This window comes from Bacillus rossius, chromosome 2 (genome assembly GCF_032445375.1).
Source record: "Bacillus rossius redtenbacheri isolate Brsri chromosome 2, Brsri_v3, whole genome shotgun sequence".
Classification (NCBI taxonomy): Eukaryota; Metazoa; Arthropoda; class Insecta; order Phasmatodea; family Bacillidae; genus Bacillus; species Bacillus rossius.
This window is the reverse complement of record NC_086331.1, coordinates 56,994,569-57,138,747: the sequence shown is the minus strand read 5'-3', so window position 1 is coordinate 57,138,747 and position 144,179 is coordinate 56,994,569. Positions and strand designations below refer to the sequence as shown.

At 37.7% G+C, this 144,179-nt stretch overlaps 1 protein-coding gene across 1 annotated transcript; it reads right to left on the bottom strand.

The window, feature by feature from the left end:
* Positions 1 to 54,884: 54,884 nt before the first annotated feature.
* Positions 54,885 to 126,242, bottom strand: LOC134528890 (uncharacterized). The gene is made up of 8 exons (XM_063362557.1): positions 126,113 to 126,242; positions 97,123 to 97,275; positions 81,309 to 81,466; positions 75,580 to 75,688; positions 70,997 to 71,220; positions 57,249 to 57,366; positions 55,936 to 56,088; positions 54,885 to 55,169 (listed from the first exon to the last, which is right to left on the bottom strand). The coding sequence occupies exons 1-8, from the start codon at positions 126,240 to 126,242 to the stop codon at positions 55,060 to 55,062; spliced, it is 1,155 nt and encodes a 384-aa protein (XP_063218627.1). The 3' UTR covers positions 54,885 to 55,059.
* Positions 126,243 to 144,179: the final 17,937 nt, after the last annotated feature.

Here is a 144,179-nt window from a genome sequence, read left to right as displayed (position 1 = left end):
AATTTTGGATTTTTTCGCGAATTTCCAGCTAAATAATTACACGATTTCAAGATAGGGCCCAAACTTCAAGATGGCGGGGTCACCTCGGTAATAAATAATTACTGCACTGTAGCGGGTTAGAATAAAACCAACCAGATGGTAATGTACAATATAAGACGAGAACACACACAAGATGGTGTACTCCAGCAGGTTTTAGCTCCTGGTAGCATGTACTGAACATAAAATGTTGGATCCACGATGGTCGACAAGGACAAAGTCCAATTTCAAGGTCAAGTTCAAATTTCAAGGTCAAGGTAAATTTCAAGGTCAATGTCAAAGTTCAAGGTCAAGGTCAAATTTCAAGGTGAAGGTCAAAGTTCAAGGTCAAGGTCATAGTTCAAGGTCAAGGTCAAATTTCAAGGTCAGGGACAAAGTTTAAAGTTAATCAAATTTCAAGGTCAAAGTCAAAGTTCAAGGTCAAGGTCATATTTCAAGGTCAAGGTCAAAGTTCAATGCCCACAGTTGAGGACAAAGGTATGGTGAACAGAAAATTATACTAACATGGTATCAGCACACTCTAGCAGACGTAAACAAGATGGTGGTCTCCAGCATATGAATACAATATGGCGGACATGACGTCATACTAGTTGATATATACCTTGTTATTGGTGATGGGGGAAGTCTGTCTGCCAGCGGCTTCCTTGGAGGAAGGATCTGATGTGTTTTTTTATTCTTTTGCACTTACCTGTTTCGAACCCAGGACAAAAATCATTCTAATCAATCAGTATTCTAATAAATAAATAAATAATTTGATTAATTTTGGAATTTTTCGGATCTGTAGCATTCTAACTACGGATTTTCAAGATGGCGGCCGTCATGAAAAGTGCAACGGTGTTTTTTTGTGATTTTTATTTTTTAATTCAATTAATAAATATTTTTTATAATTTTTAAAATTTTTTCCCGATTTTCTAACATAAAAATTACGGATTTTCAAGGTGGCGACCTAACGATATTTGCAACAGTTACGTCTTAATAAAAGATGGTGGTTCTGTCTCGAACTGGTGAGGATATTATTACTTCAAATTAAAAAAAAATTATATGTCCGAATATGCATGTTATTTTTATATATACCTTATTTAATTTTCAGTCTGGTAAATGTCTCGATGGTCGTGCGGTTAAAGGCGTATGTTTACCAACCTAGAGATCAGAGCTGTGATGGTTCGAATCACAGCGCTTTCGATATATTTTTCATAAAAAATTAAATTTAATATGTCGATAAGGATCATAATAGCTATGGTAGGTAATCAAACATCGTCCTTATGTGATGAGACAAAGCGACGCTGGTGCTCTCTAGGAACAAACAACAGAAACAAAGTCGACGGCATCCAAGATGGCGGCCTCCAGTGGAACAAAAAAAATCAAGAGCGACGCTGGCGCTCTCTAGGAACAAACAACAGAAACAAAGTCGACGGTATCCAAGATGGCAGCCTCCAGCGGAACAGAAAAAAAATCAATAAGGCGCCCATGACGAAAATTTCATCAAGAGTGAGTGGGGCGCTCGTTTAAAGATGGCGGATCCAAGATGGCGGATCCAAGATGGCGGATCCAAGATGGCGGATCCTAGATGGGAAGCCTACATTTCACAAAGGGTTGAGGACCAACCCGAACATGCCCGAAGACTTCACCTTCGGCCAACTTCGGGACTTTGTTTTTCTTTTAACAAGACGCGCGGGAATTTTGATTAGTGAAGGCCCACCGCCCATACTTACGGACAGAGACTATTCCTATCTTGCAGAATCTCGTCACTGTTCAACTATGTAACAGAACTTAACTGAATTCAACATGTTTCAGGATAATTATATTCAGTGTTGTATCTATAGCATGTTTCAATTGTTTTTCATGGAAAATTCAAAATCACCTTTATATATTTACAGCTTAAAAATTTTATTTTCTTTCCGGGAGGGTGCCAGGCTAACTTATGCAGCTGTTTGGTGGGTCGTCGGCCCCAGCTTTGTTCATTAGGATCGTGGCAGTGGTTGAATTACTAACTAGAGAAGTAGTATCACAATCCTCAGGCAGCATGGTTGGCTGATGCCTAACTTAGGTAAGGGGGCACTGGAAATCACTGTCAATTTGTTCTCGCATTTATTCGCATGCTATGCATTGCGGTGTTACACTATGCGTTATACCTTATACTTTACCCTGACAAAAGTTTCTGATTGCTTCATTATGTGCTTACGTTACATCTAACAGCAGTCTTATTGGGGATTTGCATGGTCGGCCATACCCGTAAGTTTTTGAATTACGACTCGAACAGGCTCTACGAGCCGTGAATCTACAAGTGCTTTAATGTCTTTGTTTGGGCCAGCAAACATATTCACGGCTACATTAAATTAAAACGCTTACCTCTGGAGTCAGCGAGTTCCATAATTGTCGACCCTGCGGCGTGGTCACGTGGCAGGGTTAAATCTAAGGCGGTTGGGATAAGCCCGGCTCCGCAAAGATGACCCAGGGATGTGTGGGTAACGAGAGAAAAAAGATTTAGAGGTGAGAAAGTCTATAAAACATTTACCACAATATTTCAAGACATGTGTGTGAAAATGCTGAGAGTTAATATTGTGGTCATTAACTAAAAACTGGTTTCATTATATTTGTGAGGTTCATACTGTGCAGCTATACTGCATGACTATTAAGTAAATTATATAAACAATTATTTTATGCACAAATTACTACATTATGTTTCTCACCATAAAAGTAATTGTCCATAAAGGTACATACTGAGGTTGTTTAAAACAATAGCATGTTATGAGACTTTGTAGTGTCACCTGATGGTATAATGTAAAGAGGAACTATTACTGTGTAAGCTCTGTGTTGGTAATGCTCAGTATAGAAATTCAGTAATGTATGAGACATTTGCAGTAGGGAGAGCGTGCCGACTCTGGAACATAGGCGAGGGGGGAGCGGGGTAATCCGGGGATTATCCCATTTTTTATGGTTTTTTACGCATTTTTTTATGGTTTTTTATGTGCAAATCCAGTTTTTATGTGCAAATCCAGTTTTTTATGCGCTAATCCAGTGGCTAATCCGCTAATCCAGTGGCTAATCCGCAAATCCGCAAATCCGCAAATCGGCAAATTCGCAAATCCGCAAATTCGTAAATTCGCAAATCTGCTAATCCGCAAATCGCAAATCCGCAAATCCGCAAATCCGCCATTTTGTATTTCTAGAAATTTCCACCAACTTCGAATCGTGACGTCATGATTCTGTGTCGTCTGCTGGAGGCCGCCATCTTGATTTCTTCTGGCCGCCATCTTGTTTCGTCTGCTGGAGGCCGCCATCTTGATTTCTTCTGGCCGCCATCTTGTTTCGTCTGCTGGAGGCCGCCATCTTGATTTTTCCTGGTCGCCATCTTGTTTCGGCTGCTTGAGTGACGTCATCTTGTGTGACGTCATATAGTTCTGTTGGTCGCCACCAGGTAGCAGCAGGTATTATTTTATTTTAACTAAAATATTTTCAGTGCCGAGGCTGGGATTCGATCCATGGGACGTGAAAACGTCCAGGATGTCGTGGTTACGAGGCGGACGCCTTGACCACTAGACCACGAGACCAATTGGAATATGGTGGAATAAATAATCTATATATGCTACGTACTGACGGCAAGTTTATGATAAATGGGGGAGGGTGTTTTTGCCTTCCTTAATGCATACCTAAGGCGCCACATTTGAAATTAAAATTATTATACAGCCGCCATCTTTAATTCCAGCACAGACTACCAGATGGCGCCAAATTCAAAAATTAGTTGCCAGAGGCGCCGCCATCTTGGTTCTCAAGTTTGCTGGTAGATGTCGCTAGTATCGCGCGCCAAATTCAAAAATTAGTTGTCAGAGGCGCCGCCATCTTGGTTCTCAAGTTGGCTGGTAGATGTCGCTAGTATCGCGCGGCAAATTCAAAAATTAGTTGCCAGAGGCGCCGCCATCTTGATTCTCAAGTTGGCTACCAGAGTGTGCCACCGTCGCCATCTTTATTTCATATTTCAGCTGCCAGGGCACAGCACCATTCGATAGATCGAATGCTAATCGATATATTTACTTTTATTTCATATTTCAGCTGCCAGGGCGCAGCACCATTCGATAGGTCGAATGCTAATCGATATATTTACTTTTATTTCATATTTCAGCTGCCAGGGCGCAGCACCATTCGATAGGTCGAATGCTAATCGATATATTTACTTTTATTTCATATTTCAGCTGCCAGGGCGCAGCACCATTCGATAGGTCGAATGCTAATCGATATATTTAGTAACAAGTGTTGCTACCAGAGGGCGCGATATTTAAATTTAAAAAATATTACAACCTTTAAACAATTCTCCGCCATATTGGATTCAACAGCCCCACCATCTTGGAAGCACATGATACACCCAAGGACTCGTTCCAATACATGCACAGAGTGCACCGAAAAGATTGTTCCCTTACATGCACAGAGTGCACCATATTGAATGATCATGATATGTGTTCCTTTATATGCATCAGAAGCAGGCATAAGAAATTTTTTCTTATAGGCATACTTTAGTGTTAGCTTTCCTGTAATGCATTTAATAATAGTGTAAGCTCATTATTATTATTTAGTGATAGTGAATTTATAACTATGATGTGTTTTCTCATTCTCTTCGTCTCGACGTGGCGGAAGATTCTCTGGAGTGTAAGCTGAAAAAAAAAAAAAACTTGTGTTTGAATTTATAGTGGTATGCTGCTTTCCACATCACCTTAGAGACTATGTCTCAGGAGGTACAGCATTAGATGCGTTAACTCCTTTTTTTTATACATGGCGAGTTTCCCCGAGAGGCCTATTTTCCATGTTTAACAAGGGCGCAAGCATTATGCTTCACCGTCACTCTCTCCGAAGCCGCTGTCCACTCCATCATCTGGCTCCACTTGCTCTTGAGCCTCCATTACAGCTTCAAAGCATGCTATAATACCGTTGTAAAGGTATGTTAGAAACTCGTATTCCTCTGGAAATGCAGCGAACAAATTGATCGCGGAGACCTCTAGATGGTGTACTATCGCATCTATATTCATGCCGATGCAAGCATGAAGCGCATATTCAATGCAATCGCGCATTTCCTCAAAAGCAGCCATGTTCATTATGGAATTGTCAGAGACAGAATGAAGACTATAGTTGACCTGGTCTTGACGGAAAGATGACATGCAACCCCGATGTCGCGCTACACATTCCAATGAGGCGCCCAGCGCGGGCTGACGTCACAGCTTGTTGATCCCAAGCTGCAGAGTGCTGGGTCGTGTTCAGGAAGTAGTCCACACATTATAAATACATTGCAGGAATAGAATCTCAACAACAGCCCACACAAACGATTCCATAGAATATGCTTCGATTGAGAACAAGCAATAAGGTAAAATAAAATGTGTATATGTAATCTTAAACTCCCATATCCTTTCTCTTTACCCATGTCCTCACGGTATCGGGAAACCCCTTCCAAGACACCTGGAATCTTTCACCACGCTTTCGATGAATTTTATTTACCAAGTATGTATTAGGGTATTTTGTAATTTGAATTTCTGAAGCATAAAAAACACCTTGTATTTTATTTCCATCCATATCACTCAAGTTATACACACGCGGAAAGCTGGACCTCATAGCTGTTACTTTAAACACTTCGTGAGACCAATTCGGTGTAAACCCCTTTTCAAAAACTTTCTTGTTTCGTGACACGCGTACATGATCCCCCACACGAGCCTTAGGTTTTCTAGGGTCAATTGTCTTTACATATTTGTAAACACTTTGTAGCAAAGAGTCATCCTTTACTTGATTCGGAGCCATGCCAATGGTGCGGTGGAATCTGTTATTGTAGACATGTAGAACTTGTGGTAAAATTTTAAGCCACTTATAATTTCCTTGAGCTGAAAACTCGCGAAAAAGCAGCGATTTTAGAGATCTATTAAACCGCTCTACCACACTTGCTTTAATCTCACTGTGAGTGGAATAATGATTAATATTTTTTCTTTTCATAAGAGCTCTGAATGTTGAGTTATAAAATTCTGTTCCTGCATCACTTTGAATACTTTTAAAACTTCCTGCTAATTTCAAAATACTTCTCATGGCAGCAGTAACCATCACACCTGTCTTTTGTTTAACTGGAACTGCATAAGCACGTTTGCTGTACACATCTATGGCAGTCAGGATGTACTTGTAACCACTGTTCACTTTACTGTATGGTATCATTTCTACCAAATCAATCTGTAGTAAATCATGGAGTCCATATGTTAAAACCTTTCTGCGAGGAAATATAATACGTTTGCCTCGGTGAAGCTCGTATGCAATCCCACGCTGTGCGTCGCTCATTTTGCAATGTATCCTGATTCTTGTAACTCTTCAAGTATCGAAAGGATTTCGTTATTGTGTCCGGTGTGGCCAGAAGCCTGCGAGGCCATTAACAACCTGAGTCGATCTACTATCTCATTCGGATCATTCCAATAAATGAACTCTCGTTTACGACCTAAATCCAATGTTTTATGTAACAATCCACTTCCTCGTTGCTGCGAACCAATATGTGGAAACAGTTGCTTAATGATATCAAATTTCGCATGTGACGTGCTTTTATAGAGATTTGTTGCAGGATCATTCTTTTTAAAATAAGCATTTGTAAGCTCTAGTAGATTACCATATTGTTTAAGGGCCGATTCCGAGTACGTATGCGGCTCTCTGCGAAATAAAAGTTCAAATAAACCAGGAGCAGGTTGTATTAGTTCATCTTTAACGCGAATCATATTGTTATCGTGAAAAAATACTTCCGTGTCCCCTAAAAACCAGCGGTTATGTCGTTTAGATACACCATAGGTTCCATCACCAGAGCGAAGGTTGTAGCTCTGCAAATAAGACTGCACTCCACCTAAAGAATCATCATATGGAACACCGTGATGTTTTAAAGGAATAGCGTTCGAGTCATCACTGTCGCTTGATTCTAAATATTGTTTCACAGTAGCTTCTTCCGCAGAATCCTGCTTCACAGTATCGATAGACTGTGCGAGCGATGTAGTAGGTCCAAGTTTATCCAAACGTGAATTAACAGACTTGAATATTTCTTCATTAATTGCATCCCTCTCCAAACGAGCTCGTTTGGCAAGTAGATACTTTGCACGAACATTTTCTATGACGCGCTCCAACTTACTAGCCTCAAGAGCCATGACTGCAGAGTTAGCGATAGCATATCACCCTTTTATATACAACTAACATCAATACGTGAGTGATCTAGGCATGTCTAGAGCTTGATGGTTTTGGAGGTGCTGGTTTTGGAGGTGCTGGTTTTGGAGGTGCTGGTTTTGGAGGTGTTGGTTTTGGAGGTGCTGGTTTTGAAGATGCTGTTTTTGCAGGTGCTGGTTTTGGAGGTGAAGGTTTCTTAGACAACACACCGCGAGAATATTCATCAGGAGTAATCGTCAAAACACCAACAGTGCGATTCATTTGTGAAAGCTGTTGTACAATTCCAGCATTAATTTTCAATACCATCTCAACCATGTTAGCATTTAGTGCTTCATTTAGTTCCTCTATAAATGTTTGTGCGAATAAATCTAACCTGCTCTCCAACGAGGTGCACATATCACCCAACTTTGTCGACACACCTGAAAGACTTTCATTTAATTGAGCAATTAAATGCTGTTCTTTAGCCTCCATATTGCGCAAGAACTCCATAATCCCCACTTGCACATCTCTTGTTACAGTAAGTGATCTGTTGATATCTGTAACTTGTCGTGTCATACCATCAGTCATCGAATGCAAAGCATGTGTAAAAGCCCCGCTTACTGCGTCAACATACTTCTTATTAGCAGCATCACCATCTTGTTTAGGATCACCAACTCTCTTCAAATGTTTCCAGCTTAAGTCGCAGTCCCCTTCACGAGTAAACGTCATGCATGAGTCGTGCGATCGTTTAAGACCACCACCACCGAACTTTGACATCATGATTCATGAACCTATCACAATAAACTGATCAAAACCACATCTGTAACGCCCTTTATGTAGAGGAAAATCTTTAGCTATCACAATGAAACCATGCTCATTAGGACTGTTCCAACAGTGACCGCAAAGAGTTTTAAATCTCTCAAAGCTCATATCTGTACCGACATGGTCGGAAAACACATGTTTTAGATTAAGATCGTCCATTTTAAACAAAATTATTAGATTACAATTATCTCGCACTAATTGCTTTCGGGTTTGGGTATAAGTTTGTACCAAGTAGAAACAGTCGATCTTGTGGTGTCGCCCCATAGAATAATACTTTTGAACAATGCTTTGTTTATCACAAGCAACATCATCGAAGATTAGCACAGAGTTGGGGAGGGCTTGACTGGGGTCTAAAACATCAGCATTTTCTCGAAATTTAAAAAATTTCACTCCCCCGACATTTTCCAGCACATGGGCTAAACGTTGATATTTTGGTTGTTCTAGGGACTTGCTATATAAATACACATTCTCAAAACGTATCCCATTGGGGTGTTCTAGAAGTGAAAGAATAAGACAAGTTTTGCCAGAATTCGAAGGACCTGACACTATACACCGTATGGTATTTGGTAACAGAGATCCATGACGTTCTTCAGTTTTACTAAACACATCATCATCAATTAGTGAAATTGGTAAAGCGAGCTGTTGTTGAACAACCTCCATTCTTAATACTAAACCTAAACACTATAAAACAGTCATCCTTATAGTGAAACCACTCAGTGTCTTGATATGTCTTGTAAGAGACGGAAGAGAGGTTCAGGCTTAGTTAATTCTGTTATAAATAAGCTACCATTCGAGGCACATCTTCCGGGCTACAATTTCTGTGGACCTGGCACGAGACTAGCCGAGAGACTAGCAAGAGGTGATCGTGGTGTGAATGCACTAGACGAGGCGTGTCGTCTTCACGATATTGTGTATGCGAATAGTAATAACTTGGCTGAAAGACATAAAGCGGATAAAATATTAGCTGACACGGCCGAGAAGATTAGAAAGTCTCCCGAAACTAAATTTGGACAGAGAGTATCCGCGTGGACCGTTAACAAGATTATGAGAGTGAAACGTAAGCTTGGTGCAGGTTTAAGATTTTCATCATCATCAAAGAAGAGAAACCGTAAATCTGTCAGGAAAGCCCTGGGGAAGAAGGGTGGTCTATTACCATTTATATTTCCAGCACTCGCTGCATTAGGCAGCTTAATTGGTGGAGCTGCGGGTGTTGCTAAAACTGTTTCCGATGTCCGGAGTCAGGCACGTATGCAAGCGATAGCACGTGCAGCAAAAAACGGTTCAGGACTTTATCTACGCCCCTACCCACAGTCGGGTAGTGGGGGAAAGCGAAGAGGAAGAAGAAGAAAGAAAAATCGCGGGAGCAGGAAGCGATAATCAAAAACTTACCAAAGCGAGCTCTTACAAACCTCGAGTTAATGAAGGCGATAAAAGAATTGAAAATACCATACTTTAGACAAATATACATGCGCGATTCGCTACCTAAGAAACCATTGCGTAATGAAAGTGCTATTTTGAATCTAGACTCATCCAAAGGACCGGGAACGCATTGGACTGCTTATGTCAAGACCGGTCCTAACGTTGAATATTACGATAGCTTCGGAGACTTGCCTCCACCAGTGGAACTGATACGATATTTAAACAAGTGCAACATAACCTATAATTATGACAGGCAACAAAAGTTGCATTCATGGAATTGCGGTCACTTATGCTTAAGATTTTTAGTATCAATATATAAGAAGCATTAGTGTTATCATAAGCCACATATGCGACAGAGTGTTTATAGAGAGACCACACACAACGCGAGACGCAGTGTAAACTAGACAAAATGTCAATAACATTAATTTTAACTGGGAAGAGCTCGATTATGAGAACCTACTACTTCCCTCCCTTGCAATTGGATGGAGAGTGGACAATGGCATTGATCGATCTGACAACATATAACTCGATACCGAACATTGATGAAAATAATCAAGTTTTTCGATACATCGCAAACAATGAACATCATGAAATGAAATTACCAACAGGTGCATATGAAATAAGTGACATGGAAGCTTACATAAAACAGAACCTACCTGCAGATTCAACATTTCTATTACGAGGCAACCCCAACACCTTACAGTGCATAATGTTCAGCAACAATATACATGTGGATTTTAGTGGAAAAAATACATTAGGTGAAATGCTTGGATTTTCTTCTCAAGTATACAAAGCAGGTGAGCTGCATGAATCGACAAATCCTGTAAATATATTCCCCGTGAATGTTATACGAATTACAAGCAATGCTGTGGGACACACATACTTGAATGGTAAATTAAACAATACTATTCATGAATTTTCCCCCATAGTACCTCCGGGATATAAGATAAATGAACGACCTACCACGCTCATTTATGTCCCAGTTACCGTTCAATCGATATCGGAGCTCGACATTCAAATAGTCGATCAGGAAGGACGCTTAGTTAACCTAAGAAAGGAAGAAATAACTCTAAGACTGCATTTGAAAAAACAATGGGAGTGAAATATTTTTCTAAGCATAAATGGAGCGGTTCAGGTGTGTCCTTATCCAGTAGACGACGAGACATCAAGCGGCTAACATCTGTTAACGTGAGATTCCTTAAAAAACTTGGATTTAGAGTTTATCCTCATGGAGAACACCGTTCTTGAAGTCGAGCAAGCACCACAATTTGAGGATTCTATTTCAAAAACTGAACTGCATATTTACAAACCATACTTAAATGGACCCTATGCCCCCAACTCTGAAATCCGTATAGTGATTCAAAATCATGATGCATACACAAACATCTCAAAATCCTTTTTGCGTATACGTGGAAAACTCGTAAAGGCAGACGGACGGAAACCGGACCATGCAAAGATTATAAACAATGGTGTATTACATATGATCAATCGGATAGGATTTGAACTGAACGGCGTTCTTATAGACCAGACCAGATCACTAGGAGTGGTATCTACAGTGAAGAATTATCTTTCACGAACTCGTGATGAATACGCCATCAGCAAAATGGAGGGATGGTGTCTCGAGGAAAACTATAGCTTGCCTCTAACAGCCGATGGTGTTTTCGAAATCTGTGTTCCGCTAAGCCATCTCCTCGGCTTTGCTGAGGATTATCACCGTATACTTCTAAACTCCAAACAAGAGTTAATTATAGTTTTAGAAAATACGTACATTAACTCGATCGTAGATGCGAGTGCGCAGCCTCAAGCAGTTAATTTAACCATAAACTCTATCGATTGGGCCGTACCACACATCCAAGTGTCTCCAGCGGAACGCACGCGACTGCTTAAGCTTGTGGAGAAAAGCAGAAATATAGATATAGCATTTAGATCTTGGTCTGTTGAAACATATCCCAGCATGCCACAAGCACAAAATGTCAGCTGGTCAGTAAAGACAAGCTTCTCGATGGAAAAACCACGATACATAATAGTCGGCTTTCAATCGGCTAAACATAATGTAATGGCTGCCGATAAATCGAGGTTTGACCACTGCAACATAAAGAATATAAAACTATTCTTGAATTCAGAAAGTTATCCATACACGGATTTGGACATAAACTTCGACAATGGATTTTACTTAATCGCATATGATATGTATTCAAATTTTCAAGAGTCTTACTATGGAAAGCAGAATGCACCTTTGCTTGACCCTCATCAGTTTAAGGAACTGGCTACGTTATTCATGTTTGATGTAAGCCGTCAAGCTGAGAAAATACCTTCGAATATCATAGATTGCAAGTTGGAGATCACAAGCTCAGACAACCTACCGATCTTAACACAAGCATTTGCAATAATATTGCACGACAGACTTGTCTCCTATAATCCACGAGACAAAGCTGTTAAAATACTGAGTTAAGCATAGTAGAGGCTCAGTCGTGTCTCAGCCACCATGAAGTATGTTAATCTGCAAGGATTTTTCTCTCAGTATGGCTTTATTACCAAGGAACTTAGCATCGCTGACTCTGAGGGGAACATAATTACGCGAACATTCAAACCGCCGTTTGAGTGGAGAGACATTAGTCGTAAATACAGGAGAAGTAATGCGTGGCTCACTAAAAATTTTCATAGTTTAAAATGGGAACACGGATTGTTTCCCTACAACAGTCTTTCCACCATCTTGACAACTCACTTGAGTGGAACTGTAATAGTTGCTGGAAGCGAACAGAAAAGATGGTTGGGTAAACACTGTCTCAAACACATGCACATAGTGGATGCACAAGAGGAATATGGCTGCCCGGCTTTCAAAAAATTAGACATAATGTATGCTCAAAATCGTGACAGCATAAGACCTGTATCGTCTCGCCGTAATGTCGCATTGCTTAGGGCTTGGATGCTAGAACACAGCGATCCTGGAATGTTGGATGACGCGCTCGAAATGGAATCAACAACAAGCGAAGCAACGGTAAACATGTCTGGACTGGAGGCGCTATAAATTGAGGTCATCGTCCCGGGGTACGACAGTCAGCGTACAGTTCGCGGTCGTGCGGGCGTAGACTCACTATATATTCAAGAAAAATGACGTTCGATCCATCGGCACGCTACGCAGACGTGTCACCCGGCTTTCGTCGTGTGGCATACCTTACCGGAGATGGAGAGTTCCACCTCATAGTCTGCAACTTCAATCATCACTGGAGCACCGATTGCGATCTGGAGGCTCCGGACTTTATTGAGACGCCCTGCAATCAGGTAGATTGTGTTGTGCACTACTTGAGACCCGACAGTAAATTTCCTACTACCTTAGAAGAACTTAAGGCAGCAGCCGCTACTGAAACTATAACCTCAGAACCAGATTATTCTGCAGTAAGGTGTGATTTGAGACGCAGCACGAACCCAGAGACAGTTGTGCATTGGGAGGAGCAGTGTGATGGTTATGTTCACAACACAACTTATGAAAACAGTGTTTGCTACGAGACATGTAGTTTCCTTCAGTGTAAACTTTATCGATTCACCCCATTCGCTTAAGTTTGAGAGCTAAGACAATACCTATGTCAGTCATGTTATCACCGCGATTCCATGATATAACTCAAAGCCAAGAAGATGCCGTAATAGATGAATTGTGGGCACCGAGCATCTTAACATGGGATGAAGCGACAAGATATTTTAATTATCCTCCTGATCCACGATCTAAAGAAATGAAGCCTTCGACTTTGTTTGACAATACCGAAAATAGATATCTTTACAAACGTGCAAGTCTGAACTGTGTTGAATTTCATGTAGAGTTCTATGAATTTGATATTGGATTGAGTAGTCTTCGATACGTTTATTTCGAACTTTGTCGCGAAAATACTCATTTCCGACTGAGGTGGCACGCTGATAGACCATACAAGTCCGTGACTCTCTTGACTGTTTTCGACTGTCAGCATAAAGACTGTGTAATAAATCTTAGTCATCCAATGGCAAAGTTTCCCTGTACTATTGATGAGCTCAAGACATCCCGTGACAGAGACTATGAAAGTACTTTCTCCGAATGGTGTACCGGAATTAAACACTATCGCCATAATCCCGCTACATGCATGTGGAACCCACCTCACGACACGCCTTGCAGTAATCATTTGTGTTCCTTGTCGAGAGGTCGTTTATTACGAGAAAACAAATTCTCGGTGTCGACGCATCTAAGCAAGCAACTATGGGGATATAGATAATGGACTGTTCTACGAGATGCTCTACTCTATGGAATTTCGTAATCAATTTATTCATTCGGATGGGCAATATATTTTTAAATAGGATCGCCGCTTCCTGGGTCGACAGTCGAGCTGAAACTGTGTCGGTGTGAGGATCTGTGCCAAGCAAGATGTCTAACTTTCATTCAAGCAAGAAATACGTGAGTGTAAATCCTGGTCTAGGCAGTGTTGATTACAGCGAGTGGAGTCAAGACAATTTAAAACACATATCGGAAAGCTGTGACGGCATGTTTCACTCGAAACAAATACTCGACCCAGGACCTCAAGACATACCATTTGAATTAATTAACTGCTCGGGTTATGGACAATGTATTGTTAACATGCTTCGACACGATACAGTGCTGCCTGCCACGAGTGAAGACGTCTACGCACACGCATTCAACCAGACAGCTAACCAATCGGTTCAGGTTATCCCTGAATGCATTCAAATCAGCCCTGATTCGCCAACATCCATCATACCTGTAGCTGAGCCAATCACCGAGGCGACACCGAAGTCCACCAGACGACAGCGAAAGCCTGCTGCCTCTCGCAAGAGTCGAACCAGAGATCTCAGTCATTTAGGACCGGTGAGTCAAGATGTCGGAGTTCAAACAGAGTCTAGTGCTTCCATACAAAGAACTGACGAGATGGCCCGGGTAGCAGTGCGCTCATTACTTCTAGAATTATTAAGCAAAGTATAATTGAATTTTTGTCACTTTGTGTATGTAAATGTTTCAGCTAAATACGTAAATATAATATTCTTTGTGTGTAAGGAAATGTTCAAGTTAGCATTCAAATCTTTTTTTTTATCGTCACTTTAATACTCTTTGTATGTAAATGTTCAGGTTTGTATGCAAACATTATGTGTGATTTTCTTGTAATATTTCAGTTTTGCATAAAGTTTTAAAATAAATTGTTAAAAGCATAATGCATATTTTATTACCGAAACTGTTTGCAACTTAAGTAAAGAACGTGTAGGTTACTGTATTTTTTATTAATACTCTTTTCAATTATATAATTTTCTGGTTTAGTATAATTTAAAAAAAAATGTATTCAAATTATCCATCAGTCTCTGCGCCCGCACGTTCACGAAATGTATGTTGACTACAATAAAACTAATGTGTAACCTCTGATTTATTGTTATGATTTAAGTATTCCTCTGATATAAAATAAAAGCTAGAATTGAAACGTCCTGCCTTCCTGGGCCGACCAGCGGGTTGACGTGCGAGAGCCCGTGGATGAAGCTCTCTATTTTCAGAGAAAGGAATTTGTTTTTCCAGACAACTGTCGTCGCACCTAAGAGGTGTCTATATGCTGTCACAGACTTGGTTGACAGTTTCTGCAATCGTTGTAATGCATTACAACGATTGCAGAAAAATGTTTTCAGTAAGCTATAATAAAAAAACATTAATTAAATTTTAATTCTGAAAAAAGTGAATGGTAGAAAATCTACTTTCTAAAACAAAAAACATATAGTTTAACTAGTTTTCCATGATCACCATATAATTAAATGATTTTACCAAATATAATCTACTCAACTTTCTTAAATTAATAATTTTCAGTTTATAACTGTCATCTAAAGCCGACACACAGAGTAGGCGATTCCGCGAGAATTCAGGTCATCGCCCGACGCAGATTTATATATATATACACCTGCCACAGAGGTCGGAAACCTCATTTGATCGCAGCCAGCCCTCGTCAGCCCTCGATACCTCCTCCGCAGAGAGACGTTCTTCTCCAGATAAGGTATGTGTTCTGTCAGTTCTGACTGACAACACGAGATGGAGTACATTCGTTTCGTTAAAACACGTTCGCGCACTGTGTTTACAGTTCTTATTTAACAATATGTCCACTATTTTAAATAAATAAACACGTTAAAACGGTCGAATTAAGCAATAACTAAATCCATGTATTTATATTACTTAAATTGTGTATTATCACGGAAAAATTACTAAACTCTATTTTTTTTGTTGCGATTATATTACTTTGAATATTATTCCTGTTTTCGCTTATTTATTAATGATTGAGAATCAACTTGTTTTCATAATTATTTTTACAACGGGATGCGTGTATTTAATATTTCTTTAATACATCTTTCATTCTGTTACTGAACGCTATGCGCGATTTATAAAAACAACAACCATTCGGAGCTCGTTCTTTGCTTGCAAACAGTTAAATAAATTTTGTCAAACTTTAAACAATATTAAGCGTGATATGAAGTTGATATACATTTGTTTTCAATACAGTATGTTCCATGTAAATAATAATTCTCTACATTCTCAGAATATACCGACATGTAATTAATTTCTTGCACATTGTTTACATGTCTTAAACATTTTATATTTCTACATTATTTACAACTTGAAATACTTCACAAATAAATATTACAAGAATTTTTTCATGACATACAATTATTTCATATTTACACTTATTTTTTCAATACAAATTTTTACACATATTATGGAAAATAATAAGTGCTGATACAGCTGTTGGTTTCAGTATATTAGAGCAAGCATCTTTTATTTATTTTTCAGGTTCTAACTTGTTGAGCGTATCCTTCTTTATTTTTTTTAAATTCCTTTTATAATAATGTCTTCTCCATACTCTAATAAGCGTGCTAGATTTGAGGAAAGCGAGCCTTCGATGTCTGAGCTCGATGAATCATCTATTGATTCATTGATTTCATCTTCATCATCATTTGAGTCAGTGATTTTATCGTCGGCTGATGATTCATCCAACCTAGAGATCGAAGACACGCCACCTCCCTCTTTGCCTAGCCTGAAGCCCGTCGCTTTAGATTCCGCATTCCAGGGTCGACTTGTTGATTCCAGAATCGCGAATGATATTCCCCAGCCCGACCCCAACATTAATAGATTTCTCTCCAGGTGCAGGGAACCCTTTCTGGACGTAGTGGGTGGCGTTCTCCGCCCATTCAAAATTTATCTTACATTGGCCGCGGTATTTATTAAGGAGGATCCTGTGCAGGGGCCCATCAGTGAAAGCTTCCACTTCGCCTCCAAAAGTATCCCTGTTTTGTTAAGTGAGGACCTAGCAGAAATTTTCAGTTTCACATTAGTTTCTGTGCTTATGGAGCATGTAAGTGAGTTTGCTTTGCGCGGGTCTGGATGGATGTTGAGTCATGTAAAACATCTCGACATGCATGTCTCTGCATACCGACCATTCACGGTGGGGGCCGCGCATACAAAGTTGCCTGCATTTTTGTCTAACCGCAAAGCTTGTGTAAACATCGAGACTGACCGTGAGATGTGCTTTCTGTATGCCGTTATGGCAGGTGTGACGCCGGCGGCTGGGATGGTTACTCGTACTGGATCGTATCCTAATCCTCTCGAGGTTTTTGATACGACCGGTATGACGTTCCCCATGACACTGCATCAGGTTAAGATCTTTGAGAGTCTCAATAATATTTCCGTGAACATTTATTCTTGCGTGAGTGATCAGGGAACGATTATTGACGAGGATTTTAACAAACCCACTGATGCAAGTATCCAGCCGATTTGCATTACCTCTATGCGATGTGATCGCCATGTGAATATTTTGGCTATTCGTGCGTCTGGTGCTCCCGCTCATCTCCATTTCGTGACTATTAAGAATTTGTCCCGCTTGCTTTCTTCTCAACTCTCGCGTGATCAACATACAAAGTGGGTTTGCGAGTGCTGTCTTCAGTATTTCCATACTGCGGACAAGTTGAACTCCCACACTGATTTGTGCAGCCAACACACGGCCGTTCGGTCAGTATTCCCGACTGAGGAGACCAAATGGCTCGAGTTCACAAATGTATCCAAGAAGGAACGTATGGGCTTTGTCGCTTATTGCGATACAGAGACCTACTTGAAACCGATGTCCACCTGTTTACCGGAGACCGATGCCTCCAGCACCACGACGGTGAACGAGCACGTGCCTTATGCATGTAGCATTTTATTAGTTTGTTCGTACGATGCTTCGCTTACCAGATATGCGCACTTTGAAGGGGAGAATTGTGTTGCCGACATGGTCTCTACCTTGATTGATATGACTAAGTGGGTGTGCGCGATTTATGCTAAGACCGTTCCCATGAAAGCCCAGACTCCTGCTGTTGCTGCGCGGTTGGCGAGCCAGACACATTGCCATATATGTAATAAGACACTAGGTGACAAGTCAGTGTTGGACCATGACCACCTGACCGGTGAGATTCGTGGCTATGCGCATTCTAAGTGTAATATTGCATTTAGACTGCAGAAGAACCAACTGGTGGCTATTTTCCACAATCTTCAGAATTATGATGCCCACTTTTTGATGAGACCATTAGTCTCACGTCATATTGCACAACCTGACGGTTCCTCCATTTTGGAGAACCCCGGGGAGGTCAGGGTTATAGGCACGTCTCTTGAAAGTTACAAGAGCATAACAAAGTATATACCGATTACCGGTAATGATGCGAGAGGAGGTACTCGAACAGTGCGTTTAAGATTCATTGACTCCCTTAACTTCCTAACTTCATCTCTGGATACTCTGGCAGGTAATCTCTCGCCTGCTCAGCTGAGCCTCACTCGTGTCCAGTTTCCAGAAGATGCACAGTTTGATCTAGCTCGTAGGAAAGGGGTGTTCCCATACGATTTCGTCACTAGTATGGCAGAACTGCAGACGACCTCACTACCCCCTAGGGAAGCATTTCATAATGCTCTTAGTGGGACTGACGTGAGTGACGGGGACTATGCTCACGCTAGATCTGCGTGGAATGTTTTCCGCTGTAAGACTTTGAACGATTACGCGTTGCAGTATTTGAAGGTGGATACGTGTTTGTTGGCTGACGTGTTCGAGAATTTCCGTTCAGTTTGTTGCCAGTCCTATGGCTTAGATCCGGCGCACTACATTACGGCCCCATCACTTGCGTGGGACGGTTTGTTGAGCAAGTCTGAGGTGTGTCTGGAATTAGTCACCGATCCAGATATCTATCTTTTCTTGGAGAATGCTGTTCGGGGTGGGATCACCAACGTTAGTCGGCGCTATGCGAAGGCTAACAATGTTTACATGAGCGATTATGACTCCAGCCTGCCATCTTCCTACATCTGTTATTTCGATGTAAATTCTCTCTATGGTCATACGATGCTTGGTAAGCTTCCGGTGGGCAACTTTCAGTGGGTGCAGGAACTCGAATATGCAAACTGGAACTTTAGCACCATGGACACCGATGGTGACTGCTCATGTTTTATAGAGGTGGATCTATCCTTTCCGCGTGAATGTCATGACCGGCTATCAGACCTGCCGCTTGCACCCGTGAATGGCGTACCGGTGAACGGCAATATGTCAAAGCTCTTATTGACACTTGAACCGCGAAAGAACTATGTTTTACATGCAAAAACACTGCAGCACTACCTTACGTACGGGGCCGTTCTTGACAATGTTCATCGTGTTTTGCGCTTTGAACAAAAATCCTGGATGGCGTCGTACGTACGGTATAATCTGAATTGCCGTGCTCAGGCAGCGAACCCCTTTGAGAAATCCTTCTATAAATTAATGAATAATTCCGTTTTTGGCAAATCTTTGCAGTCGCCGCGTAGGGAGCGTGACATACGTGTGGTTTCGCGGTACGATACCATATATGGTGCGGCAGAGTTGATAGGTCGTCCGTCATTTAAGGCAAGGCGGATCGTCGATGAGAATCTGGTCCTCATTGAGTTAGCCAAAGGTTCGGTAACCTTCAACAAACCCCTTTACACTGGTGTGGCCATCTTAGATTTATCCAAATTGCATCTCTATGATTTCCACTATAACTATATGCAGGTTAAGTTTCCCTTTCCATCTCTGCACCTGCTTTACTCAGATACCGATTCTCTTCTGTACCACATCGAGTGTCGCGATGTGTATTCTTCGATTCTCCCCGATTTGGCTTCTCGATTCGACACTTCGAATTATGCTCCAGATAATGCTCAAAGGTTTCCATCAGTCAACCACGGCATGACTGGTGTCATGAAGGATGAAGCCGCTGGACGCATCATTACTGAGTATGTTGGTCTTCGCCCCAAACTTTATGCATACAAGATGGACGATGGTGCTTTTACGCTTAAAGCCAAGGGTGTGAAGGCCAGTGTACTCAGCTCGCTACTTTTTGAGCAATATCTGGATTGCTTGCAAACAAATTCACGGGTTTGGGGGACTCAATATCATTTTCGTTCACGAAATCACATTGTTTGTACTGAACGCGTGACTAAGGTGGCGTTGTCATCAGGTGACGACAAGCGGAGCATTTCCGATGATGGAATTAGCACGCTTCCATGGGGACATTACCGTCTAGATCCCTGAACCTGAGTTCCCCACATAATAAGAGATTCTAACTTTTTTTTTATTTTATAATTTTCCAGTTTATTTTTTTTGTACTATCCTCATACCTTGGTACGCTCAATAAGCATTGCTGCTCCGAGTCGAGTTGTAGGAAAACAACAGCACTCCAAACTCCTCCTCCGCTCGGAGTGGCCAACTGGGTAGATGGCAACCAACTTCGATTCATTGCCTCCCCCTTCAGCCATAAAACATTAAGAATGTTGGACAGAACTCATGCACTACTGTACTGCGCATGTGGAGATAAAACCATCGGTATGTTTAACATGTAGAGATTGCACTCATCTTATTTACACGGTTCAGATAGTGAATCTGATAGTTTTCTTTAAATGCTAGTCTGTTTAATAATTTAAAGTAAATTTGAGTCTATCCTGATTTTAAATGCTAATGTGGTTAAACTTTGTTGCATGTCATCTTTCCGTCAAGACCAGGTCAACTATAGTCTTCATTCTGTCTTCCATAATGAACATGGCTGCTTTTGAGGAAATGCGCGATTGCATTGAATATGCGCTTCATACTTGCATCGGCATGAATATAGATGCGATAGTACACCATCTAGAGGTCTCCGCGATCAATTTGTTCGCTGCATTTCCAGAGGAATACGAGTTTCTAACATACCTTTACAACGGTATTATAGCATGCTTTGAAGCTGTAATGGAGGCTCAAGAGCAAGTGGAGCCAGATGATGGAGTGGACAGCGGCTTGGGAGAGAGTGACGGTGAAGCATAATGCTTGCGCCCTTGTTAAACATGGAAAATAGGCCTCTCGGGGAAACTCGCCATGTATAAAAAAAAGGAGTTAACGCATCTAATGCTGTACCTCCTGAGACATAGTCTCTAAGGTGATGTGGAAAGCAGCATACCACTATAAATTCAAACACAAGTTTTTATTTATTTATTTTTTTTTTCAGCTTACACTCCAGAGAATCTTCCGCCACGTCGAGATGAAGAGAATGAGACTACACATCATAGTTATAAATTCACTATCACTAAATAATAATAATGAGCTTACACTATTATTAAATGCATTACAGGAAAGCTAACACTAAAGTATGCCTATAAGAAAAAATTTCTTATGCCTGCTTCTGATGCATATAAAGGAACACATATCATGATCATTCAATATGGTGCACTCTGTGCATGTAAGGGAACAATCTTTTCGGTGCACTCTGTGCATGTATTGGAACGAGTCCTTGGGTGTATCACGTGCTTCCAAGATGGTGGGGCTGTTGAATCCAAGATGGCGGAGAATTGTTTAAAGGTTGTAATATTTTTTAAATTTAAATATCGCGCCCTCTGGTAGCAACACTTGTTACTAAATATATCGATTAGCATTCGACCTATCGAATGGTGCTGCGCCCTGGCAGCTGAAATATGAAATAAAAGTAAATATATCGATTAGCATTCGACCTATCGAATGGTGCTGCGCCCTGGCAGCTGAAATATGAAATAAAAGTAAATATATCGATTAGCATTCGACCTATCGAATGGTGCTGCGCCCTGGCAGCTGAAATATGAAATAAAAGTAAATATATCGATTAGCATTCGATCTATCGAATGGTGCTGTGCCCTGGCAGCTGAAATATGAAATAAAGATGGCGACGGTGGCACACTCTGGTAGCCAACTTGAGAATCAAGATGGCGGCGCCTCTGGCAACTAATTTTTGAATTTGCCGCGCGATACTAGCGACATCTACCAGCCAACTTGAGAACCAAGATGGCGGCGCCTCTGACAACTAATTTTTGAATTTGGCGCGCGATACTAGCGACATCTACCAGCAAACTTGAGAACCAAGATGGCGGCGCCTCTGGCAACTAATTTTTGAATTTGGCGCCATCTGGTAGTCTGTGCTGGAATTAAAGATGGCGGCTGTATAATAATTTTAATTTCAAATGTGGCGCCTTAGGTATGCATTAAGGAAGGCAAAAACACCCTCCCCCATTTATCATAAACTTGCCGTCAGTACGTAGCATATATAGATTATTTATTCCACCATATTCCAATTGGTCTCGTGGTCTAGTGGTCAAGGCGTCCGCCTCGTAACCACGACATCCTGGACGTTTTCACGTCCCATGGATCGAATCCCAGCCTCGGCACTGAAAATATTTTAGTTAAAATAAAATAATACCTGCTGCTACCTGGTGGCGACCAACAGAACTATATGACGTCACACAAGATGGCGGCCTCCAGCAGCCGAAACAAGATGGCGACCAGGAAAAATCAAGATGGCGGCCAGAAGAAATCAAGATGGCGGCCTCCAGCAGACGAAACAAGATGGCGGCCAGAAGAAATCAAGGTGGCGGCCTCCAGCAGACGACACAGAATCATGACGTCACGATTCGAAGTTGGTGGAAATTTCTAGAAATATAAAATGGCGGATTTGCGGATTTGCGATTTGCGGATTTGCGGATTTGTGAATTTGCGGATTTGCGGATCTCCGGATTAGCAGATTTGCGAATTTACGAATTTGCGGATTTGCGAATTTGCGAATTTGCGGATTTGCGAATTTGCGGATTTGCGGATTTGCGAATTTGCGGATTTGCGGATTTGCGGATTAGCCACTGGATTAGCGGATTAGCCACTGGATTAGCGCATAAAAAACTGGATTTGCACATAAAAAACCATAAAAAATGCGTAAAAAACCATAAAAAATGGGATAATCCCCGGATTACCCCGCTCCCCCCTCGCCTATGTTCCAGAGTCGGCACGCTCTCCCTACTATTTGCAGCCTAGATTGTCACTAAAGAATATTTTTTTTATGAAAAAAAAAACAAACATAAATATTAATTTTTTTTTGTGTCCACAGTAATCTCTTTCCATTGTATTATTTTATCCGTAACATTCTTGTATAAAAAAACCCTATCATTGTAGCTTTCCTAATTGTTCGTTGGTTTACTTGATATGTACCAACACAGTGGGTGAATGTATCTTGAAAGCGATACCACATAAAAGGTTACATGTTACATTTAAATTTATATGTTCACTTTATAAAAAAAATTCATTTATGTGCTGTGGAATGAAAAAAACGAAGACACATTGAATATTTAAACACTAATATTTTAAAGGCATAAAATCTTGCACTTTATTTCTTGTACATACTAATAACTACAATGTGTTTTAAAGATAACTGACATGTCAAAAGGTAAAATTATTTATTATGAACGTTCAGCAAAAATATTTACACTTTTCTTTCCTTTAAATGACAGCATTATTTTTTCCATATGAATCACCCAAGTTTGGTAAGTTTTGAAGATAGACAATCATGAAATATAAGGTTGTAAAAAATACTCTTTATTTCTCCAAAAAAAAATTTATTTCACTTTCTTAGTTACTATCAATTAACCGGCAATGAAATAAAATTCTAAGTGAAATAAAAAAAGCACTATTATAACAAAAATTCACAAAATAATTCATTTTCATTGAATGTCCAAAGAATTTAATCTACAAGAAAATGTTCTAATGTCTTCACATGCCAGCATTAAACAGAAAATAATTCTTCCTTTCTATGGAGTGTCCAAAGAGTTTAATGTTTCAGCTCATTTTCTAATTTCCTTACATACCTGCAACAAACAGAAACAATTACAAGTACTGAGAATGTAGAGAATAAGTCATATAAATGGCAATCTGGAGACAAAGTCCATAACAGAAACTGTAGAGCAATAAAGTAATACATATGTAGTATTTAACAGAAACTATATAGCAGAAAAATAATATTCATGGCAACATGATACACACCAGATGGTCAACACATTTCATTTGGTAAGTATATGTATAATTTGATAAGCTCAATAGTTTTGGTAGGCCTATCTTATTTAAATGTATACTGTTCTTCATGTATTCACAGCTTTCAATATTTTTTTTTTGTTTTTAATATTTGTCAAACATTCAGTTACATAAAAAATTGGAAAAATCGTATACCTACATCACAAAGAGTGTTTGGGTGATTTAATGCAATGGCAAAATTAGCACCTACACACATTAATTAAAAAAAAAACTACTACTGCTTATAAATACAAGTGGTAACAAAAGTTAACAGCACTTAGCTCTTAATGTTTCTCAGGTAGATGTATAGAATATAAACGTGTGGTGATTGTAGTAGTGACTGCATTTTGCGATACTGTATGCTGCAACACTAAGTGAGATTAATGGCAGAACAGTAAATATTTTTTGTGTAAACTTAAGACAAGCAGCCAGAAAAGTAGGTGGTTTATTTTTATGATTTTATAAAATGTTATAGTAATTAAGTAGTAGTGTTTTGTGTTCATTGTAATTTTACAGTTTATCAGATTTTTTGCAAACAAGAAAATAAAAATTACAAAATACCTTTTGCTTCCTGAAATGCTTTGGAATAATTTTGTAAGACAGCACTGTGTTACATCAAGCAGTCTACCAATAGTTTTATAGTTTTAACATTCATGATTGTGATATCGCAAGTGCCGCCATGTGCGAGTCCCTGCTGTGCTTGCAAAAAGCTTGCTTCAATAAAAACAAGGGCCTCATAATCAGATTTTGTCACATATGGAGTTATGTGTTTCTTGCTGCAAGTATTGCTCTCTTGGGTAATGACTGAAAAACATATCAGGAAGTAAAAAAAAAGTTATAATTTTTACTCTTCTTACTTTTGTTGATTAAAACAAACTTAATAAAATCTTGTGCAGTTTTAAAAACGATAAACAACTTAAAGTACCTCAACATTCTCTTGGGAAATATTTCGATACATGTCAGGATGTGAGAAAAAGTTTTTCAGAAATTTTTCTTTATTCATTTAAAAGCCACAAAACAATACAATTACTCTGTGCATTTTATTTGCTGTTAGGAGAGGTGGGTAATAATCTTACGTTGTGGCTTTTCTACAAACTAAAAAAAAATTAGACAAAAACTTTTTTTGACACTAGTCATAGCCCTGAATTTATCCTGAAAACAGACTTTAAATTTCTACAGGTTAGCAAGTAATCAAAATTTAAAGCTTACATTATAATACCTGTGCATTCACACATACCTGTACGTTCTTAAAGTACAAACACTGGGAAAAAAACTTTTGGACGGAGGACATTCATATGCTTCTGTTACATCAGATATATATCTTGAGAAATAATAATGAAATGTAATATATCTTCAGTATGGTGTTCTATTATACTAGTACAGGTAGGGCTTGTTCTTAAGTATAGAATATGATACCACAGGTAAAATATATACTGTAGTAGGTATGTTCTAAATCTAGAATAAGCATGGCCATAGCATAAAATACGTTACCAGAAAGCTAGTTTAATACACAAACATATTTTGTGCAAAACAAGCATTAGAATACTCCCAAACTAAAACCCCCATATAATCATGCTAGTCACATAATAATGCAGAAATGGTAATGACATAAATGTGCCATGTTAATGTCATCATTAATGTGATAATGATATTGTGATACATACTTGTCCCGAAAGTGAAATTGGTAAAAGTTCCGTATAACATATTCAAATTCATCCCTTGATCCAGAAGGCATGATCTTGTATACATTGTTCCTGTGGTACATTTTGCTTGATGTTTTGATTTGGTACATTGAAAGAACAGGGAGGAGGGAAGGACTTACGAAGGAGGCTCCAGAGGGGGGAGGAGTGATGGTAGTTGGGGGGTGGGAACTCCTTGCCACCGGGCGGAAGCCCAATTGCAGGTGTTATTGTTATTATTATTATTATTATTATTAACATGGGCATACTAACTTGTGTTATTACAATTTATATATGAATGTAAAACAGTTACAAAAGAAATTATTTCACAACACCTGAGATAATTTGTTTGTCTTGTGATGTTCTAGTATTTGTTATGTCCATACTCTTTCGACGTAACAAATTAAAACAGCAAGCATCTTGTACCACAAAACCAAGGGATCAATTTGGACACGTGATACGAAAAAAATTACGTCAACCTAGGCTAAACTTTAAAACCTGTAGAGAGAAAATATGAACTAAATGATGATAAATATCTCTTAATTTACACGCAAATCTGAAAGTTAGTTAAAGTTCAGTATCTCATATCCAAGTTTTTCACTTGATCCCGAGGTACATGATGCTTGCTGTTTTAATTTAGTGCGTTGAAAGATCCTGAACATAACGAATACTTGTAATATAACAGTGAATAATAATCTTAAGATTATTACTAAATATGCACTTTCTTTCTATGAATTAAACACTTAACCTCACAATTATTATTAATAAGTGTTTTTGATATCCACGATATCCACCAACATGGTCGTGCTGTTTATGAAAATAAAAACAAAGTCACGAAGTTGGCCGAAGGTGAAGTCTTCGGGCATGTTCGGGTTGGTCCTCAACCCTTTGTGAAATGTAGGCTTCCCATCCTAGATTGCGGATCCAATATGGCCGCCTGGGTCAAGGTCAAAGGTCAAGGTCACGACCATCCAAAATGGCCGCCATGACGTCCGAGATTGATGTGTCGTCAAAGCTCGGTCAGCTCCTCGCTCCTCGCCCCGGACCCAGTGCCAGGTCCGTCATTCCTATAATACTTATGATAAATTAATTGCATTCAAAATATTAATACTGGTTAGCTAAGAACAACCTGAAAATTGTTGTTTAACCACAAGAACAGCACAACACAAACTAATACGCTGTGAACAAATTGTTTTTTGTTCTCTGAAATGTTCGTAAACACTCAACATACATAATATCCAGCCCATAAGCTGTGAAGAATAAACCGCGCTCTTTTGAGCTTACTTCCAGGGTACATAAAGGAAACTAGAACATTTCTTTCAGCGTGTCTATGGAAGTGTAAGTCTATGAGCAGATTGTAATTCCATAAAATTGATTTACTAATGTTTTCAATCATATTTTGGTACAATATTAATTTTAATCGCTTCCACTTAAACTAATTTAAGAAAATCTTTTACTAAAGCAAGCCCTTAATGAAAAAGTTAAATATTTAGTAAATACAGGTTGGCCTAAGAGCTAGATAGCATTATACCTTTCCTTTGTTATACATCACATCAAACCAATATTACAACATAATTAAGTTGTTGCTCTATTTATGTTTTATGAAGGTTTTATCAACGCATTAAACTATACATCAAATTAAAAAATCTCATAAATTTTCCATTAAATATTGATAAATATGGCCAAAATATTTTTAACATTCACAGTTACCTGTGTGTAAATTTCTACTGTATCAACTGTTTAAATTATTTAGTATATTTACAAAGCTTAGAATATAAACATTTGTGAATATTTTAAAATAATTTTTATAATGGTAAATATTTGTTGTTAACGACTATCTCCATACATCCGAGGAGGGTAAAATATAAATAAACCAATGAACTAACTTAGATTAAATTCAAATTCAACGAATCTGAAAATCGAAAATTTTAGTTAAATTACTTTTTTGTGTTGTGGCTCAAAGAAGTAAAGCTTAAGCTATGTCCATTTTTTTTTTTTCCTTAGGCGTACACATAATCACGTTTTCTGATACTCATTATCAAATCCAGCAAGGGTGAATCTATGAAGTAACCCAAATTATCAGCTTCCTTAATGATTTTTTTGTTTCTAGAAACAATAAAATTATCAGCTTCCTTTATTATTTTATTGTTTCTAGAAACATTTTTTCTACCCCAAGTATCGAATGCTACAGTGCTACGGTTGAAAATATTTATAGGTTACTTACACGTATTAATCAACATCACTTGAGTAGAGAATTCTTAAAATACTGGTCGAGGTTTTTGCATGTGGTACTTGTGACTACAGAATTATAAGCATGTGCTAGATAACAGTTTTGCTAAGATATTCAATGTTTTCTTTAGAAATCATCTACAAAACTACTGCTTTCCCTTTCCGTGGTGACTGCTGGGTGAGCATTGGTGGTTGGATTATTTTGAATGGAATTGTTTGGAAATTGATACATACATCAGTAGCGAAGCGAGGGGGGAGGCCCAGGGGGGCCGCCCCCCCCCCCCCCAAAAGGGGAAAAAAAGTCTGAATTCACTAGCTAAAACACTGTCCAATGCAACGTGTAAAACTATTGAAGTAGATGTCTGGAAGGTCGGTCAAGCTAAGCTACGATTCACCCAAACAAAGGGCAGAGGTTCCCTCCCCGCACAGAGAGGGCTGAAGGTCGGGTATTCAGGCTGAAAACACCCATTACTCATAGCCGTAAAACACCTTCCTCGGCCGACCAGGGCGACACCCGTTGGTCCTTACAACAATGCAGCTAGCAGCAGTCAAGTTCTAGCATTCTGTTCGGAAAGACTGTTCAATCCTGTGCAGTGTGTAATGCGTATGGTTAAGAATTTGTGAGTTGTGAGTTCGCAATCGAATGAAAAGCGCAGAAGATGGAAAAATTCTTGGTAAAAAAAAACCAAAACTATCAGCTCCTTTGGTGGTAAGTTTTTATTTTCTAAGTATACTGCTTGTGTGTTGTTAACATGTTTATTGCTTATGATGGTGAAAACTGAGAAAAACCTTTGAGCAAATGTACAATACTTAAATACGATCTTTCTCTTTTAATGATTGGGTATCGCATGCCTTAAGGGCGCCGTCATCATCCCGCCTCACTAACATACATTCACCCCGACAAGACGGCGCCCTTCAGCTGCAGTCTACTCTAGAAAAAAAAATCTGTTTTGCTTATGTTTTTTTATTCAAAATTAAGTAAGGGACGACGACGTAACTTCTTCGTGCCATACATATTTTACTAGGGATCACAATTTAGGATTAATAAGTAGTAATAAAATTCTTATTGATTTATTTGAAATTGTGACGTCCTAACCTTAGTACAAGTACAAGGCTTATGCCATGCGTTGTTGCCAGATCGAAGCCGCCTTACGAAGTTCGGGAGATGTATTACTTTGAATTTTTTTTTGTACTAACATATTATTTATCAAAATGGTAAAAAAGTCACAAAATTTGTGTTGACTTGTGGTACGAAATGTAATGGTAAAATTATTATACAGTAAATGACACCTTACTGTTTCTTAGGAATCCCATCATCAATCTCCGAATGCTGAAAATAGGAGTGCCAAGACAAAAGAAACTCCCTTGGATCTGGATCCTACTCTTCATGTGTTCAGTAGTTCCGTTGCCACGCTTCTGCCAACTAAACCAGCTTATACTCCATGCAATGATACAGGTATGACCCAGATAGGAGTTCAGAGAAATTATGTGATTTCAAAGGAATGTTGTGCCTATAATGACATAGGGTTGTGTGTAGGGAAGGCAAACAATACAGATGCAGAAAAAGAAATGCTGTTAAGAAGGCCATGGCAACCATCGGAAACTCATAATTGTTATGTGAAAACTATAGGTTCAAAAAAACGGACTTTCCAAATCAAAAGGTACCAAAGATTGTCTTGGTTATCATACTCTGAAAAGCTAAGTGGAGCATTTTGTAAAACCTGTGTTTTATTTTGCCCTTGTGATGTTGGTAATGGCTCACACGAGGCTCCCTCTAGTCTGGTGAGTAAACCATTTAATAAGTGGAAGGATGGTCTCGAAACTTTTGAAAAACATGCACGAACCAAGTACCACTTAAATTCAGAAATAGCAGCCAATTTTTTTTTTAAAATTTATGACTGCAAGCAAGCTTATGTCAGTGAACTTCTTTCACAGAAAGTCAAAACTGATGCAGAACGAAACAGGAAAATTATATCAACCATTGTCGAAACTCTTATTTTTTGCGGGAAGCAAGAAGTACCTCTATGTGGGCATCGAGATTCTGGGCGGATAACTGTTGAAGAGCCTACCAACAATGATGGAAATTTCCGAGCACTACTCCGCCTTCAAGCAAGAGCAGGAGATTCGCTTCTGAATCAACACTTAAACAGTGGACGAGGAAATGCGATGTACATCAGTCCCACAGTTCAAAATGAACTGCTTAGTTTGATCGGGAAGCAAATTCAGGAAACTGTTTTAGAAAGAATTAAAAAGGCTAAGTTTTTCACTGTATTGGGAGACGAAACTACAGATATCAGCCATGTTGAACAGTTTTTTCTATGTGTCAGGCATGTTGACATTGACTTGATTGATATTAGAGAGGATTTTCTGACATTCGTTCCTGTGTATGATGTCACTGGGGCTGGAATAGCATCTACTATAAAAACGGAACTACTAAAACTCGGTTTAGAAATGACAAACCTACGTGGACAAGGGTATGATGGTGCTGGAGCCATGAGTGGGCACCTTAATGGAGTCCAAGCTATAATTAGGAAAGATTGCCCAAAAGCTCTGTACACTCATTGTTCGTCTCGTGTTCTTAACTTGTGTCTAAATTATGCTGCAAAAACAGACGTTATTCGCAACTGTTTTTTCACGATATCAGAAGTAGCCTCATTTTTCAGAGGTTCGGCACAGTTGACCAAGATATTGAAGGAAGGGCTGGAAGTTGCAGGTATACTGAATAGTGTTGTTCACAACTATAATGATACACGATGGGTTGAAAGGCACGAATGTGTTGCTGTATTTTCCGAGTCATTTTTGTCTATCGTCCAAGCCTTGGAACTGTTGATAGGAAGAGGACAAGGTTACATGACAACAAAAACCAAAGCAATCGGGCTACACTCAAGTTTGTGCTCTTTTTAATTCATTGTTACGCTACTAGTCATGTCAAAAATGTTGTCGATAACATACCACTTGCGCAGTTCTTACAACGAGAGCGCTTGGATCTGTTTTAAGCCATGGCCAAAATTGAACACGTGGAAAAAATGATTGTAGAAATAAGGGAGAACTGTGAAAATGAATTCGCTGTGGTTTACAACGATGCCCAAGATAAGGCTTCGAAAGTTGGTGTTTTACCATAAATTCCACGAAGGGTAGGAACTCAGCGATTCCGAAACAACGTAGAAGCAAGCACACCTGAGGAGTATTATAGGCGAGTAGTTTTCGTACCATACCTTGATGAAATATTGATGCATTTGAAAGACACGTTTTCTAAGCACAAAAGTATTTTACTGGGCCTGGAGTGTATTCTACCTCAAAATGCAGTGAAATAACAGTTCACTGACATCGAGAAAGTTATTGAATTCTACAAAGATGACCTTAAAGATAGCAACAAATCTATTTTGGAAGCGGAATGGAGATTGTGGAATATGAGCTGCAGGGAACACCAAACACAAGCAACAAAAGTCATGACTGTCTGTGAAGTGCTAAAAATAATCGACAATGACTCTTTTCCTAACATGGCAGTTCTTCTGAAGATTTTAGCTGTTCTTCCAGTTACGACAGTTTCTGTTGAGAGAAGTTTTTCTACTCTCAAGAGACTCAAAACTTGTCTACGAAACAAAACTGGCGAAGAAAGACTTACTGTGTAAAAGTACTTGTAGAAGACACTGTAAAACAATATGGACAGATTTCTAGACGACTGCCATTATCTTCAGTTTGTTTTAGTATAAAATATATTTTTTAATGAAAAAATCCTGTACATTTACGTAATGTCTGCTATGGTAGTTAAGGAGTGCATCTTATTTTGTGAACTGAATTTTGCTATTTGTTTTGTAAATTTGTGTTAGGTTTCAAAACTTCGAGGTTACTTCATTTTAAATGGTTTCATTGTTAACTATACCACATGCCATAAATATATATTTTTTATAATTTCAAAATAATATTTTTATGTAATATTCAATCAGTAATGTTTTTAATGTTTTTAAACTGTTATACGAAACATGAAATTATTATATTCCAGCAATTCAGATTCGCTATAAGATAAAAAAGTGTCCACTTTATCATTATTTTCATTATTTTATAGTTAATTGTAAGTGTTATTATAATGATTTTATAATTTTTTAAGAAATAATCATGATTTTTTCTTAAGCTTGAGATACAATTTAATCTATTTCGTGAAAAATATTGAAGAACAAGTAAATTATGTATATATATATATATACATATATATACAAAATCTTACAATTGTAATGAAATGAAGATATTTTCTAACCTTAGTAGAAAAAAAGACTTTTGCTCAAATTTCCTTAAGCTGTAACTATGATTTTCTTTAAATCGAACGAAAAACATCTAGAAAAAGTTCTAGTAGTTTTGTATCTTGTCAGGTTTTCAGGTTTAAAAATACGCTGGCAGGCTGACTTTACAAAAAAAAATTGAGTATCTATACCTAAAGATCTACACATAAAAGCCACAGCTCACATGATTATAATATTCTCTCTTTTTTTAATTTATCAAACTTGGTGTTAAAATCTTTCCTCCATAAAAGTTTTAAACGTTTTTTTTTTTTACAATTAAGCAAAGAAAACTGCTAGCATAGCCACATATTGCACCTTCAAATCCAATTTTTTCCGGACCCCCCGCTTTATTGGAGGGGATGGGTGAATATTAAATTGTGCCCCCCCCCCTCCCCAAAAGAAATCCTAGCTACGCTACTGACATACCTACATTGGCCCCTCAGGAAATTTTCAATACTTAGTTAAAATCTATTCATGCTCTTAGAATAACAATGTCACTTACAGTAGCTGACATAGTAAACAAAAATTTTGACGTTGGTTCGCTGAAACCCTATAATTCACTGTGCGTCACAGCCACAGATACGAGGTTAATGTATTGTGTCTCTCATTGTGCCACTACACATTATTACTAATAAAAGTCTACATGTTTTCATGTGTATATCTAAAACTTCATCATTATTGCTTCTAACGATTTTGAAAACATTTATTATCATAGTATACATACTTACATGTTCTTATAACAAAATTATTTTTTTACCAAATTATTTTACCAAATATTGTCTATTTAGAAAAATAGTTTAAAAAATAATTTTTGATTGGTTGTATAATAGAACACCCATGGTCTTTAAATACGAAGGGAAGAACCAAGTACCAACTATACATTTATAATTTTATGTTATGTTCTTTGTGTTGAAAGTATGACTTAATTCTTAAACATTTTAAAAGGTTTGTACATGTTTGAAGTTTTTGTGTTAACGTCACTTAAACTTTGTCTTCAATGTTTGTACCGGACAAGTACATTACGCTATATGCCGAGGAAACAGCACCAATAAGAGTTTCTGTCTAACCACCGACATGTTATCGTTCATTAGCACCAAGCAGTAGCAAATTTTTTCTAGGCCCTTTATAATCATGGAGGTCTCGTCACAAATATTTCTGCGAGAAACCCTGCTAGTTGATAAACTTAGTAATCTCCCCTGTTTTTGTTGCAACCCTTCATTTTAACATACAAAATAAAATATTGTTTGCTATCATCTATGCATTTACCAGATTACCAATTTTAGCTTAATTAATTACTTTCCAAACACATTGGGGAGTAATACTTTAAAGAATAATTCATGCCCGACACATACACACACGTTCATATGTACATGCATACACATAAACAATCATACATACTCCTATGTGTACAAAATTGCACCCTTCAACATATTTGAATGAAGGCCTACTTATAACCCATATACACATGTTTATAAATATTAACGTACTACAGATGTATAAATAACGTATTATAAATATTAACGTACACTCACATCCTATATCAATACAGACATGAGTTCCTGAGAACGTTTTACTTTCATATGACTATAAAAATGATTATTATCATGATGATGATGATGATGATGATGATGATATCCTTAGCTGAATTGTGAGCCTGGTAACATCAGTTAAGGGCGCGGTTGGAAACCTCGAAACATCTAAGGTTTTCTTGACAAGGTGATCCCGTAGTGGTTTTGCGATTGCCAGGTGACACGTGAGTGAAAGGATACAACACCAAGTCTCGATTGAAAACATTTTCAACTCAGGCAGTAAGTAAGCTGGGATGTTCTAACCACAGACCAAACGACTGAACAAACAAACATACACACACGTACACACGCCTTCATTATACACACAATATATGCATGAGAAAATATTTTTAAACAAATATACACATTAAAATATAACTACATATATATGTACATTTTTCATTAAGCTGTTGTAAAATTGTACTAAAATGCATGTAAAAATTTATTTCACCCATACTGTAAATAAAATACACATTCTGAATTCTTCCCGAACTTGATGGCCAGATTCGGCCGAACTAATTGATGAATCTGGCTGGATTTCTCCCAAACCACCTGAATTTTCACACAACAATAGCTGAGCAGCTTGGTATTTCTTTCTTGGTCGTGACATCTTGTTTATTTTTTTTTTTAATATCGTATGCCATTCCTTAATTTCTGGGGAGCTATTGTTACAAGAAAAACCAGTGATAGTAAAATGATACGATTTATTTCACAAGACTGACAAAGCCTGCATCTAAAATCAGCACTTGTTTGAAATAAACTAGCGATCCACGTATTGGCATTTGGACACCACGCGACGCGACAATCAGGTAGGGTGAAGCCAGCCCGTGGTGGAGGGCAGCTGAGGTCCGGCAACCCTGCGGCTAGCAGCCAAGCTGTTTACCTGTTCGCTCTGGGGGCGGGGTAGGGCGGTGGGGTTGGAACTTTTCGGCGCCAAGTGAGTAGCGGATTGAATCTGATATATTTTGGAATTCCAGGCGCCAAAAAAACATGCATTCACCTCGTAGTTTGGATCTGTAGTACTATTAAGAATATCAGACTTTTTATTGTTTTTTATAAAAGTATATGGTGGTGTGTATTTCGTGATTATATTTTTTTTTACTTTAAGTGAATTTTTGTAGTTTTTATATTAAAGTGAAATAAGCTGATTTGATGACCGTGCACAAATACTACTAGTCAATTTTTAAAATTTTTAAATGATGTCATTCAGTATTTCACATATATGACTTGCACTTCACCAAAAATTAGCAAATTTTATCAAGTATTTTTTGATATCAGTAGTATATAATAGTATTTACTGGATCAGGCTTCAGGCTGTGGATTGAAGATTGTCGGTGTCCGCCATCTTGGATTGTGACGTCACGGCGGCCATCTTGGATTGTGACGTCACGGCGGCCATCTTTGATAAGCGTAACGGGACACATCGTAACGGGACACATCGTAACGGGACATAACGTAACGGGACAAGAAAATCACAGCAGCCATCTTGGATCCGCCATCTGTAAATCGAGCGCCCCACTCATGATGAAATGTTCGTCTCTGTCACCATATTGATTTTTTCTGTTCCGCCGCAGGCCGCCATCTTGGATACCGTCGACTTTGTTTCTGTTGTTAGTTCCTAGATAGCGCCAGCATCGCTCTTGATTTTTTTTGTTCCGCCGCAGGCCGCCATCTTGGATACCGTCGACTTTGTTTCTGTCGTTTGTTCCTAGAGAGCGCCAGCGTCGCTCTGTCTCATCACATAAGGTCGATGTTCCATTACCTACCATAGCTATTATGAACCTTATCGACATTTTAAATTTAATTTTTTATGAAAAATATATTGGAAACGCTGTGATTCGAACCATCGCAGCTCTGATCTCTAGGTTGGAAAACATACGCCTTTAACCGCTCGGCCATCGAGACATTTACCAGACCGAAGATTAAATAAGGTATATATTAAAATAACATGCATATTTGGACTTGTAATTTTTTTAATTTAAAGTAATAATAGCACCACCTGTTCGAGACAGACCTACCATCTTGTCATTTGGCCGCCATCTTGAAAATCCGTAATTTTTATGCTAGAGATGCGGGAAAAAGTTCAAAATTCATTAAATAAATTGACAATAAATATAATGATTGATTATATCGATTCCCGTCCTTGGTTCGAAACCGGTGAGGGTAAAAAATAAAAAAACATCAGATCCTTCCTCCACAGAAGCCACCTACAGACCGATCTACCGTCACCAATACCAAGGTTCATATATCGTCAGCTGATATAACGTCATGTCCGCCATCTTATCTTCATACACTGAAGACTACCATCTTGTTTTCGTCGGCTAGAGTGTGCCGATACCATGTTAGTATTATTATCTGGTCACAACACCATTGAACTTGACCTTTGACCTTGACCTTGAAATTTGACCCTGACCTTGAAATTTGACCCTGACCTTGAAATTTGACCTTGACCTTGAAATTTGACCTTGACCTTGAAATTTGACCCTGACCTTGAAATTTGACCTTGACCTTGAAATTTGACCTTGACCTTGAAATTTGACCTTGACCTTGAAATTTGACCTTGACCTTGAAATTTGACCTTGACCTTGAAATTTGACCTTGACTTTGAAATTTGACCTTGACTTTGAAATTTGACCTTCACCTTGAAATTTGACCTTGACTTTGAAATTTGACCTTCACCTTGAAATTTGACCTTGACTTTGAAGTTTGACTTTGTCCTTGTCGACCATCATGGACCCGTCATTTAATGTTCAGTAGATGCTACCAGGAGCTACCTCCTGCTGGAGTACGTAATCTTGTGTGTGTACTCATATTATAGAGTACATTTCCATCTGGATAATTTCATTCTAACCCGCTACAGTGCAGCAAACATTTATTAACGAGGTGCAATTATTTAGCTATAAATTCAGGAAAAAATCCAAAATTCATCAAAAAATTCACTAATTAATTTACATATTGAATCGCTGGATTCCTGCCCTCGATTCGATACTTGAAGAGTGACAGTTGTAACTAAATATTAAATAAATTTTAGATTTTGTTTTCCATTGCCGTTCCTGTAATTTATTAATCATTCACTCTTCAAAAATAAAACACAAGTCAATATACCTGACCATCTAAATAAATACAGTGCCGCTATGCTTCACATGAAATTCTAGTTTTTTTAATATTTAGATTAACCTTTAAAATGTTCATGTACAAAACCATCCATACATATACACCAAGCGTCTTCGGACCGCAAGACCGAGTCATGAACAATGTCAGTCATATAGACCATGAACTCAGTACACACAGGAAAATGGAATTTACACACAGGAAAAGGAAATTTACACACAGGAAACGGGACATACAAACAGAAAAACGAAATGTACAAACAGGAAAACGAAATGTACAAACAGGAAAACGAAATGTACAAACAGGAAAACGAAATGTACACACAGGAAAACGAAATGTACACACAGGAAAACGAAATGTACACACAGGAAAACGAAATGTACACACAGGAAAACGAAATGTACAAACAGGAAAACGAAATGTACAAACAGGAAAACAAAATGTACACACAGGAAAACGAAATGTACACACAGGAAAACGAAATGTACACACAGGAAAACGAAATGTACACAAGGGAAAACGAAATGTACAAACAGGAAAACGAAATGTACACACAGGAAAACGGAATGTACAAACAGGAAAACGAAATGTACACACAGGAAAACGGAATGTACAAACAGGAAATCGGAACGTACACACAGTACACACAGGAAACGGAATGATCACACATACAGTAGCGGAAACACAGGCTTATTTGGAAATCAGGATACAAGAAATAAATCATACTTTTTTAAAATATAAATAGTTCATTTATTTTTCAATAGTACACGCATGACAGTTAAACAAATGATTATTGTATGTAGCCAGCTTTCCGAAGTTCTTACAGTATGGACGATACATCCTCGATATGCGAGTAGTTTCCTCTACGAACAGATGCCACCATCAGTCTTAGCCGGTCAACCAATATGTTTGGATCTTTCCATGATGTGGAATCAATCTCTTCTGCCACCATCTTCCTTGCACGTTTATTATAAATATTATGATCTCTGCTGTCCTCCGTTTTAACACCATCCTCAGGGTTACTTTCATCATCGAGCCAGTGATCATCACAAGCTTGATCAGATTTATTTATCACGACGTTTCCATCGCTTCGGTCTCAGGACAACCACCACATTCTTCGATCTTGTCAGCTTTAGGTTCTGCATCACAGTCTTCGATCACGTCGCCAGCTTCAGAGTCACTGTAGCAATCACCGTAGAAGGCATCGTCTTCACCCAGATTACCGTATAAGAACTCGTTATCGTCGATGTCGAAGTGTCTGCATCGCCTTCATGCTTCCTTTTTAGGAGTCCATTATTTTTACAAAGTATGGAGGATCTGCTAAATATAGGTTTGAGTGTATTTTCACTTTTCAAGGTGTTGATACTTCCATTAGTTTCAGTCTTCCCGAAACCATCAGCATCCTTCAATATTTGTTTCTCGTCACGATCGGCGTGCTAAGGCTTCCATCTTTTCTATATTAATAATATTATTTGTCTTAAAAATCTCCGCGTCCGTGTCACTATCACAGACGTAAAGACATCATCTTCGTAGCTGTCATCAATATTGTCATGAGCTGCATCAATATAACTCATTTTATGATATCGTTTCCACATTTCAGTTGTCAGTGATTTACCCGCAATCTATGATCTTGTGAGCTCCATTCTCATTTTCTGTAAAAGCGAGTGTGTACAGTTATATTATTTAATCCTTCAACCCATCATCCCAAACCCAATTAAATCATCTTAGTATATAGAAAAAAATCATCAAAGCTCCTTTCATTTAATCATAGGAACCACTTCATCCTTTTCACCTATAGTTTAGCTTCTTGAGCCCAAGAGTCTTTCAGTATATACCATACAGTGTTCTTCAAGAGATGTGGTATACCACCATTTCTACATAAAAATCCATCATATCAATGATTTGTTTACACATAAAAAAACCTTCACGTTATTTCTACATGTTTTATTAAATTATCTCTACGACTAAAATAATTACCACACATAGTAATTTCTACAAAGGACTCTTTACACAATATATTTTAACCATCATCTGTCTGAAAACATTCATGTCCCATCTATATCACAAAGTAAACGAGGGTTAGTGGAGATAGGTCAAACAAGTGCTAGTCACTCATAGGGTAAGGATCAGGTGTTCGATACCTATCTCAGACATTGAAGCATCTATGTATTTTTCTTACCTCATGTAGAAAAATATCTTCCTATAAATACGAATTTAAACTTATTCACGTGCCTCTAGTCAAAAGTACCTAAATTCAAGCACGTCAACCGCAAAAAAAAAATTCTCAAGGATAGAGGCAGAGACTTCTCGATCGAGACACACAGACCGTCACCTGTAAATGTACATTGACCCCTCGCGCAGGAGTTGCAAGCTTGCAGAATGCTGCGGCAGTCATATGTTTTGCTCGAGTCATGCATACATCACGTCGCTAGCCCTCCAACTCAGTACACGTGAAACTCCAGTGAAATCATAATCCAGCATACGTAAAATACTTGCTGGAACCACTTCAAAGTATACATCACTGAACCAGAGCAGAAAATCAGCCTACGTACGTATAACTTTCTACCAACAAAAAAAAAAATTTGTAGGACATATACGAGAGGAGTCGATTCCTACATACCGTACTATGAAAGCCGATACTCTGAAAATTATAAGTGGCAAAATATATTTAAATCATGACCCCGGCTAGTATACATTTTTTTTCATGTTGTAAAAATTCATGTTAGTAATCAGCAACGAAGGAGTGAGTAACTTGGACGAAGAACCGCTTACCAAGTATCCAGAATCTTACAGATACAGCCCATCCAGTGCACCAGCATACCCCGAAGTGTGGTCAATTGATAAACATTCTTTAATTTTTTTAATATCACCTCCGTAGTGTACACTAATATATGACAGGTTACGATTTAAGACCAGAAATTTCCCACAAGTCTGTTAGTTTTATTTCGGGAAGTAATAAATTATTTCTCAAAAATAATAAATAATCAAGTTCCTATTAGATTTGCTCTAACGTTACGGCATTACCTGTACCTGCACATTACCAAAACATCTCCCATAAAAATCTTAAGAATGCAGATGGCATACTCAGACAAAAATAATTTTAGCAAAAAAAAAAACAGTCTTCAACATTATTGGTAAAACAAAATAATACACACAAACAAGACAAAACGAACATTACAAATCCGACCTAAATTACGTGTCACATGTAGTTTATTACATTAAGATAAACGATGTAGGTTAGGGAAAAATAAATAAAAAATTCTTTAATTCTATAATTTATTTAAAATTGTACATTTATACACAATAAAATCTGGCACTGTATATATTTTTTACATTTCTCAGTCCACGCGACATTCAATATTATTAAAATAAATTATTATAGTTAGTATTAAGAGTGACAAAATACAAATATTCATACAGATCACGATACATCAGTTCAGGAGTGTAACACCTTAGAGGGCCAGAAATTATGCTAGAGACCTTCCTTTACAAAATTTATAATGTTTTTTCAAGTAAAATTTTCGTGTAACCTGTATACCGCACTTCTCACACAGAAATTTTACACGGTCAAGATTTCTTCTGCAGCCATGCTTTTCATGGATGCGTGTACTTCGTAGTCGTTCAAATCGTTTACCACAGTAGCAGCACTGATACAGATATTCATCGCAATTACCATCGCTTCCCCGCTGTACAACATGCAAATGAACTTTGCTTTTACAATGCCTAATCAAATTACTTTTGTTTGTGAAATGTACACCACACGGGTCACACGGAAATGTCACACGATTAGCGTTTCTTCTACAGACATGATTTTCATGTCTTCTTGCATGTTGACGGTATTTAAAACTTTTGTCACAGTACGTACACAGATGTCTCGTCGTTAGACCTTGAGTCACCGGCGGCTCGGAAAGTATCTTACTTTCAGTGTGCACTGCTGTTGTAGGCGACGAAGTCCCGTGTGTTGCATGAGCTGGAGATTTCCCAGTCGACATTGACAGATCATCTGTACTGGATGCCAAAGAATCTGATGTATACACGACTGATGCAGAAGCTGGGAATTGCTCACAAAATGTTGTATTTACCAAATGCGATGTAGTTGCAGGTATCGGAGTCTCCTCTGCGTTCGATAATGCACACATTGAAGTCTCTTGGAGTGAAGAGGCAGTAGATACAGCCATCATCGGGATCTCTGGAGATGATAGTCTCGTTACCATCGGAATCTCTGGAGCTGCCCTCATCGTTGTCATCGAGATCTGCTTCGTCATCATCACCTCCGTCGTCAGGGCCCCGGTGAAGACGCGAGACCCTCTGTCAAGATCTATGCAGTCGTTGACCCCGCCACCATTGGGATTTGTACCGATGTCGACGTTGCTACCATTGAGTTCGGATACACATCAATATTCATGTACAAGACTTATATGCAGACGAGACAATCCATCAGATCTGCACTGCACCACTACAAGAGGTGAACTGCTAGCTTGTGAACTTCTCATTGTTGAGCAAAGATATAGTTCTAGTACAAGCCAGAATTTTATTTTTTTTTTTATTTTTTTTTTGTCATTTAAAATTTTTTATTAATTTATTTTTATTTTTCAATTTTTTCTTCTGTATTTTTGTGATATTAAAGAAAACTTGTGGTGGTTTTCTCTGTGTGCTTCCGATTATTCTTGTCAATATTATGGTGGTTTTCTCCGTGTGCTTCCGATTATTATTGTTAATATTATGGTGGTTTTCTCCGTGTGCTCCTGATTATTCTTGTCAATATTATGATGGTTTTCTCCAGGTGCTTCTGATTATACCTAACTAGACATATGATGGATTTCTCCGAGTGCCTCAGATTATTCTTGTTATTATATTGATGGCTTTCTCCAAGTGTTTCTGATTATACCTAACTAGACATCTGATGGTTTTCAGCGAGTGCTTCAGATTATTTGTGAGAGATCTATCTCTGCATGAAGAATTTTTTACTTACTGAGTCATGTCATTTCTATTCAGAGTTACATTTAATCAGTGAAATTCTGCCAATAAATCATCACTTACAATATTTTTATCAAGGTGGATTTAAAAAATAATAACTTTACTCAGACAAATAATATGCTTTGAGACAGCTGAGAAGCATTAACATGAAAGACAAACTGTATTGTCCTTGGTGTCTAAGACAGGTAATTTTATTCAGAGTTTCGTATAAATTTCCGAAGTCATACTATCAAAACAACTTAATTTTTTTTATCAGGTGGAAATCAGACGAAGACGAAAGTTCATAAATCAGACTATTACTATGTCTTGAAACAACTCAGAAACGCTATCATACACGAAGATTTCCCTTCCCCTTGAGTTCTAGCGAAGCCCTCCTTCTGTTGCGATCGTTAGGGAGCATCCCGCATCCCACACAAAACAGAGACTGCTTATACAGACAACATTGACTGCTTATACAGACAACTGATACATGATGGTTGCTAATATGAGAATAGATTATCTTGTGATTCTTGCTAGGTCATGATATTATTCACTAATTTTTTAAATAAGGACAGTGTTCTTCCTCTTGAGATCTGTGGAGGCACACCTTTTTTCAACAGATCGTGAGTGAGCATTCCGTAACCTACAACCAACTTTGGTTGCTTTTACAACATAACATATTAGGAAATATGAAGGTGGTTAGTAAAACTATGTGGAACATGATTTTTTTTTTCAAAATGAGAAAAAAAATTATTTTTTCGTAAATAATTGATGAATGTTCATACATAAAAAATACAAAGTACCTAAAAAATACTTTTAGTTGCTATTCAACCATTATGGAGTACGTACAGTCTAGTGAAGGTACGATACACAAATATCGATCTCGATCTGAAGGACATTGTACATACTGTAGCAAATACTTTGATAACAGCTATAATGCTCGTAGACATGAAAAGAACGATTGTGTTAAAAACCCATTCCGTCAAATACTAATTTGTAGCAAGTGTGGTAGACGGTTGACACGAAGAGATAATTTAAAAAGACACGATAAAACTTGTAAAGTCAAGCTCGCGCAGGAGATAAAGTACATAGATGGAGACGCTATGCTCGGGGACAGTATGTCTTACAATGAAATTGATCCACCTAGCCTTAAAAGCGATTGTGTTAAAATATCTCCAGGTCTTGAGGAAGGAAATAGCTTAACTGGTGTTGAGGATATAAGTAAGGTAGAAAATAATGAAAGTAACACCTCCAGAAAAAGTGACAAGTCGTCTTATAGTAGACTTCTACGGACTTTGGAATATTTTTTTGGAAAATTAGCAAGTAAGCTTGATGCTAATGATGGTATTCCAATGTCAAAAAATTAGAAATACTGGGATATGCATGATGAAGATGTCAGTGTGTTTGATAAAGATGTGGACAGCACCGATGATGATGATACAAATTATCATAATCATTATTAGAACGATTTTCAGAATATGTTCAGCAAACAATCGAAGAAGATGGTGGCATCAAGTGAAATTGATTATATATCGTGGAAAGACCCGAACGTGTTGGTGAACAGGTTGTGACTTTTACTTGTTTCGCAAGATGACGAAATTGTATCAGTTATCAAAGAAACGTGGACTATTCTTGATGAACTTAGAATTTCAGGGTATATATAATAAGTTAGTAATGTTTATTGACTGACGGATTTTTATACTTTTGTATTTTTGATATAAATATATTTTTAAAAATTGTTATTAAAATGTGTCGTGGTTCATGCCCTAATAAAGTTCATGCGTTTGCTACTTTAAAGAATTGAGTTGAGTATGAATATATTAATATATCTCTGTGTGTGTGTGTGTGTGTGGAAAGTTTCCATTTTACTGTATGTATATGATGGAAAATGAGTGTCGAAGAAGGAAGGAGTATGTAGAATTAAGTATCGATGACGGAAAATGAGTGTTGAATTGAGTGTCATCGATGGAAAATGAGTGTCAAATTGAGTGTCGATGATGGAAATTGAGTGTCGAATTGAGTGTTGATTATGGAAATTGAGTGTCGATTATGGAAAATGAGTGTAGATTATGGAAAATAAGTGTCGATTATGGAAAATGAGTGTCGAATTGAGTGTCTATGATGGAAAATGAGTGTTGAATTGAGTGTCGATGATGGAGAATGAGTGTTGAATTGAGTGTCGATGATGGAAAATGAGTGCCGAATTGAGTTTAGATTATGGAAAGTGAGTGTTGAATTGAGTGTCGAATTGAGTTTAGATTATGGAAAGTGAGTGTTGAATTGCGTGTCGATGATGGAAAATGAGTGCCGAATTGAGTTTAGATTATGGAAAGTGAGTGTTGAATTGAGTGTCGATGATGGAAAATGAGTGCTGAATTTAGTTTAGATTATGGAAAGTGAGTGTTGAATTGAGGGTCGATGGTGGTTAATTTGCATTTTTGTGAATGTTAATGATGGAAAATGTGTGTTGACTCAAGTGCCTATGATGTAATATGAGTGTCAGTGATGACAAATGAGTGTAGAATTCCTTGCATCCAGCACTGTGTATGTGTAGCTAGGTTCTGAAGGTTCAATGGATTCCTGGTCCTATATAAAAGTAAACTTTGCTAACATGTTCACTGTCAGGCTTATTTAATTAGCAGTCGGCATGCTGTTAAATATTCGAATGTAAATAAATAATAGGATGTTATTTGACTTCTTTTAGTTTATGTGTGCTGAGTGTAGTCGAGTAGGCTGATATAAGTAAGTGAGGAGCTTAATGTAGAATGGTCATGTGTTGACGAATATGTTGGTGACCTACTGTATGTGCATAAATCGAATGCTTGTGGCCTGATAATATTTTGGGTTATTTACGAAGATTTTTATCGATGTGTGTGTGCTAGTACAAGCTTAAAATGTCTAGTAAACTTGTAGAGTAGGCCTCTTGTTTCGGAGACTTTTGTCGTAAGGCTTAACAAGGATCGACTTTGAAGGCTTTGAAGATGTATGGTACTGGACATGTCTTGGCTGTAGCTATATCAACACTGAAGGTCCTCTGAACTGTAGATGAGAGGTACAAAAAAATGACTTTGGACCTAGGCCGATATCGTATAAATTATTTTAGTCATGTGTTGTAGTCATTTGGAGTCAGTTGGATGTTATGTGTAGCTCTACATACTATTTAAATTTGGGTACCTACTTTAAATTTTGTTTGGGTTGTGAAAGTTCCATTGATTACAGACTCTTGCTCCTCTATTAAGTCTAAATTAACCGTGTATGTAGGATGTGTGATTAGTTGATTGTATATATAATTTAAATTCTCATTCCTTGAAATTCCTAATTTTTTTAAGTAATAACAATGGATGATGTATTGACTTGCGCATTATACAAGCGAACATGGTTATTTAAGCGAGACTTAGACAGCAGGTCCCTCAGTTCACCTCTTGTAGTGGTGCAGTGCAGATCTGATGGATTGTCTCGTCTGCATATAAGTCTTGTACATGAATATTGATGTGTATCCGAACTCAATGGTAGCAACGTCGACATCGGTACAAATCCCAATGGTGGCGGGGTCAACGACTGCATAGATCTTGACAGAGGGTCTCGCGTCTTCACCGGGGTCCCTGACGACGGAGGTGATGATGACGAAGCAGATCTCGATGACAACGATGAGGGCAGCTCCAGAGATTCCGATGGTAACGAGACTATCATCTCCAGAGATCCCGATGATGGCTGTATCTACTGCCTCTTCACTCCAAGAGACTTCAATGTGTGCATTATCGAACGCAGAGGAGACTCCGATACCTGCAACTACATCGCATTTGGTAAATACAACATTTTGTGAGCAATTCCCAGCTTCTGCATCAGTCGTGTATACATCAGATTCTTTGGCATCCAGTACAGATGATCTGTCAATGTCGACTGGGAAATCTCCAGCTCATGCAACACACGGGACTTCGTCGCCTACAACAGCAGTGCACATTGAAAGTAAGATACTTTCCGAGCCGCCGGTGACTCAAGGTCTAACGACGAGACATCTGTGTACGTACTGTGACAAAAGTTTTAAATACCGTCAACATGCAAGAAGACATGAAAATCATGTCTGTAGAAGAAACGCTAATCGTGTGACATTTCCGTGTGACCCGTGTGGTGTACATTTCACAAACAAAAGTAATTTGATTAGGCATTGTAAAAGCAAAGTTCATTTGCAGGTTGTACAGCGGGGAAGCGATGGTAATTGCGATGAATATCTGTATCAGTGCTGCTACTGTGGTAAACGATTTGAACGACTACGAAGTACACGCATCCATGAAAAGCATGGCTGCAGAAGAAATCTTGACCGTGTAAAATTTCTGTGTGAGAAGTGCGGTATACAGGTTACACGAAAATTTTACTTGAAAAAACATTATAAATTTTGTAAAGGAAGGTCTCTAGCATAATTTCTGGCCCTCTAAGGTGTTACACTCCTGAACTGATGTATCGTGATCTGTATGAATATTTGTATTTTGTCACTCTTAATACGAACTATAATAATTTATTTTAATAATATTGAATGTCGCGTGGACTGAGAAATGTAAAAAATATATACAGTCCCAGATTTTATTGTGTATAAATGTACAATTTTAAATAAATTATAGAATTAAAGAATTTTTTATTTATTTTTCCCTAACCTACATCGTTTATCTTAATGTAATAAACTACATGTGACACGTAATTTAGGTCGGATTTGTAATGTTCGTTTTGTCTTGTTTGTGTGTATTATTTTGTTTTACCAATAATGTTGAAGACTGTTTTTTTTTGCTAAAATTATTTTTGTCTGAGTATGCCATCTGCATTCTTAAGATTTTTATGGGAGATGTTTTGGTAATGTGCAGGTACAGGTAATGCCGTAACGTTAGAGCAAATCTAATAGGAACTTGATTATTTATTATTTTTGAGAAATAATTTATTACCTCCCGAAATAAAACTAACAGACTTGTGGGAAATTTCTGGTCTTAAATCGTAACCTGTCATATATTGGTGTACACTACGGAGGTGATATTAAAAAAATTAAAGAATGTTTATCAATTGACCACACTTCGGGGTATGCTGGTGCACTGGATGGGCTGTATCTGTAAGATTCTGGATACTTGGTAAGCGGTTCTTCGTCCAAGTTACTCACTCCTTCGTTGCTGATTACTAACATGAATTTTTGCAACATGAAAAAAAATGTATACTAGCCGGGGTCATGATTTAAATACATTTTGCCACTTATAATTTTCAGAGTATCGGCTTTCATAGTATGGTATGTAGGAATCGACTCCTCTCGTATATGTGCTACAAATTTTTTTTTTTGTTGGTAGAAAGTTATACGTACGTAGGCTGATTTTCTGCTCTGGTTCAGTGATGTATACTTTGAAGTGGTTCCAGCAAGTACTTTACGTATGCTTTATTATGATTTCACTGGAGTTTTACGTGTACTGAGTTGGAGGGCTAGCGACGTGATGTATGCATGACTCGAGCAAAACATATGACTGCCGCAGCATTCTGCAAGCTTGCAACTCCTGCGCGAGGGGTCAATGTACATTTACAGGTGACGGTATGCGTGTCTCGATCGAGAAGTCTCTGCCTCTATCCTTTAGAATTTTTTTTTTGCGGTTAACGTGCTTGAATTTAGGTACTTTTGACTAGAGGCACGTGAATAAGTTTAAATTCGTATTTATAGGAAGATATTTTTCTACATGAGGTAAGAAAAATACATAGATGCTTCAATGTCTGAGATAGGTATCGAACACCTGATCCTTACCCTATGAGTGACTAGCACTTGTTTGACCTATCTCCACTAACCCTCGTTTACTTTGTGATATAGATGGGACATGAATGTTTTCAGACAGATGATGGTTAAAATATATTGTGTAAAGAGTCCTTTGTAGAAATTACTATGTGTGGTAATTATTTTAGTCGTAGAGATAATTTAATAAAACATGTAGAAATAACGTGAAGGTTTTTTATGTGTAAACAAATCATTGATATGATGGATTTGTATGTAGAAATGGTGGTATACCACATCTCTTGAAGAACACTGTATGGTATATACTGAAAGACTCTTGGGCTCAAGAAGCTAAACTATAGGTGAAAAGGATAAAGTGTTTCCTATGATTAAATGCAAGGAGCTTTGATGATTTTTTTCTATATACTAAGATGATTTAATTGGGTTTGGGATGATGGGTTGAAGGATTAAATAATATAACTGTACACACTCGCTTTTACAGAAAATGAGAATGGAGCTCACAAGATCATAGATTGCGGGTAAATCACTGACAACTGAAATGTGGAAACGATATCATAAAATGAGTTATATTGATGCAGCTCATGACAATATTGATGACAGCTACGAAGATGATGTCTTTACGTCTGTGATAGTGACACGGACGCGGAGATTTTTAAGACAAATAATATTATTAATATAGAAAAGATGGAAGCCTTAGCACGCCGATCGTGACGAGAAACAAATATTGAAGGATGCTGATGGTTTCGGGAAGACTGAAACTAATGGAAGTATCAACACCTTGAAAAGTGAAAATACACTCAAACCTATATTTAGCAGATCCTCCATACTTTGTAAAAATAATGGACTCCTAAAAAGGAAGCATGAAGGCGATGCAGACACTTCGACATCGACGATAACGAGTTCTTATACGGTAATCTGGGTGAAGACGATGCCTTCTACGGTGATTGCTACAGTGACTCTGAAGCTGGCGACGTGATCGAAGACTGTGATGCAGAACCTAAAGCTGACAAGATCGAAGAATGTGGTGGTGTCCTGAGACCGAAGCGATGGAAACGTCGTGATAAATAAATCTGATCAAGCTTGTGATGATCACTGGCTCGATGATGAAAGTAACCCTGAGGATGGTGTTAAAACGGAGGACAGCAGAGATCATAATATTTATAATAAACGTGCAAGGAAGATGGTGGCAGAAGAGATTGATTCCACATCATGGAAAGATCCAAACATATTGGTTGACCGGCTAAGACTGATGGTGGCATCTGTTCGTAGAGGAAACTACTCGCATATCGAGGATGTATCGTCCATACTGTAAGAACTTCGGAAAGCTGGCTACATACAATAATCATTTGTTTAACTGTCATGCGTGTACTATTGAAAAATAAATGAACTATTTATATTTTAAAAAAGTATGATTTATTTCTTGTATCCTGATTTCCAAATAAGCCTGTGTTTCCGCTACTGTATGTGTGATCATTCCGTTTCCTGTGTGTACTGTGTGTACGTTCCGATTTCCTGTTTGTACATTCCGTTTTCCTGTGTGTACATTTCGTTTTCCTGTGTGTACATTTCGTTTTCCTGTTTGTACATTTCGTTTTCCTGTGTGTACATTTCGTTTTCCTGTGTGTACATTTCGTTTTCCTGTGTGTACATTTCGTTTTCCTGTGTGTACATTTTGTTTTCCTGTTTGTACATTTCGTTTTCCTGTTTGTACATTTCGTTTTCCTGTTTGTACATTTCGTTTTCCTGTGTGTACATTTCGTTTTCCTGTGTGTACATTTCGTTTTCCTGTGTGTACATTTCGTTTTCCTGTGTGTACATTTCGTTTTCCTGTTTGTACATTTCGTTTTCCTGTTTGTACATTTCGTTTTTCTGTTTGTATGTCCCGTTTCCTATGTGTAAATTCCGTTTTCCTGTGTGTAAATTCCATTTTCCTGTGTGTACTGAGTTCATGGTCTATATGACTGACATTGTTCATGACTCGGTCTTGCGGTCCGAAGACGCTTGGTGTATATGTATGGATGGTTTTGTACATGAACATTTTAAAGGTTAATCTAAATATTAAAAAAACTAGAATTTCATGTGAAGCATAGCGGCACTGTATTTATTTAGATGGTCAGGTATATTGACTTGTGTTTTATTTTTGAAGAGTGAATGATTAATAAATTACAGGAACGGCAATGGAAAACAAAATCTAAAATTTATTTAATATTTAGTTACAACTGTCACTCTTCAAGTATCGAATCGAGGGCAGGAATCCAGCGATTCAATATGTAAATTAATTAGTGAATTCTTTGATGAATTTTGGATTTTTTCCTGAATTTATAGCTAAATAATTGCACCTCGTTAATAAATGTTTACTGCACTGTAGCGGGTTAGAATGAAATTATCCAGATGGAAATGTACTCTATAATATGAGTACACACACAAGATAACGTACTCCAGCAGGAGGTAGCTCCTGGTAGCATCTACTGAACATTAAATGACGGGTCCATGATGGTCGACAAGGACAAAGTCAAACTTCAAAGTCATGGTCAAATTTCAAGGTGAAGGTCAAATTTCAAAGTCAAGGTCAAATTTCAAGGTGAAGGTCAAATTTCAAGGTGAAGGTCAAATTTCATTTCAAGGTCAAATTTCAAAGTCAAGGTCAAATTTCAAGGTCAAGGTCAAATTTCAAGGTCAAGGTCAAATTTCAAGGTCAAGGTCAAATTTCAAGGTCAAGGTCAAATTTTAAGGTCAGGGTCAAATTTCAAGGTCAGGGTCAAATTTCAAGGTCAAGGTCAAAGGTCAAGGTCAATGGTGTGGTGACCAGATAATTATACTAACATGGTATCGGCACAGTCTAGCCGACGAAAACAAGATGGTAGTCTCCAGCGTATGAAGACAAGATGGCGGACATGACGTTATATCAGCTGACGATATATGAACCTTGGTATTGGTGACGGTAGATCGGTCTGTAGGTGGCTTCTGTGGAGGAAGGATCTGATTTTTTTTTATTTTTTACCCTCACCGGTTTCGAACCAAGGACGGGAATCGATATAATCAATCATTATATTTATTGTCAATTTATTTAATGAATTTTGAACTTTTTCCCGCATCTCTAGCATAAAAATTACGGATTTTCAAGATGGCGGCCAAATGACAAGATGGTAGGTCTGTCTCGAACAGGTGGTGCTATTATTACTTTAAATTAAAAAAATTACAAGTCCAAATATGCATGTTATTTTTATATATACCTTATTTAATCTTCGGTCTGGTAAATGTCTCGATGGCCGAGCGGTTAAAGGCGTATGTTTTCCAACCTAGAGATCAGAGCTGCGATGGTTCGAATCACAGCGTTTCCAATATATTTTTCATAAAAAATTAAATTTAAAATGTCGATAAGGTTCATAATAGCTATGGTAGGTAATGGAACATCGACCTTATGTGATGAGACAGAGCGACGCTGGCGCTCTCTAGGAACAAACGACAGAAACAAAGTCGACGGTATCCAAGATGGCGGCCTGCGGCGGAACAAAAAAAATCAAGAGCGATGCTGGCGCTATCTAGGAACAAACAACAGAAACCATGTCGACGGTATCCAAGATGGCGGCCTGCGGCGGAACAGAAAAAAATCAATATGGTGACAGAGACGAACATTTCATCATGAGTGGGGCGCTCGATTTACAGATGGCGGATCCAAGATGGCTGCCGTGATCTACTTGTCCCGTTACGTTATGTCCCGTTACGATGTGTCCCGTTACGCTTATCCAAGATGGCCGCCGTGACGTCACAATCCAAGATGGCCGCCGTGACGTCACAATCCAAGATGGCGGACACCGACAATCTTCAATCCACAGCCTGAAGCCTGATCCAGTAAATACTATTATATACTACTGATATCCATGCTACAAGAAATGCTAAAAAAAAAATAAACTTTGAGCTCATGTAGCTCAAAAACTACCAGTTTTAGAGACAATTCTTTACTTACGAAAATTCGCTTATATGTAAACATTATTTAAATATTAAAATCAGGAATAAATTGTTTTGGGTCATACAACCTTAAGGTTACCAAGCAGGCGTTCTACTCAAAGGCGTATCCAGAATGATGGTCAGGGGGCCAAATGAAATTTTCTAACAGAATTTTAGTACATTTACAATCGAAATACTTAGCACATTTTATTTGTGGCTTAGAAATGCCCTTTTATCTATAGAACTGCGATAAAATAATGCTTTAGTAAGTTTGGAAAAACTATGATTAGGAATTAGCAGAAAATATGAAATTTATTCAGGTTTCGGCAGAGGGGGGAGTGGTTTACCGTTATGGCCCCCCTCAGTATCTGCTAATGGCTATATAAATGTGCTAGTAAGCCTCTTGGGAATTTATATGGAGAATATATATTATGATCAGTATAATGCCTGTTTTATTATGTATTTTTAAACTTGTGATTTCTTTTTACTATGACTTTTTAGTCTTATCAAATATATTCCAAAGTAGTTTCACTATCATAAATTTTCATTTTGTACACCAATAAGTTACGTTTAGTATGCCCTCCATTGTTTATGAAAGTGAATTATTACGGGTTTATGTTGTTACACATGGGTCCGCCATCTTTGTAACACATTTCTGTTCATCGGCTTCCACTCCATTTTACAAAATTATCCCTACCAAATGCAGTTTACTTAGAGCTAAGATGTTTACACATCAAAAAATCAATATGCAATGTTGGAAGCCCAATTTATTTGCATTTTCTTTTGATGCTTCTCTGTATGCCTTGAGCTACATGTGTATGGTATCAGATATTCAATATTTTTGTTTGTACTTGTTATTTAAGGTTTAAAATAAAACTTATTTTTATTTATTTTTTTTCCATTATAATTTCAAAAAGAATTTTACTAGAAGCTATAAATAAATATTTGTACATAGTTCACAACAGTTAAATTTTTAAATTAAAAATCTATTAAGATTTACAAATTGAATTTTTCTATTTTAATAGACAAAATAAAGCATTCGGGTGAATTTCGTTAAATTTAGGGTTTTGCCTTGCTTTTCAGTGCTATACAGTGTACTGACTTCCATTTCAGTGTTATCTTGGTTTTATTGCTAATGACCATACAATCTTGCCTCTACTCATAGAAGTGGGTTACCGATACAGAGATTGCACTCCAGTTCAGAACCTTGTCGTGGAATTGAAGAGGCATATGTTGCACAAGCCAGTGTCAGCGTTACATCGTTAGCACTTCCGTGCTTTTAGAGCTCATGCGCCCAACCAATGGTTCTCTACTGTACAAGCTAAGATTTTTGTAAATGCTGTGTATTTTGCCTTTCATATTTTAAGATGGTCTACATGTGGCTCAGTGTTTGGAGTTCCTGATTGGTGAACCAAAAGTCTAGGTTTGACTTCTGGCTAGGTTTAGGTTTGGGATTTTCCACTTGTAGAAAATTTCCTTCCCGGGTTTAGGACTGGGTGTTAAGTTTTTTCTTCACCTCCATACAGTGATAGACAATGGTGAACCTTCGCAGAATCATCTCGCATAGTGTACTTTAGTCATGCCACAGCCATCTGCTATCTACATTGGCTGGGAATTCATAACCAGGTTCAGGAAGATCACTCCATTATCATTTATTTAAGATGTGTGCTCTAAATACTGAATGTTACAAGATCTAATTTTGCTAATCTAAAGACATTAAATAATAGTAACCTATACAACACAACCAAAAGATCACATATTATAAATAGGTCTTTTACAAATTGAAGGCCGTAGCAAAAACACTCTAAATTTAAAAAACAGTTCTACACCAATTAGGTACAAACACATCCAGTAATGTTAATTCACAGTATCTAAAATGACTTTCCACCAACAATGTTTTTCTCATGTAAGATGTTTTTCCTGTGACAAATTAAACACATGCAGTAATATGAATCAAAAAATTCATCAAAAAAATTCATCAATCAACACCCTTGCTAGTTGCAGAAAAAATACATGGACTACTACATAACCAAAGATTATGTCACAACTTGTCACAGTAAAGTTAAGAATAATTTCATTCAAACCAGTGGTTATTATAGAAAGTAGGTTATTTAATCGCCCATAGAACTAAAATATTAGAGTAAAAATAACTACTCTTTTAGGAAAAGGAAACCTTTGCTTCAGTTTAAAAGCACCTTTAGAAATTGATTATTCTAATAATTCTGAATGGAATGCATTTTGTAAATAAATTTGCATGGAAGTTTAAAAGTTTTTATATGAATTTATTAACTTTCCTGCTTTACCAAACCAGTCCAGCCCTAATACTTTCCGAAATTCAAAATTTATCATAATTTTTTATACTTTATAATTTAGGATTGGATGAAATAATAAATATTTTCTTTTGTCTAGAGTCACATAGAATATGGTTGATGAATATTAGAAAATGGTTTTTATGATAGAATATGGTTGATAAATATTAGAAAATGGTTTTTATGAAGAGTTATGAAATGGATTCTTTTGGTGATACAGTATTCAAAAGTTGAATATTTTTGGAATGTGAAAATAATCCTCAAAATTGATTTAATAAAAATATATGTAACCTATGTACTATGGCCAGAGGAAATGGTACAAATACTTATGATTCTGATACACCAGTTTCATGATAAAATCTTAAAATTAAATAGTAGTAGGTATTAAGTAATGTTGAGTCAATTCCTAAAATATTCTGATCCTAATTTCAGTTCTCATTTGAATATTCAATCGATTCTTCAATTTCGATATCATCAGATTTTATATTCTTTTTTTAAGTTTATCAAACTCTTCCTAATGTATGTACTTGGATAAAAAATTATTCATGTTATTTTACGAATGTATTTGCAATTAATGTTATTCATTAACAATAACAAATATTAAGTAACTAATGAATTTAAGGAATCATAATTTAACATACCTGGCAGCCCAAAAAACAAATTAACTTGCGAATGTTAGTTTGTTTCGTACAGTACAACTAAAATCATTATGTTTATTTTTAAAATTTGCCAAACAAAATAAATATAAGTAATATAAATAATGTTACATAACATTTGCTGTATTTGAATACTTTGACAAAGACTAAATAATGCCAAATTAGATTATTAATTTATGATTTAGAGGTTTTAATCACTATGGATAAAGTTTTGCAATAGGGAAATAAAATCTATCAGCTTCAGGTATTGAATAATCAACCTTGATGGTATTATTAAAAATTTAGGACATTTGTAATTTTGAGGTTTTGCTATAGGAAAATAATCAACCAGCTTCAATATGGAAACCATTGGATTCCGTATTTTTTGATCTCATTCAAATCGATGGAATCGGCTGATTCCAGAATTTGAATCAACCCAACACTAAATCAGGCTATTCAGGACAATTGCTAAGGAAATGAGAACTAGTCACTGTCACACATTCATATTCCGGAATAGTGTATAGGTTAGTGAAGGTGTAAACTCTTTGGAAATTAAACTCTTATAATATAAATATTCAACACTTTTTATTACATAAATATTACTATAACACCTGCTTAAAATATTTTTATAAATAAAAATAAATAACCCTTCCATTTAAAGTTCCATCTTAAAAACCACTCTTGATTTCTCACATTATTTCGACCTTGGATTCACATGTTTATTTTGTAAGTCTCTTTCTTCCCTCACGAATTCATTGTGATGATATCACTTACTAAAAGCATGTAATCATGGATCACTTTTCTTTTGAAACCAAAGGTGGCTCTAAAGGTCACTGGTATGTTGACATACACAAATTCTGCATGTACAGTAGCTTGAATCCTCGATCAGTTACACTGTTATCAGTGTGAACGTACACCAGAAATGGTCCATTTGTTTCATCTGAAAAAATAAATTGTTAGATGAAGCATTTAATTTTGGCACCAATGGAGTGCATAACACAATGAGAATTCCATAATCAGTGTACCTAATAAAAAAAAGTATTTTTTATAACAAACTGAAAAAAATAGACATGTTTATAGAAGTTGCTCAGTTAACAACCTATATGCTCTGCGTAAGTGTCAAAACGAATTAAAAGTGCAGAAAATATGTTTAAATTAGAAATCGGTGATCACATTTCCAACCAATTCCACATCAAATATATAGGTAAACCTTTTCTAAACAATTTTTACGTGATTAGTCTTTATACCACAATGTTTTTTGGAACCAGGTTTTTTTTTTAAAACAAATTATATTATAAAAACTAAAATACACATAAAAGCAATATAAAAATACCTAATCAATTAAATGTTAAATAAGTTACATTATAAAACAGAAAACGTATTTTTAACACATCACTGAATTCAAAGAGAGAGGATAAAAATATTTGATGTACATGTTTTCAATTTTGCATAGTTTTTGGCAGCTGTATGTACACAACAATGCTAGGCTATGGCATAAGAATATCAAATATGTATTTCTTAATTCTAGTAACTGAGGTTGTATCCATTTTTTAAAAATATTTTTGACGTAATCTGACTGTAAAACTATTCATTTGGGAAAAAAACTCGTAGTTAGAAGGTGGGATTAACCAGAAAACAAGATAAAGTTCACATATAAATGTTTGTTATAAAATTGTAATTAAAGGAGACCATAAAATTAACCTTACCTGTAACAGGAGCATTGTTTCTGAAGTCAATGTCAACCGTGGCATCATTCAACTTTTCTCCGCAAAGACGTATCCCACTGATGATTATGTAATCATCTGGACAATTGAAAACATCTGCTCCAGCTTGATTTCTTGGGATTACTGATTGACCATCTTCAACAAAAAAAACAACAAAAATATCTTTGTGAAGGGAAATTATGACAGAGATTCATAATTAAAGATCTTAACATTTTCTCTCAGAAGATACCAATATTCGCAATATTAGCTATAACAAAACAACAGTTACATTTTGAAAATGACATATATAATTCATTGGGCTTTATCATCTTTTACTGCATATTAATTAATATTGTTTCACAAAATAATATACCAAATTAATGTCATAAAAAATGAACAAAAAATTATTTCTTGTTCCTTTGATATAAACAAATATATGATAGTGAAATCCATTAACCAATACCACTTTAAACAATTCCGACAGTCAATTGCTCAAAACACAGGAACTCCTGTTTTTGTTGCGAGTCACTTTCAAGACATCTGCTGCGACCTGCTTACAAGTCGGCCGACAGTCAACTGCACAATACGCAACCTGCTACTCCTGTATGTGTTGTGAGTCACTCACTTCCAATACATATGTTGCGGCCTGCTCACAAGTCGGCCGACAGTCAACTGCACAATACGCAACCTGCTACTCTCGCATCTGCTGCGCCTGCTCTAGTGACCCGACAATGTGTTGTCCCAATAAATATTTTATTTAATCTAAGCAATGAATTACTCAGTTTTAATACAGTGTATTTTATCGTACTTTATCAAATGGTCTAATTAACATATATTGATTTTTATTCCTTATAAAAATTAACCCACAGAGAGTAACCTCAGGTAGTCCGTTAATAAGAAACATGCTTCTAAGTGTAACATTAAATGGCCAATTGGTTTTTTTCAGTAAGTATTTGATGCAAACTAAAGATGCACAAATTCGCAAGAATTTATTTCACATGCGCTTAAGTTTCCAACATTTATAACTGAAGTCTTAGATAAATTTAAACGAACAACACAAACACCTATTTAACTCTTAAAGACAAACAAATTTGAACGATGAATTTGGATGATTTTAACGACTATAAGATGTGATACTTAGGGCTCACACTAGTTTCTTGAAGATAAGTTAAAGTTTTGGTTAAGTTCTTATATCCATTTCCTTTCCCAAAGCATAAGCTATTTTTATTTAGAAATTTTTCTTAATTATGTGCAGACTGGTTGCCTAGGTGTTCAAAATATTTGAAAGTGCAGCATATCTATGAATTCACACGTACCTGCATCCACATTGAGCAACTTAAATGGATATTCCACACCATTTCTATCGACATTTGTGTATGTGATCGAACAATATCCAGGATTTTTCTTAATACAGATTACGTAGTTCAAGTTGTTCTGGAAAAAAAAGAGGTAAGATGTTTTAGAACCAAATTGATGTTCCGTTTTTGTTAAAGCCATATTACAAACCCTTAGCACTTACAAAAAAAATAATTTTGAATCATTGTAAAGCCCGTAAATTCCACCAACAACAGTGGCTCAAGATTTGGGGTAAGGGATATGTGAGTTAAGCAACTGACATATAAAGATCCAGTGGACTTGGCTACAGCAGCGGAAACAGCAAGTCGGAATGTACATGATTTGCGTGGAACCATGAATGACTTAGTAGAAGCAGTGTCAGAGTTAAGGACACAGAAGAATGCATCAGACCATAGACACATATCCAAACAACACAATACCTTCAACAAAAGGAATGCACCGGGCAGCAGACCCAACAGGTGGGTGACAGGAAGTAAGCCAGCCACAGAGTAGTCACAATCCTGCAGGCGATGCAATGGCTGGCATAATCCACAAGGTTGCAGACATCAAGGTACGGTTTGCCATTACTGTTCCAAACCAGGTCATTTAGAGCATGCATACATAAAAAATAATCAAACCTCCAGCAGTGTTGTGCCCAAGGGAACGAAAGATGGAAATGGTAGTGCTAATTACAGCATGAAGGAGGATTATGATTCTTCAGAGACTGAGGCAGCAACATACAGCTTGTACAACATGGCTGTCGACCACCAATTCACATGAAAGTATGGTTAGATGAAAGAAAACTGAACACGGAAGTGGACACAGGTGCAGGTCACACTATAATTAGCGACGATAAACTCAAGCTATTGTGGCCAGAGTAACTAGTGCTGCAAGATGCAAACTTGGTGTGCCACACATGGTCCCAAATAAAAAACTGAAAGTGCTGGGATCATTAGAGGTAGATGTAAGAACTTAATTGTCATTAGCTAGGTTATGTTTCTTAGTGGCTGATGGGAAGGGCCCATGTCTGTTGGGTCGTAGTTAGATGCAACCCTTAGGGACAACCATTGAAAGAGTAAATAGCTTTCAGATGGGAAAGGCTGCATAAGTTATCAGGTATTTAATGCTGTGGAACTGGGTTACTATAATGGGCCACTGGTAAGCATAGAGGTAATTTCAGATGCCAAAACCGGTATTTCGCAAAAGTCGATCTGTAGTTTTTTCTTAAACAGAGAGTGTCGAGAAAGAAATTGATCATTTGGTTGCTCTTGGGGTTTACGAACTAGTAGCTTATTCGCAGTGGGCAACACCCTTAGTGCCAGTTTGCAAGGCTGATGGATCAATATGAATATGTGGGAACTATCAATGTACTGTCAGTGTGATATGTAAGAAAAATATCTTCCCACTACCCACCATAACTGAGGCATTTTTAGACTTAGCAGGTAGGAAAGTGTTTTCCAAGTTGGACTTAGCAGAAGCATACTTGCAGTTGGCTATGGATGAGACTAAAGTCGAAGTCTAAACAGCAAATACAATGAAATGGTTATTTAAGGTTAAACTATTACATTCTGGTTTTTTTTAATGTGACAGCTATTTTTCAGTGTTTAACGTTAACCTTTCTGACAGGAATTCCTGGGTTTCTAGTCTTGCTGGGCGATATATTATTTACAGTACCAAATGAACACTGGTGATACAGGTGCTACAACGAATTGAGGACCAGGACTGCGGCTTAAGTGACCCAAGTGGGTTTTTGGAGCATCATCCGTAACATTTTTAGGTTACAGAGTAGATAGTATTGGTATTCACCCGAACAGATGATAAAGTGAAATCAATCCACGAGACCCCAGCACTTACCACTAAGAAAGAACTACAGGCTTTCTTGGGTTTGTTGAACTTTTAATGAGAGATTCTTACCTGGAAAAACAAGTGTTACTTACATCAGCTGCTGGACCATGGAAAAGTGTGGGAATAGACAGGACATGACAAGGCTTTTAGGGCAATTAAATAACTTATACAGTCAGAGGCGGTGCTCATGCATTATGATGGAAGGAAGCCGATCATGTTAACTTGTGATGTTTCAGAATATGGTCTGTACTGGCCCGTGTCACAGAAGATGGCTGTGAAGCACCATTTTTTTTGGGTCAAGGACCTTACAAAAACCTGAAAAGAATTATTCGCAGATCGATAAGGAGGCCTTGGCTATCATTTTTGGGGTTACAAAGTTCTGGCAGTATTTGACCGCAAGGCCATTCATCGTTGTCACAGATTATAAGCTACTTCTTCGGCTTTTGGACCCCAAGAAGCATACTCCTGACATATAATCGCCAAGATTGTTAGGTTGAAGCCTGTGGTTGTCTATGTATGATTACCACATCATCCATAAACCAGGTACACAGATAGGACATGCTGATGCCTTGAGTATACTTCCTATAGCTGCTTCGGCGATTAACATCCCAGTGGTTGGAGATGTACTAATGCTGGAAGCCCTTATAGATCCTATTGAGGCTACTATATTGGCTAGCTTGACAGATGAAGATCCATTTCTCGGCAATGTGAAGAAAAATATGCTATCTGGTTGGCCAGCAGGTAATCTTACTGATGAGCTTAGCCCTTACTGGAGTTGTCAAAACGAACTATCACTGTACAAAGGCTGCCTGCTGTGGGTATTCGGGTGGATATACCTACAGTGTTGCAGGGAAGCCTCCTGAAAATGCTGCATGCAGGCCATGATGGGATTGTACTGTAAATAAGTGGCAAGTAGCTACATGTGGTGGTCTAGAATGGATCACAACATTGAATAGTTCGTGGGGCAATGTCGTGAATGCCAAAGCTTAAGAGTAAATTTACTCAAGTTAAAAAAAAAAGTTAGTTGGCCTTCCGAAGAAAAACATTTGAGCAGGTTGCACATATATTTTTTCGGACCCTTTCAAGGATAGGTGTTTTAGATACTTATGGATGCATACTCAAAATGGCCTGAGGTGAAGTTAGAACCATCAGTGTCATATGCTGCAGTGATAACAGAGTTAAGATGAGTATTTAGTGTTAATAGCATACTGGAGTGTATAGGGTCAACAATGGTAAGGCTTTTGTATCGCGAGAAATGAGGTTGTTTGCAAAAAAAAAAAAGGCATCAGACTTGTTTAATTAACACCATTCAACCCATAAAGTAACGGGAAAGTTGAGCTTATGGTGCAGACAGTTAAAGAGAAGTTGAATAAGCTTTGTAGCAGAGATTGGCAGACAAGGCTAGCCAGGGCACTTTTTGCACTTCCCACAACAGCGAGTGGTAGAACACAAACTGCTCCAGCTGAAAGGTTAGTGGGAAAGCTGCTGCGAAAGATCCAGTGACATTCCATAGCTATAGAGGGAACGAGAAGTGACTGTCGGTAACTGTGAAGGCAGCTTGTGAGATACAGTATATTTAGTAACAGATGATGATGGAGAATTGAATCTTTTATTTCAGAAACCACCTATGTGCGCCTTTTTCAACTTTCGGAAAACTAAAAAAAACTGTTTTGCAGTTTAAGTATAGGTCTAGTCTCCTTCAAATATTTTTTTTTACCAAATCAAGAACATGCTATTGGAAGAATCTATTTTGTTAATTTTTTTTCCTTCAAGTTTTTGAGTCATAAATTTTTGAAAATTTTTCACTTAGGTGGTTTCTGCAATAAGTTAGTGTAATCCAAAGTGATTTTTTAAAAATTAATATTGAAATTAAGTCAAAAGATTAATTTTTACCTGTTTTGGTATCAAATTTAAGTAACAGACACACTTAAGTATAAACAAGAGTGTTTTTATTAGGCATTAAACGGAAAATACTCGTACAAGTAGACTACACGCTACAGATCTGGTCTATTCAGCTTCTGGCATGTCTTCTGGCAACTTGTGGTCAGTTGTTGGCCATTGGATGATGGTGTCGTAGAAGGCTTCATATCCAACAGTGTACTCCATCAACTTTTTAATATCATCAATCTTTTTTTGGTTGATTGGGACCTAAAAACAAAAATCTCACTGTGCAAAACCCGATAGATTTTAAAATTTGTTAGGTATGTCCTACAAAAAATTTTAGCTAAAAGTAAAAATATAAACGTTTAAAATGACCTTGGTAAAATGAAAGTAAACATACCTTCCCCAAAGGATAAGCTTTCTCTGTTGGTAGTTCCGGAGGGTTGGCAGTTTTAGCAATGTGAAGGTAGATGTTTCTATTCCTGCAATGTATTCGCTTGCGACCAATTTTCCCGGAGTATCCTTGTTGTAGAGAAACTGCTTGTACTTGGACACTTTGAATGGCTGCTTATTTTCTTTTTGGTACGTTCCTGCCTGAAGTTTCGTCCGAATTTGTCATTTTCTTATATGATTTGGGCCACCACTTTTTGAAACTGAGAACATCGTCTGATGTGAGGTGATTTACAGTAAATCGGCCACACTTACTAGCTTTTAGCATGAGCTCTGCATATTAATCAGGAGTATAAATCCTGTCCGTCTTTCTCAAGAGACGCTTTATGCTTCCAAAATCTCTGTCACATGGGGAAAATGAGTGGCCACGTACAGGGAAGTTGTGAGTTATTGTTTCAAACCGTCCTGAGTCACAGAGGTTTAGTAAAAAACGCACAACTGTATGATTCTTATTTTGGCCTGATGGACCATCACAAAACAGTATGAGATGCTTCACATTAACTGGAATGTCATTGAAATAGTTCAGTAGCATTGAACATACTTCGTCTGGGCCTTTGTTTGCTTCGCCCTCATGATAGACATACAGTTTGGAAGCATTAGTTTTCAAATCGTGTAACGAAAACAAATTTACCCAGAGCTGCCTCATATAAAAACCTCCTGTACAGGTATGTGTGGCAAGGGTAAGTTTTGCATATAGTCGAAAGCTAGTGCGACCATGTCGTCATCTTTGTTTTTGCTTGCCTCATCCATAGCTTTGTAAAACTTCTTTGCTCGCCTTGAGTGTACCATTTTTTCAGCTGCTACATTTCTTTTAGCATTGTCACTTAAACCCTTGTCTTTCAGTTTGGCCGACAGTCTTTCGCAAGTTGAACACACATCAACTTGTGGCTTTCCAAAACAGTAGGCAAAGTTCTCTTTGTAGTATTTGTTGTAGAAACTTTACTTTACTTTATTTTTTAGATCAGGGTTGTCTAAAATAAACATTACATGCATTTTTGCGACATCAAGCCTAGCGTCAAGATATTTTTTAGGTTTTCCCCCATAATGGGTTTCCTTGACATCAAAATTCTCAATGTGCTGCTGTATTCTCACACAAACATTACCTGGAAGTGCGTTTCCACTTCTAGATTTTCCCCTCATATCTGAAGGGCTTTTGTGTGAGACAGAACATTTATTTATTCTTTTGACTCTTATTGTCAGAAATTTGAAACACTTCCAAGAAAACACCTCTACAAACTTGAGTAAGAACACCATTTACTTTCAAGTTATACTTGTATGAATGGGATTTTCGGTTTGCCAAGTCACCAGTAGGCACGTCAGGGTTTTCTTGAGCTTGCTCGTTATTTTCATTAGGGCTGCAGTTTTTGCATCTACGTTTCACAGGCATAACCTCCATTAAAGCTTGGAGGTACGTGTCTTGGGTGTTTTTACTTTCCAAAGAGTAAAATGTTTCCCATTGTTCTCGTATTATTTCATCCGTAAGTTTCAAATAACATTTCAAATGGCACTTACAGTTTACATCATTCATATGGGCTTTGCTGGGAACTTCTTTTCCTTTGTACGAGACGTACTGCAATCCTTTGAGCCAAGCATTCCGAATAATGTTCCGTTGGTATTTTTCTTCGTACACAACTCCACGCCTACGCTTGGGATTAGGTTCATCATCCGAACTATCAGACATGGCTTAAGAACTATAATAATGAATAATAAACCACAAAATAACACCTTATTTTTCACCGAAAACGCACGAAAAATAATATTATCCACTCAATGTTTGGATGTAGGTAACCTTCGATACAAACTACAAACAAAACAGCGAGCCACGGAACACGTGACACATGTCGTCAAGGCCGCCAACCGTCGCGAGTGAAATCTACCGCAGAAAGAACCTATGCGATGGCGCTTGGGTTCTTTCTGAAATAAACGGATTCTTTTCAAGGCTGCCAAATAGCATCGGTGATATGGAACAGTAGGCCTACCAACAAAACAACATTTTTGGAATTTTTGTCGCTTAGGTGGTTTCTGAAATAAACGATTCAATTATACAGGTGGCATGTGGATCAAGTTTTACACAGAAAGGGCAGACAATCCCACAACAATTCCAAGAGAATACCAGTAGATACTCTAGTGTGAATGGGCTGGCTTTGATACAGGGACTGGAAGATTTAGGAGGAGGACTGCCACTGCAGATGGAGAATGTACAAGCAGACCAGCATTCAGCAGGGTCAACGATGATGAGCATTTTGGGATGGGTAAGCAAGTGAACCAGAATTAACAGCAGCCACCAATGCTAGACAAGTAAAAGACATGTCAAATTGTGAGTCCAGGATCAAGTCCATTCCGAGGATTCTCAGTACCGGATCCAGCAGGGGAGGTTCAGTGAAGGAAGAGAACATTTCACAGATGTGTGATACAATGGTCATATAGATTCAAGGACTATGTTGTTGAATAATGTAAAGAGGGAGGTGTTGTGTACGGTTGTAGTAGTGTGTGTCAATATTGGCGGGCCTGTTGTGGTAAGCTGAGCAGTTGTTATAAATGTGGACTGGCGGGGACCAGGGCAATGCAGATGAAGTGAATGGTGTGGAATTTGGTATATGGGAGAAGGCGAAACATAACACTATGCATACTATCTTAAATTCCTAGTGTGCATTTCCTAGTGCAAATATCAACATGCTGCGTCTCTTTATTGATGTTTAATGATAAACTGATCAAAACCCTGTTAGTATTATCCCTTGCTTGGAACAAAGTGTTTTACAATCATTGCTTTTAATGTGTTAAACTTTCCTGTCTATTGATACATAACAGGTGGCTGTCATATTACCTTAATTTTAGCGTGATATAAATTACGTTTGTCTTTTAGGAACAAAATAATAAAACTACATTTTCCGTAGCAGCTAAGTACTTATTCTGCTGTAGGTCTGAGACAGAAAAGGAAAAGTACATCTTTATATATTTTCATAATAAAATATTCTTAGGTATAGTTCTATCTCTCACTATCTCACACTTTGCACTTTAAAATAAAATTACCAAATTGGTCTTTACCACTGAAGTATTTAATATCTCTTCGGTGCCCCAGTATAGAAAATATTCCAAGATTTCTATCCATTTCAGAATTGCTGTTTAGTTACAGTATTTCAAATGTTATAAAGTTACATAATACTGTAACTTCTCAAAACAAAGACCACTTGGTTTTTCCAGAAAACTAAGCTATATTTGCTTCTCGTTACATTTGTATGGCCAGGTTTTTATCTATAGGATTGTAGCTATTGAGTAGTTTGTGTCAGCTGACATCGTCGTATTGTGTGATTCGAATGGGCAGACAAACCTTCTATTAATTACACAAATTTTACTGATGATGTTGTATAATACGAGTATATTTATATTTGCAGCTCAGGACAAACATAATGTCTCATAGAAATAGAAGTAAGTCTAGACTTGTCTTTTGTAATATATTAGATAATCTACCATTAAGGTTTGAATTGCAGGTCACAAATTCTGTAGTTTTAGAATTAAATTGTTAAAACGATTGGGCCGCAGTAATAAGGTCACAAATTTTATGGATGGTTAATGCAAATAGTTAAATACAGCATAGTGTTTGAGCGTGGACTTGGCCAACTGGCTCACCTAACACTAGACTAGTAAAATTATTTTCACCCAGGGTGTATCAAATGTGACAAAGGCTGAGACGAAACATATCTGTAAACGATCAGGCTCCATAAAGATTAAGACAGGCCCCAGAAAGGCTAAGGCAACTCTCATAAAGACTGACAGGCCCCAGAAAGGCTAAGACAGGCCCCAGCAAGGCTAAGAGATGTCCCAGCAAGGCTGACATGCCTTAGCAAGACTAAGACAGGTTCTTGCAAGATAGCGTGGGTATGGGCGCATGGCAAAAGTTAAACAAATGAAAGCTGTCCAAAATTAAGAGGAAGACTAGTTACTACCTATTGTTTTTTTACCTGCCTAGATCATTCTTATAACTATAATTAAATTGTTGAATGGTACAAAAATGTATTTATCCGGAAATGAGCGAAAGTAATTGTTAAAAACCCAGCTTCAAAAAAATGTATATACTGTTACGACCTATAATGTGGGGAGAACTGGGTTCGTAAGGGACAGCCCAATTAAGTTTTACAGTTTTATTAATTACTTATATAACAAAAATAATAAATAATTGTACTTAAAAATGTCTAATCACAAATCACTGGCACTTATAAATGTTTATTCTCAAGTCACTCAATGTTAGTCAAATTACGCAGTTCGCACTCCGCACTGGAGCTAGGCCCAAAAGTAGTTCGCCCCTTACCACGCGCCTGTCCACACACATCGTCTCGTGTGACCCAGTCGCCGCACTCTCCCGATTCAGTGGAACTCCGCGTCGCGTCACTCTCAAGGGGGCTCTTTCACCCTCTTCGCCGATGTCGCACTTCCCTTCTCTCGGAATCCGGTCGTAACTCCCGCAGGGGCTGGCGTCGCTGCTTAAGTAATGTATGGCACCCTTTTTGAACCGACGAGAGCAGCCGTGATGAGTCGCGTCATCGCGAGCCGACTCGACGCCCGAACAGTCAATAAGCGTGGCGTACATTATCGCCACTCCGCGCGGTGGCCCGCGGAATCCCCAAGGCCGCTCAGCGATAGATAACGGCGCCGAGGCAGGACGATGCTCAGGGTGCTGAGGGGGAGGGGGTAGCAACGACCCTTATAATCTGACCAGGCACGCGTGGCATGCCTTACGTCAGTGGAGGCCACGTGATATGCGCATGACGCCAGTGGCGTGGCAGGGCCGCCAGCCAGCTCTGAACCTGGTGCGTGTCGCGGTCCTGTTTGCATTCGTAACAATACTAATGACTCACTACCATGAGAAATTAATTAAAGAGTACTTTACTTACAGCTATATCGATATGTTAGTGAAAAAATAATAAACATAATGGCAATAGAAATATACTATACATTTACTATTTGAATATCCCTCGCAAAAAAAAAAAAATTGAACACTTCCACCAATTAACAGCTCTGAACTTTTGGAGAATTTTTTTGCTGGGTGCAGGGCCGGTCCTAGGCGGTGCGAGCGGTGCGACCGCACCGGGCGCCATCAAGGTGGGGGCGCCGAAATCAACCGACACGTGAGACGAACGACGGCGACGATCAGTCGAGTCTCACGGGAAAATGGACGACTTGAGGTGCCCGCCCTCTGACGTCGAGGTGTCACGTCACCATATTCGAATGAATTCTAATTACTAATGAATTTGTGTACGACAGATCTTTTAACGTGGCTTATTCGGATTCCATTACTAGCGAAAGTTTATTTACCTTCTGTGTCCCGTAGTTGACATTGGCACTTCATTCGGCCGTTACTTGAACTGCTTGGCTCCTCCCCATTTCAAATCGTCCATTACGGGGGAGTGGGGCGCGGTAATAAATTTTGTCTGTTACTTATTTCGCTAGGCAAGCATTGTCTATTGAATTTCAAGTCTTTCAAACGCGCGCGAGTGTATATCTGTGTTGTACAGTGTGTGTGTGGTTAATGGCTGAATGTTAATTATTTAGATTATTATAGAAGTATTCGAAATTGAAAACAGAAGTAAGTATTGTTTATATAAGTTCCTTTCTAGTGTATTCTGTGGCACTGCGATAAGACATTTTCCACTTATCCATGAACGAAACCGCACGGCGCGATTACACACGTTGTGTTAGAAATTTAATGATTACGCGCGTTTGTCGAATACGTTTCTCCTTGCAGCCCGATGTACTGCGCTTTTGTAGGGTATTATAGCGTAGATATTGTAGCTTTTGTATGGACGTGATGTACCTGGTACATGGTAACTATTTTTTTTATATTTGCCAATACTGCATTTTGTATAAGGCGGTAAAGGTGTAGGTACTAGTTTGTTTTAACGGATTGTAAATATGTATATCACACCCAAAGAGTTATGACGGCTTAATTTTTCAAATTCGCATTCTGAAAAAGTAATGCCAAATGGGGAAATTTTTAAAAGAAGATGGCTCATGTAATCTAAATCTGCAGATAGAGTATATTGTTTTTGCTGTCGTTTACTTAAAACAAACCCCAACTCTAATTTGGGAAAAGGATTTGATGACTAGGGACGCTTATCAATACGTCTGAAGACACACAAAACATCCTCAGATCACCTACGTGCAATGAACAGTTGGATACAAGCGTCGATTAGGTTGAAGAACTTCAGCGGAATAGACAAACAATTACAAAAACAGATTGAAGATGAGAAATCGAGTTGGGTTGCTACCCTCGAAAGAATGATGTCGATAGTGTTATTCTTGGCAGGCAATAATTTGGCATTTAGAGGGAGCTCTGAAACGTTATACACCCGTAATAATGGCAACTTCTTGGGTCTGGTGCAATTATTAGAAAAAATTGATAATGTGATGATGAAGCACCTCCACCGTGTTGTAAATAGACTAATGTCCACTATTTCAGCAAACACATTCAAAACGAATTAATTTGCTCAGTTGGAAGTGACGTTTGAAATAATATTGTGAATATGGTAAAGTCAGCTAAATACTTCTCCATCATTATGGACTGCATTCCTGATGTAAGCCACATTGAACAAATGTCACTAACATTCCGGTTCGTTGACTTTAATGAAGAAGTCGAAGTGCGAGAGTGTTTTGTTGCTTACAAGCCAGTAAGTGACTCTTCGGGAGCAGGACTCACTGGCATCTTTCTTGATACGATTGTACAAGAATTTGATTTAGACATGAACGATTGTAGAGGTCTAGGCTACGATAATGGAGCGAATATGATGGGAGTGAACAAAGGTGTACAAACCAGAAATTTAAACCTATATCTTCGGGCATTTTTTAATCCATGTGGCTGCCACAGCTTGGATTTGGTGATAGCAGATGCAGCCAAAAGTTCTGTTAAACCTGTTTCTTTATTTGGATTTCTCCAAAGACTATTTGTTTTATTCTCTGGATCAACCAAGCGATGGTAAGTGATATCCAAGCACATAGATGGATTATCGTTAAAAAAAAGTTTGCGAAACTCGCTGGGAGAGTAGAGTTTCTAGTCTTGCTGCTGTTCGCTTTAACTACACTTCAGTTCGTGAAGCCGTTCAAAATCTTCACGAAGAATTTAATGACTCAGTTGCAGCATCAGAGGCATTACCGCTAATTCAGAATATGGAGTCATTTGAGTTAATGATTACAATGGTGGATTGGTATGATATATTGGTTCAAGTAAACATTGTAAGTAAAGCTATGCAATCTGAAACTATGAACTTACCAAATGCATCGCAATTACTGAAAAACTGTTCGGAATTCGTGAAACAGTACCGTAGCTTTCCCTCAACTCTAATTACAGCTAAGGAAATAGCGTCTCTAGCCGAAATAATCCAGTTTATAAGGCAGTCCGATCGCGAAGAAAGAAACGGTTATGTGTCAAGAAAGACTGTGCGATCTTGGAATTTTATGTATAGAAAATGCTATTGCCCAAAAGTGAAATTATTCAGACTTGGTAAAAAAAAAAAAAATTGCAAGCACTAATGTTAGAATAGTGACTATCTAGGTTTTTAAAAAAATATTTTTACTACATACTCATTTGATTTGATTAATGTGTGACCGTGTGTGGTCACGAGACGGTAATTTATGACCCTGCACCATAAAACATTTAAGGACATGAAGAAGCTTACCCTCCATGTTGACGTGTAGCAATAAACTGACCTCTTGTGACGTCACGACTCATAGATTGGCTACGGCTGTGTGCGGCAGAAGACAGTGCACTTTCAAACAAAATACCATAGACAAAGTGGAGACTTCATTCCTACACAACATCGAATTCAGTGTTACCAACTTCGGATTTAGCAAGAAGAAGAATAAATCCCGGAAATTGGTTGTTTATCGATTATGAGAACTGGTATGAAGATCTTTCTAGAACATTCGAAAATCATCTCTATTAATCCCGAGATTGGAGGGGCAATAGGAGGGAAGGGGGGGTGAGAAATGGGTATATAAGCCCGGGATTTTGATCATTTAGGCATGGAGCAGCAGGACCATCACCAACATCATTATGAGGCATTAGAGAGTGAGAAAGAGATTGACAGAAGGCAAGGTGTTTTGGAGAGCTAAGTATGAGTGTTGTAATTATTTGTTATGAAATGGCCAGTAGAGTTTAAAGTTTTGATATGATGAAAATAACTTTGAGTAGTAACTATTGGACTTGTGTTTTGTGCGAATATGATGCACCTGTTTAAACTTAGTGTTGCCTTAGGTGTTCATAATGTGGATTGGCACTTGGTCAATTTTGTTGCACCTCCTGTGCATTTTGCTTGTTGTTGGCGGCCATATTGCTTTCAATAATTAATTGATTTTAGCCCTCCAAAGACCTTTTCCTTGCGAGTTGATTAATAGTTTGTTTATTTTTGGTTTAACGTCATTAAGCATTTAAATGTACCTTGTAATAAATGTTGGCTCTTAAAGCCTAGAGTTTTGAAACCAAAGAAAGTATTAAAGTCAGGAATATTTATTGTGTGTAAATTATAAAATATGTTATTTATGAGATGTCTCTAGTCATTTATAAAATATTTGTGATATATTTATGTGATCTAACTATTTTTGTACTATTTATGAGATATAAAGATTAACAATATAAACTTTGAAAATATATTTGTGTTCGGTTAAATGTTTTTGCCACCTTACATTTTTCAGCTTAGGTTTTGATTTTGGTTTTGATTTTGAATTTAATATGCAGGTTAGGCCCCATCTGGGCAAGTGTTACCTTGTGGAAGGAAACAAGAGTATGTGCTTGCAGTGGGAGTTGGGACTCTGATGTGGCCCGGCCTCAAATGTTTGCATGGAACACAGAATAAATAAAAGTTGACAATCATTATATTTATTGTTATTATTTTTCATTTGTCCACCACATCACATATAGGTACTCGCACAACTTGGTCAAACGAACGTTTCTACGATTTGACATTTTTGACAGCATAATTTGGCTTAATAATCGGAGGCCGCTGCTTTTTCTGGTGGAATACAAAGCAACTGATTTAACAATATTTTTTTAATTAGAGGGGCGCCACTTTTTGATCTCGCACCACCTAAAAATGTTGATCGGACCGGCACTGGCTGGGTGGTTTGTGTGGATAATAAAACAAAATCACTGCATTTGCTATCATGAGACTTTATACTACTACATGTCAAGGCGCACATCAGGTTTCGTATAAGTCCAGAAACAAAGTCAAATGTTTTAAAACTTTGTGAAATATGTAGCCTCTTTCAGTACATGGAACTAAATTATTATATTTCAAAGAAACAGAATAGATGCCGAAAAAGTATAACTGTGTTGACCTGGATATCCAAGTCTTAAAAAAAGATAAATCCAACAGCAAAAAAAAATATACACATACACACACAAAAACCGAGAATTATAATGGGCCAGATGTTAAATTAACACGAATGTGAATTACATGCATTTGCAAAAAATTTCAAAATGGCGTATAAGTGTTTTTCTATGAAAATAATATTTTTATAAACATTCATTATCTACAACACTTAAAAATATTAAATATATATTTACCAAATACGAAGGCATGACTCCAAGTGTGTTTCCCATAGAGTTGTAGTTGAACATTTCAATCGTGCCCATTGTGTCAGTGTAGTATTGAAGGCAGTGCTTTGGTGCTAGCGAAGGTCCCTTCTTCAGCTGAGTAACTCTGATTCTGAACGTGCGAGGAAACATACCGCCAGTGCTTACAACGGACAGTTTGAAAGGACCCCTTTTCTCGTCCACATCTACGTACACTGCAAAAAAAAAATCAACGCTTGTACATAAAAAAACCGTTTCATGATATCGTACGCAGATACACATTAAAATTTTCGTATTAAATATTAAAGAAATTTCAACTGAAAAAATTTTCATTTAACATGAGGTAAAAGTTTAAATTAAGTTTCACGTATTTTATATTACTAAGCATAATATATTTTTGATAATTTAGTAAAAATAAAACCACTTACATTTGTAGTTTCATGTATTCAAATAACCATTAGTTTAAAAAAAAATTATTTTTCAATACATGGTTAGAGAAAATTTCAGTTGATAAATTGCTACTTTTGAAAAGATTGTTGAAGTTTGTCCAAACAGATAACTTACAGTCATGAGAGAATTTTGCAGATGTAATGAATAATTTAACTAAAATGTGCTACAATAATACAAATTAGAATTCAACCTTGTTCATAAATTATAATTTTATTTCACATTGTCGTGCAGTTAAAATAGTAAATAAGATGAACAATCGAAATATTTTCTTTTGAGTTTGCGTATACACAAATATATAATGCATGAAAGTAAATTTACTAAAGTTAAATCTTTGATAATGGTGCTACTGAAATATATATATTTAAAATAATTTAAATTTCATTAAAGAATAAGCATGTGTGCATCCGTAAAGCTAATAATGTCTAGTAACACATTACAATTTTGCCTGCGTAGCGATCGCTTACCCTGAACACAATCTCATGACACGAAGAAGATACAGGAATTGTTAAGAGTAAAACCTGGGAACTGTTGCGAATCTCCGAGAAAAAGGAATTTAAAAAAGGGTTGTTTGAATCGGTGCCGTGAAGTTAATGATCTAAAGTACTTTTTTTAAGACACAGAACGTAGGACAAATCAGTTTTAAAACATTTTACACACATACCTATTTGCGGTGCCAGCTATGCCGGAGAGATCCACACTAAGTGATATCCTGACTCTTAATTGTTGGAGAAGATTCTGAAACAAAAAGAAATTTGCCGGTCCTAAATAAAAAATGTTCCTGCCTCCTCAATTTATTTATTTTTTATTTTGCTAAATTCAGAGTTTGAAAAAATTTGTTGAGAAAAAGATAAGCCCAAAGAATATTTATTTTACTAAAGTAAATAATTGTTGAGTATTCAATTTTCTATTCTCTTTTTTATGTATATGTACCAGGTGCGTAAGAAATGTGGTCACCAACCACAACGCACCACATTTTATGGTAAATGTTATTAGTTGACCGGGAATCGGGTAGAATGTGGAATTTCTTCTTTCAATACGCGCTTATTGTCAACATTGAAAGTATATAAGGATCACAAACTTTTGCGGTCATTTTCTCAAGTTGCTAGGCTTCTGGGTTGTAGCTGCGTCGATGGTGAAGATTTCACCGACGTTTCGATTGACCTTGCAGTCACCATCATCAGGAAATTCTCCTGCCTTTAAATACTCTCGCCTGAGAGGGCAGAGTTTACTAAATGGCTACAGATGACAGCCCAGCCAACCAGAAGAGAAGTGGCCACTGATTGGCCAGCAGCCGTAACCAATCAGAGAGGCCCAGCTCCTCCGATTGGCCAAACCAATCAGACAGTCAATCAGGAAACACTCCCCTCTCAGGGAGAGTATTTAAGGCTGAGAATTTCCTACCCTAATGAAGGCGAAACGTCGGTGAAATCTTTTTCTTTGATGCGGCTAACACCCAGAAGCCAAGCAACTCCACTGAAAGTATATTCATGCATGAAAGTTGCTTCATCGGCGTTCCTTGTATACTCCTGCCTAATTACTTTGATACCGCCTTTGTTTACCACCACACTAGTGTATCATGTGGGAGCATGTTGCCTACCTGTCAGGCAATTTAATCTTGGTATCTGATAAATTACGTACACATTTCGCGATAACAGCTGACCTGATAGAGAACCGGCAAGACGACTTTTTTTGTTTTGTTAATGTCGATGTATTTGTTAACAGCATTCTACTAAAATGTAATTATAGCACATTGCTATACAATTATATGCGGGAAAAGTGACCACACTCAAGGAATTAATTTTTCAACATTTTTTTTCATGTGTGTGATAGCTAAGAATGTTATAAGAATCATATTTTGCCTAATCTCTAATTATATGCAAAAAGTTTCCAATATTTTTTTATAAAAGGCGTAAAAATTATCTTTTTTAAAGTTATTCTCAATGTTTACTTTGTGAACAATGTGGCCACAATGTTTTCATCTTTTCTTCTTGACTTTGTCAGTTTTGCTAGGAAACAGCCATTTAAAAACATCATTCAATTTCACTCAAATTGATTTTTTTATCAGCTCTATCCGTGACGTTATTCATTTTAATATATGACCTAACTTTTCGATAAGGAAGTTCCTGACAATTATTTAATGTACACTAAAAATTGCAGCGTTGATCTCGTGGATCTTTACAAACAACAAGGTCGTAAAGGACCTGAATAATTTCTATTGACAATAAGAGATTATATTTTTATTGATACATGGGTACTCATCAATTTCAGATGTTAGATTTCATTTCTACTTTTAGAATTTGGTAAGCTATATTTCAATGGCTTAAAGAGATACGGCGATCATTTTTGTTATTCTTATTAATTTATTATGAATGAATACAATAAATGAATACATATGAAATTTTAAAAATTTATTACATTAAATGTTTCGTTTTACTTTAAGATCCAAACGCCACATGATAAATCACAGTATTTAAAACACACGTTATAAAAATGTCTATCGAAATATTTTGTGAAACAAGATTAAGACTGCAGAAATACTCTACCTTACATTTGCGAACGTTTAAAATACAAACATATTTATATAACTTTCACCTATGCGCCCATGATATCAATATAATCTGTTTAGCAATGTTAGGTAAGTAAAAATACGCTATTAAATAAAGAGTATTCCTAGAACTCTAAAAAAAAATATTATGCAGGATATAAATAGACAAAATATATATTAAAAGAATTGTAAGAATTTTCACACAGATTTCAATATCAGGGATAAATTTCACCGACAAACTCATACTTTAAACTTTTCATCGGTTATGTATGAATGAACAAAGTGGAAAACTCCATTTGAAGCATGATGTATAAAGAATACCGCTTGGACTTCTGTGTGAAGAAGCAATGGAAAATATGAACATAGTTCGAATGTTAGAGTAGAATCTCGTTTTCATTTCGGGATAGTTCGCGACGTGGGGAAGTTCAGCAATTAAATTTGCAGATAACTCTTTTCTGAAGACAAATTTCTTTTTGGAGATTCGCACCAGGTCACTGGCTTGGGCTTTAGTCTTCCTTTGTCTATAATATTTGTGTAGATGGTGAATGGTTCAAAGCAAGCGACTGTTCATCTAGAGAAATAACACAGGGCTTTATACTCACCCATTCATCACAGGCGGGATACTTAGGTAGTTATTTTCAGGCACCATGTACTGTTATGTGATGCTACACTTCACTGTTAAGGTACTTATGGTATTAAATATGGCAGATGACTTGATATATCTACATAGTAATTTATGCTTGTTTATTAATTTGGAAATGTTCAGTATAAAGATTTACTGGAAAAAAATAACTTTCAGTTGGCAATCGCATGGAAGGTATGCCATTAATTTGTCTCAGGACGACTATTTTATTTAATGTGAACATTAATGCCAACCCAAATTTGCTTTATGCACATTAATATCTTTGTCACAAATTAACTGCGTTGCATTTTATGATATGAGGAAAATTTGCCAGTCTTAGTAAGTATACTCAATTCCGATATAGGGCACCAATGTGCCTATTCTGCTGATCTGTAATATATTGTGTAAGCCAAGCTATAATATGATTGTCCTTATAATTACAATATTTGACAAAAAAACTCTATCAAATAGATCCAGCAGTTATGGTGTTATGGTTGAGAGAATATTCACAGTATTGGGAAAAACCTGGAGCTTTCCATGGCTCGTAATTTTCATCGAGTTTATGGTGTTTTTTACATGTGGCCCCTGAGCATGTTTCCTGACATATGCAAATAAAGCAGGGTTCAATGGGCAGATTCTAAAATATACATAATGACTAATTTTGAATTTACGGACACCGGGTTGGTATCATATATCTCGATGCACACTAAATTCTTCGATGCCCCATAGTCTTTAGAATTTTTGTGCCTAACTTTGCAATGTTAAACACTTCATTTTTAAATACTCTAAAGGAACAGATTGTGGCTGTACTCTCATAAGTAACTGTAATGTAAATGATTTCAATGTAAAAAAGGGAAGATGCAACAGCTGTAAACTATATATATGATAAAACTACTGCAAACACCATGGAAAATTGTATTAAAAGTCAAGCCAACATAAAATGAAAGAAATATTTACCATGCTGTCCTGTATTGATGCCACACAGAACTGGAACAATACTATTGATGTTTTGTCCAGTTACTATGAACTGGTTTTCCACACAAGTGCCATTTGTTGGTGCAGCTAACTGAAAGAGCCAACATACAAATATGCATTATAAATTAGGCTAAGTACTTATACATGCTTGAAGCTGCATTTTTGACGCTAGTCGCTGCCTTCTTTTACCGCTCTCCTAGAGCGGATTACTGACGAGTTAGGTCACGCTGAACCGATTAGACGGTGCTACTAAAAATGTAATACACCCGAGTTTGGAAAGAAGTTTTACGGTGACAGCAGTTCCGAGTTTCATGGCTTAGGAGGTTGATGTACTACGAGCTACTGTGGTGATAAATCACTCGAGACACTTCAAGCTCAAATTCGGGATTCTGCGAAGTGAAAAAGAGTGAAAAAGAAGAATGCGGGTATGGAGGTATAAGTTTTGAGGCAAAGTCAGACGTGTTTAACTACTTTACGTAGCGACGGATGTACGCAGAGACTTCAGTCTCTCAGACGCCAGCGAATTAAAGGAAGTCGCGTCTTTTATAATTTCACCAGCAAATTCTCTAGCGAATTAAGAGGCATGTCCAAAGTGTTCAAAAGGAGCAACGTGTAAATCACTTTTAAGTTAGGCGTATTTACTTGACAATGGAATATCAAAATGTACGAACTCTATAGGAAGGCAATTGTCAAAATGTGTCAAGTGTATAATATCATATTTAGAATGTGCTAGATTTTTTCTAAGTGGATTTGCGCTTCGTCAACAGCGAGATCATAAGTGACACACGAAGCAAAACAAATCCAAACATTTCTGAAAGTAATCGTTCGTGACCTTTATTACAGCACAATTATAGTATTTTAAAAACAATCATTGAAGGATTTATTAAATATGGGAAAATAAATTGATAAAAATATTAATTACTAGTCATACTTTAGTAAAATCCTTACTATAATGTTAAAAGTGAAAAATTATTTTCTGTGCTGGCAAAAGCCCAAAGCATAATACGAATAAATATGTAAATATTGTGTTATTATCTGATCCCGAAGCCCTGGTGAAATACCTGTTTCAATAAATATACCATCAGCCGGTGCTACTTTGGTCCATGTGGGGTTACTTTGGTCCAAACACATAAAATAAGTTATTAGTTTTAGTACTGAACAAACAGTACAAGATAAATAAAGGTTTTTATGCTTGAAAAATAGTTTTTAACCTGTTTGAGGGTAATTCAACAGTTTGGAGTAAATTTAATTTTCTATTCTTGGCAACACTGGAGGTTTTGTAAATATTTGTTTTCATGTGAAGATTTTTATCCTCCCAAACTTTCTCCTGTGAGACAATTTTTAAAAGTGTTAAAAAGAAAGTAATTGTCCAAACATTACCTTTAGAAACTGTTACCAATGGTTAATCACAGTTTTTCCTGAATTCTTTTGGTTTTGACAGTAAATTTAACACTTTTAATAAACATAACATAAAAACTAGGTTTTCGGGGCTACTTTGTGCCAGGCCTAGTTTGGAACTACTTAGAAATACCATTTTTACCACCAAATCTTTTAAAACTTGCTTTTAATAAATTTTTTCAAATGTTACTGTTGTTATAGAACCAAAAGTGGTTGGTTTGACAATGAGACATTCAAAAATTATTTTAACTCAAACCTGCTTCCTTGGTTGAAAAATCTCCCCAGAGACAAGGTTGTGATGGGAGATAATTTAACCTCCTATATAATTGTAGAAGTTTTAAAAGAGTGTGAGGAAAACAAAAAAAAATTTGTGCCTCCCCCCAAATTCTACTAATCTAATCCAGCCATTCGATGTTACTTACTATGGTCCTATGAAAATTAAGTGGCATAAGAAATTGACTTTGTGGGAAAAAAATATTCATGACAAACTTGCCCAAGGTTCAGTTTCCTTAACCCTTAAAACCACTGGTTTATTATTTGTATGTAGAGAAAAAGGGAAAAATAATTTCGGGGTTCAAGCAAGCAAGTATCATAACTCTTGACAGGAACAAAGTTCTGGAGCACTTGCCTCAAAAGGACATAAGCAGCCATGTAAAAAAAAACTGATAGGAGACTCTTTCTTCCAAAACCTTACAGAAAGAAGGCAGGACGATCAAAAACATTTCTAGTACGAAAAGAAAGAAACTGGATATCCCAGCTGTCAAAAGTGTCTGTTCAAAATTGTTTGATGAAACGAGCGCAGATGCAATGGACTTGGAAGGAGTACCAACGTCTACTCCTAAGCCGAAAACAAGTGCCGACATAGAAATCGAAAACCAGAAACGGAATCTGAACACTTGAATTCTTAAAGTCTCTATGACAATAGTCGTTCTGATAATTGCTCCAACTTTTATGAAAGGAATCTGAAGATTTCGCAGATGTTGGTACCAGTGGGCCTAGCAAAGAACCTCTACTGGAATCAGAATTTCTAAAGAGTAATTTAGAAGCAGATGATTTTGTCACAGTCAAATATACAGGAAAGAACGGTCTTGGTTTGATAACAAAACTGCCGAGTGGAGAAGAGTCAGGCCGTACAATAGACTGCATGAGCAAGACGAAAAATTCTGGATATGGCCCGATAAATATGATCTTCTTGTTTACGAATGGGTTGACTGACATCAAGGAAAAAAATCAACCCTCTCAAGCTAATGAAACTAGGACTCTTGCTGAGATGGCAGATTATTATTTATATTGAAAAGTTTAGCATTTACCAAGTCATGCTATGTCGCCTTTTTTCATAACTACAGTTGGTTTATCGTGTTTCAATATCATAATTAAGAACTTTCTTTAGCTAATTGGCAGTGTTAATTCATGAGCAGATTATTAAGGTAGGGTTTACAATTGTCCAACATATGATATTGAATCCATTTGCATGAAATCAAGCGAATGGACCAGAGAAGCCCCAAGCACAGGCTACTTTGGTACAAAAAAATGTTAATTAATGACAAAAAAGGAAAAATTTAAAACAATACAATTAACTTCTTTATACCATTTTAATTGGTAAAACTCAATTTGAAAGTTGAAAATTCATATATTATATTTTGTAATAACATAAAATTTAGTGAAAAACTGGCCCAAAATAGGCCCCAGTTGACGGTACATAACGGGTTGTCTCTTAAAAAGTAAATTTAATACAGAATTAATTCAATTCATGCTCTCTTATTCAAAAAATTCACCGTATTTTTTTTTATCATAATGTTATACAACTTCAAACTCAAATATAATATGTAAGGGAGAATAACTAACAACTCAGTTCATATCTATCACCACAATAATTGATGGAGGCAATTGAAAATATTAACAGAAATAAAAAAACAACTAATATTTGTAGCAGGTGCCCACATCAGATTGGATGCGGTTTGATCCAGACCTGTGTTGTCCAGAAGACGAGTACAGCACTCTACCACCTCGCTTTGTGGTGTGTTAGTTTAGGGGAATTTAATAATTTAGGGCAGAACTGGAAAGCACGGATAGTTTCATCAAACTATTCTTGCAACTGATGAGTTGAATGCTATGATTGGATCTTTCAAGTCTAATGGCAATGGTAATATATTAATTTAAATAGACGTTACCCGATGCTTAACACGAGAAAACATCAAATCACAAACGACAGAAATACAAAATTTATTTAAAACAGTTTTACTACACAAAACAAACAGACCTAGTAATTCAACTCAGACGCTTGCAGTCAATAAACGAAACTTATAACGACAAAAAATATTGACTTAAAAAAAAACAACGAAGTAAGATGACAAAACCTCTGTGAATGTCTCGAGTGAAGTTGAGAACAGATTGCAGGTCGCAAAGCATCGTTACGTCCTGAATGTCTTCTTTGATGTTTTTTTTCGTCGTTTGAATTGTTACGTTTTTTATGTCATAGGTTTATCCAATATTTTTATCGTTATGACTAATATTTGGGTTGCTTTTTGTATTTTGGTTTCTATTTTTTTAATCACATTTTCCCTTAATATATCATCTTTATGAATTAAATTAATACCAGGGTTTATTAAATTTTAACAGGGCCACAGTTGAGAGGGTGAATGGTCATATCACTTGTCATTAACCAAGTCAATCATGGTTCTATAATAATATGTAATATCATGGCATGGTTGCAGTTGTGGATATTTCTCAAACCCTGGCTCCAGCACATGTTACGGTACTTTTATTTTTCGTTAAATAGCTATAAATAAATATAAAAAAATAAAACAAATTTACATATTTGTGTGTTGCAGATGAATATTCGTTGCTCCTGGTAGAGTGCAGGCTGAGCTAGGCTATGCCAAAGAAAAACTATCTTGGTTACAGTATACTATACATGGTTAATGGAGTAGTGATGAAATTGTCTGGTAAAATTATTACGAATAATCGTGATTGGCACTATTTTCGAACACGTACAAGAAACTAAGTGTTCCATTATAAACGAGTGTAAAACTTCTTAGAGTGACAGGTGATTTTATGAAAAACAACATTTGTGAGACAGTTTGTCTAGATGCAATTAAATAGTTCATTATGACTGGCTGGTAGGCTGTCCGCGATACACGCAAGAGCAGCAGGCTGTCTACCTCTCTATTTAATTTGATGGTATTTTACATCGCATGGCTGTGCCAAGAAGCTTTAAGAGAATCGAACATCCACAATTCCATATAGTGGTCTCTGAAACATCTGGATACCGACTCAGTGCTCATGGATGGGAGACGTGCCGGGGTTTAGGTATCAAGGTCAGCGATAACAGTGACCGAGGCCCCGCCTTACCCTAGAGTCATCTACTTGAAGTCCCGCGATTTCTCCCGGTTAAGCCGCAGAACTTATAGGATTTCGCACCACCCACGCGGGGAACTACCACTTCACCATCGAGAGGATAGGATAGGCTGGGAAAACCGCCGGCATTTCCGAAAAAGTCCACCAGCCAACATACAGATGCCGCATTGCTTGGGACCAGGCTGGATACTACCAGGGTTTAATCTGCTATGAGATTATGTATGTAACAATGTAACATGTAATAAAACACGTGTATTACAGGCAGGGCTGGACTTTAAAGATCAAATAGCTCTAGGTAATCAGTGTAGTCAAATCCAATTTTTTCTAGTAATTTTAATTTACATTTATAACTACGACAAGATTACAGTTTGCCCCATAGCTGGGTTTAGGGCCAAGAGCAACTGCTTCACTTCACCAAGACAGAAGTTCGGAATTTATTTCAACATGCCTCCTTCTCTTACTGGTAGGTGGGCCTTATGCGATTGCTGCAAGCATCCTAGTTGCCTGGCAGTCGCGAGGGACCGTTCTATTAAGACGCCTATTATTATCCAAAAAACCGTTTCCCGAGATAAAATTGTCATTCACGCTCGACATAGTGCCAATAGAGGTTACTGGAAAACATATGAATGCATCCGGTAGAGAGAGAAACTGATTCATTATTAGATGCGGGAACATTTTATTGCTTTTAAATCTTTAAACACACTTTTCTCATGTCTGCAGTTTATGATCAGCAGAATAACTTTTTGTTTCTGCAGTTGTCTGAGAAAATAAGTGTGATTCGCCATAATAATGAAAATACGTTTCATAATTTCGCAAAGATCTTTACGCGGAACATTCACTTTACTTACCACAGTTTTCCAACATACATGCTTAGATGATGCATGTTCACAATTATTTCAAGCTGATTAAAAATAATACATAGTTTCTGCGAATTACAGAGTAGAATACCAACATACCTCAAAAGTATCGAAGTCGAGTCGCAGTTGTGAAACACGTGGATTTATCTTGTCTACCAGAAACGTGCACGACCCCACATCCATGTTGGCTCCAGGAAACCGCGAGTTGACGAAGAAGGTGTTGTTGGCATTCGACCGTTCGCCACAGGTTCGCACGACTGAAACAGATGACACAAGCTGTCACAACATCTACATTCAGGTGAGACTAAGAGCATGCGCAGAATTTAACTTGTGGGGAGAGGAGGAAATATAACCACTTTTCCCACTGTTTACTTTTAATTTATTTTTTTCTTTTGATAGATTTTTTAGGGGCGTTTGCCCTATGCCTAGGGTAAAACGTAAATTATTTATACTGCACTAGATTTTTTCAAGCATAAAAAAAATCTATGTCTTTAAGAACGTGCATGGTGTCTTCAAAATTTTAACTACTGGCTTTATAAAATGTAGCATTTGGCTGGTAAGCCAAAGGTAATGGGTTCTACACCTTACCCAGTTAGGAAATTTTGATTTGTGTAAAAGGTCCTTCTCTTGTTCAGAACAGGGTGTTGTGCTGTCTCTCCTGTGCAAACTGCGGACGGCAATAAAAATCTACCGCAGAATTTTGCATCTTGCATCCTAGCTTTCCCTGGACACGCCTTGGCAATCTGGGTCCCGTAACTCCTTGGCCATTCATTTCAGCATTGAGTAGCGGCGGGGTGTTGGGCTCGAAGCCACGACCCTCGCCATATGAATGAGATGCAGTAGCTAACGTGTTCGCAGAAATTGGGCGCAGATACCTTTTCTTCCCAATATCTGAGGGGCTCTGGAACGTACTTTGTGGTGTAACTCAACATTTTTTCAGCTTTGAGTTATCTACATATTTCACCTCTGAAACGTTCAAATTATTACTTGGCAGGGAAAAAACTCATATTTGAAAGTCCCTTATTTATTCTCATTGTCTTTCTCTTTCTCTCCCCTTAATAATAATTTTTCCCCCGTCGTTGGCTTACATACATCTGCAGCTAACTTACTAAGTAAGCCTGGTTGGTTAGTACGGAAGCAGATTATGACAATTTGCCTGCTCCCTCGTAAGCAGAACTAATGCCTCCATAGTTCCAAAACAAGTTCATAAAGTGTAGCCGACCTCCTTGGATATGTTCGATGCACGCCGGCTTATGGTACAAGGGGTTGTGAGTTCGAGTCCCAGGTGGGGCGAAGGATGCAAATGGGTATTTGTCTTAATTAGTGAAACTGTCGCGTAGTCACTAAACTTTTAAATTAAATTCGTACTTCAATATTGTCATTAATTGTCATGAAAGAAGATTTAATGGTTCGTTGGGGATAAAATAAATTCCAAACGAGCCAATACGCGGCACGGGGTTCGATTCCCCGCAAGGCCAGCGGGAAGCGTGCTGGCCGCTGTCCGCGTCCGGACACTCCTCTTTCCACTGAACTGCATCCTCTCGCTGCTCCATCGCATTGATTCCGTGTCTACTGGCCTCCATGCGCTCCTCCTGACAGTAAACCTTAATTCATTCACGCGTCATTCATGTTTAATTCCATACATACCCTAAATTATAACTAAAGTAAATATATGCATTTACTTCTATTATAACACTGAAAAAATCATACATACTATTTAGAATATATTACAATTTTTTAAATTTATAGAAATCTATTTTTTATGTGTAAACATCTTAGCTCTCGGTATATGGCATTTTGTAGGAGTAATTTCGTGAAAATGAAAGGGAAGTCGATGAACGGAAATGTGACAGTAAGATAGCGGACCCAGTGTAGCAACATTAACCCGTATATAGTCACTTTCGTAAACATTATGGCACATACCAAACGTATTGTTGTGCCAAATGAAACTTTATAATTGTGAAACTATCCCGGAATATATTTTGTGAACTAGAATTTTCATAGTAAAAGTAATGTCATGTTTTAAAATACCTAATAAATCTGGCATTATGATTATTATAATAGGCTACATAGGTCTACTCTCTTTTAAATATGTCAACGGGCTCGGTAGCACAGTGGTAGGGCGGAACATTAAGGCCCGTTCCACAATGACACGTAAACGGAACAGACGGAAACGGAGACGAAAACGGAGTGTTGTTCCGTTCCGTCCGTATTTTTCTCGTTCTACAATGCACGGACCCGTAAGAAATCTTTGCCAATAAGAAAGAGCGAGCGTGACGACACAGAAAACTATCAGTATCAAGTCAATAACCTGTTAAATCGAGATGTATGGTTGTTTACCTGCTAACATAGTAAGACAATGTTTTTTTTTTTTGCGTTGTGGCGGTAAAGTAGCGAATATTTTTGATTTTGAAATGGAGTTGGAAGAAGTATTAATTTTGATGCTATTTTTGAGCTCTTGCAATCAATTTTTGAGCTCAGGATTCAAGAGATTAAAACGTAAACGAAATCCACGTGCACAATTCAAAATTCAAACACAACTCTTATTTTGTTGTTTCCGTACAAAAAAAAAGCCGTCAACAAATACGGAAACCAACACTAATAACTTAAGTAACATGAACGTGCAACTGCAGCTTGACAACTGCAGTGAAAAAATAACGTGCTCCTAGGTCGAAGGGAGTAAGGTAAACAGAAGACCTCAGCACTGCCGAGCAGGTCCGTACGGGTCCGTATCCGTTTGCGTGCTATTGTAGAAGCTCTGTTCCGTGAAAACCGTCTTCGTTTTCGTGATCCGTCTCCGTTTCCGTGTCATTGTGGAACGGGCCTAAGAGTTCTCCTGTCCTGATATTCAAATGAATTTACTTAAGAGTGGGCAATGAGTGGCATAATGACGTCTTTGTTTAATAGTTTACTCAAGGCTCAGCCTCAATTAAATATTTGATTATAGCTTGTTTTGATTATTGCAGTTGTTTGTTAGCACATATTAAGAAAATGTAACTATAGCTATAGATAGTTGGCAAAATATATTATTTTACACTACAAATATTAATCTTCAACCACCGTCATGTAATTAAATGCAATTAGTCAAACATATTTTTAATTATAAATAAATCTTTGCCTTTTCTACAGCTCTAGATAACTTGATGATATCTGGGGACATAATTTGAAGGTGCTTGTAATTTATGTACTCTGTGCAGTGGGAAAATTCAACAAATTGCCTTTAAAATAAATTCTACGAGGCGAAAACTGAAAAGTGAACACTGTTTTGTGATGCCGAGCCTTAAGTAAATTTGTTATAAAAAAGTTAAAATTTCTGCTAGTAGTACATTCTATTTTTATGCACGAAAGATGCTTAAATAGCACCATTTTGCTCCTTAGAATACTTTTTTTTCTACCGGGGGAGAGCCCCCGAACCAGGGGCTAGCCAGGGGGGGGGGGGTTTAGCGGTTCAACCCCCCCCCCCCTCCTTAGTACAAAATCTTTAATTTCTTATTCATCACTCAAAGAAATTTCATATTGAAAAGTAATAATATTTTTACCGTTACAATATTTAATTTAAGTACTATTTAACACCTTAGAATTCAAATTTTCCCGGGGTAGGGCCCCCCTGACCCACCCCCGCCCATTTAATAGTGGGGACCATACTTAACCCCCCTCATTCACAAATCCTGGCTACGCCACTGCTCCGGACACACCCTTTGTTAAATCCACCACTTATAATGATACTCTCCTTTGCCCCCCACCCCCCCCCCCACCTATTAAATATTTGCTTCCTACGCGACTAAACGCACTTCAATTTAAGTTCTTTGTCACGGTCAGGAGAGCTATGAATATAAAAATGTTCAAGATAAGGAAAATTATTATCGTCAAGCAGCACATTCTTCTTTAGAATAGTAGCTCCACGGTTGTCCTATATGTCTTGTAAGTAAGCTCGTCTTTACATGTTCTACCATGTCTTTTTAAGCTATTTCTTCGCGTAAACTACTTGCTACACAGAACACAATTTATCATTTTGCGTAATGGGTTTTTAACACTCATTCTTCTCGTGTTTAGCCATTTTTCTCAGGACAAACTCCTTGCTGCAGTATCTACAGCAGTTTATTTATGATACAGCAGCAGACAACGAACCAGGATCAATGTTAGCTTTTAGACTAATATTCTATACAAAATGAGAGTTTTAAATTGGAACATTTTCTTAGATAGAATTTTCAATATTTAATCAGCTAGAGTTAATGAAACACAGTAGTATATAATAGTTCTCCCTGCCACTGGGTCCTGGGTGTGGATTGCGTGGATTGTGATGTCACGTCGGTCATCTTGGATTGTGACGTCACGGTAGCCATCTTGGATGGTCGTGACCTTGACCTTTGACCTTGACCCCGACGGCCATTTTGGATCCGCCATCTTGGATCCGCCATTTTGGATGACGTCATTTTGTTTTCTCAAACATTCCATCATAGTGTTTTCCGCCATTTTGAAATATGACGTCACCGTTGCAATTTCTGTTACGACCGCCATCTTTAAAATCTTTATTTATTATCCGATTTTAATGAAAAATATTAAAAATTAATAAAAAATTCAATTAATAAAATTTGAGTAAAAAATATTGAAAAAAACAAACATTTATGACACGGAGCTCGGAGTCCTGGTTCGAACCCGACGAGTGCAAAAAAATAAAAATGGCTGCCGATCCTTCCCTCACAGTGGATGCTGGCAGACTGACCCCCACCGCTTTTTACCATGCATATATATCGTCACCTAGTATGACGTCATGTCCGCCATCTTGTCTTCGTTTGCTGGAAGCCATCATCATGGTATCGTCGGCTAGAGTGTGCTGATGCCATGTTAGTTTAATTCTTACCCGCTAGAGTGCAGTAATAATTTATTACTGTGTCACCCGCCATCTTTAAATGTGGGCGCTATCTTGAAAATCCGTAATTTTTATGCTAGAAATGCGGGAAAAATTTCAAAATTCATTAAAAAATTAACTCATTAATTTACATATTGATTCGATCGATTCCCGACCTTGGTTCGATCCCTGGACGGTGCAAAACATTTAATTTTATTAAAAAAATATAATTTCAATAAACCATGAACAAAATTCTTAAAGTGACTTAAGCGACAGGTTTGAGAAAATAAAAACACCACAAGTTCTTTTAAAAAACTTTTATTACATAAATTCTACACTACTACAAGTACAAAAAATACACAGACAAATTACTAAAGTTTTGTGGATTTCTCGATTTCTGCATCAGCCACCCACGAATTAAAGCGAGGTGGAAAGCCCCACCACTTGACGTAGGATCGTCCATTTCTTCGTTTTATAATCTTCTCCAACAAGTACGTATCGGGACACATCGTAGGCTAAATCTCTTCGGCATAGAAGCCGCCACGGATAGGTTTGTGGTCCAAATCTTCAAGGTAGTAGGTCCTGGGCTCTGGTTCACGAACATGTGTCACACGGAAAAGTTCGGGACTCCAGTTTGCAGTGAAACCTTTCTCGAAGATACCTTTCTGCTTGGAGATTCGCACAATGTCACCGACGTTAGCTTTACGCTTTCGTGTATCTTTCTTCTTCGTGTTGGAAAACACTGTTTGAAGAAGCAATTGTCCGTTACGTCCTTTGGCTTCATTTTCGTGGTAGAATGCACCGTGGAATTATACTCGCTTATTAGTTTCGGCAAGATGTCAAGCCACTTGTAATTTCCGTTAGCCATAAACTGTCGCCACATCTTGGAACGCAAATTTCTGTTAAAAATTTCGACAACGGAGGCTTTGACGTTACTAAATGTATAGTAGTGTTTGATGCCATACTTCTTCATCAAAGCCTTGAAGGTAGCATTGTAGAATTCTTTCCCGAGGTCCGTTTGCAGATGCGTTGGTACACGTCCACCCTGCAAAATATTGTTCATGGCCTTGGTTACTTCAGTTGCAGTCTTTGATTTTACAGGTCTCGCCCAAGCGAACTTGCTATAAACACCGATGACTATCAACTTGTACTTGAAACCTTTATTCAATCGGGAATATGGTATCATCTCAACAAGGTCCGCCTGGAATAAATCATCAATTCCGCGAACTATGACTTTGCGACGAAGGTATTTTCGTCTAGCAGGAGCATGAAGTTCGCGAGCGATTCCTGTTCGATTAATTGTATATAGCCGGCTTCCCTCAGTTCCTCAAGTATGGAGACTATTTCGTTGATGTGCGAATAGTTTCCTACACTAAGCGAAGCATGTAGAATTCTAAGGCGATCAACTAATTCATTGGGGTCGTCCCAATATACATAGTCAAATATCTGATCACTTTCTAGCTTTTTTAAACCTTCTCCATGTATTGTTAGTTCACTGAAGAGATTAGCGAGAATGTCGATTTTTTCATGATCTTCGTCTTTATTTACACCACTATCCCGAAAATGTGCATTGTTTATCTCTAGCAGTTATGTACTCTTGTTAAGTCTTTGTGAGAATATCTTTTAGGCTCCCTGCGAAACAGAAATTCGTACAGACCCGGAGTCCCGCGCGTTTTGAACTCTGCTACGCGCACGATATTTCCTGGTAGAAAGTCTATTTCTTTAGCACCGAGGAACCACTTATTATGTTTTCTGTACACTCCATAGGTCGTGTCATTATTCCGACTCGTAAACGATATCAGATATGGCCGGACCATTGCATTAACTTGGTGCCCCTTTTTGGGTATTTTTTCTTGTGTATGGACTCTGTACTCGTCAAGTCCTCTTCTTCTCGATCTGGTTCATACTTTCTCTTCTTTACAGTTGGCATTTCATCTTCAACTTCTGTCTTCACATTGATGGCTGGTTCTTCCTTATTTTTAAGTTCGTCGAGGTGACTAGTGATTGGTTTAAATATCTCCTCATTTTCCATCTCACGTGCAAGTCTGGTTCGTCTAGCAAGTAGATATTTTTCACGAACAGACTGTATAGCTCGATGAAGGTCACTGGCGAGGTCCGACATTGTACTGGCTGAAAACATATTGCAAGACCTCCTTTTAAACTTTTTTATTCGTTCGCAGAAACTTCTTTCTTGTGTTTGACCAAATCTGAATTTGTTGACAAGTGAGTTAGTGTTACTTCCAGACTACTTTGAAAAGTCCTCAAATCGTCACGTCTTTGTATATTCGATACTTCGATCATGTCGCGAATGCGAGAATCCGAGGCTTCCACACGCTGGTCGATGGCAAAGAGATACTCTAGTAATTCGTTTTTCACACTTTCTACTTTTTGAGCCAGCAGCGAAATGTATTTGCGGATAAAGTCATGAGACTTGAGAGCAATACGTATGTTTCGACTGCTGCGTCCAAATTTGGAAATGCTATGACTCATGTTTGACGATAAACTGTACGAAATCACGTCTGTACCTGCCCTTATATAGAGGCCAGTCTTTGACTATAACTAGGAATCCGTGTTCTTCTTTCCAACACAAGGAGCACATGTCTTTGAATTCCTGGAATGTCATGTCGGTGTTTACGTGATCGTCACAAGCGTGACGCCAATTAAGTTCGTCCATGCGAAAAAGCACTATGACATTCGCGTTGTCTCGTAGGATATGTTTTGGAATACGACTGTACGTCTGACACAGGTAAACACAGTCTACCTTGATGTGTCTGCCCATGGAAAAGTACTCTTGTATTATGCCTTGCTTCCTTCACATTACATCGTCGAAAACAAACACGGAATTGGCTTTTGTTTCGCTCGGAAGTACCACATCCGCATTATCATTAAACGTGAAATACTCCAGACCATCCACCGATTGTAGAACCATAGCTAGGCGCTAGTACTTTGGCTGCAGCAACGGTTTTGAATAGAGGTAAACATTTTAGAACCTAAGACCGTTTTGTTCTTCTAATAAACTCAGTAGAACGCACGTTTTACCGCAGTTGGACGGACCCGCCATTATGCATCGTACAGCAGAAGGAAACAGTAAGCCATGTCGTGATTCACGCGCACTAAATACATCGTCTTGCGTAATGCGCACGGGCAAACACACTTCTTGCCTGACGACTTGCATTGTACTGACGAAATTGTATAAAATCAAACACATTTATACTTTCTGGCCAGTTGTGCGTAATGACTCAAAGAGGTAAGAACAAAAAACACACCGGTGCAGGACTCGTGAATTCGGTGATAAACAATCTGCCATTCGAGCTACACATTCCCGGCTACAGATTCTGCGGCCCCGGCACTAAACTAGCTAAAAGGTTAGCTCGCGGTGACGTGGGCATTAATTCTCTCGACGAAAAGTGCAAGCAGCACGATATCGCATATTCATTAAGCAAGGATCTGGAATCCAGACACCGGGCCGACGAGATATTGGCACAGGAAGCCGAAGATATAAGTAAATCGTCGAACGCGGGACTAGGAGAGAAAATCGCAGCCTGGGGCGTTTCCAAAATCATGAAGGCAAAGACCAAATTAGGACTGGGTGCTCGTCGAACCAGCTCCATCAAGTCAAAGACTAACTCACGCAAGACCAAACGCAAGACTGGTGCAGGCGTGCAAAAAGCAAAGCAAAAATTACAGACTCTTGACAAGAAGATTATAGGAGGATTTCTTCCTTTGTTTTGCCTGCATTGGGTGCTCTCGGAGGCCTCATCGGTGCAACGAGCGGTATAGTGCGGGCAGTCAACACTTCGAAGAATGAGCGCAAGCAGTTAAAAGAAGCACAGCGACACAGTGCCAGCATGGAAGCCATTGCATTGGTAAAAAAAACGGTGCAGGACTGTACTTGCAACCTCACAAATCAGTTCGAGGCATGAGGAAGAAACGAAAAAAAAATCCTAATTTCTTTGCCGAAACGTCCGCTCACCAATATAGATTTGATCAGGTACGCTCGAAAACTGAAAATACCAAATTTCCGTGGCGTGTTTATGCGATACACTTTACCCAGCAAGCCAAAGACACGTGAGCGGGCCATAATTAATTTAGATACGTCTGCGGGTCGCGGTACGCACTGGGTGGCTTATGTAAAGACTGGAAAAAGGGCCGAGTACTACGATAGTTTTGGAAATTTACGGCCTCCGCCAGAACTTAGGCGGTACATGGGTCGAACCACTACATTGTTCTACAATTACGAAACCGAACAGAGGCCTAATCAAACAAACTGCGGACACTTGTGTCTTCGCTTTTTAACAAACAAAAATTACCTGACAGCTAAAAATTGCTACTAAAAGGTTGTGCAGTGATGATAATTTATTAGTCATGTCAATAACACTTACCAAGACAGGTCACGCATCTGAGCTGCAGGCGGTTCATTTCCCGCCTCTGGCTTTAGACGGAGAATGGTGTATCGGACTCGTAGATTTTCAAACGTATAATGCCATACCTAATATCGACGAAGAAAATTGCAAGATCTGCTTCCTGAAAAGCGATGGGACCGCTCATGAAATACAGTTACCTGTTGGCTCTTACGAAATTGACGACATTGCAAATTACATTAGGGATATGTTACCACAGGATGTAGACTTTCAACTGCGTGGAAATCCAAACACTCAAAAAAGAATTCTAACATGCAGGGAAAATGTCGACTTTACGAAACCCGGGACCATAGGTACGATGCTTGGATTCGAATCAAAGGTGTATGATACAGGAAGAACGTACGAATCTACACGCGCAGTAAACATTTTGCCTGTGAATGTCATAAGAATAAACTGTAATTTAGCAAGTGGAACGTATCTCAACGGAAGACTAAGCAATATGCTGCACGAGTTTTAGCCGATGGTCCCGCCAGGATATAAACTGGTAGAAGTACCGCAAAGTATCATTTACGTTCCAGTCGTCGTGAAGTGCGCACACGAAGTCGTCGTCAGAATCGTTGACCAGCGAGGACGATTGGTGAATTTTCAAGACGAAGAAATTACATTACGTCTGCACTTGAAGCGATGGGCATAAAGTTCGTAACACCGAACAGTTATAAAAGAAATCGCATTGGCGTGAATATGAACAGTTCTCTACCAGACATCGGTGCATTAACACCTGACAGCATAAAGTATCTTCTTAGTATTGGACAAGTGCCGAATAAATATGAAAGACGAAATCCTCAACGTGGAAGATCCGGTCATTTTTGATGACAGCATTACGAAAATGGAATTGCACGAGTACCAGCCTTTCCTGCTCGGACCGTACGCAATACCATCGGAAGTACGCATTGCTGTACAGCACCAAGATATCTGTACTTTACCTTCACAGTCATTTCTGCGTATAAGAGGCACGCAGAAAAAAGCGGATGGTACGCATCCGACAACGACGTCAATATCCTGCAATGGTATTCTTCACCTAATCGAGCACATTACATATGTACACAATGGCGTCGAGGTAGACCAGACGAGAGATGTAGGCATATTATCTGCTATGAAAAATTACCTTTCGCTCACGCCAAATGAACTGTCTGCTGCAAAGATGGCCGGTTGGGCTCTCGAGGATGAATATAAGCTTCCGGTTTATGCCGAAGGCAAGTTCGAAGTTTGTGTTCCTCTGTCCATGCTTCTTGGATTCACTGAGGACTACAAGCATATAATCATTAATTCGAAACAAGAGCTCGTACAGCTTATAGCCAACACGCACATTAATGCAATTGTCGCCGCTGCAGAAAACCCTCAAGATGTCTCGCTAACACTACAGTCTATCGAGTGGATGCTGCCCCACATCCAAGTGAGCACTGTTGAACGAGTCAAGATGTTGAATAACATAGAAAATGGCAAGTACTTCGATGTGCCATTCCGATCCTGGAGCCTGGAAACTTATCCTGGCCTGCCTCATAGTCAGCGTATCAATTGGATAGTAATGTCCAGCTTCGCTACGGAAGAACCAAGATACTTCATCGTCGGGCTTCAGACCGGAAGACAGCTCAATGCAGGAGTAAGTCGGTCTGTATTAGATAACTGTCAAATACATAATGTAAAAATATTTTAAAACAGCGAAAGTTATCCTACGTTGACATGAAAATGGATTTTGAAAGTGGAAGATTTCTTCTCGCATATCGAATGTACGCCAAGTTTCAGCAAGCTTACTATGGGCGGAGACAGTCACCGATACTGAGTCCCGACAGTTTCAAGAACAAGGCTCCGTTAATGGTGTTTGACGTTTGCAAACAGGATGATTGAATAAATTCAAACATCATCGACTGTAGGATCGAGATAATGACTAGCGGAAATATTCCACCAAATACCTATGCTTTTTGTCTGATACTTCACGATCGGCTTGCATTGTACAATTGTCGATACAAACTTGTGAAAATTCTGACATAAATACTGTTTCGTTTTCGATGATAAATTAGTTACGACCGAGCATTGCTAGCGACAAGATGTACTGCAACCTGCAAGGTTTCCAGAGTCAAAATGGATTCGTGCTCAAGGAAATTAGCATCACCTCCGGAGACAAGACTCGAACTCGCACGTTCCGACCTCCATATCCTTGGAAACTACTAGACGAAAAAAGTAAACGGTCGAATGAATGGCTATGTAAATATTATCACGGACTAGAGTGGGACGAAGGAAAAATTCCGTACCACCAAGTGAAAAACACTATTGAAGATTTACTAGTTCAAATGAAATAATCTACGTTGCCGGACCTGAACAGAAGAAATGGCTGAGCAAGTTGTGTGATGCACCTGTTGAAATTGTAGACCTACAGACCGACTACTGCTGTCCTTCCCTGCGCAAGCTTTGTGCAATATACGATGTGCAGCCACGTGACAAGTTTGAACGTGTCTGTGCCTGTACAAACTCGCAGTTAATGCAGAAACGGCACCAACAGTGTTAGTAGGAGCCTGCATATATAAAAGGCGTACATCCGTACGTGCCTTCAGTTGTCGTTCGATTTGCAAGAAGATGTTTACGTTTCATCCTGCTAACGTGTACATGAGCGTAAGACCTAGCTTCAGCAGTGTCAAGTTCAGCTTCTGGGATTCCGGGTATCTACGTACATATACAGAAACCTGTGATGGAGGCGCTCAGCATTGACGGTTTGTGAACTTTTCTGTGTCCTACGAACTGACTCAGCAGCTGGTTGATTGTTGCGAACCTGGAAACTGTGCCGTCTATCACATGAGACCACACACAATCCTTCCTGCGAGCATCGCTGAGGTAGTCGCCTTGTCTGCATGTGCAACACCAAACATGGGCGTGTTGCAACCTGTTGCGACCTGTGATGGTTCTACGCAGACGTCCAAACGGTGTGCGTCTCGTCGTCGCATTTCAGGCAGTGAATCTGTCCCTTCTAGTACTGAGCCAAAGCCCAGCTGTAGACGTGGTCACAGAAGTCATCGACCATGTCTTGTCGGAGTTGTCGACGTCGCAGAAGATGACCAGCTGGAAACCTGTATTCCTGATCCTGTGACCTGCGAACCAGTTGGAACCGGAGTCGACGAGGCAGTTCGTGCGTCATTAAAGACTTTGCTTGCAAAAATGCTTGATTCCTTAACCTAATATGTATTTATGTAATTTTTATAAATAAATGTGTAAAACTTGAACTCGTGTGTTTTTTATTTCTATAATTTTTAGGTACCTAATAAAAAAAATTTAAATACAGACAATATTTTGACTCATGTAGTACTTATTCCAGTAGACCGCGGGTAGATAAGCGAGGTTCAGACGAGTGGTCCTCAGTTCACCTCTGGCCGCGGTGCAGTACGGACTTGCTCTCTTCAGTAAGTTTCGTGAGATTTAGTTACTTCTCCAATGTCGACCGGGGTAGACTGTTTACCGGCAGCAGCAGTGGGACCTCGATGGCAGCAAAGATGTTGATGTAGATCCCGATACCGGCTGCAGAAGAGACCACGACAGCGGAGAGCTCAATGGCTGCGGTGTCGACAGATGTGGAGATCCCGGTACCGACTGCAGAGGAGACATCGATACGTGCTGTTCCATCATCAGCTGAAGTGTCGCCAGCAACATTGAATACTTAATAATGAATTAATGAAGAGCGATCATTGCGTCAGTGCAAATACTGTGGTGCATCAATAACCTGCAGTAGGTCTCTGACAATCTCTCGAGAGACATATAAGTGCGACAAATGCGATAAGGTTTTTTCGCATTGTAACAGTCTGGATAGTCACAAGATTATGTGCATAGGAAAAGAATCAAGTGCTAGTATGCTTCCATACCATCAGACATCCTCATTTATTGCTTTACCGTAGGGCAATAGTCAACAAAAGAGCAGTAGTAAATTGCCAAAAATTGAAGGACCAGTTTTGTTTTAAATGGAGTATTTTGGCAAGATTTGTCGAGGGAAGTCATCAAAACCATGTTGATAAGAGGTATTATGCTTTGGAGAATAGGTACAACTTTGATGGACTGTGCTATCCGCCACCATTAAATCAGATAAAAGTTTTTGTGAAAAATAACCCTGAAGTCTCAGTTAATGTGTATGCGCTAAATGAGGATAATAAGATGTGTCCGATTCGGGTAACCAAACAAGAAAGAAAAAATCATTTCGATTTGTTGCTTGTGACAAATGAAAGCGGTGCTGCACACTACTGCTACATCAAAAACTTCTCCCGACTTGTGAGACCCCAGGTTACAAAACATCAACATTAGATTTATGTGTGTAAGATGTGCTTTAAGTATTTCGCTAATCGACCGCGGAAAACAGGACTCACAGCTATAGAGTGTCTTGAACAGCACAAGATTAAATGTGGAAATAAATCTTGTACAGAGTTTGATTAGGTTGAGCAAAACTTTGGTAATTTGTCTGTGTATTTTTTTGTACTTGTAGTAGTGTAGAATTTATGTAATAAAAGTTTTTTAAAATAACTTGTGGTGTTTTTATTTTCTCAAACCTGTCACTTTTGGGGTATTTTTTAAAAATATAGTTGTTTTGTATCACCCAGGGATCGAACCAAGTATCGATTCTGTAGGTGGATTAGTGATTGATTTTTTTATAAATTTAAGGGTCAATAAATACAAATATCCAAGATGGTAGTCGTAATGGATTATAGACTGACGGTAGTAGTTGATTTTAAGTCACTTTAAGAATTTTGTTCATGGTTTATTGAAATTATATTTTTTAAATAAAATTAAATGTTTTGCACCATCCAGGGATTGAACCAAGGACGGGAATCGATCGAATCAATATGTAAATTAATGAGTTAATTTTTAAATGAATTTTTCTCAGGGCATTAGGTGCTTCATCACGGTGTTTGTTCTTGTCACCAGCTTCAGAGTCACTGTCGCAATCATCGTAGAAGTAAGCGTCTTCACCAGGTTTACTGTAAGAATTCGAAATCGATGACGTGAAGCTTCTTCATAGTCTACAAGCTTCCTGGAGGATCTACTTGAGATGTGGTTGAATATATTCTCAATTTTCATGGTAATGATACTTCCATCGTCTTGGTGTTCTTTCGATTGTGCTTCCTTTTTAGATTGTGCTTCTGATCGTGCTTCGTTTTCCTAAATTTTCTTCCAAATTTGCTTTCTTATTGTTGATTATGTTTCCGATTATGCTTTTCTTTTGTTTATGCTTCTTTTTTCTGAATGTGTTTCCAAATGTGCTTCCTTTTTCGGAATATGATAACAAATTTGCTTCCTTTTTCGTAATGTGAAAACAAATTTGCTTCTTTTTTGTCGAATGTGCTTCCAAATGTACTTCCTTTGTTGATTATGCTTCCGATTGAGCTTCCTTTTTTGATTGTTCTTCCGATTTTGCTTCCTTTTTCTGAATGTGGTTCCAAATTGCTTCCTTTTCGTTGATTGTGCTTCCGATTGTGCTTCCTTTTTAGTACGAGCTTCTTTTTTTGACGAAAATGCGCATCGATAAGTCTGTACTCCGGACATGATTGGTCTCATGGTACGGAGACAACTGGTCTGTATGCCTGACATTGAACATGACTTGTTTAAAATGTTGGTCGAATATCAACGAATATTAGCTCTTTGTTCGGAGACGCTTGGCTTATACGTCTAATATTGTACATTACGTGGTTCTAAGATATTCCATGCATAGAAAAAAATTAGACACCAATGGTAGGCACAGTGACAACGTATAAATTTCTCGGACAGGTATCATGTATCGAGTAATTTTTCGTAGAGAAAATGATTAATAAACTCCACTGAAGGTAATAGAAAACAGAATTTAAAATTTATTTTAAATTTAAGATACTCTTATTATTGGACCAGAATCAAACCAAGGACTCGAATCGATCTAATCAATAATAATTTTAATAAGTAATTCTTTTGATGATTTTTGTAAATTTTGAAATTTTGAGGAATAAAACGGGTAATTTTCCCTCAAAACAGGAATTTTCCCCTCGAAATAGAGAAATTTCTAGTCATTTGAATCATTTTTGAGGAATTTTGAGTTCAAGATGGCCGAATTCTTACTATTGACAAATCACAGCTAAGTAAGCCACTAAATCGTAGTCCCATAAGAAATACATTCCGCCAGACTTTGCTTTTTTTTTTATCTATTACACTATAAACTGGTTTGAGAAGGTGGTGTAGGAGCTGCGGGCGACAGAGTATTGTGAAATTGTATTCCGGAATTGGTTATGTTGCATTTTGAGATTTAAATAATAATGTATTTTGCAAATAGTTAGGTTATAGATATGATCTGGAAAAACGAAGCGATAAAACAATGTTACACATTAAGCAAATTTTTAATTTTATACAAAAAATTAAAAAAAAGTTAATCATATTATAATTTTTCGCTCCCGCATGTAATTATATTCAAGCCAGTAAATATGTTTATATTCCACATTACAACAAAAGTAATTGCTTTGTTAGCACTTGTGAGTTTGCGTGGTATTATTTACAGCTTTTGTACTTCGTACACCCACGACGGAACGCACCACAAATACGGGTGCAGACGGTCCAAAAGGTCCAGAAGGTGCATAACAAGCAGAATGTGCAGAACGTGCAGAAGGTACAGCCCACGCGAACAGAGCTAGCGGCGCGGCGGGACACTCACAGAGGCAGCAGACGCCGTATCCCTTGGCGCATGTGCCCCCGGCACGTCCTCCACGTGCCGCGCACTCGGCCGCGTGCAAGCACGTGCCGTTAATGCCGGCCGCTGTGTTGCACGCCGTGTTCTGGAAGCTGACGATCGTGAACAGGCTGAGGACTGTAACACACACACACACTCACGTTTTATTTCTGTTGCGGTCACATGGCGCACAAGCCAATGAGAGAAGAGTAGGTTGCAATTTTCACGGGACTTGAGAACAGTTTATATTTATTAATCATATTGTAGCATGAAATTGTTGGGATATAACTATGCAATTAATACTTTTACTTAGAAAATGTTTCTAGCAATAAATATAATTACAAAAAAATATTTCAATTGTTATCTAAAAATTTCACACAAACCAAATTATTTTATAGGTTTGTTGAAAAACTGTTCCCACAAACTGCTGGTCTGACGTCACGGGATAATCATTTGGTAGTTAATAATTTATAATCATTTAGTAGTGTTTACTAACACTATCATTAATTTTCGGATGCATCAGTAAATTTGACTGGCTAAAATTAACAGTAAGATTTCTTAAGCGTAGTGATCTTCTATGCACTCGCTTATTATTTTTGATTGTAAACCCAGCCTCTGGCTCGTTCTACAATGAAACGTAAGCGGACACAGCTCTCGTATGCGAACACCTAAATCAAGGAGCAAAGTTAAGTTTCTTGGCTTGTGGGATTAAGCAACGTCGAGTGCGAAGGTTTCACCGACGTTTCGGTGGACATTGCAGTCGCCATCATCCACAACCCAAGAAACTTCAGTCCATGGCCGCGAAAGCTTGCGGTCTTTATTCTCGTTACACATTATGTTCATCAATAATTTGTGGTCATTATATATGTAATTCCCGACGGTGTCATGTTTTCGTGACTGAAAAATTTTTTTTAATCAAAAGAATATTACGTAACCGTGATATTCAATCTCATTGGTTGCCATTCGTTAGGTTTCCGCGCACTGTGGAAGCAGAAGACGGACAAGGAATCCTAATTATTTTGCGCTTCCGAGATCCGTTTCCAGTAGTAGGTATATATTGAGGACTCCGAGCGCAGGGTTTAAGGAGAGAATGGTAAGGATGGTGTCTGCCATATTGGATTGTGACATCACGGCAGCCATCTATGATGACCTTTGACCTTGATCTTGATGTAATATGCCTAGCATAGTTATATACGTATTTGTAACAGATATATATGATAATACTATTATTATGGAAGGCATACTATATATTTATATTAATCGTATAAATGTACCATTGAGTGAACTAGATTTTCAAGACATCCTTTGGTTTTCTCAGTGTGCTCCTGATTATTACTTTCAATATTTTGTTAGTTTTCTCCGTGTGTTCCTGATTATTCCTGTCTATATTTAGTGTGTTTTCCCCGTGTGATTCAGGTTATTTCTGAGAAAACAATCCCTCTATGTAAATTCTCTTCGTAATGAGACAAGCTTTTTTATTCAGAGTTTCGCTTACATAGTGAATTACTGTTACCAAATTAAAATTACAAAATTATAATCAGGCGGAATTCAAAAAAAGAGAGTCAATTACTATGTGTTGAAACGGCTGAGAAACACTATCATGCATAATGAACTTCCTTCTCCTTGATGCCTAGCGAAGCCCTCTTTCTCCTACTAGCGTGAGAGAGCATCCCGCATCCCACATAAAAATAAATAATATTTACCTCAACACACCACATGGCGTCATCTGTTGGCAGGAATAGGAAATATTTGCAACAAGTTTCTTCAGTGGGATAAATAACTCTCGCTGACGAAATATTAAAAATTATATTTAAGAAAATGTTCCAATTTAAAACTCTCTCTCAGTTTGCATCTGGTATTAGTCTTAGAAGCTAACACGGATCCTGGTTCGTTGACTGCAGCTGTATCAAAAGGACACCGTTGTAGATATTGCAGCAATGAGTTTACCTTGAGAAACAATGCTTAAAATCATGAGAGGAGCGAGTGTATTTTATGTCCTTGGCAAAAACCATTTAGTTGTAGTCAGTGTCAGGAATCCTTTGGTCGAAAATATTTCTTGAATAACCATCGCAAGAACTGTATAACTAAGTTGACTAAAGATAACGAGGTCAGGTCTATGACACCAAGGAAATGGAATGAAATATTATATGACTATAATTTTAACAAAGAATGTAAAAATTCTAATGTTAAAAATAATATCTCAGATAATTTTAATGATTTAAAATTGAAAACTTTCGAAGAATGTAGCAACTTAATAGGAAATCAAAAGATGTTTACACCAAATTCTAGTCGCCTCCATTAAATTTTTAACAATAAAGAACGACCTGACGCTGACAAGATCGAATATTGCGATGAAACACTTTAAACTGACATAATCAAAGACTGTGATTACACTTCTGAGGCTGACACGATCGAAGACTGAGATGAAACACTTAAAGCTGGCGAGAACGAAAACTGTGATGAAGCCCTGAGACAAAAATGATGGAAACGTGATCAAATAAATTATTCTGATAAAGCTTACAATGATCAATGGGACGATAGTGATCAGATTTCGTGAAATAAAAGAATCACACATTTATAATAAACATGCATGGAATATGGCAGCAGAAGAGATTAATTACTCATCATGGATACTGAAATATTGGTTGACAGATTAAGAACTCTACATGCTTCGCTTTATGCAGGAAACTATTCGCACATCAAAGAAGTAACCCTAATACTCAAATAATTGAGGGAAGCTGGCTACATAGAATAACGACTTACTTTACTTGTGAGCCGGCAGACCGACGTAATGGCGGATATTTTGAAGTGCCCGCCGCGGGATGAGAGATTGATTTCCCCTCCTATAGGTCTCCCTTACTCCTCCTGAATTGGATCCGTCCACTCTGCGCATGCGCCGACGTCACATCAAGTTTATATAAGCTCGTAAATTTGGTTGGCTCCTTCTTCTCCGGCGTAACTTTGTAACTGACATGACATAGTCTGGTTAGGTCGTGATGGCAGTTGGGTGTCTGGGCAGCACTTAGCGTGAGTACGGATCGTAGGAACGTTTATCTAGTCAATTCGTTTCGGCACGCCCTTAGAAATTGATTTGAATGTAACTTTTATCTTTTATGTACAAGTTAATGAACATGTTGCCCGAGCGACATTTCGATTAGGCTTTTTATGATGCATTGGTTTAGTCTGCTATGTCATTTTAGACTAATATACATAAAGTATTTTCTATCGTAATTTAAATGGAGTTTACTTGCAATCAATTTGGTTGCGTAATAAATTAGCACTCTAGGGTACTGTTTAGATTCGGCAAACTGCTGATGCTTGTTTAATGTTGAGTTACATTCTGGTTAATGATATGTAACTTTCTTAATTTCCTTTATATGAGATAAACACATAGTCAACTTCCTACAATTGTACTGTATTTGCGGCTACATGAGGGTTGTAACAAATATGATTTAGCTAATTTTATATGCTGTGTGTACTTTTGCTATTTTATGGGTGTATGACCTGTTCCAGGTCATGATTTTAGATTTATATTAAACACTGATCAACTTTTAGACATTTTCAATCGTTTAACTTTCACGAAATGAAAAATATATATAGTTGCATACTTTTTGCATAATTAGCTGCCAAAGTTACATTTATAACCTTTTTGGGTTGTGCAAATAACGAGAATTTAATTTATTGCAGAACTGAAACTTTTTAGGATTAACTGCAATGCCACTGGCTACTTCAAGAAATGGTTTGCATTTCTATCACAAAAACTCATTTCATGTTTCTTGGCTGTCAAGATCATACAAATTTTGAGAATTTTGAAATGCCAGGCAAAATTAATTAATATTTTCTGAAAGAAATGCAAACCATTTCTTGAAGTAGCCAGTGGCATATCAGTTAATCCTAAAAAGTTTCAGTTCTGCAATAAATTAAATTCTCCTTATTTGTACAACCCAAAAAGGTTAAAAATGTAACTTTGGCAGCTAATTATGCAAAAAGTATGCAACTATATATATTTTTCATTTCATGAAAGTTAAACGATTGAAAATGTCTAAAAGTTGATCAGTGATTAATATAAATCTAAAATCATGACCTGGAACGGGACATACGCCCTTATTATAAGGGTTTTGTACTCACTCCAAAGAAAATAGAATATTAAAATTATAATATATAATCATGTTTTGTTTGTTGAATGATGTGATTGTGTTTATATCACGTACGAAACCAGCATATTGAGGGAATAGGGCTTGTGGCTGAGATCGCTGGTTTCACTTGGATGTTAATAAATTTGAAAAAAATTAACTATATTTGCGATTTTAAGAGTGATTGTTTTATTTTACGAAATCTGATTACTAAGTAAGACTGATTCTCAAATACAACCTCTAACTTAAAGAAGGTAAAAATAATCACCAATAACTAACAAAATGGAGAGTAGTAATAAAGTCATTCCAGCAATCGGGGCAAGTTCGATTAAAATGAAATTGAATTCAGTTGGAGCCAAATGCAGTTGGCACTGTTAGAGCACTTGGAGCACTTGGATCTGTTGGAGCACTTGGAGCACTTGGATCTGTTGGAGCCAGATATAGTTTGAGCCAAAGAGAGTTGGGGCCAAATACAGTTTGAGCCAAAGACAGTTGGCATCAAAGACAGTTTGAGCCAAAGACAATTAGTGTTAATGCATTTTTGAGTCAATAAATTTGGAGCCAAAGACTTGAAGCCATATACTGTTGTAACCAAAGGCTTTTGGAGCCAATGACTTTTTGAGCCAATGAGAGGTGGAGCCAAAGACTTTTAAAGCCAAGGCCTTAAGAGCCAATGACTTTTGGAGCAAAAGACTGTTGTAGCCAAAGACTGTTGTAGCCAAAGACAGTTGGAGGCATCGAATCCTACCGCATCTTGCGACTAATCGTATCCTATTGATGAGATCGTATCCGACTGATGAGATCGTATCATACCAAGTTGAATTTTCGTACAATTGTTTGTATTTTTCTTTAAATGTGCTTCCTTTTTGACGAGTGTGCTTTTTTTTTCTAATGTGCTTCCTTTCTAAAAACGAAAGAGCATCGATAAATCTGTACTCAGGACATGATAAGCCTCGTGGTTCGGACCAAAATCATTGTCAAGCGTAAATTGGTATATACGCCTGACATTAAAAAGGACCTGTTTAAAATGTTGTTCACATATCGGCGAATAAAACATTTTGGGTCGGGATACGCTTGGCCTATACGCATGACCTTGTACTTGAACTGTTTAAAATGTTTGCCGAGTATCGACTAAAATATCTCTTGGCACTTATTGGATGTGTTGGACCACCTACTAGTTGTGCCTGTTATTTTCTGTGAAGAGTCCAAGGATGAGAATCGATTTAACGGGATTGTCGAGGTATGGCGTCTCTGTTCGTAGCTGATCTGGACCCGAGAGTGGACGAGGCAATGCTGTTCAAGGTATTCTCTGACGATGGTCCGATTGCGTCTATCAGTGTGCCTGTCGAACGACTGGATGTGGCTGACTACAAACTGGAAGGACCTAACCACTAACTGGACGTGTCTAACCTACAACTGGACATGTCTGGTAGATGACTGGACATGCCTGGCCACAAACTGAATGTTCCTGTCCGCTGATTTAACGCCAGGCCACTAATTGGACGTGTATATTCAACATTTGGATGTGTCTGGTTAATCGACTGTCATGCAGAACTGCCCTGAAACACATGTCAAGGCATGTAAAGGTCTCGCTTCGCCTTCTAAGAAAACTGTAGTAAACGGGAAAATATTGTAATTTTCTTGTTTTATGTACTTGCAGAAATTACATAATAAATAGTTTTTTTGTAATTTTGTTGTTTTATTTCTTGAACATGTCACAATGGTAATTTTGATAAATTTACTTTTTTGCATCCATCAAGAATCGAACCTAGGTGATCGAATAAATTAGTACATTATTGAGTGATTTTTGTTGATTTCTAGGTCAAATATTATAAATTTCCAAGATGGCAGTCAATGTGTCATCATTGGATTACTGGAGGCTGGTGGACTAGCAATTTAAACCATTTTTTTTTTTTTAAAGATTTTTCAACATGTTTTATTAATAAGTGATATTTTATAAAACATAAAATTACTTTTTTTGCATAGTCCGGGGATCGAACCAAGCATATGCTATCGAAACAATCGTTATTTTAATAAATAAATTTTCTGATGATTTTTGGAATTTTTCCATAATTTCTATGTCAATATTTACAGGTTTTTGAAGATGGTGGACGGATTTCAAAATGGCGCAAACATTGTTTATTAATATTTCATCAATTAATTTTTTTATTAATATTAGAATATTTTCCGATTTTCTAGCTTAAATATTACGGAATTTCAAGTTGGTTGCCGTAACGAAAAGTGCAATGTTGACGTCATAAATATCCAATAGGGTGGCCATGACATCGTAATGGTCGAGGTCATAACCTCAGTGGTTTAGGGGCAGCTTGTCGATAAGGAATTTAGGCTGCTTTTAGGAATTTTAATGCCTCTGGCATTTTTTGAAGACTTAAATGGGAAATTTTCCCTCAAAATGATACTTTTTCATAGAAATAGGTAATTTTATAATTTTATCTGATTTTTGAGATGTTTTGGAAGAATTGTTCTCTAAAAACTGGAAATTTCTGGCGAATTTGGCCAAATTTAGGCAAGTATTGAGTCTTTTTGGCAATTTTTTATGGTGCTATTTCATTTCTACGACCTAGGCAGCTCACAACCGTTTTTTTCTCTCTCCCCACTCTGGTAGTGGGCTGTGGGGGCTGTGAGGGGAAGTTAAAACAAAATGGCGCGAACTGAAATGCTCAAGCCAATAAGGATTGTTAAAGAAAAAAATGAAAAAAAAATATCAACAAAGTTAAAGCGTATTTTCGGGTAGTTCCTTGTGAGAAAGTATCAGGGGACCAGAAGTCACAGAAAGGTAGTTAAAGCGCCCCCCTAACCAGGGTTGTTTTGGCGGGCAGTGGCCGAGGCTGTAAGTGGCTGTAGCTGTGTTCGCACCGCGGGGGTCCCAGCCACTTTCCCCCTTCAAAGAAGTCACAACCCGTAATAGGGTGTTCCTAAACTTCCCACCACTGCTGCTCTAATAATACAGGAAACCAAGATTTAAAAAGGCACAGACCTGTGAAAAATTTGTCCAAAGATTAATTTTTGCACAGTGGTACAGTCGACTATGCTAAACAACATGCCAAAAGTTTACCGCTGTAGACCTTGTGCGTATCACCGAAAAATTGCAGTTAATTCCTAGATGACAGCGACTTAACAACAGTCCATTAAAATACTTCCCATTTATATTGTTTTTAACGTAGACTCTCCATAAAACTACTAAAACATTCTAGGAACATTGATGTGGAAAAAATATTTGGAATGTTATTAAAAAGATAATATTTTAATCAATTAATCTGTAAACTACGTTTTTCTATCCCTCCCATCCAAATGAAAATATGATTTACACTATTTACACAAAACTGAAGAGCCGAATGCAAAAAAAAAATGTTTTCATAAATGATTTTGCGTAATATTTTAGCTTTAAAACAGTATAAATATAAAAAGTATTGCATAATAATTTGGCTCACTAGAGCAGCCCGAGCGTAGTAGTGGGTCGTACTGCGACAGTTCTAAGCTCTCACGGCCGGCGCAACACACAACACACTGCGAGGTGCCACACTCATTACACTCGGTCTTAATTAGGGACTACCAGTAATATATACCAATATAATATATTTAAATACATATGTCGAGACATAATTCTTTAAAAAAATATTTTAAGAACATTTTTATATTTTCTATATTTTTATTTACGTTTATGTAATAAACTTGTGATGTTGCTAATAAAATTGACTTCTACCGTAGCAGCAAAATTCCGTTTTGACAAATTATCCATAAATTAAAAACATTGGTTACCTGGTAACAAAAATCGTTCCAGCTCAAGCGACTTCAGCAACCTCACAGTATGGTACCACACTACGCAGCTCGAAATATTTCAGAGGTAAGACCAATGGTACCAGATTTTTCACAAATATGCCAATTTAAAGCTTAAGAAATATGCAAAAACGTTTAGTAAATTTTTTTTTTTGCGTTTTTTCTCTTAATGTCTGTGTATTATGTATGATTACTTCCATACATTTGAGTAAAATGTTTCCCAACTTTCATGATTATAAATGGTTATCAAAAATATGATTTTTAAATTTAATTACTTTTTCCTTTAAATATGTATAATATAGTTTTTATATTATTTTGGTATCCAAACTAAGAGTCTACTTCATACATTATATTTACAAAATATATATTTGTGGATCTTTACAAAAAATTATCATATAGGACTTAACTGCACGTTTTTGGTGTAACTCACAATGTATACAACGTTAAACTTTTAATATGTTACTAAGAAACGTTTATTATTGCTCTGTACAAAGTTTCATAATTTATTTAATTTTCCATGTACTAAAAATCTTCGCAACTTAAGAGCGAAATTCGTCCCGTCCCGAGCGAATTCAGCAAACACGCTGTATATATCCTACACGCTACGCAGTTCGAAACGCTTCAGCGGTCAGCCAGATTGAACCAAATTATCTACAAATATACCAATTCGTAGCTAAATAATAATGCAACAACATTCATTAATGCGTTTATCTTATCAGGTTTTCGTGTTTTTATTTTAATGTTTCAATTTTTTTTGTAATTTTGTAGGTATCGAGTCCTTTTTCCTAATAAAACAACAAATTTCATATTTAGTAAAACACATTAAAGGTTTTTCCGTTTTTTTATAATTATGATATTTTTTTAAGTGAGTTTTGGTTAAGTTTGCAGAAGGTCTACTATAATAATGACGTTTAAGGAATGCAGTATTGTGACGCACAAGGTTTGCGGAGATATTATTTTCATATGTAACTAAAATACCTCGATGTTACCTTTGTATAAATTTTCAATATGGAAGGAATTTCCTAAAGATTAAAAAACCTCGACTTAGTGGGAGCGAAAGTCACCCCCGCGCTTGCGGCTGTGGCATTATCACATACGTACATAATACTACTACTCTCAGAACGCTCTAGAAATCCAATAAATTAAACTAGACTCTTGAAAACTATGTCAATATAAAGATTAAGATATAAACAACATAATTTTTAAAGTAATATTTACATTAGATGAAAATTTTTAAGTCAATCAGGTTTTAATATCCTTGAATTATATAAAAAAGAGTTTTTTATTACTTAATCAATTCATTTCTTGCCTTGACCTAAACTCTTAGAACTCTTAAAAACATTAGTGTATATAATAGCGTTTTCAGAGTGTTTAAATAATTTTATGAAGTCTCTACGTAAAAAAGTGGGTAAATGGGAAGCATTTTAATAAACTGCTGCAAGTCGCTGCCATTTAGGACTTAACTGCACTTTTTCAGATATGCGCACAAGGTCTACAGCGGTAAACTTTCGGTATGTTGCTCAGCATAGTTGACTCTACCACTGTGAAAAAATTTAGCTTTGGAAAAATTTTCCACAGGTTGAAACCTTTGTTTCCTGGGCTATAAGCCGCGTGTTTCCTTCACCTGCAGGGCATTGCTCTCACTGGAGACCTATCTGACTCACAAATAAAAAACCTAAACCTAAAGTAAGGAACAACAACTATTCAGTTTTTAAGATTGGCCATGTATTTTGATGAATGTAATTTAGAGAATAAAATATATTTCACTGCCAAAACTACCCTTAAGTCATCTGTGTGATGAACATTATATCAAATTAGTGAAAACTATGAGTTTTAAAACCGGTAAACCTTCCTTCAGTTTTAAAGTACTCATACTATATGCAAATATAACTTTGGAAAAACTCATATTTCTATAATTTTGCAGGCGCACTGGCCAAAACTTTTTTTTTCATATTAAAATTACCAATATTGTACCATTATAATAAACAATTGTTAAAAATCAGTGCTTCTAACAAGATAGCCAAAGTGATAAATTGCAGCATTTAGCGAGAATAAAAAATATTGCAGTACAGAAAAATTTACGATGGAAATCACTTAGTGACACGAATACTGAAGGAGACTGAAAAATAATCTTAATCCAAGCCGTAGATAATATTATTAAATTATTTTTTAAAGAACTAAACAAAACACGTTCAAATGTTGTATGAACTAAAAAGAAAATAATTAATCTTTAAATATAAGTAATGTGTTCAACAGCGAAAGAATTAACTAGAATTCTGTATGACAAATTTTTTTAATGCATTAGCTTAAAATAACTCCAGGTGAAAAACAAATAAACAAATCAATTAGTTTTAATGAAAAAAGCGTGACTTGAAATGTATGTTTACAGGTGTGTGAGTGACGTAAGCTACGACCACACAGGGCGCCATGCTCGCTATGTTCACTATGTTGGCTATGTTTGGACGACGCCAGGTAATTGGTTCTCATAAAAATATCTGTTTCCGTCCGGAATTTCACTGTAGCCTACTTTCTGTGTTTTCTTTAAATTAGTAGCCTATCACGTCGACGGAAAATTTGATTGAAGTACAAAAATAGCCATGTTTAATGATAAAAACGATAAAATCTATAGTAAGCAGTGTATGCAAGATATTGTCTGTGTTTCGATTTCAAAGGTATGATAGGAAACTGTAATGCATTTATCCTCATTAAACTACTACATCAAATGATGAAATTATCCAAATTCATATATTTTTAGACAAACTGCATGGACTCATTTCTTTTTTACGTTTACATACTGTGATGCCAGCAGAATATTATCATCATTGAATCATCACTTGAATCCCACGGCATGCGTCTATCCAACATCGTGAACAAGACTGTGTTGCCAACTGCTGCAGCGAAAATAGTGAACATGCGTAGCTTTCTGTGTGGCCGAGGCTTTAGATGTATCTCGGAGTCTTCACTGGATATTTTATCTTGTGGCTTTTAAGGCATTATAGGATACTTAATTATTGTCCCAATTATTTTCAATAACATATTTCAGTTTTGAATTGTAATAAAAAAGACACAATAATATACTTAAACCAAATGTTTTATGTGTCTAATGTATCTTTACCATTAAAACTCGAGGAATGATGGAGTATGGGTCTTAAAAATCAGTCAGCTAGCCTTTATTTTTAAGACTTTATTTTGAATTTGGAAGTAAAATATTTAAACTTTGTCTTGTTTTTTATCGTCTTAAAATTTCAGAACTCCATTTAGATATAGCCTACAGGAAATACATGTTGCGTCTCTCTAAAAAAAAATTAGAATCTGTTTAATATTTGGCTGATCCCTCTCGAAATTCTTCCAACCCCTGGTCTTACCTATTCACTGATTTTATATTAATTGGGTAGACAATTTTTTCTGGACTGGAACATTCCTATACAAGTAAATATTGGGTGCTCAAATAGTCTTCTGTTTGTAAGAAAATAACAAATTAGGCTTAAAATTAGTTAATTCACTGAAGTTACCAGTTGTAACAAGAAAATCGTTGTGAGTTATAAATAACATAGGTAATAATATAAATGATTTTGAAAGGAATCATTATTTAAAACTATTTTATGATTTACGCAGATAAGTACCTAGGGGAGGCCTGGGCTAGTTGCAACACTTTTCACATTTTGCATTGTAGTATTTATGTTTCGATAAAAATCAAACTATTATAAAGGGAATGTTTTATTATAAACTATTAGGTGTCACATAACATTACCAGAACATAGAAAGCAGTTAAGTATTAAAATCTAGAGCTATGTATTCATGGTGATGTAAGTGTTGCAATTTGCCCCAGATCTGGGGCAAGTTGCAACACCAGCTGGGGTAACTTGCAACACTTACTCCCATGTATCAGAATCATCTGTTTCACAGTCGTTACACACATACTCAGGGTCTTTTTTTGCACAAGACCAATGCGCCCATTTTTGGCAAGATGTGCATTGAACCCATTCTTCATTCCTGTTGTATTTTGTCATGCACACTAAACACATCTCGTCCTGTTCTTCACTACAACTAACTTCTTTAAAGTTTAATTTTCTTTTTGTTACTTTCTTACAATTTGCTGTCCTTTTTTCTTTCTTGTAATTTTGTGAAGGTTTCTGAATTTTCTTTTTATTGATTACATGTACTTTCCTTTCTTCAGCTTCAGCCTTTTTCCTTTTCCTTTCTTCACTGTTACGTTTTTCTTCTTCAATCGCTCTCTTTTCAGGAGTGTCAGTGAGAACTGCAGACTTCCTTTTCTTTCTCCCTCTGCAAGAGGTTTCCCCTCTAGGTGGAGCTTTTGAGAAAGGACGCACAATCTCTTGAATGGAAACACTTGGACCAGGTATTGCAAGAATGTTTGTTTCAGCACTTGTTTCAATAATGCTGGGTCCAGAATGCACATCAGGTTCAGAAGAAACGCTTCCCTGCATGACTGTCTGACAACTGTGTGGATCTGGTCGGTCAGTAACCAAAGCAGGGCAAAGTCTTCTTCTGAAATATGTTAGGGTTGAAAGGCGAAATACCAGTTTTCTGAAAACCTGATGTAATGTTTGCTGGTGTCATAGGGTGAAAGAAGGCATCTTTCACTATTGCTGGCAAATCGAATATGGTTAGAGTCTTGCCGGGATTTGTTTTGTGCCAGGAATTAATTACAGTTTAACACCGCCTTTTAAAATGTTCAAAAACTGAAACGTCCACAGGCTGCAAGCGATGGGAACAGTGTGGAGGATACGAATGAAGAACTACGCCTCTTGTTTTGCACAAATCTATGACTTGGCAGCTGATGTGTGAACAGTGGTTGTCCAGAAGCAAAAGCACTGGATTTTCAGGAGATGGTAACGCTAAAGAGAATAAATGATCCATAAATGTGATGAATGTTTCCTCTGTTTGCCAACCAGATTTTGTGCCAGTACCTATGCAACCTATCGGTCCATCACATATAAAATGATATTTGAAGTTCTTCCGAGGGAAAATAAACATGGGTGGCAAAGTTGTTCCTATTGCGCACACAGCTGTCGCTACAGTAATCATTTCTCCACGTTCTGCTGTAGTTACTGATCCTACTTGTTTGACTCCCCTTTTAGCAACTATTTTGCCAGGTTTCAAAACAGTTGCCAATTCAGTCTCGTCCATATTGTAAATTCGGGAGGCTGAAATATTATAACTTGTGAGAACGGATGATAGTTTATTGAAAAATTCGGAAACGTTATGCATGTAGAACGAAGTACATCTCCCAAGGCTCGTGACTTCAGGCTGCCTGACAGATAGTTCATTATTGCGCTTCATAAAACCGGAAAACCAATATGGACCGGCGCACTTATTAACTTCCCAAGGGTCCGGAATCTGTTATCCCAACTTTAGTGCACACTCATATGCAAGCTTGCGCACTTCTGCTGGTGTTACCCCAAATATAATTTCCGAATTACGTTTGAGATACTCGACAAATTGACACTCTTGTTCAGCACTGAAAACACACCATGGCTGTAGATAACCCGCTGAGACAAAACTGAATTCAGGTTGTTTTGTTATTATATCCATGTTTTTGTTCTTAAGTTTTTGTATGTATCTTGACAGTGTAGAGTAGTGAATGTTGTACATCTTTGCTATCTGTCGTACGGAACAGTCTTTGGAGTTTGGATTGGCTAAAACAAGTTTACCTGCCCTCTCCATGACATACTGTGGTGTTTCTCCTCGATTCGTCTTCTTCTTATACGTTCTCATCGTAACTGCGATGGGAAAATAATAGCTATAATAACTAAAAACAGTTATTACATTTTTTTCACAAAATGCATTTATAAACATAAATATTATAAACAGTAATTGCGGAATTCTAGTTCTCGATTATTTGCTTTGGTTTCAAATATTCGTAACTTCTAAGATGAATTAAAACAATGTTTATGTATAAAATATTTGAGTGAAGCCCTAAAAGTTTACAAAAACAAATTATGTTAGTTAACAAACGTGGGCTAATGTAACGCGAACATATCGGTATAAATGTTGAAATCGAGTGAAATACAAATGAATTGATGTTTAACATTTAAAAAAGTATCCTTGATATCTGGGGTAAATTGCAACATGTGTTGCAACTAGCCCCGATATACAACTTGAATTTACTTACCGTCATTCACTTAGAGGCGTTGTTATAAAAAATTTGTCATTATATACAGATAAGTACAACACTATAAGCTGCCCTCAGAAGTACAAATATATTAAATTTCGACAAACACATTCAACACAACAGCAGCTAAGTAATCCGTGCGTGAGTTTACTCGCGACTACAGTGGGAATGTTGTGCACGACTGAAGCCAAGCGCGATCTGTTTACGACTTGTCGATCTAATACCGTTAAGATTATGTGTTGTTCCTTTCCTTCCCGTAGTGGTGCGATACTAGTACCATCGGTTAATGATTTAGAGCCACTGTTGCAACTTGCCCCTGTTGCAACTAGCCCCGCTCTCCCCTATAGGTTATCCCATTTTAATAATTTGTGCTGTGGTGGATAAAATTCTGAATATAACTATGTTTACTTGACAAGGCAGCTATATACACTCTTATTTTACTTAAATGAGGCCAACAAGAACAAAAACTCAAAATATTGTACTTATAATCTTTTTCACAACATGTCTGAACGGCAAATAGAATGTGAACAGACCCCCAAGAAAATTCAGTCATCAAGGTGAGGCGTCAACCCAAAAATAAACACGATGTAAGGCGTTTCCTAGGACTAGGTGCTTACTATAAAGGTTTATTGACTAGGTTTGCAGCTGCTGACCGATCAACACATCATCTGACTTAGGAAAAGTTACTGTTTTTTTTTATTTCATGGTGTGAGGCTACCTTTCAGAACCTTTAGGAGTCACTATGTTCTGCCTCCATTCTTGTCCACATTTATCATAATAAAAACGAGCAGACATGGGCTGGGTACTGTACTTTCCCAGGGTCATAATGAAAGCGAATGAGGTATCAAGTTCACAACAAAGCTTTATCCAAGATAGAAAGTAAATAATTAAAATAAAAGAACTTCTAGCTGTAGTTAAGTCACTGCAGCATTTTCACAAATATTTATGTAGGAGATATTTCCTTGTACGCTGACCATGCTCCACTATGTGTTATTTGCAATTCAAGCACACAAAGGAACAAATCACTTGGTAGAGTGAACCGATGCAGCAATGCGATTGCTAAATCGTACACCACAAGGGCCAAACTCACAGCAATGCTGTTGCCCTACCTCAATGACCATGCAATGTAGACTGTAACCATTGCAAAAGGGGAGAGAATGATGAATAAGTCAAAGACATCCAAGTTACAACTGATGTTAACAGTGAGCATAAATAGGACTATGCTAGCCTAAAAGTGGAACAGCAACTGGCCTAGGGATTCAGGAAATCTATAATTTTGTCGCATTCCAGAAATTTTCGGTGTAGCCGACTTTAAATTTCTGTTGGTTTTCTGGCATCGCACATAATGATGTGTGGCATGAGCTGACAATAGATCTGGTGCTGCCTCGTGCTAAAATTTCTGGGTCGCTCTGTGGTGAAACAGGGGGCTTTGTCCCTTGAGAAGCGAGCGACTCGGGGCTCACTCAGCTAGCATGTGCCCTGATTGCGAAATTTTGGGGCCCGCGAGCCCTAAATCTTCTGTAATTGGTAAGGATTAGTCAGCCATCTGTTTGTAGATTGGTTTTTGCGGTCGAGGAGATGCCAGGGGAATGATGGTAAGAATTGACGAGATATGGTGCTTCCGTCGAAATATGCTATGCATATTTCCTTGATGATAAATCCTACTTGAGACATGAACCCCTGGATATTAACGAACATGTTGGTGGCAGAAACTATACTGAACTCTTTTCCGCATTTACATTAGTATTTTAACTACTTTGTCCCGGAAATTATATGTAGCCAGCCAATCGTGCATAATAAGAACATACACTTGAGTGTTTGCAGGCATGTTTTCTGCAGCCATAATCTCGATTTTGCAGTCTATAACTCAGTATTAATACGGTCGTCCTGTCTACTCATGTCAAATACAAAGAGAGGAGCAATATTTTTGAATTCATTCGGTTCTAATATCGGGGATGGTAATGAACATAATACGATTGCTGATATTGTGCATACATCCGGTAAGTGACCAAATATCTTCCATTTTCAAAGTCTGTATTCATATCCAGATAAGGGTAACTATCAGAGTTTAACAAAACTTTAATATTTTTTATCTTGGCATGATTAAATGTAGAGCGGTCTGCTCTTATATCATTTTGTTTGTTTGTTTGAAATGCTACTATAATGTATCGCGGCTTTTCTGCAGCAAAACTAGATTTTACATTCCAATTTATGTTTTGAGACTGGGTAAGATTAGGGTAGGTTTCCAAACTCCAAAAACGAAAAGTAACATCGATTTTTGGACCTTTCTCGACAAATTTCAAAAGCCTAATGCTTTCTGCCTTATTCACTTGAATGTGAGGAAGAAGCCACTCGATAGTGTGTATGGATAAAGTTACATTTTCCGGTTGGTCGCTTGTATCGATAAGTGCATTTGCCTGGGTGTTGGCTAAAAGTATCACCAACTCCTGCTTAGCATTAATTATGATGTGTTTGTAATCTTCTGCATATCCCAACATAATGGCGACAGGAACGTAAATTTCAAATCTTCCGCCTGCATATAACGACAGCTTGTAATCTGGTTGTATTCCCCATCCGATCATTTTAGCCGCGGGTAGTTGATTATGGGTTAGCGTTAAGTAATTTTATAAAGTACAAGTAATTCCCACATCTCTCATTTGGTCGAGCTCGATACCATTTAATTCGTAAGATATTTTACTGATCATGTGAAGAATACCATCACGTACGATCTTGGTAGTTGTAGGAATATCACCATCATTTTTAAAAGTGTGCCTCTAAATTTCAAAAAAGAGTTGCAAGGTACCATATAGGACAGAGGATATGGTCCAGAAAGATAAGGAAAGTACGAGTGAATTTCGGTCTTTGTAATAATATCTTTGTAACTAACTGCATCTTCCACGTTCAGGATTTCCGTATCCATTCCTAATCACTTTATACCCGAGTTGATTCAAGAAACTAATTTAGCGCGTGTTAACACGCTCGAGGTTTGTGTTATATTGACTGTAGGTTTGGTAGTGTGAGTTAATTTATAGTTTTTTCGTATAAAATTAAAACCCATCTCTCTTCAAGTGTAAGCGCAATGTGATTTCTTCCTCTCTAAAATTTATCAACTTATCGTCCTGGTCGAATATGCGGACGACAATTTCGTGTATGCTCTTCCCAATGACCGGTGAGTAAATGAGTGTTTTAGGCACTTCTACAACTTTGAACCCAGGAGGGACTAGCACGCTAAACTCGTGTAGCGTATGGTTTGGTCTACCATTAAGATATGATCCGCTAACCAAATTGCAGTTTACTCTTATAACATTTACAGGAAGAACATTAATCGGTAATGTTGATACATGTAATTTACCCCCTTCGTAAATTTTATTTTGAAACCCCAGCATTGCTGCTAGAGTATCCCGCTCCCTAAAGTCAACATTAGTGCAACACATCATCTCGCTTTTCAGAGTGTTTGGGTTACCACGTAGATAAAACTCTACATCATCTTGTAGTAATGCTTGCTTAATGTATAATGCGATATCCTCGATTTCATATGATCCTGTGGGTACAGATATTACTTTCAAAACATAATTTTTCATATATCGTAATTTACAGTTTGCGCTATCGACATTCGGGACGGAGAAATATGTTTGAAAATTGACTAATGCGATACTCCATGTGCCTTCCAAATTCAAGGCAGGAAAATAAGTAGATCGGAGCTCCGCGGTTTTACCCGACCGGATAAGAGTTATCGACATGACTGACTTGTTTTTCCTGTATGAAAGCTCATTTATAAGCAACTTATTTCATAATATGTTAACTAAGAAGCGGAGGCACAAGTGACCACAATTCCATTGATTAGGCAACTGCTCTGCTTTATAATTATATTTTAATGTAGTGTCGCGAATATACTTGCGTAATTCCATAGGTGGCCTAAGATTCCCGAAATTGTCATAGTATTCTGCCGCATTACCGGCCTTTCGGTATGCTACCCAATGTGTTCCGCACCCATGCTTACCATCCAAATTTACGATTGTGCACTCCGTCAACTTGGGTTTGCGTGGTAGTTTATCATGCATTTATACATTGCGGAAATAAGATATTTTTATTTTTCGTGCAAACATGTTCAAATCAGCTATTGTTAGCGGTCTGTTTGGTAGTGATTTTAGGATCTCCTCTTTTTTCTTTTCTTTCTTTGACCTCCACCCACCGGATATGGTCTTAGGTATAGTCCTTTCCCGTTTTTTTCTCCCATTGCAATAGCTTCCATGGTCTTGTTATGTCGTAATGCCTCTGCTAGTTGTTTGTTTTGATTCTTTGATGAGCTGACTGCACGTACAATACCACTTGTGGCCCAAATAAGCCCGCCGAGTGCACCGAGAGCAGGAAGAACTAGTTGGAGAAAACCACCTCTCTTCTTACATCTCTGTGTATTCTTTTTCTTACACTTATTTTTCTTGTTGAATTTTATACCCATTCCACGCATAACTTTAGTCTTCATTATTTTAGAAACTCCCCAAGCAGCTACCTTTTCTCCAAGTTTAGTATCTGGCGATTTCAAAAATTTCCTCGCTTTTTCGGCCAAAATGTTGTCTGCACGATGCCTGTCTTCCAAGTTATTACTGGTGGCAATATGCTATATCGTGTTCTCTGCACGCTCTGCCCAAAGTAGTTATACCTTTGTCGCCTCGTGCCAAACTTTTAGCTAGTTTTGTGCCTTGTCCATAAAATTGATATCCCGGAATATGAAGTTCGAATGGCAATTTGTTTATAAGCGTATTTACGAGTCGACGACCTGATTTGGTCTTTACCTTACGAGGCATAACGACAGACTGGTCTAGAATAACTACAAGTGTTAACAATATATATGTATGTACCTAATGTAAACATTATTGTTACGAAAACAAAATTCTAAATTTACATCTGGATTAATATAATGTAGTTTGTGTTAGTTGCGTTTTGGATGTCGAAGGGTGAACATCACAACTTACTGGATGTCATGGCGCACACAGATTTTAAATGTGAAATCTGTCAACATATAACAACAACTGTGACAACTTAAAACGGCATACACAAAGATGTGTGCTTGAAGCCCCTCCTCATAGCCCTCCTCCTCCTCCTCATAGCCCTCCTCCTCCTATTACATCTTCTCATACATCATATCTCAAAGGTTTACAAGTAGTTCAGCAAGATTTAAAATGACCCATACCTACATATAAGTGCTGAGGATTAAGCACTAGCACGCATGCTGCGTCATGGCTGTTTGCTTCCATCGACTGTACGTTGCATTATTGCTGGGCCTTCTAACTACGGGAAAACATGTGTGTTACTGAGTTTATTGGAGGATCCCAATGGACTTAAGTTTGAAAATGTGTACCTGTATTCCATGTCACTAATGCAACCAAAAGTGCTGCAGGCCGTAGAAGGTCTAAGATATTTTCCATATAGCGATAATGAAGAAATTGTGCCGCCTGAAAATGCCTTACCCAATTCCATAATTGTGTTCGATGATGTTGCATGTGAAAAGCAGCAATGTATCCAATATTACTTTAGTATGGGAAGGCATGTTACGGTAGACTGTTTTTACCTATGTCAAACATACTCGCGCATTCCAAACCAGCTGATTCGCGATAATGCAAACATGATTGTGTTATTCAAAATGGATGATATGAATCTTCGTCATGTCTTTTCCGATCATGTTAATACTGACATGTCGTTTAAAATTTAAAGATGTGTGTTCCTTAAGTTGGAGTATCGATCATGGTTTTATGGTCATAGTCAAGGATTTCCCCCTACTTAATGGATGGTACCGTCGAGAATTTTATCAGTTCATAATAATACATCAGTGAGAAATGAGCTATATCAAATACAAATTTGGACATAATGGTCTAAAACGCAGGGCAGAGACTTGTTTCATGCCTACGGATGATGGCCACTGCAGCGCTGATGGGAAACGTATTAGAAATTTAGGCATGCCCAAACATGAAGAGGATGTAGTTAACAAGGCCTACGTTGATTCAGAGATATCAGCATTATTAGCATTGAATAATAGCACAAAGGAGAATATTATTACTTCTTTAAGCAATGAAATCGACGCAATTCCTTCGAAAACCATTACCTTACTAGATGAAATACTTAAAATTATAGAAGATGAGCTACTTAATAAAATTAAAAGTAAATTATCAGATATATATGGCAATATTAATGAAAGATTGGAAAAAGTACAGGGTAAGATAGTACATCGCTTAGTGAAACTCGAAAATCCTATGAAAAATTACATCAGCATGTCTTCTTCTGATACAGATTCTAACTCGTATCTGAACGATCTTGTCTTGTTGGAGGATGGGAACAAGGAACCTCATCATGGAAAAAATATATAAACAATTTCCATTTTGTTTTTGCATTCAGTAAAATGGCTGAAGCTGCAAGTGACTTACATTGTGTCATTCAGAATGTGCGTGCAAAATATATGTTGGCTAAGCGCGAAAGATTGGAGCGTGATATGGCTAATGAAGAAGCTTTTAAACCAATTATTTCTCGACTAGAAAATTTAAAACTGGTGGCGGTGCCCATAGAAGTAAAGGAGGAGCCTGCTGATGAATTTCCGAAACGGAAAAAGCAATTGTTTAAACCTAGTGGCGAGGATGATATTCCTCGGTCTGAATTAAAACCTAAGAAGGCTAGGGCTAACACTCGTAGCTCGGCTGTTCGCGGTTATTTGTCTTCTTATTCGTCTCAGAATCAAGATACGACATACGGCGTGCAGAAAAGAAATAAAAAATAGTTTTTGGGAAAAAAAGGAAATTGTTTTCCTCCCTAATGACGTAGTACAGGTCGGTAGCGAAGTAATACATGCAGCTCCTGGCCTATATAAACCGCTTTTCAAGATGGAGCCGGGCGCATTTTTTAGGGAAGCACTAAAGCAGTATAAGCGTTTACTAAAAATCACGAGTGCACATTTGAGGAATAACAACTCATCGAGTAATGCATATAAGGATGAGCACCATGCTAAATTCGATATCATTTCGCATTTGTTTCCGAATTTAGAAGGTGTCGTTCCATTTTATAAAGACTACCGAATAAAATCGAAAATGGTGGACGCGTAGATTATGTTTATTCGGACGATGTGAATTAACTTGTTGACAGACTGCGTTTGCTAGTTGCCTCTCAAAGGGCGGGAAATAATTCACACGCAAATGAAATAAGTTATAGGATACTCGAAGAACTGAGGGAAGCAGGCTACATACAATGTGTCGCTCGGATATAGCTGCTGAATTGCACAAGCCTGCTAGACGTTACTATCCAAGACGCAAAGTAACTCTTTTCGGTATACGTGATTTATTCCAAGCGGATCTCGTTGAAATGATTCCGTATTCGCGTTAAAATAAAGGATATGACTGTAATAGATTGTTTTAGCAAGTATGTTTGGACAGTGCCGGTAAAAACGAAGAATGCTGCTGTCGTTACATAAGCCATGTGCACTGTTTTGCAAGATGGAGGACAGCCTAAAAACCTACAAACTGACTTGGGAAAATAATTCTACAACTCTTCCTTCAGTGCGCTCATGAAGAAACATAAAATTAACCATTACTCGACTCACAGCAACCTCAAAGCAAGCATAATTGAGCATTTTAATCGAACTTTAAAAGGACTTATGTGGCGCGAATTTTCGTCTCAAGGAAATTATATATGGATATGAATATTGCCTAGACTTATAAATATGTATAATAATACGAAGCATCATACTACAAAATTGAGACATGTTGATGTCACGGATAATTCATTGCTTCAGACCGTATTCAAAAATGCTAAAGTACTGGATACTCGTAAAGTAAAAGCAGGAGTAGGATTCTATGTCAGAATATCCAAGCAGAAAGGTATATTTGTTAAGGGCTACACTCCGAATCGGAGCACGGAAATCTGCAAAGTGATCAAGATTCGACATTATAAGCCGCGAATGTACTACCTCGGAGATATAGAAGGAAATCCTATACGAGGTGGATTTTATGCCGAAGAAATCCAGCCTTCAAAGTTTCCGCATACTTATCTAGTGGAAAAAGTTTTAAGATGTAAAGGAAATAAAGTTCTAGTTCGCTGACTTGCTTTTGACAAAAGCCATGATTCACGGATAACCAATAACCGATAAGTAGTTAAAAAACGGCTGCTGGTCTTGACTTGTTCGGACTCGTCTTATCGCTAGACTTGTTTACTTCTGATGCTAGAATTTTTTTCTTCTGGGTATAAATAGAGAGGGACGATTCTTCACTACCTTCATTTTGACCATAGACGTCGACATGGATACATAGAGCAGCAGTGCCAAGTCGTTACTGAATGCTGTATTTGATGCAGTCATCGAAGTGGAAACATCGCCAATGGTTGATCGGCAACCGTCGCAAATAGATTCAACGTTGGATGATCGGTCGATATCAGCCACTGCATCTTACGCTTGTATAAGTCGCTGGTCGGACGAAGAACTTTCGCCTGTGCCCTGATGCGAGTACACGCTGGGATCGCCTGGCATGCAGGAGGAACCAACAGATGGGGTGGGCGCTGCCGCCGAAGAGGGACCGTCTCTTCAAAATGTTATTGACGAAGTGCGCACCTTTCGTGAAGAAGTTGTGGAAAGAATAGCCATACAAGATTCATGGAACATTGACATAACTGTTGACATAACTGCTGTTCTGCACGAACTCCGGAGGCTTCGGGAAGAAGTGGAAGATATCCAAGATGTGATTCGTCGAGAAAAGAATATGCTCCGAAAATCATAATAATTTTGTACATATATATTAATAAAGATGGTGATTGTTAAAAAAAAAATGCTGTACATTATTTCGTAGATTTAGTTCCTTGGTACCTATAGGATGGTTTAAAAAGATACAAAGTTTCATAAATTATAATGGTTGTAAATCTGGAATAATATAAAATTTTATAACTAAAAAGGGTAGTCTAGGAATTAACTACCATAAGTATTACATTGAACATTTGACCTTATGTTCAACACTAGAAGGAAACTTATATGGATGCTTGTATATATATGGTGCATTAAATAAAAAATAAAAAAAATAGTAATAAAAGTATAATCCAAGCTCGCTGCCAGTAGCTTAAATGTAATAATATTAGATATGGTGATGTAATTCGAAACTCCATTAGTTGTGATGTAATGGTATAAAGTTCTAGAATACAAAATGGCGAAAATCCAAAGCCCCAAGTCTTGGTAGTTATGTTGCAATGGTAGAAAGTTCTAGAATTCAAAATGGCGACAGTAATGTGAAAATCCAAAGCCCCATTAGTTATGATGTAATGGTAGAAAGTACTAAAAACAAAATGGCGGCCAGAAATTACGTAATCTAAGATGGTGATTGCATAATGGTAAAATCCTAAATCCGAATCCTCAAGCCTCATTGGTAGTGACATAATAGAAAGTTCCAGAATTAAAATGACAGAAAATTCTAGACAAAATGATGGTCGTAAAATTATGCAATCCAAGATGGCGGAAATCCTTGGAACTGATGTAATCAAATATGGCGACCGGAAATGACGTAATCAAATATGGCGACCGGAAATGATGTAATCCAAGATGGCGGCCAGAAATGATGTAATCCAAGATGGTGGCCGGAAGTGACGCCAGGGGTCAAAGGTCAAAACAATGATGTCAGAGGTCAAAGGTCACGCATCCTAATCCTAATCCCCGATCCCATGTCCTCGGAGCCCCTATTCCTAACTACTGGTAAGGTAGTGGATGGTCACAGTGAGATACGAGAAGGCTGTTCTGTTTATTGTCATATTACATGTAACCAGATTCTGCCATTGGAAACTAGAAAGCAGAAGATTAAAAACATCAGAAAATCATATATAATCATAATAATAGGCCTACCGTCCTTATTGATGGCAAAGTTAAAACAGTACGCCTTTTCTTACTTTTAACCACTGTTTTGCAATCACTTTAAATATTGAAATATTACAAATAAAGCATGACATAAACAGTGTGATTTTCTGTCGCATTTACTTGTCTGAAATTATAGCTGTAAACGCATGATATCAAAAGAACAAACAGAAAATTTATTTCATGAGTTACGTTCTAAATTTATTCTGGTTCATAAATTTCAAAATAGGGATACAAAACGTAGACTTAGAATTTCATTGAGTAAAAATCCAAAGGTACCGCTGTTAAATCCTTAATACACCAGCAAGGTAATATTATCATCTTGAAAATTACTGATATTTGTTCTTAAATGGTTGTAAGTTTAAAGCTGTTATGGACGAAAAATTAATATTGACTGTTTATTTTATAGGTAAAAAATAAATTAAACTGTCACCAAAATTTTAAATATGCTTCTGATCATACGGTGTAAGTGAATTTAAAACACAGACTCCAAACGAACAAATTGCACACTTTCTTCATGAGTTTTTTCAATGTATATACTGTATATCAAATTGCTGTTCTTGTTTATATTAATGTAATTGTTTCGCTTTCCAGTTTTTAGCTCAGATCAGCTTCTAAATTTAACGCGGCCGGTACTCATAATTATAACAAGAATAAATTAATTTATATTAAAAAAATTAAACATGCTTTTGTAGCAATAAAAACTAAATAAAAAATAAAAAATATATAATTGGATTCAAAAATGATATGAAGTCTCAAAAATGTAACATAAAAATAAAAATGTGTGGTGCTTGATAGCCTATCAGTTGACTTGAACTTCTTATCTCCAGTTATTCTGAAAGTTATGTCTTTATAAAATTTTAAATATAATGTATGATATGATTTGATTTTTATTTTGTATCCATAGCTATTAATAATTGCCAAATAATTATAAATACGTAAATAGGAATGTTGGTATAAGTTGACTCTAATTTCATATAGTCATTTATTTAGCCATTCAAATTCATTTCCTACATTTCCTCACTTTTAATAACGTTATGTGCGCCTAATACAAATCTGGCCTCAGCCCTCTATTTAGCTCGAAGCCTTCGCTTTCTTTTCTAGCCCCCCTGTCTTTGAAAACACTTTTTCACGATGGGGCGTCCAGCCGACTCTCAAGGGTCGCGGACATCTTGCTGTCAACCTACCTCCCATGGCATTCTGAACGCCGGATACAAAGCTGCTCCGAAGAGCAGAGCGAGATAAATTTTTTTCGTCTCTATGAACTTAAATTTGTGTTTTAGAGGGATTTGAGCCAATGACAAGGTTCCGATTCATACTCTGTTATCTGACAGGTATATTTATTTTAATATTTTTTTTTCTTTTCTTATCCCTAAGGCTAATGTAACTACAGATAAAAAACTTATGTGTAACAATGACTTAAGCTATATCAGAACGTTCGCCCTGAGTATTTAAGTTGTAAATAAAAAAAAAAGCATCAAATCGTTTAATGAGAGTTTAAAGGCAAATAATATGCTAGGAAAAAGGAATTGTAAATAGTAATTAATAAAAACTATTTTGTGTGTTTTAAAATTTATTCGTTTTCATATATATTTTTTTCTTCAACTTGAAAACTGGATTGTTCAAAATACGAAGTTTTTTTATGTGATGAAAGTATAATTTATTTTAAATACAAATTATTTTAATGATGTTTATTTAGTTTGTTATATATTCGTTTTCTTTTTACTAATCACTGGTTAGTTTTCAGCAATAGTTATGGCGCAATTAGTGTCAGTGTACCTACAAAACATATTTCCAGGAAAAAAGCAAGCACGTAAGCAAATATAGAATTTAAAACCGCAAGAAAACATTTGGTACAATAAATTATAGTCAACATTTCATTAAGTTGACAAACAAAATTCTTGTTTATCTGTAGTAAGGTAAATTCGATAATTGAAACATTTATATTAAAAAATTACATACCCTTCTACCGCAATCATAACAATTTTTTGTTATGCGTTTTATTATACTAATATATTCTTTACTGTTATTTACAAAGCACAAAATTGGCAAAATCAAAACCGTCGTAACCATTCCATACACGAATTTGTATTTAATTAACTGGGCTATCCGACCTGTTTTCCACAATTTTTGAACCTCTTGACAAAACACTTTTTTTTTATGTGCCAATACGATTTATCTGAGAAAAATAAAGTAGCATAACGATTGAATTTTAACGAATATTTATTATGCATTTATTACAAACCAATCTGTTTGAACTTCAAATTATATATACACATCTTTTAAATAGTACTTACAACTATTTTTTTTTTATCCGGGGTGGGTAATGTTTAGCCAACATGAGATGGTTAGAGACAGAAACACACATTAATATTAATCAGGTATATTGCAGAAGGTATTGGCCATGGCTTGCAAGTAAAATCTATCTCTTTTTATACCTAAAGTAATTTACAGAAACCATGGAAAACATGAATCGGTATGACTGGTTCGGAATTCTAACCCGGATTTTTAATACCGCGTCACTTTGCTTTATTGGCAATGATATATTTTAGTTATTGTAACGAGGCTAACACTTCAACATTATTATAAAAACATGACAAAATGAAGAAAAAAATCCTTTCGGCACCTCCTACAGGCGTGAGTAGATTTCTAAGGAAGTATTTATTTTAGAAATGTTCTGGAAACTTTTACAAATTCCTGAAACTATTACAAATTTTAATGTACCTACTATATGAATTATATGTTCACCAATATTTAAGAAAATATATCGATTAAACATTTTCTCATACTCCAAGCAGTGAAAATATATTAAATGTTCTTTTTCTCAACTGAATGCATACAGCATTGAACGTATAAACGAATTTATTATTATGCCTACTGGTAGTTACGCAATTGGTTTAAACCTTCAAACAGTTTTTTTTTTTCATCATTCGCACAAATACGTGGTCGCATGAAAATTTTCTTTTGACAAAGATTTGAGGTAACAGTCAGTCAAAAATAAATACGACTAAAATTTTTAATTCGCCCCTTTATTTTTTCAGCCCCCTGCAACAATGTCTCGTATTATCAAAAATATTTTTAGATGAAGTTTTGAATAAAAATTATAAAATGAACTCACAATTTTAACGGATTTGATTGTGAACCTACTAAGGGAGTTACGATTTTAGTTGTAGGCCTAATTTAACTTCTCTTTTTTCAACCCCTTGAAGCAACGGTTCATATAATCAAAATTAGTTTCAGTCAAAAGTTTTGGGCAAACCATGTAAGATTAATAAAAAATTCGTACGGATTCGATGTTGTGCGTAGGAAGGGAGCTTTAATTTTTTCGTCCTCCGACACTTGTATATTCCAACCCTGGCAGTAATAATTGGTCGTATATTTTTTTAAAATAAAACATGTTATGTATAGTAATTTAAGGTTATGAAAAAAGTATTCAATATTGTGCATGGTGTTTTTATATCCACACCTGAATTATTTTAAAAAAATTTCTAACTCCTGCAATAATGGCTCGTCGCATAAAAAACTGTTTCAAATAAAATTATTTAGATAATAATTACAAGATTGATACATAATTCGTACGTATTTAATGTTGTGTCTACGAGGGAGGAATTATAATTTTGTACTATTTATGTATATATACTAAAGTTTGAGTTGACAATCTATTTGGTGTCTATGGACCATGAAACGAGAAACTATATAAAATTTGCCATGGATACGGACGGCTACAATAGGTGGTATTTCTTTTTAAATTTACCTTAAAGTGAAACTCATACCATAAAAAGACGCATATAGTCACTTGAGTAAAATATTTAATTAAAATAAACAACCTGCCATAAGTTTCTCCTTTTTAAATTAATTATTCGCATCGGTAATTTTTTTAGTTTGAAAATATGTATTTTGACATAAATATAGTTGGTGTGACCACTACAGCAGCTCAATAATTTCAGTTCTGACACGAGTGTTGTGTATACGGCTACATTTGTGTTTTGAGACATTTAGACTGTTAACTTGATCATTTCTTAATAGTTAAGCAAAGAGAGAAAACATTTAAAATGGAACCATGCATCTAAATCTTTAAGCAATAATATGCGTTACGGTGAAATAATACATAATATAAAATTTGAACCTGATAATTTTGACAAAATTTTACAAAAATATTAAAACTTTTTTATTAGTTTATATATTTTTCCAAACCTTAGAAGAACTTTCCTTAGCGAAATGTTAAACCACAGACCAGTATCCTAACATTTATGTAGGCAATTCAAAGTATAGGCAAAATAGTCATATTAAAGGATTTTTTGGTGATATAAGATATATATACATATATATATATATATACATATTTGGATATAATGTTTTATTGTATTCATTATTAAAAAAGAGTTAGTACAAGTAGAATAATTATTAACATGAGTTACAAAATATAAAAAATCTTAACTGCTCTTAAATAACTTATGACGAAATTAAACTATAAGGTATAAATAACTTGAATTTTTAAGTTCATGTATATAACTGTATAAACTCGTAGCATAATAACTGGTTAGTTTTCAGCAATAGTTATGGCGCAAATAGTGTCAGTGTACCTACAAAACGTATTTCCAGGAAAAAAGGCAAGCATGTAAGCAAATATAGAATTAAAAACTGCAAGAACACTAACATTTGGTACAAAAATGCGAATTAAATATCGAGAATATTATACACAGTGCCATTTTTTAAATGTAAGATAGTAAATATTGTAACTAATAGAAAATAAAATATCGGTACAATGTCTTGCCCAGATTTAAAGTAATGTATGTATTTTTAATGCTTTGATACTGACGCCAAACAATTTAAATTTTTCATCCAATTTAGATATATACTAAACAGAAAAAGACAACTGAAAAAATGTGTACCTAAGGCCATTTAGTAAAAATTAAACTTCAAAAGCTCTGTTACTAACAAAATGTCACAAAATATTGATAAACATGAACGATCAGTGACGTTGATATATTTTTATTTAAACTATATCAACATGCTGGTAGTGCCACAGAAAGCTGCGCTCACCTCTCGCAAAGTTATGAGCGCCTGATACCCAGCTCGCCTGAGCGCTCCAGCGCAGCGCGTGGACGCTCGGGCCTGTCACCCCCAGGGTCCCGGGGGAGCTAGCCAATAAGGACAATGGGGGCGGGCCCATACTTGGCAGTAGGTCTCGTGGAGGGAGTTCAAAGCAGTGAAGGGGAAGCGGTCGGTGATCTGCACAGGTCGTGCATCTGCGAACCGACCATTTTTTATACTATTAAAGTCAAGGTCAAAGGTCAAGGTCATGCGAGATGGCTTCCGTGACGTTAAAATCCAAGATGGTGGACCTATTTCCACTTTTACGTTTTAATGTCGTTGTAGAACGGGCCTGAAGCTGATGCCACTCAGGTTGGCAATTTGCTACCAAAAAAAACTGTAGCTGCATAAAGGTTAAAGCGATAAATCTGTTAAATATCTCAAGAGGAACTCGCCATGAATGATCGTAAAAAAATTTCGTCATGAAGTGAGTATTGTCGAACAAAGAAGTTAACAAAATATCAGCAAGAAATTCTATTAACTTCATTATAACAAATAAATAAATAGTGCGTGGTGTCCCTCCGCGCGGAAGAAGTGAAACTTCGTAATGTGGAAATGAAAATAGGAAGGGGTAGAAATTGATTTTTAGTGCAATCATATTGTTTCTTTAAGGCAAACTTTATTAACATTAGCATTTTAAATGTTGTATTTTCGACGATTTTAAGGAATATAGGAAATGGAGATCGATTGGATGATGTCGAACTTGCACTAGAAATATTGAAAAAATAAAACTCGTTGCTAACGCTCGCGCTGGCCTGTAACAGGTATAATACGCGCATGCATTCGAGTGCCACGCATTCACTCTCGCTCTGTCTCTTTCTGTTCCCCCTCCCCAGGAGCGTTGGACGTTTAACGCAACAGTGCTTCCATACCCCTTCCATGGTAGCGTTAAACGTTTAGCGCAACCTTGTTGGAAGTCGCATTAGAAGTTTCACTTCAAAAAAAAGTGTTTTACTACCCTATTGGGAAAGGTAAGCGGGAGTCGTTTTAATATTGACTCTGATTATTAAGACGGCAAAGAAGGTAATCTTCCAGATTTTTTTGTTCTAATGTTTCGAGTTTTTACACATGATTATAAATAAACTCATTAAACGATTGTTTTTTTTAAATAACGTCCGTTTAGTCATTAAAGAATAAACTCGTGAATAAAGGTTTTTATTGACAATTTCAGTTTACAAGATAACTACTTAATTTTTCCATATAATCGCCATTCAGTTCTAACCACTTTTAGTAAAGCTGCACCGGTTTATTTAACTCCTCTGCATAGAAGTTCGCTGCCTGGGAATTAAAACAGTTGACAACTGCACCCTTGAGTTCCTCGTCTTCATCTTGAAGACGGACCATTCGTCACTCGCAAAGCGGCCGCGGCAACATCTTCAAAAAACAGTCCAACAAACAGCAATCAGCAGCAACAACAACTAGCCTCTCGGATTGCCGAAGCGACCAGGCGAGTCACGCGCCAGGAAGCACGGCTACTCGCAGTGTAGACGAGTGAAGCGGGAAGTCCGCACACAGGGGCATGTATCGTAGCATCCCGGGCCCCGCGATGATCAAGCCGATGGCATCTTCGCGAGTCACACGCCTGGCAAGCTTGGCTAATCGCCGGCAACCCCAGGTGGCAAGGACAGATGGTCACACGCGTGAGGAGGCGCGATGTGATTCGATTGTTGTGCGCAAAAGGATCTCCACCTGCCCCTTTGTAATGCCTTTTGTACGCTTCACTCGACTGCACTGCGAGTAGTCACACTTCCTGGTGCGTGACTCGCCTCCTCGCTTTGGTGATCCGAGAGACTGGTTGCTGTTAGCTGCTGTTTGCTGTTTGCTGTTATATTGCCGTGGGCGCTTTGCGGGTGACTATGAATCGTCCATCGTCAAGCTGACGAAAAGGAACTCAAGACTGCCGTTGTCCGCAGTTTTAATTCACAGGTGGAGAATTTCTACGCAGAGGGGTTAAATAAACTGGTGCAGTGTGGGTGTACACCATTTGTCCAAGTGTCCACTTCTCCAAGCGACCACTTCTCCAAGCTCTGTTTGTTCGAAGGACCATTTGTCCAAGTGACCATTTGTCCAACCGACCATCTCTCCAAGTTTTGAGGGGTGGATGTGTATCCCACTTGCATTCCCATGCACCGCCTTTTCCCCTCTCTTGGAGCCAATGAACACACGGAAGTCTAACAGCGAATCAGCGCTAGCAATTTTTTTTATTTTTACGGCTAGATAATCGAAAACAATATCGTGTCGCCTCCGTACATAAAGTAGCTAAGTGGTGGTATGTAAAAAAGGTTACCGCACTTTAAAAAACGAGAGCTGTGTTCAGGGTCTCGACGAGCGCCAGTAATCGCGCTATCACAGACGTATCGTTTTTCCGGGCGCTATTATGTCTGGTGTAGAGAAAGAGGGACACATATTATACGCGGCGTTGCATTGCGTTATCCACATGTGACGCTCGCAGCTAGGATTACAGATCCATTACTCCACGTGGAGCTCCGATCTCGTGGGCCGGGTCGTGTCTGGCGTCCTGGGCTACCGAAGGCCGCGAGTTCCGTGGCTGCTTTCAGAGTTATCAGAGGGCAGCCAAGTAGTGCTCTGCAATCGAGCGCATCCTGCTGGGTTTTCCGTGAATATATTGAATAGAAGCTGTGTTGACCATCTGGCCGGCTGGTGTTTCTGGCAATATATTGGAGAGGGCATTCTGATACGATTGAGAGGAAAAAATAATATCGTATATACCAAATTAAATTCAAATTAACAGAGTAGAACCGACAAAAATATATGCAAATATACTGAATTTTGAGTAATTTTTTAGGAATTTTTGTGGATTTTTGAGGGTCAATATCAAGGTCACATTTCAAGGTCAAGGTTATCCAAAATGGCCGCCGTGACGTCAGGTTGGTCGGGGTCAATGACCGCAGCACCAGTCGCCAGGCAACTCGAACCATAACCAGTAGCAGTATTGGCTATCATATACTAATACTGTATTAAATTCTGTGAAGTACTGTGTACTCATAAAAATCAACATTTTCTGTATTTTGGCTGGAACATTGCAATTGATTGTACCTACTAGTGCTGGGGTTAGGTATAAATACGAAGCTATTTCGTAATACCAGATTTCATAGACAGAAATTGAATAGCACTGTGCGAACATTTTTTTGTGGTTATCCAAAAAAAAAAAAAAACGCTAGTCTCGATTAGAAAAATCCACAATGTAATGACGGAACACATAGGGCCAACTTGCATTTGCTGTATTAAATTATATGCTTCGATTCCAGTGCAACAACTATACCCGCCTATTCAATATTTTAAAATACATTTTTAAGAAATGTGTGTTACAAAACCACTAAATTTTTTTTTAGAGAAAGCGGATTCGTTGTTGATCATCCTTCATCCACACAGTTACGTACTATACAAGTTAAAAAGTCACATTAACACTCTCCTCGTTATTTCGGTCAGATGCGAATGGAGGAAGACGTGGGACTAGGTACAAGGTGGCTTGAGAACAAACCAAAGCCTGGACGAAATCCTTCTAGGCCTTCGAATCTTGAAATTTGTCAAAGAGTTTTGTTCGCATTTTACCGTAAGTAAAGGGCATATAAACAAATTTTTACACCTCAAAATATGTCGTGCCTATTTTAAATAAAACACGAAAAGGTGTAATTTTAATAGTTTTCAATGTTACCAACTGTCTTAATGACTTAGTTATAAAAATCTAAGGCGAGTACTCAAGCAGTAAACGAAAACAACGAATAAATGAATTCCTTAATGAGCAAAAATGAAGTATACTTTCAAGAATATTATATAGGTAGGCCTACAAGTAAAGTGTATTAAGGTTACCTAATGAAACATGGTACATTAATTTTCAATCATGAAATATCCCTATCTGTTCAATTAAATTAACTTAAGAAGAGATTAATGTATATCATCTTAGCTCTCGGTGTACGTCATTTTGTTGGAGTGATTTTGGGAATGCGACTGAAATAAATGAACGGAAAATGTGTAGCACAGGGTGCTGCTATGTATGTTGGATAGCGTGAACACATTTCACAAAGCCAAAGGGAATCTTTATACTATTAACTGATAGGTTAATAATTTTGAAGAAAAATTCCTGGATGAAAATCAGTTCCAAAGCTGGAGGTCAATATTTTTACAATTTTCTTTTCCCCTTTAGCCAGAGTTTTATTTTTTAAAAAAATCTTAAATATCTGTCTGCAAATGGAACGTGCCGGTAGCGAATTCTAGTGGTGGGTGCGGAAACAAACTGTGATTCGCGTACGTTAAATTTAGAATGCAAATGTTGTATTATAATTTTATTTGCAACATAAGTACACGTGAATTTGCTCATTACCGAGATTAATTTTACACATCCATGGTGAGGATTGAAGGACTGACTACTAAGCTTTCCTGCTGTGTCAGACTACTGATCACTTCACGAATGTTGTCATGGTGGTATTTATTTCCTCCGAGTGCTTCTGTTTTTTCCTGACGAGACTTCTGTTGACTTTATTAGAGCACTCCAGATTATTTTTGAAATTTGGTTTTATCGAGTACTTCAGGTTACTTCTGAGTATACAATCCTCGCATGTAATTATTTTCGAGATGAGAAACCGGTTTTTTTCCGAGTTTTGATGAATTTCGGTTAGCAGATTAAAACAAAAAAAAATTCAGGTTATTACACACACAAAAAAATATGTACAGATATCTAATTCATCTTAAAAATTATGAGAACACTAGCATACGATATGAGCTTAATTCTCATAGGTGCCTAGCAAAGCCTCCCTGCTCTGGTGGTCGTGAGTGAACATCCTGCAGCTGGTCCAGGGACTGGAGTCGGTGTGTGGAGCCGGAGCCGATGTCCTCCATATTGGATTGTGACGTCACAGCGGCCATTTTTGGTGTCAAATTTCTCATCATTCCTCAAAATTCCTAAAAAATTCAGCAAAATTTCTAAAAATTTTCCATCTCCGAGGGAAAACTTCCCGTTTTGAGAGAAAATTTCCCGTTTTAGTCCGCGAAAATACCAAAAGCCACAAATGTCCAGGAAAAGGCTTAAGCAACCATGAAGCTAGCCTCCCAAGCCTGTTACCAAATATGGACTTGACTTCGTCCGCTATCCTGGAATGTTGTACTTTTTGTTGCGCCTGCATTCTTGGATATTTTTATTTATTATCCGATTTTTATAGGAAAAAATAAAATTAATAACAAAATAAATAATAAATATTTAATTAAAATGTACCCAGACATCTTGAGGTATGGCGTCATGGCCGTTACTCTTTCCGTTATGCCCTACGCCATCTTAGGTTTTTAATCAAAAAAATGATAAAAATTATTTAAATTAAGAAAATTTAATAAAATATTATTTGATAAAATATACTTAAATAAAAAACGGACTTACGTCAAAAGGTCTTCGGTTCGAACCCGGTGAGGTAAAATAAAGAGGGCGACAGATCCTTCCTCCACAGAAGCTTCCAGCATATTGACCTCCCACCACAAACGCCAACGTATATATTACATCAGCCGGTATGACGTCATGGTAGCCATCTTGCATTTTTTCTGCTGGAGGCCACCATCTTGGTTTTTTATGTCGTACTGGTGGGAGCCATCTTGGATGACTTCTTGTTAGTTTATTTTTTCCCCTATAATACAATATTAATTAATTGCCTGGGCGTCCGCCCATTTTGTAACTTGACCGCCATCTTGTTAATTGGTCAAATTCTTGAAAATCCACAATTTTAGTGCTAGAGAGTTGGGAAAATTTTTAAAATAACAAAAAAATACAATTATTAAAATATTAACATAAAATCGGTCCAGAATCTAGATGTTCTTCCACACTATAGGAAAATTTGTAAACATTAAGCTATAAATTTGGGAAAAGGTCCAAAATTAAAAAAAAATCGTATATTTAAACAAAAAAATTAAAGTTTGAAAAATAAAACACCACAAATAAAAAAGGACACACAGTACACACAGCACACACACACGACACAGTACTCACAAAACACCACACATTACACACAAACAGCACAGTACATACAGTCAACACAAATGACACACACAGAAAACACAAATGACACACACAGTCCAAACAAATGACACACAGTACAAACATTCCACACAAATGACACACAGTACCACTTATGGCACAGAGTATACACCGTACATGCAAAAGGCAACACAGGCAGTACAATCGACATCACAGGTAGCATAAATGGCACCACAGGCAGCAGAAACGTCAGCACAGGCAGCACAAATGGCAGCACAGTCAGCACAAATGACAGCACAGGCAGCACAAAGCACACTCAGGTACACTCCAAACATACTCAATGGACACTCAGGAACACTTAAAGTGGTACACTCAAAGTACGCTCAGTTACACTCGAAGTATATTCAACAGACGCTCAAGGACGATCAAAGTATGCTCAAACGGACGCTCAGGAACACTAAAAGTACGATCAACGGATGCTCAGGACCACTAAAATTACGCCCAAAGAATGCTCAGGTACACTTAAAGAACACTCAAACGATACTCAGGAACACTCAAAGTAAGCTCAAAGGATGCCAGGTACACTCCAAGTACACTCAACGGACGCTCAGGTACATTCAAAGTATGTTCAGGACACTCAAAGTACACTCAAAGGATGGTCAGGTACACTCAAGGAAGCTCAGGTACACTCAAAGGATGCTCAGGTACACTCCAAGCACACTCAACGGTCGCTCAGAGAACACTCAAAGTACGCTCATGAACACTCAAAGTACACTCAAGAAATGATAAGGAACACTCAAAGTACACTCAAAGGATGCCCAGGAACAAGCAAATTACACATACAGGTCACGCAAAGGACACGCAGCTTCATTAGATTCAATAGGTCTCTAACTGCCGAAGTACTCTAACTGCCCAAGTGCTACAACTGCTACCACATAATTTGACTACAAAATTATGCAAATTCGAGACATAGCACCACGTTGATACACGACTTCGAGGCTTAGCTTCACGAAAAGTCGTGACTACGAGACATATGATCACGAAGCTACGCGACTATAATATGTAGGTTCACGATGCTCCCTGGCTTATGGCCGCGAAAATTTGATGCTGCAAGACTACGAGTCTTGTAGCAAGCGCTACAATGACACAAGGCTACTTGATTAGGTGGATATTTGGCTACATGGGTACTGGGCTACCAAGTTCCGTGATAACGAGACTAAGGATAATGAAGCTACGCGACTACGAGACTTAGGTTCACGAACTTACGAGAAGAAGGTTCACAAGGCTATTCGGCTACGAGACTAAGGATTACGAAACTACGAGAATCCAGACTGTGGCCTGTCATATACTGTAGGTGGTCATGCACATCGACTTGGTTCTGTCAGGTAGTTTTGACAGACCTGCTCATCCAGGTGGTTGTTCATGCTATCTCGTCCAGACAACAGCCAGCCATGTCCAGTAGGTGGTCAAGCACACACGTCCATCCATTTGGACAGGCCTTGATTTTCAGAAGTATCCACTTGATGCCAATAACTTCAAAGTCTCGATGCTTCGTAGTCTTGTAGCTTTGTAGCCAAGTATCAATGTAACCAAGTTGCCTTTTAAACCAAGTAGCCCTGTATCCCGTTGGAGCGTGTTAGCCTAACGAACCGACATGCTGTGTGTACCTGGCTGACCGACTATGCGTTACTTACCATCAACTATGTGTGATATTCTGACCAACTAACTGGACGTGTGTGCTTTATCACCTACTGGACATGGCTGGCTGTTGCCTGGACGAGATAGCATGACGAACCGTTGGATAAGCAAGGCTGTCCAACATCTCTGACATAACCAAGTAGATATGCCTGACCGCCTACTGGACATGACTGACTGCATTCTGGACGATCCTGGTCACTGCTTGGACAAGATGTGTGTCCTTTTTTTGTTCTATGCATGGCTACCGACTGAATGTGTTAGCCTGACGAACCAACAGGCTGTGTGTGCCTGGCGTTAACTACCATCAACTATGTGTGTTAGCCTGGCCAACTGACTGGACGTGTGTGCTTGACCACCTACTGGATATGACAGGCCGCTGTCTGGAGTATCGTAGTTTCGTAATCCTTAGTCTCGTAGTTACGTATTTTCGTTAACCTTAGTCTCGTAGTTGCGTAGCTTGGTAGCCAAGTATCCATGTAGCCAAGTAGCTTTGTAGCAGAGTATGCACGTAATCAAGTAGCATTGTGTCTTTGTTGCCAAGTATCCAGTTGGAGCCTTTGTAGAATCGAAGTATTGCAACTTCGAAGTCCTATAGTCTCTTTGGTTCGTGATCATGAAATCTCGTAGTCGTGTAGTTTCCCGATTCAATGTTTCGTAATCACGTAGTTTCGCGATCCTGATGTCTTGTTGTCGTGTAGTTTCGCAACTATACGCCTCAAAATCACATAGTTATGTGAACCTATGTCTCTTAGTGTCGCGAAGTTATGTAATCCTATGTTTCGTAGCCGCAAAGCTTCGTGAACCTAAGTCTTGTAGTCGCGTAAGATCGTGAACCTAAGTCTCGTAGTCGCTTAGCTTTGCTATCCTAAGTCTTATAATCACGTAGCTAGGTAGCCAAGTAACCATGTAGCCAAGAAATTTCGTAGCCATGTATCCACCTAATCATGTAGCCTTGTGTCCCTGTAGACCTGGCTCCAGTCGGAGCCTTGCAGACTCGTAGTCTTGCAGCGTCGAAGTTTCGTGGCCATATAGTTTCTAAATTTCGTAGCCAGGTAGCAGCGAGATCCTATACATCTCATAGTCGCGTAGCTTCGTGATCGTAAATCTCGTTGTCACGGCGCGGCGTTACGTGGAAATAAGCCTCGAAGTCGCGTATCTTCGTGGCGCTGTCTCGAAGTTGCATAATTTAGTAGTAAAATTATGTCGTAGCAGTAAGAGCACTTGGGCAGTTGGAGTACTTGGGCAGTTAGACCTATTCAAGCTATTGGAGATTTTGAAGCTACGTGTCCTTTGTGTGTCCTTTATGTGTACTTTGTGTGTACCTGTGCGTCCTTTGAGTGTACTTTGAGTGTTCCTGAGCATACGTTGAGTGCACTTTGGGTGTTCCTGAGCATACTTTGAGTGTTCTCTTAACGTCCGTAAAGTGTGCTTGCAGTGTACCTGAGCGTCCGTTGAGTGTGCTTGGAGTGTACCTGAGCATCTTTTAAGCATACTTTGAGCATCCCTGAGCACTCATTGAGTGTGCTTGGAGTGAACGTGAACGTCCTTTCAGCGTACTTTGAGTGTTACTTGATGTAAGTTTTTGGACATACGCCATTGCTAAGAACTTTTTCTGTTGAAGAAAAACTAAAAAATAAAGAAATAAAATAAATAAAACCCAAAAAAAGACAAAAAAACACAAAATTAAGCAAAACATTGCTGTTGTCAACAAGGATATAAAAACCACAAAATATTCTGTAAAAGGAATATGGTCAACAAAACAAAGAAAAACAAAGAAAAAATGTACTAAGAGAACGGAAAAAAAACAAACACAAATGATGACACAGAAATATTGAACCCAAAAAATTCAGCACAACGGTTGAATCAAAACAAAAACACGAAAAGACGAAAAGACGAAACAAACACAATAGTTTTCCAAAACAGAATAGAACGATAAAAAAACCCACAAATGATGACAGCACAAAAATATTGAACCCAAAATAATTCAGCACAACAGTTGAAACGAGACAAAAACACGACAAAACGAAAAGACGAAACGAACACAATAGTTTTACCAAAACTGAAACAAGCGACGTTTCGGGGACTGCTATCTGCTCCCGTCCTCAGGCAGAGACGCACATGGTACGGAAACACAGGTGCGACTGAGTAGGGGCTGCCGCCGCCTATTCATCATATTGCCATCCGGGGCAGTAAGCGTGGGCGAGGCCAGAAACCGAAGTTTATATAACTCGCTAAGTGCATAGTAAATCAGGTGCACCCCACACTGGTGGAGAATCATTTCAATCGACGGCGGGGGTGCGTGTCTTGTGGGATAGATTTGGCACACGGGCCTGTGTGTGCGCTGGTATGTAGTGTAATGCTACGATAATTTACGTGTACCTACTCCGGCGGAGGATTGAAGCTCCCCACCAGCTAGATAGGCTAGCTGGCGTGATCTAATGTCATGTTGGTGTGCATTAGAGGCTTGTCTGTGTGCTGTAATTTCAAGTGACCTAGTTAAACTCTGGTGTGGTGTGTACTGTTAAGCTGTGCGAGCCGTACACGCCACACCCGAGTTTAACTAGGCTGGCCGCCGTTTCCTCATATGCTAGGCCGGGAGCGTGTGGCAGCGATACCGGGAACTATTATGTTCCCATAACTCGCTATGTGGTTGCCAATATAAATATTGCGACCCCGTCACTTTGTTAGAATCATTGGAAACGACGGCGGGGCGCGAAGTGTGCGATTTTAAGATTAAAGGTTGCTCACGGTCCATAAAATAGTAAAATAGCTGTCGCATGTTGCTTGGCTCTATTTTTAATAGTGTAGATGTCAGGCGGGGGGGAAGTCACCCTTTACCCTCAGTTAGGTGGCTAACTGATCCATGGAAGTGTCGTGATGTCTGTATTTAGAGGTGTGTATAGTTTTGCGCAAAAGTGGCCTAATTAATCTCGTTGTTTGAGTGTAGTGTAAAGCTCCAAGGCCGCTCGCGACAGTCAGACTTACAACAGGGTGTGCCATCATTCAGGCACACCAAGCCTAGACCCGGCCAGTCGCACTCGGAGGCATACCATCGTGTAAGTTTTCCGATGTAAGAGAGAACGCAGGTTGAATTAGTGTCACTAGAATTTAAATTTATATTTGCAATTCAAAATCCCATGCCTTCCGAAACGCAGCCGGCACTGGGGGTGAAGCCTTCCAGGCGGGTCGCGCCCTTCAGACATAAGGAGTCAGTCCTGGCAACTCAGGCAGTGAACCCGAGGGGGTTGAACATACACCTGCGTGCTTCGCACTATTTTGAATTAGCAAGAAAAATGAAAAGTTACATTAATTAATTAATTAATTAATTATGGCTGGGGAAAACAACTATCAAGGACTAGTGGAGGAGGTGGGGGAGGGAAAGATTTGGTAGTTACAAGGAATTTGGGCCTGTGGTCGAGTTTTCGCTGATATATAATTAGGACCCCGCTGGGCCTAAGGTGGTGTTGACGCAATTAATTAGAGCCCCGCTGGGCCAAAAGTAGTGTTGACGCAATTTTTAAGAGTCCTGGGCATGTCAATCATTGGCTAGTACAATGTTGCTTATTTGCACCACAGGACGTAGACAGGCACATCGGGCCAAAACACGACTGATATTATCGCTGAATTGCCCTGCGTATATGGGATGTGTGGATTCTAGTTAAACCTGGCTTAGGCAAGTCGCGGTTTTTAACTGTCGCTGTGCAGCTGGGTCATAATTCGGAAGTGAATTCATAAAAGTATTGGCATGTTCAGGGAGCTGGCCATAAAAAAACCTGTTTTGCCTTTTAATATATTCCTCTACATATTCTACTCGGAGTAGTTGGTGTACCTCTAGTGTGCTGGTGTACCAGCCGCAATCTGCAATGGCTATAAGAAATTTATTTTGGGTTACCTGGAGTTTATAAATATGACATTTTGCTGCATAGCCCCAGATTTCGCAAGCATATAATAATTGAGGGCGAACTATTTGTAAATATAGTTGTAATTTTTTCCTTCTAGGGAATTGGGGGGCCTTAAACATTGAATATAGGCTGCGCAAAGTGCCTTGCGCAACCTGTGTCACCTTTGTGGTGTGAAATTTCCAGGTGAGCCTGGTGTCTAGAGTTAATCTTAAATATCTAGCTGATTTAACAAATGGGATGGCTTGATTAAAAAAATTTTAATTCGCGATCGGGGGCAGTGTATCTTTTAGTTAAAATTAAAGTAGTGGACTTGGCTCCATTTATTTTAATGCGCCAGCGAGTGTACCATTGTTCGAGTGAGGTAAGCTGCCTCTGAACTTTGGTTAAAGCGAACTTAAGGTTCGGGGATTGATACATTATTGCTGTATCGTCTGCATATAATTGAACATGAGCATGTTCCCGCGGGATGTCAGCTGTATAAACATTATAGAAAAAGGGCGAGAGTGGGGATCCCTGCGGCACTCCTGCTGTCAGCTCCCGAGTGGATGATTTCGCCCCCTCTATTGAGACAAAAAATTTGCGACGCCATAAATAGTGGGCCACCAGATGAATATACGTATCCGGAAAGTTAAATGTAGTTAATTTTTGAATTAAGCCAGGAATCCAAACTTTGTCGAAAGCTTTTTCCTCATCGAGCATAGTTGCGACAATAAATTTCGCTCTGGAATTAAAACCGTCAGTGGCCTCTTCAATGAGCTTAAATTTTTTTTTTTTTTTTGCTTGTTTGCTTGAGTCCTGTGCCAGCTCTCGTATAGAGTGCCGCCCAGAAACTCGTGCATTTTTGCTTTGGAGTACCTAGTCCACTGGACTTTTACCTCCTGCCTATGGGTTGTATAAGCTAATTTCAATGAGCTTAACTAAGGGGTGAGAGTATTTATCAGAGAAAGGGCTACATCTTGCTCAGCCAATGACAGACGAGCTGTCTCCCCATTGGCTGTGCACCATGGAGTTAAAGCGGATTTGTTATGGTATGTTGAGTATTGGCTATTGTTTGTGCTGCAGGGATGTTTCTCTCTTTATAAAAGGGATCCACATATTTTTTTTAATTCAATGCTCTGCTGGCTGAAAATATTTTTATTGCTAATAATGAAGGCTGATTCTTTGATTTTCCTTTTTATTTTATCGGATTCCTGTATGAGTGGCGTGGAGTCTTCCCAGAGAATTTTATGGCTATTTTCCCATGTATGTTCAGCGAGTCTGGATTTTAGGGTTTCACCCTTCTTGCAGTTGTTTTTGTGTTCTTTGATTCGGGTGGATAGAGCTCTGCCAGTTTCACCTATGTACATGTGGCCACATTCACAGGGGATCTGATACACACAGTTGTGAGTTTGTAATTTTTCTGTGGCTGGTTTCACCTTGGTAACAATACTTTTAATAGTAGATTTAGAACGGAATGCTGTTTGAAGTCCATATTTGTTTCCCAGGCGTCTTATTTTTTCTGAAAGCCCTTGAACATACGGAATGACTAGGGTTCCTGCAGGTTTCTCAGTTTCTGTGGATTTGAGTGTTTTGTTGGATTTCATATGCTGTTTGATGGTGTTGACAGGGTAACCATTGGCTATGAGTTCTTTTTTTATATGATTGTGTTCAACCACAATATATTTCTCATCAGAACAAATAATCTCAGCTCGGTTATGCCAGTTTTTGTTGTTTGGGATGGTTGGATGCAAAATTAAGGTATTGGCCTGTGTGCGTAAGTTTCCTGTATACTTTAGTTTCCAGGCTGTTGTTTTTTTCTGCTGACTAGTACATCCAGGAAAGGAATGCTACCTTTGGTTTCTTTTTCATATGTGAATTTTATTGATGGCCTCAGGGAGTTGAGGTGGTTCACAAATTCCTCCAAAGTTTCAGGTCCATGTTGCCAGACAGTTAAGGTGTCGTCCACATAACGGAGCCAGATTTTAGGAGGGCTATTACTTTTGTTAAGTGCTTCTTGCTCAAAGTTTTCCATTAATATATTGGCCATAAATGGTGAAAGAGAAGAGCCCATTGCCATGCCATCGGTCTGTTTGTAGAAAATATCCTTGAACTGGAAATATGTTGTGATGGCACAAAGTGTAATCATTTCCATGATGGATGGGATTGGTATTATAGTTCTGTCCTTTAGGGTTGGATCAGCTTCCAATTTGGCCTTGACAATGCTGAGTGTTTCGGCTACTGGCACATTAGTGAAGAGGCTTTGGACATCAAAACTCACCAGGGTATCATTGTTTTCTATTTTCAGTGTTTTGACTATAGAAATAAAATGATTAGAATCTTTGACAAAGGTATCTGTCTGTCCTGCTAGTGGCTCAACAATTTTCAGGAGATATTTTGATAGTTTCTGGCATGGGAAATTTCAACAACTGATGATCGGGCGCAGAGGCATGTCGGGTTTATGAATTTTTGGAAGACCGTAAATGTGGGGTGCTTTACTGCTGTGTGGTGTCAGTTCTGATCTAGTTATTTCTGGGATGTGATTCTGATGTTTTTTTAGAGTTTAATACACGTTTTTTTCAATGCTGGCTGTGGGGTCTTTTACCAGTTTTGTATATTGATCTGGGGTGATCAAATCAGTAATTTTTGGTGATAGTCTGGTTTGTCAAGTATGACCGTAGAACGACCCTTATCAGCTGGGAGGAGCTTTGAGTGTTTCTGAGCGCCCGTTGAAGGTGCTTGGAGTGTACCTGTGCATCCTTTAAGCGTACTTTGAGTACTCCTGAACATCCATTGAGTGTCCTCTGACCGTACTTTGAGTGTACCTGAGCGTCCTTTGAGTGTGCTCTGAGTGAACTTTGAACATCCATTGAGAGTGCTAGGAGTGTACCTGAACATCCATTGATCATCCTTGAGGACCTTGGGGTGTTCCTGAGCGTTCGTTGAGTGTGCTCTGAGCATACTTTAAGTGAACTGAGCGTCCTTTAGTGTGCTCGGAGTGAACATTCAGCGTCCGTTGAGTGTGCTAGTAGTGTACATGAGCGTCCTTTGAGCGTAATTTGAGTGTACCTGAGCGTCCTTTGAGTGTTCCTGAGCGTCGTTTTAGTGTACTTTCAGTGTACCTGAGCATTATATGTAAGTATTTTAAGTGTTCCTGAGCATACTTTGAGTGTTCCTGAGCGTCGTTAGAGTGTACCTGAACATCCTTTCAGTGTACTTTGAGTGTTCTTGAGCGTCCGTTGAGTGTGCTTGGAATGTACCTGAGCGTCCTTTGAGCGTAATTGAGTGTTCCTGAGCAACCGTTGAGCGCAATTTGAGTGTACCTGAGCATCCTTTGAGTGTACTTTGAGTTTTCCTGAGCATCCGTTGAGTTTGCCTGGAGTGTACCTGAGCGTTCTTTGTGCTGCCTCGGCTGCTGTTTGTGCTAAATGTGCTGCCATTTGAGCTGCCTGTGCTGCCGGTTGTGCTGTGTATGCAGCCGTTTGTGCTGCTTGTGCTGCCTGTGCTATCTTTTATACTGTCTGTTCTGCCTGTGCTGGCTTTTATACTGCCTGTGCTACCATTTGCATGTACTGTGTGTACTGTGTGCAATTTGAGTGTACTGTGTGTCATTTGTATGTACTGTTTGTTCTATGTTAACAGTTTGTCCTGTGTGTTCTGTGTGTGTTTGTGTGGACTATTTGTAGTGAGCTGTCTGTGTGTAATGTGTGCTGTTGTGTGTACTGTGTGTCTGTTTTGTAATTGTGGTGTTTTATTTTTTCGAACCTGTCATTTTTTATTAAAATATACGTTTTATTTGATTAATTTTGGGCCTTTTCCCGAATTTCTAGCTTAATATTTAAAAATTTTCCAATATGATGTACTAACATCAGATGCCGGATTGATTTTATGCTTGTATTTTATTAATTTAAATATTTTTGTAATTTTTAAATTTTTGCCGGCTCTCTAGCACTAAAATTAAGGATTTTCAAGTATTTGACCAAGTAACAAGGTGGCGGCCAAGTTACAAAATGGCGGACGTCAAGGCAATTAATTAATACTGTACTCTAGCGGGAAAAAATTAAAATAACCTGAATTCATCAAAGAAGGCGTCCTCTAGCCGAAAAATTGCAAGATGGCTACCATGATATCATACCGGCTAACGTAATATATACGTTAGCATTATAGCCAGCGCACGGTAAGTTCATACTTTTAGGAAGCCCTGCTTCAAGCTGGGATCTTTTTTCAAGGTGACTATGTATCCTTCGGCCAAATATCAACAATAACATTGCCATGTGGAAAACCATGTGACTACCACATGGCAATGTTTTGGTTGGGTAACTGTCAAATAGGGATGTAATTAATGGATAATAAAATTACACTGCAATTTTTATAATTGGTTAAATGTCATTAGAAAATGTCATAACACCATGTTTAATAATTGAAATATTAAATATAAAAAAGTCTAAGCAAATTTTTATAGTTTAGAGTTTAAACCCAGCGTGGTGCTGTGTCTTCACATAATATCTATAAAAATTGATGTTAAGTTTTACTAAAGAAATTTTGCTGCTTCGAGATTACTATATCACAAAGTGCTATGGTTGAAAGCATGAAAATTATGTCAGTATCATTTATGAAGAATTTAACTTTAAGAAATTATTCAGTATGAGGTAGCTATGTAAACGGTTAGTTTCCTAAAGCCGTGAGTGCCAGGCACATCACTGCCATTACATCGAGAGGTCATTTGTGAATAGAAAATAACAAGTTAGTAACACTTTTCTGGCACTACGAACCAAGTGAAGTATCGGTTAAAGGTTATGGCTAACCAACCAAGTTTTTTTGTAATTAGAGGCATTATTTTCTATCAAGCAGAATAAATTTTTAATTCAAATTCTAAGTTATACATTAAACATTTCTGTAAGTGTGTATTTTTATGTGTCTATGTGGTTTGTCTCATATAAAAACTATATCACTTAAGTATGTACAATGCAGAAAAGAAATTGTTGCCATAAAAAACTTAACTTAAGAATCTGTAATAAAATAAATATATTAAATAAATCGAAACTCAGCAATGAATTATCACTACCATCAATATTATGTTATATCCTGTAATGAAACTAATGTTTAAGAATCACATATAAACACAGCAGAGAAATTACATATCACTAAACACGTTATCCAGAACACCTGTAATTAAAAAGCATACATTAGCACATTTACCCTGAGCATATGTAATTAAAAACATGAAATTTTAACTAACATACACTTATTAATATGCTATCATGACAGAACAACAGTTACTATCAAAACTGTTTACACTGCAAGGGTTACTATTGTGAGGATAATTTTCTTAATGTAATATATTCATTATGCAATGATCTATAGGCCTAATGTATGTATATCTAATTCAAAACATTTTATTACTCAGGTTCATGAAATATATGTGCAATTGGCTTATAATATAAATGTATGTGTATATTTATCCTCAAACTTATGCTTTATTTTGTTCATTGTACTGACAACTACTTTTAAGTGAGCATACGTGCTGAAAAAATGAAGATTTAATAATAACAAACAAACAATAAAAAACATTCCATATGGAAGTTACACTGGTGACTTACATGTATGCAAAGTAACTGTGGCAAAGTATGTATTAACCCATTCAAAAAATAAATTCCAAGGACATTATTAAAAAAAATAATCTTAGATTTTAAAATAATGCAAAAAAGGCCTACATATTATATCGTCCACTAGAATTGATACTGTAATAAAACTCATGAAGCTATCAGTATTTTTATCAAAAATCTACTAATAGTGTGTGTACTAGCCAAAAAGAATTAGCTACCAACTACATTGTAAAAATTCCTACCTACGCAAACTCAAATGGATCATTAAATGCAGCTTAGAAGCAATAATTTTAAAAAAAATTATCATATCGATTTTATAATCTCTAATGTTTACCAAACATACGGGTATTTTTCGCAAAACAAAAGATTATAATAATTTTCAGAAAGACTGCACTAAAATGTAAACACAATTATACATTTTTTACTTGAATTAAATTAATAATATACATTAATTGCTATTTTTTTGTCGGTGAACCTCCTCCTCCTTGATGTTGTGGGTTGAAAATGCTTACAAATGAAAGAAAACGCTACGCATTGTTTACACAATTATGTTTACAGTATTTAATTGTAGGCCTATACTGACCTCTAGGGACCTATGTATTATTAAATGTGCTGTCTTGAACAGCCCTGCAACCTTTTCCACGGGTGCACAGCAGATAAATCCATTACCTAATATATAACCGAAAATATAAGAACGTGTCTGTTTGTAATTTGCCCGACATTCAAAACAAGAAAGCTGCGAGGAAGGTACTTTTACACTATTTTACAAACACGCCCCAACATAACGGGACGTTTTCACGCACATACTTTCATAACGTGTTAATTAGTCACTCACTTTTTCACGGTCGTGACGCCCA

Coding starts and splice junctions, on each gene's coding strand:
- LOC134528890 (XM_063362557.1), bottom strand. CDS start 126,242: ATGGGCCCGCCCCCATTGTCCTTATTGGCTAGCTCCCCCGGGACCCTG. Junction 97,276..126,112: donor CGCTCATAACTTTGCGAGAG/GTGAGCGCAGCT, acceptor TGTGTGTTACAG/TCCTCAGCCTGTTCACGATC. Junction 81,467..97,122: donor ATACGGCGTCTGCTGCCTCT/GTGAGTGTCCCG, acceptor CATCTGTTTCAG/TCGTGCGAACCTGTGGCGAA.